The sequence below is a fragment of the Sciurus vulgaris genome, assembly GCF_902686455.1.
Source record: "Sciurus vulgaris genome assembly, chromosome: 2".
Classification (NCBI taxonomy): Eukaryota; Metazoa; Chordata; class Mammalia; order Rodentia; family Sciuridae; genus Sciurus; species Sciurus vulgaris.
In genome coordinates, this window is record NC_136462.1 from 137,379,460 (window position 1) to 137,523,638 (window position 144,179).

The 144,179-nt window shown below is 37.8% G+C and overlaps 1 protein-coding gene and 1 long non-coding RNA gene across 5 annotated transcripts; one reads left to right on the forward strand and one right to left on the reverse strand.

The window, feature by feature from the left end:
• Positions 1 to 20,893: 20,893 nt before the first annotated feature.
• ARRDC4 (arrestin domain containing 4) lies at positions 20,894 to 33,479 on the reverse strand. Its single transcript, XM_079129395.1, has 8 exons — positions 32,980 to 33,479; positions 28,900 to 28,966; positions 28,545 to 28,692; positions 26,563 to 26,665; positions 25,339 to 25,595; positions 24,659 to 24,821; positions 23,996 to 24,150; positions 20,894 to 23,619 (listed from the first exon to the last, which is right to left on the reverse strand). Exons 1-8 carry the CDS (start codon positions 33,284 to 33,286, stop codon positions 23,563 to 23,565), a joined length of 1,257 nt encoding a protein of 418 aa, XP_078985521.1. The 5' UTR covers positions 33,287 to 33,479; the 3' UTR covers positions 20,894 to 23,562.
• A 481-nt stretch (positions 33,480 to 33,960) lies between these two features.
• LOC306654984 lies at positions 33,961 to 121,211 on the forward strand. 4 transcript variants are annotated; one of them, XR_013762144.1, is made up of 6 exons: positions 33,961 to 34,093; positions 41,208 to 41,388; positions 58,933 to 59,098; positions 94,213 to 94,433; positions 99,843 to 100,014; positions 120,214 to 121,211. It is a non-coding gene; the product is annotated as an uncharacterized lncRNA (long non-coding RNA). The 4 variants fall into 4 exon arrangements; XR_013762145.1 differs by lacking the exon at positions 120,214 to 121,211 and having other exon boundaries at positions 99,843 to 100,112; XR_013762146.1 differs by lacking the exons at positions 94,213 to 94,433; positions 120,214 to 121,211 and having other exon boundaries at positions 99,843 to 100,110.
• The last annotated feature ends 22,968 nt before the right edge of the window (positions 121,212 to 144,179 follow it).

A 144,179-nucleotide genomic window follows, 5' to 3' on the forward strand; every position in this document is an offset into this window, starting at 1 on the left:
GCAGAGGATGAGAGGAGAGTAGGCATGGAGGACATTTTCAGCAGGAGTAAAGCCTCTTTGTGGATATATCACTTGGTTAGATTCCAGTAATAGTGCCGTTGATATTCTTATGCTGCATATCAGGAGCTAGGTTGGAATAAACGAATATAAAACTGGTTTGGATCACTTGATCTAAGATGTTCTTCATCTTCAAATGGGTATTTTGGGGGGATTGGATATAAGGTATGCCCCCAAAGCTCCTGTGTTAATGCAGGAATATTCAGAGGTTGAAAGATTGGATTACAAGAGCTGTAACCTAATTGGTCCATCCCAGTTTATTTAAATGGACTGTCTGGGTGGCAACTGTCGGCAGGTGGGGTGTGGCTGGCTGCAGAAGGTCGGTCACTGGGGGTGCGCCCTGGAAGAGCTTATCTTCCCTGTGCCCCTTTCCTCCTTGTCCCTGTTTCCACATCCAGTTGTCATGAATGAAGCAGTAGCCTCTACCACATCCACCCACCATGATATGCTGCCTCACCTTGAGCCCAGAGCAATGAGCTTGGCAGTCTGTGGACTGACACCTCTGAAACTCTGAACCCCAAATAAACTTTCTTCCTCTAAGTTGTTCTTGTCAGGTATTTTGGTTACTGCCACCCAAGGCGGACTAAAACAGGATTCCAGGCAAACACAAACAAACAAACAAATAAAGAAAAGTTCTACTCTCTCTCTCATGTGCAAGTGAAGGAGTAGACCCAATGGGGATTTTAACACTCACAGTCCAGACATGAATGAGACCTTGGATCTGGGTTCAGCTGCAACAACACAGGGGGGTGCAGGTCATCACTGTGCAGATTTATCAGTGAATGTGACCACTGTGTGATGTTCCATTCAAACTGTGTGGGCAAGTTAGACTCAACTTGCCAAATGTTTGTTGCTTTCTTCTGTTTGAACCTCCACAGAGGAAGAAAAAGAACTTTCAAATTAACTCTTACCACACAAACATGCCATTTATGTGTTAACTGGTGCATTAGTTGTGAGGGCTGTCAGGACACAGTATCGCAGATGGTTTGTAAACCAGCAGTGCATTGTCTTCCAATTCTGAGATCAAGGTGTTGGCGGTTGGCTTCTTCCCCTCTCTCTTTGGCTCCATCTTCTCCCTGTAGGTGTCTGGGTCCAAATCTCCTCTTATGAGAACACCAGTCATGTTGGATTAGGGTTCAACCTAGGTACCTTATTTTCATTTTACCTCTTTAGAGACTGTAAGCCCAAATACAGTCATATTCTGAGGCATTCAGGGATTTCAACTTAAGAATTGGTAGCAAGGGGAGAATGACAAAATTCATTTCATAGCATGTTATAGTACTTAAAATTTTCCTCTTACAATTTTGTTAAATACTTTGTTTCTATCACAGGAAAAAAAAAAAATTTAAGTTAGAGAGACTTTCTCTGTCATCAAATACCAAGAAGCTACTTCCAGTTGAAACTACTATTTCCTAAGGGAATTTCCAGGACACGTCCCTGAGGATTTCATTAAGAGTAGTAAGTCTAGTGCCTCAGCCTGGCCCTGGGCTAAGTGTAATTCCTCTGTTTTGTTTAGCTCAACAAAGACAGAGCAGTTGCCCATTACATTCTATTACTCTTCCTAGAGTGAATAGATAGAAATTGGTGGCAATGATTTTAGGGACAGTAGAAATTGGTTATTAGGTTGCAGGAAAATCGCATGTGCTCTGGGACTGATGTGAACACCAAGCCTGGTCCTGGACTCCTTCCCAGCCTATTGGATGGGAAATTTCCCATTCATCCAGCCCTGATGCTGGTGCTTAGAGCACTCTGGGAATTCCCAGAAAGCCCTGCAGCAGAATAATTTACATGCCAGCATATTCTCAAACTTTAGTCTCTAGAAACCACCAGTTCCTGTGTGGAGCCAAATCGAGTGAATGATGAGGTACCAAACTAAGCGATCCTGCAATAGTCCAAAGAGAGGCCCTGCTGAGAGAGTCATCGCGTTGTTTTCAGGCAGAGTTTAGAATCTGCCACTGAAGATCTTTCCAAGTGATGTTTTGCAAAACTGTGAAAATTTCAGCAGGCCTGTAGTATCTATGTGACCCTAAAGGTCACAATACTCAATGTATTTGTACAATGTCTACTTTAAAATTTTTTCGCATGTTCTTTTTCCCCTATTAAACAAAGAGCAATGAACATTTTTGAGCAGCTGCTCTGAGCCCAGAAATCTGCTCAGCACTGAGGAAGAGAAAGGAAGTGCAGCATTCATAGCCTCTCTGCAATAGATGCAAAAACCACAGACTTGGGTGCAGGGCAATCAGTGTTATGATACGCATACTCCTGTCTGAGCTGAGTGGGGGCGAGGCAACTTGTGGAACCTCTTTCCTCCCCTGAAGTGGAGAGACAGCTAGGTGAAGGTGGGAGGGAAGAGAGTTTGCTACTTAACAAAATTAGCCATCTGCCCAATCTTGACAAGATTTCATTCCAGAGATGGATATTTTTTACTTTCTGCTCTTATGAAACTCCAAGTTAAAAGAACAAAACTTGAGTTCTGTCTTAGTCCATTCTCCATTATATTCATTAGTTCATGATTTTGCATACTTACATGGTGTGATGCATTGGGTCTCCCATAGGGCAAAGATGAGTGTCTTTCCTTTTTTCCCTCCTGTGCTCCTATTGCTCTCTGGCTGGACTTTAAACCAGAGGAAGAGCCACAGCCATCAACCAAATCCATGGGGAACAAATGGAAATTGTCTGGGCCCTTTAAGTGCTCCTAAAGTTCTGGCACTTTAAGAACTCAAGCATCCAAGGAGTATTTGTTGAGCAAGTGCTATAGTCTATGTGCACTCTGGGCATGAACAAAACCCTGCCTTCATTTCCAACTTTTCTTCTCAGTTAAATAGCATCTGTCTTCTCTTTGAAATTCATTCTCCCACTGTCTGTAAGGCAGGGGAGGGAGAAGGAAAGAGCTGATGCTAAAGTTAGCTGAACTCCATGATTATGTCAATGAATCCTCATAGTATCCAGGTGAGGATTTTACAAGAGGGAACAAGCTCAGAGTATGTGTTAGTGGCTTTCTATTGCTATATCAGTTTCTAAAGAGATTATTTTGGCTCATGGTTTTAGAGTTTCTAGTGAATGATCAGGCGGACCGGTGACATGGAATTCTGGTGGTAATGCCAGAAGGCAGTGAGGGGAAGTGCATGGCAGAGAAAAGCTGCTCATATCCTGGTCAGGAAGCAAAAGTCAGCAAAGGGGAAGCTGGGGCCACTATTCCTTTCAAGGGTTCACCCTCAATGACCTAAAGACCTCCCACTAGGCCCCACCTCTTCCAGTTTTCTATACCTCATGCTAGACCAAACCAAGGACCAAACCTTTAACAGATTAGCCTTTGGAGCCATTTAAGATGGAAACAATAGCAGAGATTAAGTGATTTATTCAGAGTCACACAGCAATTAAGAGGAAGAGCATGACTAAGCTCATGCTTTTCCTGAGAAATTATCTTACCACTTTATACCAGCATGAAAGATCAAGTTCTTTTATTCCAGATCCAGCTTTGTATTCCCTTAATTTTAGTAAGACATGCAGACCTAGGAACTCACCAGAATTTTTAGATCTATCAGTTTTAAGGTTTGTTATCATTCTTGGTTCAATTTTTAATTTCCACAGATAACAAAATAGCAGTGAGAATTTCCAATACTTTATTTTCTCTCATTGTTCACCTTTAGGCCTCAGTAGCCAGTTATTTTCTGTGACATGTCAGAGATCAATTTCATAGACAGAAATTCCATGAGCTGATCTGAGTTTGAGGAACTCGAGGCCCTGCTCATGCCCAGGGGCTCGGCTGGCTGACGGATGATCTCCGATCTTCCCTTCCAGCTCCTTTCTTCTCCTCTTCATTTCCTTCTGCCTGAAGCACTCTGCCAAACTCCTTTACATCTCTGAGCTCTGCACCTGCTCTCCTAGAGTGGGAAGCTTTGTGGCTGGCCCTCTTGAGGCTGGCTTGTCATTGCTCCCATTTCAGCTCATAGGCTATTCTTTAATGGTGGCCTTTCCTGGTCCTGGTCCTGGTCTAAAGGAGATCATCCCAACCAGTCGCTCTCCTCCTTCCCTCCTGTGTATATATATTTTCTCATTTCATTGCTTGCAATTCTATAAGCTCCCTGGTTGTTTTGGTCCCTGCGGCAACTAGAACAGCACCTGGCATATATGAAGCTCTTGGAAATGGTTTCGAATGAGGAACTGAGCTCCAGGGGACATGGAGATAACTTTGTTCCAACACATCCAGCTTCCAGCCAGAAATGGCGGGGCTGGGGCAGTGAGATGAGAGATAATAAAACCAAAACATCATTGTCAGAAACAAGGTCACCTTTGCAATCTCTAGAAACCTCTGTTCATTTTGTCTACACCACGTCTCTCATTTCATCTGGGATCTGAATCTGACCTTTGACTTGACCACAGGATCAGCTTTATCCAATGAAAGGAAGGACCAAATCATTGTGGCATCAGCAGGCAGACATTTTATTTTATTTTTTAAACATTAGCATCCATGTATCCTGGAAGCCCAAGGCTACTGCCTGCCATTAAGTTTTCCTTCATTTTCCTCATTTGAACTGAACCCCTTCCCAACTCCACACCGATTCCTCCTGTTGCAAAAGGAAAACTGATTGCCTTTCACAATGACACAAGAAGGGAACTGAAGTCAGAGGGTGACCCAGTTACAATGTTTGTTCTCTGTTCCAGAGAGAAAACCAAAGCTGAAATCCAGTAACCACTGATAGGAAGATCTGGAGATAGACACTGACCTGAATTCTGAATAACAACCAGAGAGAAGGAAGTCTGAGAACACGCTGGCCCTCCTCCAAAACCTGTTTATTGTATGAATTCCTAGAAGACAGCAAGGCACCGAGCAACAGACTGGAGCGGCTTACACAAGCGATTACACTACGTAGATCTGCAAAGGCAGGAAAACAAACTCTACAGATAGAGGTCAGAGTCCAGCCTTGGTGGGCCAAGTTTATGTGTTTGTTTTGCTGTTGCTGTTAAGTTCCTGTAGAACTGTTAAACCCTATAAAGAGGTCAAAAGTTTAATAAACATCTCCATTTACAACTTGCCTCTAAGCAGCAGTAGTGGCAACACTTATCCCCTATCATTAGACTCGCCCACCAGAATGAGACTCATCTGATTGCCTATCTTCTAATGCCATGGTACTAGAATGTTCTGGTGACCTGACATATTCCTGCTCACATCTCAGTGGTCAGGTCTCTGAGATGCAACAAGAAGTTTTGAGAACTTAGATATTATAGAACTGGAGTGCATGTGTTTGGATTTTACCAATGTGCTACAGGCTATGGAAATGCTGCAGTAAAAGAGCCAGACATAGCACCTGTTGCCTTGGAGACACCATCTCGTTTCCAGGACAGATGACCTGTAAGCCCTTTAGTCTACAAATGAGACTCAACTCTGTGAGACAGTTGTACTTCAGGTCACGCTTTGGTGTGATAGGAAGACATGGAATTTAAAGATTCTCACACTCACATTTGTCTCAGTGAAGAATTGATACAGGGGAATCCCTGCAGCACACACATAATGTCATCAAGTAATGAAGCTCTTTGGTCTGAAATATTGGACTAAACAAGATCTCCCGATGGAAACTTACAACACATGAGCAAGCCCAACCCCAAACATTACTGAAACAGCCCCTTGTTTATTATTTCTTTTACTTTGCCTGCCAGAAATCTATGCTGAAACTTATAAAAAGAAAGAGCTTAATTCCTAGATTTAAAAAAGAAAACCTTTTTTTTTTTTTTTTTTATGCAAAGACTGAAGAGCTGTATAACCTATTCTTGGACTGTTCCCTATTGCTTGCAATAAAATTTTTAGGTTTCAAAGTGACATTTATTTGGACACTCAAGAGACAGCATGAGCCAAGAGAGGAGAAATGCATAGTAAAGCAAACAGGGATGAGGCATGAGGAGATCTGTGTTCTGATTCACCCATGTGATCCTGGACAGTTCCACCTCACTGAACCTCTGCTTCCTCTTGCCTAGAGAGGTGTTATCTGGAGGTTCTCAGAGATCACTGCTCTAGCTCAGGTTCTGTGAGCCTATGAAGAGCAAAAATGTCTCACCTACACTGTTAAATGTTGTCTACATGATAAGTAGCTGATCTAAACCTGATAATCCATTTAAATAAAAAGATGGGTTGAGTATGAAAAATGCCTTAATGATAACTAACTTCATCAGAAGCATATAGTGTGCCAGGCACTGGGCTATCAACCTTTCTATACGAAATCTTTTCTTTAAATTTCATGACAACCCAATGACAGAAGTAGCATTATATTCCCTTCTCCCCCTTTATAAGCACATGTGGAAAACTGAGGCTCAGAAAACTCCTGCCACTAGCCAAAAGTGATGGATCTGGAAATTGGTAGAAATAAGCCCAGGTGCCAGGCTGTAGCTGCTGCACCCCTCGTGAGGGATGTTCTTTCAGGGGCACCCTGCCTACATCCACCAATGGTCTCTGTGAGCCCTGAAGGGAGGGACTGAGGACACCTCTCTTTCTCCCTCTTTGAGATTCACAGACAGAAGCAGTTTCTTGGATCCAACCCCCAGAAAGGATTTCTTGCAGGCAAGCTGAGGCATTACCTTGCACCAACTCTCAATTACACACAACTACCACCCACCTGAGACGAGGTGATCTGACAGAGTCGCTCAGACATCACTCCATTGCCCAGTGACTCATCTAATTGCCTACCTGTCCATTGCCACAAAATTAGAACATTCTGGTGGCCAGACTTAGGTGTCTACTCATGTCTCAAGGGACACGTCTTTGAGATGAAACAAAAGATGCTTTGAAAGATTAGATGTTGTAGACCTGGATTGCATGCGGGAAAAAGAGGAGAGGTACATTGGATCCCAGCCTGGATACCAAATGATTTGGTGGGAAGGAAACTCTAAAAAGAGATGCTCTAGGAGGATCAATCAAAAAAAAAAAAAAAAAAAAAAAAAAAAAAAAAAAAAAAAAAAGGCATAATGAAATTGTTCTTAGGGATCAGGCAGAGATACAATAATTAAAATCATTCATTCATCGGACATTTTTGGAGCTCTGCACTAGGCTCTAGGGAGGCAAAGACACATAAGAGAAGTTGCCAACTTTCATGGGAAACAGCATTTGCCAGAATACTCTCATTAATATTTCTGGGGAATCCTACACAGTATATTGCAGGTGTATCTCTTTCTTTGAAATCAGAGTGCCAAATTGAGTTTAAGTCACCACTTCCCATTTGAGTCACATAACCACTCCGAACCTCAGTTTCCTCTTTTGCAAATTGGGAATAATCATTTCTACTTCGTTGTATCATTCCCAGGATTGAGACACTGCACATAAAGTTGTTTTCAGATCATTCGATGTAAAGGACAATGGGTGTATTTTTGGACTTCATGAATAGATTTCACTCCTTTCGAATTCTAAGACTTTATGCTACAGTTTTACAGGTATGCGGATGCATTTTTCCTAAAGTTGACTAATTAAAATTATTTGTTATTTTGTTTTTAAAATGAGGCATGCTCCATTTTTATTGGTTCCTGCAGGTTGTAAAGCTTGGGAATTTAAGTTGATTGTGGTTCTTGGATACTGCAAACCAAAGCATTGAATATTCTTCTCACTCAAAAAGCTGTTTGGGGGCTGAGAAGATGGGAGTTTCTGATAAAGACAGGACCATTGACAGAAACCTTTGTGAACACCTTCTGATCAATTTTCCTCATGCTGCGTCACCAGGGACAACTCGTGTCAGAGTCACGGAGGAGCTTAGATTCCCTCACAATCTCTGAACAGCCTCCTGTGTATTATTGAGACTGACTCAGTTCTTGGTGGTGCCAACCGTGGGCATGAAGCATGACCTTCTGTTTATGAGTAGCCCGAGGCCAGGCAGGTTTGGTCTAACTGGCTCTGCATTATGCCAGTAAATATGCATATGTGGGTAAGGCTGGCTGTGGGTCAAACTGAGCTGCTGTCTCCAGAGCTGTTGGCCTCTGACTGACCTCCCCACTCCCTGACCTTCATTGGAGTGCTCCTTTACCCTTCCCACTCCCTGCCTGGGTCCCAGTCCCTGGTACCCCTCTTCACCCTGTATTGCCTTGATGATCAGATCCAGACATCAATATCCTGCTGAGCTAATATTCTTTAAACATCTTTTAATGTTTTCTACTTCCAAATATTCCTTGCAACAGAGAAGCCTGAGTTGGAGTTCTTGGAGAATTCTTTCTTCAGTGGCAAAAGGGGTCCAAGGAGTATTCTTTAGAATTTCTGGACTTGTCAGAGATGAGCTGCCCTGACAGATCTGAATCAGAAGTCATGTGATACCAGACCCTCCACTTTTACCACGCATCCCCGGGGAGTCTTATGATCAAACAAGTTGAAGAAAGAGCTAGAAACCCCATTGGAGTGATAACAGTTGTTGAAAGTGCTGTTTTACTTTGTCAGGTGTGTCTGCATTCTCTCAAAACAATTTCATTAATACTGCTGAACAATTGACTCTGTGGATGATTTGATTGGCAGGTAGTGGCTGTCATGTGATGGCAAGGATTGCTGTTCACAGGAGATTGAGAAAGGGCCCTGGATGTGGCCACACCCCAGACATTAATCAGGTTTCATGAAAGATGTTTTCATGCTTTGAAGTTATGAGAATGAGTTTTCAAGAAGGCAATTTAGTAACCTTGGAAGATACAAAGGCTGATACTGGTGGTCAAGGTCTCATCCCTTGTTTACATAAAAGTAGTCTAGAATGCATCAAAATATTTAAACTTCACCAGGGTAGGAGCCTCTGCATGCCTGGTCTAGTGTCTGACACACAGTAAGCGCTTGGTGAATGAATGAGCCTTGTACTCAGTGCGGAGGACTGAGGCACGTGCCTTCTTCCTCCCTCGATGTGTCTTTCCACCTGTGAGATGTTGAGAAGGTGATCATTAGGATCACAGAAGTTGGGCAAGAACTTTGGCTGGGCCTTCACCATCTCTGGAGCATTTGCTATCTCTGGGAAAACAAAAAAGGAGTGGGATGTCTTCAGGTCACCCTCTGAGGGCCAGTTCAGACAGTGGACTCACTTCCAAAGAAAGGGCTGAACATATGTGAAGAATTATTGTATGTCTACTCTGCATGTAGTCCAATTTTCTATCCTGTGTGACACAACTATCACTTCTCAGTTTTATTTTTCATTTCTTTTAGGAATTCAGTGTCCAAGGTCTGTGAGACATCCATATGTATTTGATTGTTTTTCTCAATATATGCATGTTCAGTGTAACTCCACTTTAAAGAACTGAAGGTTAACTCTAATATGAGTACTAGCAAATGACCAGACAGGAAAGTACTGAGTGGCCCTGGGCAAATTCCTCCATTCCTAGGCCTTGCTTTCTTTCAGTATCAAATCAGGGAATCCGTTTCAATCACCTCTTGTATCCCTTCTAGGTCAACTTGGAAGACCCTGCAGGAGTTAAAGTGCCACTCTGGTCAATGCACTGAGAATACTTGCAGAGAGGCTCAGATGTGTAAGAATAGAGAGTGCAGGTTATGACCCTTTTACCTTTTTCCACAAGGTAAGCAGCATGAGAAAGAAAGGAGCCTTAAAAGAAAACAATAGTGACCTTATTTGTTTTTGATCTGCTAAAGTGACCTTCACTGGGCCACTTGCCTTTTTCCTTGTGCATGTATTATTATTATTCTTTCTTTCCTTCATTTACATGCTCCCTCAATAAATATTTATCTAGAATGTACAGAGTTTGACAGGTTTTCTGTTCTGTGCATCCTGTGCCTAGTTGTGCTTTCTAGTTACTATGCTTTCCATTTGTCCAGCAAAAGAGTAGTTGTTCTTTTTTTTTTTTTTTTTTTGCTCAGCTTCTTACAAGGTCAGACTGTTAAAACTCTCACAGAGAAGTCATGATTCTGACAAATTATCAGCTTGCCTCTGTTCTGCAGAGGTCCAGTGAACAGCTCCCTATGTCGCCAGATGAAGTCCATACTCCTTGGGCTGCTGCTGAGTTCCTCACCATCTCACCTGCCTCCCTCCTTCTGGGTGTAGCTTCCCCTGTGCTCAGGTGGCAAGTGACGCTTGGGCTCCATTGACGTGTCTGTTACCACACATGCTTGTCTCTTACTCAAACCCTTGAGCCCTGAGGAGGTGATGTGGTGGGAGGTTAAGGAAACCTGGCTTTTACAGAAATTCTGATTTACTAGTTTTGAGAACTCTGCCAAGTTTCCCAAGTTCTCTGACGTATTAAAAGAAGGTAATAACTACTTTGCATAACTGTCTCAAAGCTAAAATGAGAAAATTGTGTAAATTGCTTGCTCCAAAGGATGAATCAGTTTTTGCTCATGAACTCTCCACTGGCTAAATGTCATGAACCTGGTTCTTCCATGTCCATTCGACTTTCAAAGTTGGGGGTCTCAGGCTACTTTGTTCTTGAAGTGTCCCAGGACACATGTTCTCTCAGCTGGATTCTCTTTTACCACCCATATTATACTTTTTTGTGTATTTTAGGTAACTATTATTATAATCCCAACTAGAAAATAAATATCTTATTTTTATTTTTCCCCAATATGGACCACTTGATTAACCAGGTTATCTAGTACTAAAAAAAAAAAAAAAAAAAAATTGAGAAATGAATTAGTGAATGAATATACAGTGAATTAATAAATGGATATGCTAAGATTTCTGTATATAGGAGATGAACAAGGGCACATGTTAGCTGATATATCTATGTGAAATATAAGTTACTGAAAAGGATCCTTTAATAAGATAGTTGAGCAAATACAACTGAAAAGAAGATTAGGTTCAGAATATATAAATAATCATTTGAACCAGTAAGAAACAAAGAACTAAAAATAAGCTGGGCATGGTGGCACATGCCTGTAATCCCAGTGGCTTGGGAGACTGAGGCAAGAGGATTGTGAGTTCAAAGCCAGCCCTTAGTGAGGGCCTAAGCAACTCAGTGAGACTCTGTCTCTAAATAAAAGAATACAAAAAAGGTCTGGGGATTAAAAAAAAATAGAGCTAAAAATAAAAATTGGCAAAGGGTAGAATCATCCATCTAACATTTATTAAAAACTTATTATGGTTTCATGCTTTAGGGGACCCAGGCTTTGTGGATGTTTCCCCATGATTTCTCTAAGCAACTGTCAAGATTGTATTATTATTTCCATTTTTCAGATAAGCAGACTGAGGCTCAGAGAAGTGTAGTAGTATACCTGCAGTTGTAAAAATTGAGTAGCCAGGAATTTTAGCCAAATCTTGTTCTGCTTGGTATTGCCTTTTAGATAATTCTCCAACTGGATCTCCTTTGCTCTATTGAAGAACAAAGGCTTTTTTCTCTTAGTAGAAAAAGTTCTTCAGTTACCTGCAAAACATATGTTTTGAGAATACCTCTGTGCCTTTCCCTACAATGTCCCATCCTATAACATGAGTGAAGAGAAAACTCCCTTTTAACCATTTAACAAGTCTTTGCAAATGGAGTCTGCAAACCACCCTAAGTCAGACTCTAAGCTTTATGTCACTCATGGTGAAAGTGTCATTGAGAGTCTGACAGGAGAGAGCCGATATAGGGTTATTTTAAAATGAGAATAGTAATAAACTCGTGTTTCTTCAAAATATTTATTGTGGAGGACAATTTGTTATGTAGGGCAACATGATTGAGAATCTTTCCCAGAAACCTGAGGCAGAGTATTTGTTTTTTAATGTTACTATGATTTGGACCTTAAGTGCCCCCAAAAGGCCCAAGTGCTAAAGGCTTAGTAACCGGACCCTGATGCTATTGGGAAGTGACAGAACTTGTAGAAAGTGGGAGGAAGTTAGGTCACTGGGGACATGCTCTTGAAGGGATTTTGGAAACCATGCCCTCTCTCTTTCCTTCATTGGCTGCCATAAGTGAACAGGTCTCCTTCACCATGCACACCCACTGTGATGTACTGTGCCACCACAGGTCCAAAGTAGCAGGGCCAAGTAATCATGGATGGAAACCTCTGAAACTATGAGCCAAAATAAACCTTTCCTCCTTGTAAGTTGTTTATCTCAGGTATTTTTCACAGTGACAGAAGGCTAATGAAAGTGTTTTCTTTCATTAGTTTTTCATCCATAGCTGAGTAACCCAGTAACTCCTCTAAGTCGTATCTTTGAGTGACTGTCTTAAAGGCAGTGGTCATCATATTTGAAGCTGGCCATGTTCAGTCGGATAGATCTTCCCTTCAGGGTAAAAAAAAACAAAACAAAAAAAAAAGGCTGGATCCATAGGAAACAGAGGAAACAGGTTGTGGGCCTAAGGAAACCTGTTTTGTACATTGTTTCTTACATTTTCTGAGGAGTTCACGCCCAGATAACTGAGACAGAGTAGAGTAAGTAGGACAGAGGCCAAGGGTGGTAACAGCACCCAATTACAGATATGGTAGACTAAAAGGAGACATTTGGAATTTCAAGTGTTTGTAAACTATCTGAAAAATCCTCTACTAAATCTCTTTACATGTCTTGGAGATAGAAATTCCTGCTTGATTTTTTTTTTTTTTTAAAGGGGAAATCCAGGAATAGGCCTGAGGGATTGTAAAGGGTCAAGAACTTTGAAGGTTTTCCTCAGAATAACATTCTATGTCTTAACACCAGCTCAGTATTCTTCTCCACAGATCTGGTGCCTTGCTTTGCCTTCTGTGCTGTAAAAGTCAAATGAGAGGCTTTTAAATTATTGCTGTTGCCTATGAAAGAGAAATATTATCCACAGTAACAAAATCATCAAATTTTATTATGCACCAGTTAGTGCTATATATTTCAGAATTTTGCTTTAAAGGATATCATTTAGAAAAATGGAACAGCTTTTGATTGGCTTGGAAGTTTCTATTGTCAAAAACACATTACCAGGAAAGTACACTACATTGTAAAATTACAAGGGATGGTGCTTTAGCCCTATTTTGATTTTATTTATAAAAAACAAATTAATAGCAAATGAATAAAACTTTTAAACCATTTTCTGAGTAATAATACTAAACAAAACAACTAATAAAACAGTTGCATTCAAACAGCTGTTTAAGAAAAGCCAATGATATTTCATCCATTGTCAAACTTGGCATTTGAGCAGAATAAAGACCAAAGTAAATATTTATTGATTCATGTGAGAATACTGAAAATTTCTCTTTTATAAGTAGAATAAGCAAATAAACCATGATTTATAAAAACCCTGGCTAACTAAATCAGCTAATGGGTCTATTCAAAAAATTCTTATCATGTAAACTGTGAACTGACAATTATAATTGAAAATTACCAGTTTCTCTATGAATTTAATATACATATAGTTAACCACCTGCTTGCCTGTTATACAGAGCCATTTAAACGTGCAAATGGATGTACAAATGTTTGAAGGCTTTTGAACCAAAAGCATTAATTGCCAGTCTGTGTTAATGGAAACACACAGAATGGTTGCTTGTCTTTCTCTGTAATAAATATAAAAATTCACTGGGCTTCAAGTCTCTGTATTGAGCACAAGTGGAGAATTTTTTACAGGAAAAACTCATTTCAGGGTTCAAGCCCCTCAACCTCAACCAAATAGGTAAAAAAGAGATAGGAAAAGTCTGTAAGCTGGGAGCAGTGGTGTGCACCTGTAGTCCCAGCTACTTGGGAGGCTAAGGCAGGAGAATCACTTGAACCCAAGAGTTTGAGGCCAGCCTGGGCAATATAGCAAGACCCAATTTCAAAAAATGAAAAAAAAAAAAAAAAGAAAGAAAGGAAAGAAAAAAAGAAAAAGGTGCTACATTTTTCACACTGCAATACAACCCAACTCTAATATAGACAGTTATAAAGAATGGGCAGTGAGAAACAAGATGCCATGTGGGTCTCTAATTCCTTCTAGTTGACAGCCTTACATGTGACCCAGTGTTTTCCTTCAGTGGTCTGAGACCCCACTGTGATGTCCCCTGGAACTGCCCTTTCCAAGCTAGGATGCTTTTCTTCCTCGAAGAACATGACACATGTGTCCTCTGTCCCCTGCCCCAGACCCTGGTGTTGCAGATAGAAATGTAATAATGCCCCAGTGTGCTTCTCTGCTTAGCCTCTCAAAAAGTTGTCTGGGGCAGGTGGCCTTTCAAAGGGCTCAGTGTTAAACCCTTCCTGCAGTGACTCTGCTTTTCTGTGACTCTAGGCCATTGGAATACAGATAGAGGGAACCTCAATCTGACTCTGAGCCAGTACTCAGTGATGTATGCAGACGTCCAGAAAACAGTGGAGGTATCTTCTAGGGGCCAAGGAGACTCACTCCAAAGGTAAGAAGATGTGGGGAAGACAAGCTTGTCCTAGTCGCAGAGCTTTCGACTTCAGAGGAGCCTGGAGATTGTGAGTAGTATGGGTCACGTGATTTCTGTCAGCACCCCAGTCTCGAGGTTGTATGCCTGAGTTTTACGGAAAGGGAAATTTACAGATGAAAAAGAAAATCGGCAGTGTCTTTAAAAAGAAGTCAGTAGAATTGGGCTCAAGAAAATCTTTGGGAGGGGGCTCTAAAAAATGAAATACAAAGTGAAAGGAATCACTTTTTCAACTTCACAAAAAAATAAACCATAATCTGAGTTTGTGAAGCCTTGAGGGCATTAGAGATGATACTGAAGAGTAGTCAGAACTGACTTTCTGCTGGGGCCTTCTAGGAAGTTCTTGTAACTCATGAGGACTTCCAGGAAGTTCTTGGGAGTTGGGGAGGGACTTGGTAAGAAGTTGAGATTTTTTTCAAGAGCAATTTGGGATAGGAGATTTGATGACATGGGAGTTTTATTTTTAATAAGACTCAATTCTCCTCCAGAGACTGATGGTGCCTGGGAACACTCAGGTACAATATGAATGATGTATCATATATCATACTGTCAGAAATTTTCTTATATCCAGCTGCCAAACCCCACAGGGACATCCTGATCACTGCTGTCCTTCACCTTGCCCCTGGCCTTCACCTCTGCTTTGTCTGGTTTCCTCACTGCCACTCCCAGCCTGGCATCCAGCTTTATTTTCTCAGCTTGTTTTTGAATGAACTTTGCATATTCTGAAAGCATCAATTTTATTATCAAAGGATAAAGACTTCTCATAAGTGAAGACATAATGAAGAGCAAGGCACAGGCTCTGTTTTAGTCAGCTTTTTGCCACTGCAACTAAAAGACCTGACCAGAACCATATTAGAGGAGGAGTTTATTTAGGTGCTCCTGGTTTCAGAGGTTTCAGTCCAGAGAAGGTCAGTTCCATTTCTCAGGGTTCAAGGTGATGCAGAACATCATGGCGGAAGAGTGTGGCTGAGGGAAGTGGCTCACATGATGATTAGAGAGCAGAGAGAGAGTCTCCACTCACCAGATACAAATATATGCCCCATAGCCACACCCTCAATGCCTCACCTCTTCCAGCCATATCTCACCTGCCTTCAGTTATCACTCAACTAATCTCATCAGGTAATTAATTCACTGATTGGGTTAAGGCTCTCATAACCCAATCCTTTCTTCTCTGAGTCTTCTTGAATTATCTCCCATGTGTTCTTTTGGGGGAAACTTCACATCCAAACCATAACAGGTTCTGAGGACAATGTCAAAAGAACTCCAAGGCTGGGGTGTAGCTCAATGATAGTGTGTGCTTAGCATGTGAGCAAGAGCAATGCCCTGACTTCATTTCCCAACAATGAGAGAGAGAGTCCACCAGACATCTCTAAACATAGTGGCGTCACCCACCATATCTTGCAGTTATTCTCCATCCATATGAGCATACCACCTGATCCTGGTCATGATCCAGGTTAGTGATTAGGCACAGAGAAGAGTCCAAACAACATTGGACCCAGATCATTGTTGTAAAAATTGCAAGAGGAAGAAAGAAACTCAGTAACTTTAGGAAAATGAGGTCTTGATTCTGTGTGTGTGTGTGCGTGTTTGTGGCCTCTGACCATGTACCTTTGTACACAGAGCTCAGGAGGAAATGCATGGCACAAGTGTGACCAGTGATCCAGAGTCAGACCTTGGTCCCTAGGATCCCCGTAGAGGCTGGAGCTTCCAAGACTCCACTGAAGCAGGAGAGGCCCTGGAGTAGGGAGGTGACAATGGAACCAACTATAAGGCTGGCCTCTGTAGGGCTCACAGTCCAAATGCCAATGGCCAAAAAGGTCTGAGAATTCAGGTTCTATGTAGGTGTTTTTATTGTTTCTGGGAAGGCACTCAGCTTAGGAGCTGTTGAGTGTCATTAGGAGGAATTTAGTGCTGGAGGCTCAGAGATAGGTGACCACAGCTCTCTGTAAAACCCCATATGACGTCTGTGGATGTGGGGAACAGGGTTGCCTTTGATGGGAGGGGCAGGAACAGTGCCAGTTTGCTGGAATTGAGGGACTTTTGGGATGTTGGGTTCTCAATGGTAAAACCAGGGAGGTCCTGGGCAAACCAAAACAAGTTGTTCCCCCTGGGCAAGAGCAGGGGATCATCAGGGTAAGAGAGGCTCAAACTTTAGGACTGTTTAGGTCTTAAGGTATCAATGTCCTTCCAAAAGATTAGGAGAAAGTTAAAATTGAAAACAAACAACAAAAAACAACATTCATACACATAAACTTATCAAAGACAATTTCCTATTTGTGAACTTCTCTGACATATGGAGTCCTTGTTTTTGCTAATGCCAGCCATTTCTGATTAATTCCTCAGTTTAAGGAATTTCTTGCCCTTTTCTCTCCTTGGGGTTCCTGGTGTTGGAGTCGTGGCTCTAGGTCCGCTGTCTGGGGAAGGGCTTGTGCTCAGATCTGTGTACGTGTCACATGGCCAGTGGGAGGCAGAGGCACAAGGTGTGTCCTCAGTCAGCTGCTTAGGCTAAGACCAGACTTGGGGCAATCAGACACGTTCCTGCTGTCCCCAGCAGCTGTCCTGGAGCCTGTGGAGGTGCTGTTTGTCTTGGAACCAACCAGGTTTAGACTGAAGGTTCAAAGATCCAGTATCTCTGGCTGGTGGAAGCTGGAGAGAGAAGATCAGCTGTAAGGTCCCTGGCTACCACCAACCCAGTTCTTTCCCATTAGAGGTCTGTGCTCTGTTCTGTGTTCAGGAGCAAGCTGGAGATCATAAGAGTTTCCCTCCCCTTGCCCCATTTAATGTAAGATGTTTAAAACATCTTCCCATCAGCAGAGGAAATTATCTTGTTTTGTTCTGGGGAGAACAATTATGGAACTGTACTTCAAGTACAGTGAGATTAATTTTTAGAAAAACATGGTATTTATCTGATGCAATCTTGACACTGCCTTAGAGGAGCAGCTGTCAGTGTTCATGCCCACACATGTTGGAGATGTTATCTTTTGCAATCAGGACCAAAGTGTTTGTAATGTCAGATATGATAAAAGTTGGTATTTGCTGTCATGGATTGCCTTGGAACCCAGTATTCCGCATTATAAAAGAGGGCAAAATGGTTGGATTAAGGATAAAATCACACACATTGAGATTTGCTTTTAAATCACCTCTGTAGATGCAGGATTCTCTTAAGGGGTTTACTAGGAATCTTTGGCTTTCTTCTGTTTTAGGAGGATACAGGAAGACTTCAGCTTAATATCAAACTCCAGCCATGTGTATGCATACACGTCATTCCCCATACTTCCTCACCCTGTTTTAATTCAGGCAGAATTTTAAAAATGATAGTATTTAGGTTTCTAAGTTGTTTTTCCATAACCTTGATTCTCTTGAACTATTATGGTGGATCTGTAGTAAAGTTCTCAAGTAGTGAATAACTGGGCAGTTTTTGGCATTTTTGTTTTGTTTTGTTTTGTTTTGTTAAGTGGGCCAGGCTGATGTGGACCTTGTGGTCCTCCCATGTCAGCCTCCTGACTCTCCGACAATACATGTGTGTGCCACCACTTCTGGCTATTTTTTTTTTCTTATTTTTTATTGATGCATTGTATTTGTACATAATGGTGGGATTTTTGACCTATTTGTACATGCGCACATTATAACAGTATAATTTGGCCAGCATCACTCCCCAGGAAAACTGGGGTAGTTTCTTGTATGCACTCACATGTGGACCTAGACCTGTCTCTGTTATGTTCTGGACTATCATGAATCAATATTAGGGTTTTGCTTTGGACTTCCTGAATTGTATTGATATAGGCTGTGTATGAAATGTGCAACTGTTTTGTTGAGTGAGTCCTTATGCCTTTGTTTACTGCTCATCAAAATATCAGCTACAGAAATGAGGCTCGTTTGTGTTCTTCTAGTAGTGGGTTGAATTGGTGCCCTCCCCAGAGTGTCAGGTATATGAGCAGTGCAGGTGCTGAAGAGTTTTCTTGCTCCTGGAGTGAAGCCTCCAGGCAAGGAGCAATGCATCTGTGTTGTGTGCACGTGTGTGCACATGAACACTCTGTATGGACATGTGCGCACATTTATGTGTACTATGTTTTGAAATTAACTAACTATAGGCCTTGAAATTTCATACTTTATTAACTCAACAAATTAGCTTAGAAGGTCTGAACATATTTAGTGATAGCTAAGACAAATATGTTGCATGGGTAAATCACTTAATACATGAACAAGTAGGTGGATTCTGGTTTCATGAAAATTTGGGTGAGGGTGATATCTTTATCAGTGAACATAGAAATAGCTACAAAGACACAATTCATGGTAAATTCAATTATTGTGATAATCTGGATATGGGGATGAATCACCCTCTTTTACCTACTCCCAACCCCTTTACTGCTTTAGTCTATTTTACTACCTTCCATCCCCAATGGACTCGCATCTGGCTTTATTAAAAAGTTCCTTAAGTTAGTATGTAATGGGTTTAAGTAAGTCCATGTTTTATAATGTTGTGTCCATAAGAATAAGCATATATTTTGTAGTTAAAATTTTTTTTGAGCTTACAAGTGGGTTTTCTATATCATCAGATACTAAGAAGTGCAATTGTAAACGAAGGGAACTGAAGGAGAGACAGGAAAAAGAAAAAAGTCCCAGACACTAACACAGACACACAGGCAGATGTAATCTCTTTCCTGAATAATTTGTTAAAATGTATCAGATTCAGAAGCTGATACAACATAGACCCAATATAATTTTAGTCTGTATATAATCCCAATCTATAATTTCATCACAGACATGTCTTATTTATAATATGACAGCTTGCTTCACATTACTTCATGTACTTTATATAAGTTGAAAATGCCCTCTGAAAGTTTGGGTAAATCTGCAATTATGTACTTTCTACATAAAAAGTTTTCAAACTCAAAACTAAAATATTAACAAAAGTATTATGTGTATACAATTATTACACATTTTCTTTGCTAAGTGCAAAATTAAGTTTTAAGTAATTGTTTATCTGTTTTCTTTTAAAACGCATCAGCTGAAATACAAAGAAACAGGCTATTGATGCAAGCAGCAACTTGTATGGATTTTAGGCTGTTATGTGGAGAAAAGCCAGTTTCAAAAAGTACATACTGAATGGTTCCACTTATCTAGCATTTTCAAAATGACAAAATTATAGAGATGGAAAACAGATCAATGGGAGGGGGACAGGGGAGGAGGGTGTGTCTACAAAGGGACAGCTCAGGCAGTTTATTGATGGTGATGGAGTGGTTCCTTATGTGGCTGTGGTGATGATTATGAGTCTCCATGTGATAACGTGTCATAGAACTGTACACAAAAACATACACAAGAAAAATGAATACATGCAAAACTGGCTGGCTGTACCATGTTACTGTCCTAGTTTTGCTAATGCACTATTGTTATGTAAGATGTTACCATGGGGGGGTGATTGATGGGTATATGGGACTTAGCTGTACTATTTTTGCAACTTATTGTGAGTCTATAATTATTTCAAAATATAAAGGTCTTAGAAGTCTGTTGAAGAAAGGATTCTAGCTACTAATTAAACATACTTAGGAAGCAATTTAGACAAAGACTGGTGTCGTTTGTGGAGGAAGGGGTTTTAGATATGAATGCTGAAGCCTCTTGATTTACCATGTGTTTAGTATCCAGGTTGTGACTTTTAAACTGCGTAATTGAAAGCAATGACTGTTTTCTTCACTTCTTTAAAGTTGTAGAATCAGAAAATTTTAGAGCAAGCAGAGACCTCACGGAGAAAGTGGGCCAAGCTCTCAGTTTACATCTCTCTGGGTTTTTGGTAGCCTCACGGTAATGTGAGGGCTTTGTCCTAGTTTCTTTGTTAGTGTCCGGCCTAGTTCTAGATTCTATAATCCACAACTTCCTAATATAAACTACAGAAACTTTAATGGCAATCTCACAAATTTGCCTTAGTATTTATTGAGACAAAACATTTCATGTTATGTTGATGACAAACATGGATGCAGAAACAGTCTATTTATTACATAATAACATCATATCTCATATATTAAAACAACTGGAGAGCAAACTAACCAGGCTAATTTTTCATGCTTAGCTAAGGTTATAATTTTCCAGGACAGAGCATCTGGGCAGTTTCCTTGAGATGATTTACAATCACATCTTCCTTGTACAAATCACAGTGCTTGTATCCATAAGTATTTGTACAGAGAGGAGGCTCATGTAGGTCAGTATTGCCCTTCACTGCCCACAAGACCTGCTCACTCAATCTTGAGGAGATTCTGGCCAAGCAAACACTAAAGCTCAGGAGGACAGAGAGTGGCTGCTATCATCTAGGCACAAACAAAGATATGCTTGCTCACTGATCAGTAGAGCTTAAGCTTCCTTACTCATTTCAAGTATTTTTTTCATGGAATGCTAAAAAGTGGCTCTCTTGGTAAACTGGGCCCAATGTACAAATAAGTTCAAAATCCTAGGTTGTACCTTACCTCCTGATAGCACATACAGAGTCACCTTTTAGTAACACTGTGGTTTTTGGTATTGATTTTCCTTAAGTCTGCAATAATATAAATCAGTCTCAATACACATACAAACAAAAACAAAAATGAAACTAGCAACTCACAGCATTAATAGAATAATTTTATTAACAAAAAGAACCCATGGGGTTCAAACAAGAATACAAAATACAATCTTTAGTTTTCTTCCTGTGGGTTAAACTGTTACATTTTTAATAAAAATAAAAAAGCTTTCATAGTTAACTTATCAAAAACATAACCCCTCCTACTGAGTTTCTTATTGTGCAAAACACAAACACACACACACACACACACACACACACACACACACACACACAAAGTTTTGCCAAGGGAAGGATTTTGTGTGCCAAAAGATGCACATTTTCAATTTTAAACTTTTTGCATCAAAAAAAAAAAAAAAAATTCTAAGGCCACTTTTTTTTTTTTTTTAAACTAAAGAAGAGCAAGAGGGAAATAAACAGTCAAATAATAGCAGCTAAATTTTTATCTTCATTTGCAGATTTTCTCTGTTCCAATGTTTTTCAACATTCATAAAATGATATTTTAATTGTAAAAAGATATGCAGTTTGAATCTACTGCTGCTAAAGGTCAGGTAGACCAATATCAAGTCACACTTCTGATTTATTATCTCGAGCTACAAAATTGTTTCGATTTTGCAGGGGAACTTTGTGATTTCTCTAATCAAGGAGATAAAACAATCCTACAGAAGGATTTCATTAAGTGGTTGCTTTTCTACATGGAGCCAAATAACTAAACTCTCTCTCTGTCCATACTGTTCCCTTTGTTTTGGTTTTGTGGAGATGGACAATGTCTTAACATGGCATGTAAACCACAGCTTAGAAGTAAAAAAACAGCTGAAGATGATCTTTCTCAAGTAAAAATAAAGCTGTTCAGACAGCACTCAAATACACATACCTGCTTAAAGACACACAGAAACAAAACAGCTTAAAAAAAAAAATCTCTAAAAACTAAAGCAAGGACTAAAGTTTTGTGACAAATCTAGTACCACAATTACTGATACAACAGTTTTGCATTGTGATTTTAAACAGTGACTTGTCATGAAAACAAGTGTGTTCAATAGTTACACGATTACAGAGAAGAGAGGTATCTGAGAGGGTGAAAAGCGCACATTTACCTAATGTTTGTAGAAAATCCCTGATCAAATGGCCAACTGATTTTTAAATACAAAGTTTACCATAGAAGAATTTTTCTATTTCTAAGTGAACATACTGATTTAAAGATAAGTTAATCATCTTATTGAATGAAGTACAGTATCATGCCTGGGAAGCACCAGGGTTTCTGGATCAAACCCTTAAGACCCAGTTGGTCCATAATCTCTATCATGGGAATCCCTATTTCCTTTTCACTTAGTGTCCAGAAATGTTCTCAGCTCACAGAACCAACAGACTGAAGGAAAAGCAGGTGAGCTTGTGACCATGTACAGGACGGGAGGGGGGACGGTGAAAATACTGCTAGAACATTTAGCAGCAACACAATCCTGTTGGTCTGAATATCCTGAGGTTAAATGGCAATTAAACTATTGCACCAAAACAATAAAGAAAATCACAGTTTAAATTGAATTGCTAAAGAATTGGAAAACAACATATAATGCAGTGATTACTATCAGTCAACTTAAGCCTTTTGATAGAAATTAAATGTATGTCTTTTTGAAAAAATGTTTTTACCCTCTTTGATTTTGCATTTATTTGAAATATCCTTAGGTATACATGTATTTGTTTTCACTTAATGCTAACCTTGTGGATTTTCTCCTTGGTCTAGTTTCAGATTTAGTGATAGATAAGACTGCTTTAGTAAATAGCAGAAACCCTGAAGAAGGGTGATCAGGCCTGGAGTTTAAAAAACATATCTGATAACCCCATTAGAGGTAGGTTAAGATTATTATTATTATTATTTTTGACTGTGTAGTTATCAAGGCATCCTGAAGATGTAACCTTTTGGTTCCCCTTTCTTTTTCTAATGTGCCCATAGGAAATTAAGACAAGAGGAAAATCAAATATATATCCTGTTGAAGTACTTACAGTTGGTAAAAAGTACAGCCTTCAACAACTCACGTTTTCATGTGAAAATTCACCTTTCCCCTTTGAAGTGGCAAGTCTTCCACAACCCTTCTAGGTTTCCTAACAAGTACACTGAAACCTACTACCGAAGGAGTGAAAACTGTCATTACTTCATTAAGACCTTATGTGAGCATGGTCTCAAGAAAGGATGCTTCCAAGGACTTTAGTCCTTGATGTGGTAATATGGAAAGAAATCATGAAGACCCTGAAACCTGAGGGTCTCACTTTGTATTTAGAGTAGGCCACTTTGCCATTCACACACACTTCTATGCAGCTTGGTTCTCCGTAACTATCTTTTCCCATTGAGTCTGTGTTGCCTTAAGTTTAGACGCCTTGGTTCCGTTCCACGTTGATAAGCCTTCTTCAGGACGTGCTCACACAGCACTCCCACCAGTTCCAGGCTCCCTTCTCTCAGGTCAGCACAGGCACGCCTTCACTTACTCTGCCACCACCAGGACTTCCATTACATTCTTCGACTTTTCACATCTTCATCCCATTTTTCAAAGGGGACATATGACCACAAACTTGTGCAACCATCCTATTGGCCCACTGGAATGTTCTCATATTCTTACTTATGTTCTTAAGTTAGCCTTCTCTCCCTCACCCTCAGAAAGGCAGGGGAAAGAAGCAACATTCTAATTTGATGATGAACACAGTGATTTCTGAAGTACATTCAGAGAATGAAGGAAACAGGCTGGGTGTCTTCTACATCACTAGGATGTGGATCAACCTAAGGGGGGAAAGTGAGATTACAGTTGTAGCATTCTTTAAAGTGGTTTTATTATCTACTTCTAATTATATGATGGCTATAGGCCAAGTTGCCCAGAGCCTATCATTACTAAGCCCCAGCAGGCTATTATGTTCTTGGTATTCCACAGCTATATAACACTTGAAAAGTCAGTCCATGACACTATATATGTATGTCATAGATCCCATGGAAAATACTGGAAAATGTGCTAATGTATTAGTAGTAATCTATAGGCACAGAAAAAACACATTTCTATGTATCCTCTTCTAATTATGAGTCAGCAAAGATGACAGGAGGATAGCAAATGATTATTTGCAGACAGCATAATAAATGTCTAATTTTCTTTCACTTTGTTTACCTCTGAATAAAGTGGTGGGGGCTGAAACCGGAATTCTTGTATGCAGGCAAACATAGGATAGCACGCCTCTCCCTCACAGTCAGGGGGCTGAGGGTAAGGAGGAACGTGTCTAGAGAATTCTTCCTCTGATACCACATCTGCATAATTTGGTGGTGCTGAAACAGTAATGGAGTTAGAGCTAAGATGATTTATCCCTTCTGAATTCTAATAAAGATAAGACATTTAGCTATACTGAAAATGAAAATAAGGCATTTCCCTCTAATGAGCAAGTTTTTATGCCCACTGCAATGAAAAACTTTGATTCTGCTTTTGTTAAATCACTCCTAATATTGATTATATTCTACTCTTTTGAGACTCTTTTTTGGATAGTCTAGGCAACTATCCCTAAAATGTGGCTACAGAAAATACTTAACACTGTATTTTTATTTTGACTATCACTGTTTTACTATTACCAATGGGCATTAAGAGATGTGGTTTTATTCCTGAGTCTGCCATCAGCAGTTTTGTGTCCAGAAATGACTTATGATTCTCTACTAGTAAAAAGAATAAGGGTAGTTGTAGTAGCAGTATTAATTAACATTTGAACATTATTATCTTATATGTCCTATTCATAGCTACTTTCTATGTAAGGCTTCATTATGAGAGGACTTCAAAATACCTTACCTTCAGGCTGTTCTGGCAGGGTCAGTGTCAACCAGCTCATATCCATTCTGAACTGGCTGGCAATGCTGGGGTTTCTGCTGCCAAAACCATTATAGGGAATTGTACCAATAACTAAAGGCAGCTCAAGCATCAATTTTTTAGCACCAGGAATGTGAATGTATACCTAATATTTAAAAATAGAGGAGAAAGGCACAAATCTAACTTAGGCTTACAGAAGATAGCCTGATTAATTTTTTTCAAGGCAACAAATGCCTTTATCACCAACCACCCCACCCCCATTACAAATGTAAGCTGTCCTGACTAAACAAAATAAAGAAAAAACAAAATGAGGAGTACACAAAATGCAATGAGTACCTTTTGACAGGAATCTGGCCTCAGTGTACTTTGCTTAAGTTTGCATGGTTTATAATAATAAATAATTAAGTACATGTCATCAATGTAACAAGCACCCCTTAAAGCACCTCAATCCCTTTATGTTACTTTGTTCAATTCCTGGGGAGACAGATTGCTTTTTGTAAAAGCAAAAGCCAATCTTCATATATTTCACAATTGGTAGGAATGCTGACATAAAGTGACATTTTCCTAAGTATTAACTCAGCAATAATATTCACAGACAATAATGTGGCTCTAGTTATTGCGCTGTCCCAAGTATGTTTAATTTTACAAAGAGCACTGCTTACGGCTAGGGAATAGTCCACTCTGATAATGCAGCAATCCAGGATGGATGGAGTAACAGGTGGGATTTTAAGAGTTTTCCCGTTCCAAATGTCGGTGCTCCCAGATGCAATGTGGTTTCCTCGCACATTGGCAACCATGTGACGGACAGTCTTTGTTTTTCCACTAGCCAAATATGTCTGGGTTTGGAAAATAGCTGCTTTGGGAACAATCAGACGAGAAGAACAATTCTCTATTTCTGCATAGATTGGAATAGCTTCTCCTAAAAAGAAAACAAAAACAGGATGGATTCAGAGACTTTTCAAAAAGTTCTCCTCGAAATCAAAGTGTGTCATTACCAATTAAAGCTGAAATGTTCTAACATTAATAAACTAAGAAGTCCTGATAGATAACTTGCCTTGTAAATCTGCATCAGATAAGTGCAAATTCACTGTAAGTTAGATAGATATTATTTTCTAATTATTGCATTATTTCCTTTTCTGTAGCAAGATGATATTAACAATTCTAGAGATATGTAAATGGCCAGTATGCATATAAATTAAGGTAAACATACACGTAAATGATTTAGTACTTTGTTAAGTTGAAAAGATTACTAACAAACACACTAGTGGTTATCATGTTAAATTCCTCCCACCAGGAAAACAAAGCCTTTTGAGGAATTACTAATGCTAAGGCACAAATAACACAATGGATGGAATTTTACAGCATTACACATCGCGCCATATTCATTCCATGTTCAATTCCAACAAGCCAAAACCTGGAAGTAGAGGCTAAATCTACTACAGCCATTAGGCCCTTCACAAAAGATAGTTTGAATTTGAATGTCACTAAAGTTTGATAATGTTCTATATTCTAGGCCTATATATTTGTATATCTCAAACCAGCAGGGAATTAGGATACTAAGAGTACTTTCATATTAACAATAGTTCTCTTCTGAGCAACATGACTCTAGATGTTCTTTTGCAACTAGGATACTGGCACTTTGCCACTCTTGAAGTTTTATTCTTTGTTACTAAAGTAACAGGACTGAGGTCAGAAATACCAGTAGTTTTTCTGGAACCTATTCATTCATTTAAAAATACTTGAACATCAATTATTATATTAAAAATTATTATTTGTGACTTAAAATATGATATACTTGTATATTACAAAACACTATTTAAAATCATTCAAAATTAGCTAATAAAATGAACAAGTCAATCAGTCGGACTTCCCAACATGCTGCTTACCATTACAGTATCCCTTTCTTTCAATTTTGGCACTCAGCGAGACTGGACCAGAAGTAAAAAACCAACAGCCAACCATTTTCTCTTGAGTTTTCAATACAGGGGTCTTGAAAATTTAAAATAAAATCACCTTAATTAAATCATTTTAGAGAACTCATGGAACTTAAAATTATCTTTCTTCATCGAATAGATGTAAAGAAATATGGAACTTTCTTAGTCTCATGCAACATCTCGGGCACTAAATCTCATTTTCTTCTTAAGAATGCTAGGGTGAATTTTCAGATTCAAATTAGCATGACATCATCCTATTTTACTTTGAAGTTACTGTATTTCTGGGAAATGATATACTAGCTCTTTAAAAAAGCAAAGGCTGTATTAGTACCTATAAACATGACGGAACTATTTTCAGGTTTTATGTATACAGAACACAAAAGGAAAAATAATATAAAAATTATCAAAATGCTATATTTGTTTTGGTATTTACCATGTGAAATAAGCAAATGGTCTTTTCTTCTTTCTTTCTTACTTCAATGCATTATCAGAAATTTCAAATGGTTTTGGGGCTTTGTGAAACAATAATAGTGTGCCAACATACATGTTAACAGATCTGAGAAGGTTATTAAATGCATTATGCTCTGTCATAGTATTTTATTCTATTTTTAAATATCAAGGAAAATGATAAAGGATTTAAAATGCTCAGTATACAAGCTACATATACCAAAAGTGTTCTGTAAAATTACTTGCAACAGTTTTTCTTTGTAGAAAGAATACTAAGGAATAATGAGTGCTTCTTTTTAGCAAAAACAAAATCCCTTTAAGTAATTTGTCATAATGATCATAAGAATACTTAACTGTCCTATTCTAAGTAGTTTTTTAAAATGCAGACACTTAGCATCACCAATTTTTAAAATGGGTTTTAAGGAGGTATAAGTTCATAGCTATAAGCCAGGTCAGTTGGGTGCTGGCTATTTTATGATTTTAGGCATAAGAGACCATGCTAACATGCATACTTGTTATCTTTTATCCAAAGGTAACATTACAGTAAATACCACTTCTTTTTCATGTGAAAATAGGAGTTAAACAACTTTTAATTGTTGGCTTTTTCCTTGTTTTTTAAAACACTGGCTAGAAAAATAATACTAAAATACATCTTTGTCACATCAGTTCCATGATGGAAAGTTTAAATTATCTCAGTATTTTCTATGAAGTAAGAAATCATTCATTCATATTTAAATGAAGAACCATTAGGTCCTAGTAGCTATCATGAAAGTACAAGGTATAATTTTATATTATTTTGATAATATGGGTTTAGATAAAAGAATCTAGCTCATTAGCTCCCATCTTGCCTATTCTGTTGTTACTTATAGCCTGATCTTTCTTATCAGTCTACAGTATTTCTGGTGATTATTAGAAGTTCAATGCTTTAATGTGGCCAAATCTGTCATAAGGAGATGATAAGTGAAAGGATCTCAGCAGCAGCTGCATGCACTTACTTAATGTTAGAAAATGACATGCAAAATGGAAGGATACATAGCATAATGGCCTGAGCCTCAATAACAGGCTGAGCATGATTAATACTCTTCCATAATTACTGTTCCTCAACCTGCTATTATTGAAGAGTTTAGAATACCACAGTCCTGTGAATGTGGCCGCTCTGGTAAAAGTAACTACGCTCTGTGTGTGCATTATTGTTATTAAGCCTTATTAATGCATTTCAAGCCTGTGTAACTTTTTGGCAAAAGAACCCTGAACAGCAGGGACATAATCAATAGTATTAACACACACAATTTGTAATTTGCCCAACCTAGAATCATATATTTATTGTGAATGCCTATGGGTTACAAGATTATATTTTCTAAGCCATCAGAAAGTGACAGGACAGAATACTACTGAACTGTCTAAATACAGATACCACTGTTGAAAGGAAGAAGGAAAGGGGGAATAGAGGAAGAGAGGAAGGAGGATGAGGAAGAGGAAGAACTTACCAATAATGCTGGTGTGTTGACATCGACATGACTAACAACCTGGAGTTCTCGTTTTACACTCTGATCTGGTACCTTGGGTCGTTCCAAAACTGCCTTCACACAGTACTGAATGCTTCCGTATTTCCCAGTAAATGAGGTTACCAAAGGTCTGAAACAAACCAAGGCATTAATTTATGAGTTTACTCTTCAGTTGACCAACTCAGAAAAAGCATGCTTTAAAATGGTGGTTTAGGTTGAAAAAGTGGGAGGGGCCGCTGAGGATGAACACACACTTTAGAGCCGGAAGATCCTGACAGACTCAAACATGGGATGGACACACTGCAAAGAAAATCACAAACTCTTCTGCTTTACTTACTCAGATGGAAGTTGAAAGCGAAATGGAAATTCATGTTTTCCAGGCTGCAATAAAATGACGGCTTCACCTACAGAAGAGATTATTTTAATGAAGGTTAGTATTAGAAAAAGAGTTTCACAATTTAAATCATATTTCCTGAAGGAAGTTTTCCTGGCTATAAGATGCAGTAGTGTCCAAAAATTCATTAAAAAGACTCAGAGAATTAAATGTGAATCAGTTTTTAGTCGGTAAAACACACACACACACACACACACACACACACACACACACATGCATCTTCTATCCTAGAAAAGATAGATTACACAAGTAATTACCATGAAGTTCTAGAGCTCAGGGCACCAATATACATATAAAGTATACAGTACATGTGTATACACACACACACATCCACAAACATTTACCCGACTTTATCATACTAACATGAGATGCCAATATTAAATTGGACCTAAATTAATTTAGAAAAAATAGATTTATTTCTATATACAAAATTCACACTATATTCTTTGGGAAGAGAAGGACATAGAAATAAAAAATCTTGAAGATTATTAATAGTGCTTATAATATGAAACAGCCAAACCAACAAGACAAGCCACGAAGCAAGAGTCAGGTATTTACCCTTCAACTCTACTGAGATTAACAGGATTTCTTAGCGGTTAACTTGGATTTACCAAGGAAGGACATCACCCCCTCCCCTGCTCTGGATTGCCAGTTTCATTTTATTTCTTGCATGGGCTTATAACTGATGGTGAGAAGGCCAAAAATGCAGTGTGTGTATGGACTGTAAAGACCAGAGACACTGCTGGAGTCTCTGATGAAGGTACGTAGACAATCTGTTAAGAGTTCAGGTCCAAAGGGACTTGATGGCTTCCAGTACTGGTCAGGTGGCTCTCCTGAGCGTTTTTAAAACGTTCTCTCATTTCAAGTTCAGATTGAAGACTGAATTTTTGAAGGACAGAAGTCAGTAGTAAAGTGGGATTTTTAAAAACTTAATTAGTAGAGCTTCATGACTTTAAGCAATTCAGTTAACATTTTAAACCTTGTACATTTGGAAAATAGGAACATATTACTGGCCTGCTAAGTCTTTTAAATCATCTTAAGTGTTTAATGTGTAATGCATTAGGAAGAAAAAGTCATAAGTCCATTTGCATAGATGTACTTCACAGGTGGGTGACTTGAAGGCAGAGTCAACAATAACCAGTTGCAGGGTTATGAGATCAGATTAAACGATAGTGACAGGGTGAGTCCCAGGGGCTCAGGTATGCTCAGGAGTGGCCCTACAGGTCAACAGTGTCACAGCAGAGCTATACTGGAAGGAAGGGAAGCTTCTGCACTGTTCAGCTATCCAGTGACAGGCTCAGGAACCAATGCTCCCGAGAGAGCTGGACTATAAATTCAAACTTGTAATCATTAGATTATAGAACATGACAAAGTACTTACAAATGTTTAAAAATGTGGGTTTCATCTGAGTTCAAAATTTATAGGGCTTAGATGTCAGGCATTGTTGATAAAATGATGAATAACTTCAATTCCTCAAAAGGCGACTAGACACTTGTACACAAGTAATTACTAGACAGTGCTAGAGCCTAGAACATACACACAGGATTATGCAGACACTGAAGACCTGAGGTTGGACTGGAGATGAGTGGGAAGGGGTTGAGATGAAGGGCATGGCATATGGAAGCGTGACAGTCATGTGGAGAACACAGTTGGCTAGGACACCAAAAGCAAGTGAGAAAGATGAAGTTCCTCTTTCAGAGAGAAAACAAATCAGCAAAGGACTCTACTCCTTAAAATGAGACTTTCAACCATCTTAAAAAATAATTTAAAAAAAACAACAACAGGAAACTGATAAACATGGGCTATAGTATTTGGAATAAAACCTTTGTTTCATTCTCTTTATTATTTTTAATGAAAACATTCACAACCATGTGGACATTTCTGCTTCGGTTCTCATGGTTCATTACTTCTCTGACTTATATACTGAGGGCTACAGAGTCACAGGGAGATGTTTCATTTACTAATGGTCTCACAGCCATAGCTCAGAATTAAAGGTTTTCATGAGCTGAGGGTTCTATAAGACCATTAGAGGCAGAGTCTGGGGCTCAGGGTCTTGCATGAGGTCATATTGCTAGTGGGTGCCCAAGAACTGAAACCTACTGTGGTTCTGTCTTTTTGTCCTTCTTTCAATATTTGTTAATAAACATATGAAGAAAATCAGCCCCAAAGATAGAAAGTAGTTGGATTAGACTAATAATGTCAAAGAAATATCTGGAGAGATTTTTTGAAAGTAGATCCTAGGGTTGTACTTTTCAGAAATCTAAATCTCTAAAAAATCTCTTTTGGTGACTGAAAGACAGCCAAGTTTTCAAATTAAGTGATCCTGAGAACCTATGACTGTGTTAAGTTGCTTGTTTCTTTCCAGTTATGGATATTAGGGGCAGTTCCCCCCCACACACACACAACTAAAAGAAACTGATTTAAAAAAATATATAATTGTTGCTAATATTAGTTATGATACATTACTAAAACAAGATGAAATTTGCATATTGTCTAGGTTTAGAGACTCCATTCCATCAGAATGAAAAATAAGATTTGACTTGTGAATTGAAAAACCATTTGCCAGGCCAGATTTTACCAAAGCAATTTTATTCCTAATTCCACATTCAATTACTTTTAATTTTGTATCCATTTACTCAATAGTTATAGGTTTGGGAAATTAAAGTTTTGGACAAAAACCAATTTATTTCTCTCTCCCATGGCCCTTTCCTCCAGTCAGCCATCTTGAAAATCTGTGCTGGCTATAACCACTGGGAGAGGCCGGGCTGGTGATCCTGGAAACCACACTAATGAAAGACTATGAGGGCAGGTAAGAACTGTCTCCTAACACCCGAGGATACATTGGTTCCAAACATCCTTTCCCTCACTATAAATCTGCGCTCACTAAGATTATCAAACACTTTGAGGATTTAACTGTAGATGGTCTATTCCATAGTAGGATTAAGACTAAACTGCAGTGCATTTTGTGGAAGATACAGTAATGTTTAAGCTTATAAATATAATGTATTTCACTCTTCAAACTACCTTATTTGATAGCTAAAAGCTGATGAGGCAGAAAGGTAAGAGTCTAAAATAGTTTCCTCTTTAAAAAAAAAAAAACAAAAACAAAAAAACTAAACACTTTCTTAGTATTTTCATACTAAGAAAGGGTAGTATTAGTATTAGTATTTTCATACTAATTAAGGGTATCAATTTTGGTACCCATCCATCCATGTAGTGGGTCTCTGCATGGACACTTCTAGAAAAGCCTACACTAATTGGCTGGATTTCACAGGAGTGAACAGGAAGGGGTAATCCAGAAATGCCCAGATGGCAGTCTACAAAGGCCTTTTGGGAAAGGGAGACAGGCAGGAGGAACAGGATGTAAAGGAAACAAAAAAGAGGCAATATCTGATAAAGGCAGAACTCTTAATAAAAAAGCTGCCCTACTCCCGAGAAGATGGAACTCAAGTGTGATGGTAAGGTCTAGAAACACTTCCTTTGAACCACCTCTCAAGAACTACTTCCCTTTTCCCAAGACCGAGTTTCTGCTAATTCATCATGAACCAAGGAGTGCCTAGATCCACGATGGGAAGGAATGGAGGCCCACAAAACACTAGGCATCAGAATGGAACCTTAGAGACCCCGATTCTACCCCCCATGCCCACGGCCAGAAAGAACCTAGATCCCAGGATCCCGACAGTCTAATCACAGGTCTCCATGGCAACGGCCCACTCCCTTTGGGTTCTAGAAGATCCTGGGACACCAGGTGTTTGATCAGGGCCAGCAGGAACAAGGCGCCACATAGAGCTGCGCCCCGCCGCGCAAAGTCTGGTCTCAAGTGCTGTGAGGCAGGGGCACAAGCATTGTTACCTGCCCCTCACCTGCGACCCCACGGGGATCCCACCTCCGGAAGCCTGTCACAGGCCCACCTGCCTGGCGGGCATTCTGCCGGCGCGCGATCCTCCAGAGAACGTCCCCCTCCCGGCCCAAACCCCCGGAGCCCGCGGCCTGGGAGGAACCCGGGCAGTGGCGCCCACTCACCGGCCGGGGGCTCGCGCAGGCTCAGGCGCACGTTCAGGTACTCCACCTCCGAGGCGGCAGCAGGAGCCGCGCCGCTGGCCGAGATGCGGGCGCTAGCACTCGGGCCCCAGGTGGCGGTGGCACGGCCCTGGGCCTCCAGACGTAGTAAGCGCAGGGCCACCGGTTCGGTCGCCTCCAGCAGCACGTGCCCGGCTACTGTCTCACCGCTGGAGTAGCAGCCCTTGCGCTCGTCTTCGAACACCAGACCCAGGCTTTTCACGCGGCCCTCGGAACCTAAGGCCGCGGTGGACCCCGCCTCTCCGCCCATCCCGCTGGCGACGCGACCCCGCCACGGAGGTCCGGAGAGGCCGGGAGCCGGGGTCGCGAGCAAAGAGGCGCCGCTGTCAAGGGCGCCTGCCACACGCCAAGGGCCACCGCGGCCGCTGTGCGGTGCCCGGTGAAGCACCAGCCCACGGCGGAGCCTGTCGCTTTAACAAACCTAACTGGGACTGGAATGGGGCAGAGACAGCCCACCCCCGGGGCGCGCCCATAGGCCAGCTGTGAGACCTGCTTCTTGCCAATTGGTTGTAAATGGCCACTGAATCATTTCATTGGCGCCCCCACGCAAAGTCTAGCTCATGTAGGCAGTGCGTGATCAAGCAGTGTTGACCAATCGACGGACGCAAGAGTGCACGTGCACAGGCCGTTTATTGGCTGGGGCAAGGCACAGTCCCGGGGCATAGACCAATAATAAGGTGGAGCGCCCATGTGGACAGATAGTGGGAAACAATATCTGTTAGGGAGGGGGCAGAGCAGGGTACCTCCGCTTTCGGCGTGTCAGCTGTTCCTATGGTTACATGCGGGGGCGGGGTTTCTAGCTGCGTGGGATCTGTTGTTCGGAGTCACTGGGTTTGCGCTAGAACTTGAAATTGTGGCTACAGCAGGATGGTATTTATCATTACATCTGCAACGATAGAGAGAGAGGAAATATATATCCCGGGAAGTGGAACTCAGTAATATTTTCTTGTGAAACTTGGGGGCGGGTCACATCCGAACTTTAATGGACAACTAGGAATTTACCAACCTCCAGGTCCTGGAGCCCCGCCTCTCCTTGGTTTCAGAATTCTCAGCCTAGGTAAGAGTCAAAGACAGGAAGTTGAAGCCTGTGGTTTTAAACCTGGTACCCTTAAGGAGTTCTCCCAGGCCACGTAGCCTCTGTTTAGGCTGGGAATGGCTGGAACTTCAATTCTTCCTGTTCTGAAAATGATCATGAATCAAGTTGTTTTGAAACAGTATCTGTTCATGATGTCTTACCATCTTCTCTGTTTGGTCAACTTTGTTTTCAAGATTAAATATTTTTTCTTCAAACAGAAATAAATAAATAAATAAATAAAAAGAAAAAGAAACTATCTGCCACCCATGTTGCTACAAATGGTGAAATTTTTTTTATGGCTGAATAATATTCCATTTGTGTTTTAAATTATTATACTGGGTCCTATAAAGATGTACAAATATTACGTCTCAAAAAAAAAAAAAAAGGATATAAAAAAACATGCATGCATCACCTAAGTTTTTGCCCCACCCAAAAGGATTTCCTGACCTCAGTGTAATAGTCTATGGAAATTTCCAGATTCCTTGATATCTTGCTCCCCCCAGCCACCCATAGCTTTTCTTTCCTATACTGTTTCAGTTTCATCTTTAATCTTCTATTTCTTTTCTGTTCCAAATTTCTATTCCTATTTAGTATCTAGCCATCTGGCCCGCATTTTCTAACCTTTTAAATTATCTCTATCAAAATTTTAAGTTCATGAACTTTTATGGATTGATTCATCCCAAATAGAGATTTAAATAGTTTTCTCATGTAGATTTTTTTAAATCCCAAAGGAAACGTTGTTCTGCTGCCCTCTTTTAAGTTTAGATTATTAATATGTGATTTAATAAGGCTGTAGAAGTTCAGTTTCCTTATCACCTCTCAAAAAAGTGGTTAAGGCCAAAACTCCAGCTTTGCCTAAAGTTCTGAAATAGCCTTTTTTTCCTCTCACCTTTTTGTTTAGACTAGCCCCAACATTCTCTTCCCCTGCTTGTTCTTCATAACATAATCTGATTGTATGTTTATTTGCATATTGTCAGTCACTCCCACTTGAAACACAGCACTTGTTCTTGTTGATTTTTAAATTTCTAGTATCTAACACAGTGCTTAGTATATAATAAAAGCTCATTAAATGTGTGTTGACTCATTGAGGAATTCTAACCCATGAAATTCTGTTGTTTCTGTGTAAATAATATTCTGCCTTTTTCTATACTTTTGAGTCTCTAAACAGATGTTCTCCAACCCTCTCCCATCAATATTAAGTGGCTGGAAAAGTAGTAAAAGGACAATGATGAAAATGACAAAAAAGACAAATGACAGAGAGAATGATGAAATGTCAGAACCACAGATGTGGCAGGCTCTGTTTGTTCATTTGTCAGTTAGGATGTTTGTAGGCAGTGGAATGTATCACCAACAATGCTTTAACAATAAGTATATTTCTTGTTGACCTGAGGAGAAGTTCAGTAGTAAGCACTTCTTGAGTTGGGCAACCAAGTTTAGAACCACATACTTTAAAAAAATCTTTTCTCCTCTGCCATGGTCAGATTCCTTTCTAGTGCAATGGTTACCACAGTTCTAAATAGCTTTTCTTATCACAGAAGTTCAAAACATACAGAGTGTCTGCAACAACAACAGCAACAAAGAGGATTTTTCTCTCTGTGCTCAGAGAGAAAACATATTTATTTCCTGGATGCTCTGACTTCATACATGTTATTGGTCAAGACTGAGTCACATGTCATTAAATGGCAAAGGAAGTGAGATACTTATAGTTTTCTGAGTCCATGATTCTTCTCTGGAGGTTGGTTTATATCAGTGCACTGTTAACAAGGAAGAGGGGCAGATAGTTTTTGAGTACTATATACATGGAGCCCTTTGGGTGGTTAAATATGTCTGTCAAATTTGCTATAGAGCAGACCTGCTTCAGCCAGGCATTAAAAAGTACAGTTAAACAAGCTCAAACTATTTTACAACTTAGAGAGAAGGTAAATTATATGGTGACTCATCTCAATCACAGATAACATTCCATTTTTCTGTGTATACATTATAATGGATATTCAATGCAATAAGCTAGCATTGATAGAGCAGCATATAAGAGTTTTTAAATGCAAAATGAAATCTCTGGTGTTCTATTGGTGTGCTTAGAACAGTTACATAGAATGTAATTTTGATAAGGATGACATTCTGATTAGAATGTTTGGGTTAAAATCCTAATACCCAAAGAAGGTGAGGCCCTTGAAGGTGATTAGATCATGAGTGTAAAGCCCTCATGAGTGGAATAAGTGCCTTAATAAAATAGGCCCAAGAGAAACCTCTTGCTCCTTCCATCATGTCCTGGAGACACAAAAGGTATCATACATGAGGAAATGGGTTCTTACAGGCACCAAATCTCCTGGTGCCTTGATCCTGGACTTTCCACTTTCTAGAACAATGAGCAAAAAAATATTGTTTATAAGCCATCCTGTTAATGCCTTTTTGTTATAAAATCCCAGGTGGACTAAGACAATTGGTTTTATGTGTATTGCTTTCGTATTTGCTTTGATCGTGCCTTCATTTGAGTATGTGTTTCTCTGTTCTCCCTTTCTTGCTTTCTGTATGGTTTGTATCTGAAATGTCCTTCAAGGATCATGTATTGAAGTCTTGGTCCCCAGTGTAGCAGTGTTCTGAGGGGTCTTGAGAAAGTGATTGGATCATGAAGTCCACAACCTTACCAATAGATTAATCTATTAATAGATTCATAATTTGATCACATTATTGGGAAATGGTGGAAACTGTATAAAGTGCGGCCTACTTGGAGGAGGTGGGTCCCTGGCAGAATGCCCTGGAAGGGCTTATCTTGTCCCTGCCCCTTTCCTTACTCTCTGTTTCCCAGCTATCCTGAGGTAATCTGCTTTTCTCTACCATGCCATTTCACCATGATGTTCTGTCTCAAAACAGGCCCCCAAATAGTGGAGCCAGCCACGAACTGAAGTCTCTGAAACTATAAGCCATTATAAATCTTTCCTTCTCTAAGTTGATTTTCTCAGGTGTTTTGTTCCAGTGATGAAAAGCCAATACACCTTCATTTTGACTACCTGAGCATCTCTTAGCAATCAACTTGAGTATACTGAATTTTTTGACCATAACTCTCTGTATTTTTAGCAATTAATCTAGGTAATGCTATTCCCCCCTGTGTGTTATGTTCACATACATTGAAAATTCGACCAGATAATGTTTATATTTTTGCTTTTGATAGGTATGTATATTTGTAAAAACTCAAGAGATAGTTTATTGTAATTGTTGGAATATTTATGATTTCTGTGCTCTTTCTTTATTCCTAAAATTCAAGGTTCCCTCAAGGCACATTTCAGTTTGAAGAATTCTGGTTAGTATTTATCTAAGAAAAGGTCTTGTAGCAATGAATTCTTCTCATTTTCCTTCATCTGAGAATTTTTTTCTTCTGCCATCACTACTGATGGATATTTTTAATGGATATAGAATTTTGGGTTGTTAGGTCTTTATGGATATAACCCCTTTGCTTTCTGAGAACCTTGGTTTCTAGTAAGAAATCAGCAATCCTTCAAATTCTTGTTCCCTTCTATCTGATGGGTCATTTTCTCTGTTTGCTTTGAAGATATGTGTCTTCATCTGTAGTTTTCAGTAGTTTGATTATAATGTAAGTGGGTTTGGTTTTCTTTGAATTTGTACTTTTCAGTGTTTTTTCCCCATTCTTTTGGATGTAAAAGTATGTCTTTTACCAAACTTGTGTTTTCTGTAATTTTGTCCAACATTTTTCTGCACTACAATCTTTCTCCCCTACTTTTAGAATTTCAATACTAAAAGGTTAGTTCTTTTAAATTTTGCCCCATAGATCTCCTAGATTGATTTTTTTTTCTCAATTTTTATTCTCTCTGTTGTAGAAATTGAATAAATTCTTTGATCAGTTTTCAGGTAAACCAACACATTGTCTTCCTCTTTGAGACCATTGAATGATTTTTTAATTTCAGATATTTTTCAGTTCTAGAAGAATCACTTTCTATAGCTTTTATTTCTTTGCTAGCAACATTGGTCTTTCCATTTATTTCTATAATGTCTATTTTTTATCTCTTTGAGCATGATTATAATAATTGTTTTAAGGTTTTTCTAAGAATTTTAGTATATCAATTATTTCAGGGTTGACATTTTTTTTTTTTTTTCTTTAGAATTGTTCACATTTGCTGGCTTTTTTGTTTTGTTTTGTTTTTGTATATTGAGTGATCTTAGATTTTATCCTGGGTATTTTGAATCTAATGATTAGCTGGATCCTGTTAAAATCCTTCAGCAAAGACCTTTTCTTTTACTTTCACAGGCACTGGACTTGGACATATTCAGACTACAGGTTCTGCCCTTCTGTGGGCAGGGTTCCAATGTCAGCTCAGTTCTCAATGCCTTTGCTCTCCTGCTGTGGGTCTGTCACACAAGAGCAGCTCAGTGTGAGTCTGGGAGTGGTGTCACTTCATATGCAGAGTTAGGAAAACCCCCATTCATTTCTTTACTCTCCATCATTTCCCCCACTGCCTGTGGAACCCAGGATCCCCCTTATCTAATCCTCTGGACACGAATATGGTGTTTCTCTAAAAGTTTTAGACAGAAATGCTGCTGAATAGTTTTATGCAATCAGGCAAAGCAGTGAGGGAAAAGAAGGAAGATAAGAATGGGGATTCCCCTTTCACTTCAAGGTTACAGAATCTTCTTTTCCCACTTCCTTTAACCAGAAGGACAAGTTTTCTTTTTGCGAAAAAGTTTTCTCTTTCTCTTTTGTCACCACCTTATATAGGCCAGAACTGAGATCATCCTTAAAACATGAATAAATAAATGGGTATAAGTGATGAATCTTCTTTCCAGAAGAATTCCAAATAATTTGTGTAGATTCTTCTCCCACTCAGCTTGATTAGACTTAATGATTTGCTTCTGACCCAGTGAACACTATTTTGGTCAGGTGATCAAAGTTAGTATCACCAGCAATGTTATGTTTTTTGTGTGTCCCTTTTATATAATGTTATGTAAAGGACTCTTTGCCTCTTCAATGTTCTTCCCTAAAACCCCTAAGTCCAGTAGAAGTACTAGGAAAACATCAAAAATATCCATCTAATACTCCTCAGAACTCTCAAGGCCACAGGAAACAAGGAAAGACAGAGGAAGGGTCATAGACCAAAGAAGTTTGAGGATGCATGATGATGAAATGCAGTGTATTATCATGGATTGGATCCTAGAACACAGGAAGGACTTCAGTGGAAAAACCAGTGAATCCAAGCAAAGACTGGAGTTTAATTAATAGCAATGTAACAATATCAGTTTCTTGGTTTTCTCAAATGGACATGGTAATGTTAAGATGTTAACTGTGGGAGAAATGGGGTGTGAAGGTACATTAGAATCTCCATTCTATCTCTGCAGCTTTTCTATAAATACAAATGTTTTCCAAATTAAGCTTTTATTAAAAAAAACAAACAAGCAAGCAAACAGGGATTGACCTTATACACTCCTGTTTTCATGTACCCCTTTTTCTGGTTCTCTGGCTAAAGGATAGTTCTCTCGGAGGTTTTGTTGCTTGTGCCTTTGTATAGTCAAGTCCCACAATGGGAACACCCTTTGTTGAAAGCCAGGAGATAAAAGAGGAAAAGTCCTACAAAACTCACTTTCGTTATAGCTAGGTCTTCAGTTTGTGACCTTCCCCCTAAACAACCTCCTATTGCCAGTGCACAGATAATTTCTTTTATTATTATTGTTTTCAGAGACTTGGTATTGACCTTTGGTAAAGAGAGGATTTAATGTTCTATACCATATTACCCAGTACCAGAAGTCCTAATTTCTCTATCTTGATCCTTCAGGTCTTATAAATGTAATTAAATTGCTGCATAACTATCAACACTCATTCATTATCTTTTTGTATAGTGCAAGCATTCATCTTGTTATTGCCTAAGAATTTTTGGCTTATAAATTTGATATCTATTTGTGCATACCTAGGTCTTAACTAGGGCACTGAACCTATATGCTTGCTGATGTTTGAAATTCATTTAATGCCCAAATTTCTGTTTCACAGTTGGAAGTAAAATTTACAAGGCAAATACCACTAGAAAGGAGGACAGGGACTAACTTTTATGAAATACCCACTAAACCCCAGTCTGTATGTTCAACATATACAATACACTCAAACTCTTAGAGACCCTGTGGTTGTGCATCTTGGAATTGGATTCCAAGATGATTGACAAGGAGCCCAAGGTGCAGGCAGATAGACCATGGGCCATGTTTCACATTCACAGGCAGGTAAGTTATAGAGCCAAAATCAAACCCAAACTTGGTGTTCTCTCTTTCACTGCTCTTACCTTCAAGGTTAAAGGGGATAGAAGAAGGGAGGGAAAAGGATGGAAGAAGGAAGAGGCAGGGAAAAAGCTGTACTTATTTTAATAAATAGAATGAATAGATGTTAACAAATCTCCCTGTAGTTTCCTTTACCGTCACGTCCTCAGTATGCATTATTGACTCTGAGGTGCTGCTGTCTGTTAATAATACTCTGGGACACCCTGTGCATCTGTATGCCTAAATATGCCCTCCTCTATCTTCCAAAAATGATCTGTGGCAGCTGAGGAGGAAATAACTGAAATAAACATTTTTACTTAGAGGAAAATTTGAAAGGGGAAGGAATATGGGGAAGGGGCAACTAAGAGTGAGGAAGTACAACAAAATAACCAATGTATCCCCACCCCAAGCCAAAACACTGGGGATAGTTTTTGTTTGATTCAGCATTTTGATGGGAAGACAGAGGTTAATTTTATTCTGGGCAGTCAAAAAGATCCTGCATTCTTATTTCACGGTTTACATGTGAATAATGTAGTTGTATTTTGAGTACAAAAGAATGACCAGAGAGAGGAAAGAGTTCCCATAAATGAACTAATAGTAGATTACATTGCCATTACTAAAACTGTACAAGCAAACATGAAGTCAAGACATGCAAGGTAAGTAACAATTAAGGGTTTAAAATAAACATAATTACATCTATATTGAAAGCAGAATCAATGAGAAAAGTTAATCTGTGGCCAAACATTATTTGTTCTACATGATTGCCCTTTAATATCCCTTTCCCCCATGAGGGTCTGCTGCAATTGAAATTTCCATGTAATAACTGACTCTATTATTGATTTCACAGAATACTTTCTTGCAAGTATATATTGTCTGACAAAGAATTCTAATTGAATTATGGGATAAAATTATCATGCAATTTATGGCGGTTATACTGGCTTTAAAAAGTCATTTTATGAACTGAACTCAAGAGAATGGAGACATTCATTCCAAAGGACAGACTCAAGGACAAGAGCTGATGAGTGTGGGTGAGTCCTATGCCTGTGGGTTTGTTACTAATCAGACCCTTCTACCACCAGCTCCCTTTTTCCCTGTTCTGATGCAATATACGCCATCCACCATTCCTAAATTAGTATATGCATTGGCAAATGCATGTGCATTTAGGAACATATAGATGTATTTTTTTGTATGTTACATAATCTTATATAGATTTATTCATTTGCCTTACACACACACTGATAATCATGTATTTCTTGAGGGGTTCTGCACCTTGTTCTCCTTTACTTCAAAGTATGCAGAAGCTCTTCCTATTAGTATATAAAATCTGTCTCATAGTTTTCATGAGTAACAGGATTCAATTGTCTGATCACATCATTTTTTGTGTAATCATAGCCTTTCTAATAGGCATTTATGTTATTTTAGATTTGGATCTATTAATAGTAATAATGCTATAAATCCTTGAATAAATTTCTTGGTATACATATGTAATTATTTCCTCTAGGCTAGGAATTTGAGAATAATTGCTGAGTCAAAGGATATGCCAATTTTAATGTAAATGGATATTGCCAAATTTTTCTCTAAAAAGATTATATCCTTACTAACAGTGCATGAGATCGCTTTAATATTTCCAATCTTGGGTGTAACCAGCCTGAATTAGTCAATGAAATAGGTGAAAAATGGTATTTCATTGTGATTTATGTTTACATTTTTTGAAATAGGAGGGATTATGAGTGAAGCTGAGCATATTTTCTTATGGTACATATTTGTTGAAATGGAAACTCATATTTTTTGCTCTATTTTTCCTCATTGATTTAAAGTCTTTTTACAGTGTTCTGGATAATGAAACTTGGTGTTATGTATAGCAAATATTTTGTCATCTTGTACATTTTTGATTTTTATCCTAGAGATACTTTTAATTTAAATTGAATTAATATAAATTTATTTAATACAGTCAAATTTATTAATCATTTGCATTACAGCTTCATTTTCTAAAGAAATCATAAGAAGGCCTCACTTAATAATTTTCCTTTATTTTCTTCTAATACTTGTACTTTTTAAAGCCTTAAGCTCTTTAATAATCTGAGCAGCTTGTGAATAAAATATTTAATTATCCCCCCAAAAGAGCTAATTCCTGCAATATAATTTATTGAATAATTTTCCTTTACCATTGAATGAAACATTCATTTTTATTATGTGGTAAGTTGATACAGACCCATCAGAGTGTTTGTTTTGTTTTGTTTTGGTACTGGGTATTAAATAATAGGGGAAATTCACCACTAAGATATAGTCCCAACCCTTGTTATTTTTTATTTTGAGACAGGGTCTCACTAAGTTGCTTAATACCTTGCTAAGTTGCAGAGGCTGACCTTGAACTTATAATCCTCCTGCCTTAGCCTCCCCAGTCACTAGAATTGTAGGCATGCACCACTATGTCTGGTTCACCAGTGTGTTTTAAAATACTTTTCTCTCATACTGATATATTCTCTGTTCTTGAACCAAAACAACATTTGTGTTTATTTCAGCTTTTTCTATAGTATATTCTGATAACTAGTAGGGCAATTATCACCTCATTTCTGATCTTTAAACATTTTATTTTTTCTAGAAGAAGTTTAGAACTATTTTGTCAGGATTTGATCAAAAAATTTTGTTTGATTGAAATAGCCCTGGGAAAACATTGAATTTATCTATTACATTTGGAGAATGAAAGCACTTAATATTCTTCAATAAAATTTTTATCTTTTTCTTCATGTAAGTCATACATTTCTGGTAAAGTTTATTTTAGAATTTTTCTCCACTATTTTGAGTTGAATGGAAATTGTTTCTTTGATATTTTTGGGTTGGTTATTGCTATGCAGAGGAGAAACATTGCCTTTTGTGTCTGAATCCTGTTCTCTGTCCTTGGTGTACTCTATCTTTTGGAATACAGGGCTTGGACATAGCTTATATAAGCTTGCTAAGGTTCTCTGTGAGGGTCAACTAGATCACAGGCTCATGGGGAAAATAAGACATCAAAGTGTTAGAATGATACATCCACCCACATCTTCTAATTGTAATGTCCCTATATCCTTGAACCCTTGACCTAGACAGAGAAACATTCTAGCTTCCTGTATTACATATTAGGATGATGTGATGGTTGGCCTTTTGCATCAGCTACAGTGCTGCATATCACTGTTGAGAAGTTCAGAGTTATGTGGAGAGAAGGTCTCTGTTGCGGATGAAGGGCATAGGGGCAGTGAAAAGAACAGGGGCATTAATTCCTAGATTTAAACCTTAGTTCTAACACTTGCTGTATGAATCTGAGGAAGAGAACTTTACTAGGACTCAGATGTTAATGCTTTCCTTGTTGTTTGTCTATCATGTTATATAGAATATTGCATGGAAGATGCCTCAGACAAAGTAAGTGGTCAGTCGATGGGGGCCTTTACTGTTGTTGGGAAGAGGATGGTGGTAGAGGTGGACTTTGAGTCTGACAGGCTGGTTTTGGGGTTCCAGCTCTGCCATTTCCTAATGTCATGACCTGGGACAGGCTACTTGGATTCTTCAAACCTCAATTCCCTCAAAGTTGGACTGAGCATAACTTAAGGATTAAGTGAGAATGTGAACATGAATACTTCACAAGCTATGATATTTCATGTAACTGGTTATCATATCATTTTTGGAACTCTTCTTTCTGTGGGCAAGAAGTATGTTCTCATTGAGATATAAAGATGTATCTCTCATTAAAACCACATTTTATAATTACAATATATAAAGTGAACCTCAGGAATCATTTGTGTACTATGAAAAGTTTTAGGATTTTAGTTACTTGATTTGTGTGTGTTTTAAAGATGTTCCCAGACTTTTTCCATGTAGTCATCCAGGCCATTCATTCAAAGCCAAGTTCTGTCATGAAACTGAATATTACAGAATTCTGCTTTTCTGAGACATGATGAGACTTCTTGCCTCAAGCAATGGTATCATAGATTACTTAGGAAAAGTGATAACACTGCAGTTCTATTGGGTTCAATATTCCTCTGCTCTTTCTAGCTGGGCAGAACTCATTCTTTCATCTATTCATTAAATTTAGGCATAGCAGATAGGTACTTATATAATTGTTAATGAGTAAAATTAATTATCACAAATTTGAGTCTGAAGGAGACCTTCCTTAAAATTGGAGACACTGGACTGTGATATAAGAAGAAACATTTTATTGACGGAACTTTATGGCCAAGACACTTTTTTCAAAGTATCATAGCCAAATTCAGAAAGGTTCTTCAACCAAGCTGATCTGAACATTCCAGAAGAGAAGACAGACATTAAACATTCACCAAACTGTGCCAACCATCCTTGGAAAAAAGCACATTTCATAAAGAAGCCATTAAATGTAATTTACTGTCTTCTGAATTCAACTTTAAGACTTCCAATTAAATGATTCATTGAATTTGTTTGCCATACCTATGAACTTTAAATCTTTTTCTAAGTGACTTCTTTAAATTAGGTTGCCTGGAAAAATCTTTGTGTGTGGAAATAGGGTGCACACACAGTTCAGAAGTGGAGCTATCAGTGGACATACTTGTGATAGTAACACCAATTTACCTAATATCAGGTGACTCACCTGAAGTTTCAGATCACAAGCAATGAAAGATGTTGTGAGAGAGTCACTGGGCCTTTTCCAACCTGCTCATGAAGGACCTTCGTCCATGGTGGAGGGGGGCAGAGGCAAAGTTCACAGTTTATCCACAGGTGTTAATTACAACTTGGCGTCTCTTATTCTTTGTCCAGGGTTTATGGTTAGACCAGGCTTATGCCTGAGTGAAGAACATACAAATAGAAGATGTGCTACATTCTCATTTACCAGGCTTGGCTTGCTAGCTTCTCAGCCAGAGGAGCCAGAGGGAAGGGGAAGGGGAAGACAGAATTATGAATATTGCTTAGCCAATCTCAACTGGGCTGTACTTTATCTGGGGAAGTTTAAAAATACAGATGCTTGGGGGTTCCAGATAATTCCAGTGCACATGGCTAGTGAAGAAACTGTCTCTGGACGCTCATTGTTCAAAAGATGAGTTAGTTTTCAACTAATGGAATGCAATCTGGTGACCTCTGTTTGTTTAGAAACAGTGGTAGGGTCAGAGTTTACAGTAGTAGTTTCAAAGAAATAAATGTGAGGGAGAGGTGCCAGGTGTGAGTTATTAACTTGTGATCCATGAAATCATATGCCAAGTTTTGAGAGGATATGTGAATTTGAGGGATGGGTTGAGGGGGAGAGAAGCTTCATCCCTTTCAGAAGATAATGGAAGGAAGCCACAAGCAGCAAAACTTCTAGAAATCTACTGGGTGAACATTCACCTGCATGCAATTCTTGCCCACACTAAAGCACACACAGAGTTTTTAAGAAAGACTCTCTCCAAGTCAGGGAGGAGTAGTCCTGAATGTTTCCTCAAACCTGCACCTTTTCCTGTGCCTGCAGCCTGTACTTCCTCTAGTCAACAAACAGTTCTGGGTTCCCAGGATGACTAGAGCAGCTCCCACTTGCCATTATGACCTAGAGAAAGTCACCTTTCCTTGTGCACAACTGAGTGTGTTTGATCTTTTCGAAAGCATAAATGATGAAGTGGATGAAGTGAAACTAATAATGAAGATCAGCAAACAGTGAAGGAAACAATGACAAACCAGGTCATAGGAATCAAGAGTGAAATGCATAATATTCATCCTGTGCTCATACTCTAAATTTCTCTTTTACCTCCCAGATAGCTTGTCTGCTTTCCTCTCTTCCAGCCCCCCATCTTCTCTGGCTAAGATGGTCTTAGTTCTGGTGACATGGGGACATTCTCATGAATCAAATGACTCTGGAAGACTATTAAGAAACTCTTACTATACTTCTTCATTCTTTCAGCACCAGTCAACTTCAGTCCCTTTTCAAGCCATGATTGGCAAATAGGTTTGGACTCACATGTTAAATACCACCAATGGATAAGAGCATCCTCACAGAATTTCTTAAATTGAAACGTGCAAATGGGCTTCTTGTTAAAATGCACATTGTGATACCCACTGAGAACGACCATGACCAGTAGGGTCCTAGAGCATTCTGTTGAGAGTGACTAAAGGCTGCAGTTAGGAAGAGTGCTGGGATCCTTCAGTTATGTCGGCCACATGGGGCAGGGAAGGGACAGTGCAGTTCTGATGTCATGTATCTGACAAATCAGGTGATGACTCCTTTTTTAGTTTATCAGCCTGCTGCCTTCTGGAACATTTGGTAGCTGTGCCAGATGTACCATCATGGTGGGCTGTTTTCTCTTTGTTTGTCAATTTTATTTATTCCTTAAGCTCAGAGAGGGAGATGGTATTATCCCTACAAATGAGGAATGGTTCACATCACACTGTCTCAGTCTACTGTAGAACCAGTCTTGTTAGCACCATGCAAGCTCACTCCCTTCTGCTGACAGAATGGGTTTGGAGAGTTACCAATTTCCAAGTCAGATCTCTGTTCTGTTGGATGGGCATCAGTCTTTGGTCCTTTTTGCTGTTTTGCTTTCTGCCCCAGTCCAGGCTCAGCTCCAGTGCACTGCTCAAACTGGAGCCCTGCCCTGCAATATATGAGGCGAGTTCTCATTTTTCTTGAGTTCAGATTCTACTTTTGATATTCCTGGTTCAACCTAAATGAATTGTGGAGGTCTGATGCTGACAGCATCCAGTGCTGATCTTGGCTCTCAGCCATAGCATCTTGCCATACCTTCTCAGACTGCTGCCCTTGGAGGCTGATGTTAGTCCTACACGGACCAACATTAGCCCCTTGCTATGATTTAATGAGTCAGGTGTCCCTAAGTCTTGCAGTTCCAGCCCTAGAAGCTGCTGGCATGTTAAATGATTCCTAGGTGTGATGATATTAATATTAGTAATTGTAATAATAAAAGCAGTAATATTGAGCCTTTATTGAACAAATCTGATATTCTAAGCTATAGACTAAGTGAATTACACATGTTGTTGTATTTAATTTTCAGAAGAACCCTATGAGTAGTTTCCATTTTGGATACAACTTTATTAGTGGGAAAACTGAAAACTTTATTAGTGGGAAAACTGAAACCCCAGAAGAATTAAGAAAACTTTTCGAACATCTCTCAGACAGTAAGAAGTGGAGCTTAGATTGGAACTCAGTTTTTGGATTAAAGGTCTGTGCCCTTAACCACGTGGTGCACTGTCTCTATTGCTAGGTGCCCAAATCTGTCCCTGATTGACAACTGCTGGAACTCTAACTAAAAGAAACACTAATGACCTTCTTTTAGAAACTGCTGAATGTCAGCTAGTTAAATATCTTTGGGAGGCATTTGATCATACAGCATTTGTATGTACTCTCAGGTCTTCATAATCAAAGCTCTCAAAAGTTCATGGGCACTCTTTCTGCATAGAGATGACTGTTCATAGTTTAAATACCCAGGAAGGGAGTTGATACCTTCTGTCATCCCCAATTGATGTTGTGTATTTGTGAGGAAACATGACCAGCAGAGAGTGAAATTCATTAAGTATTTCATGCCTGCAGTGATTATAAAACTCGACTGCAATAAATGAGCCAATAGAACAGTGGTATGAAGCTGCCATATGTCAGTGGAAAGCAGAAAGCAGGAGATGGTTGCTTTCCAAGCTTCAATATGAACTTGGTCCAGTTGCCAAAATCTTTGGCCTCTTTTGGCACATGATAGCCCTGGCATACAGCAGCACTGCCACATGGAAATGCTGCTTGACAGTTCAGGCTTTGCAGAAAATAGCATTTTGGTCTATTGCATTAATTGCTATTGCTTTGCATTTATATTACTTTTGTACTCAAGGAAGTTTAAGTAGTTTTAAAAGGTAGTTTTTTTAAATGCCAGTGATGTTCTGAAGGATCTCTCAGTGCTTTGCTTGTGGCATTTTCTAGTTCCTACCTCTTACAAGGGGGACCAGTGCTTTTTAGGAGCATGTCACACACTCGAGTCTCATGACACTAAGGTATAAGGTACCATTAATGTGGTTGGGAATGAAGTCTTCTTTAGTAACATGCAACAGAAACTGAGTCTAGTTAACTGGATTAGAAAAGAAATGCATTTGTTAGAAAGCATGTGGTAGTTTACCAAAAAAAAAAAAAAAAAAAAATTACATACCAGATAGAACAGGAAGTGGGATTACCTACCAGATCGAACAGGAAGTGGGAAAGCTGCAGAAATCTTGGCATCACAAACAAATGTTCCACTTTTTCAAACTTCTCATTATCAGGATGAAACTATTAATGTTCCCTGCTTCGTCTATCTTTCAATGTATACTCCCAGTGACCTACCTTCTCCAGCTATGTCCACCTGCCTACAGTTTCCATCCAGTCTGGTCAAACCTGGATAGACTAACTAGGTTGCAGTTTTCATACTTCAATCATTTCACCACTGAACATTCCTGCATTAATATAATAGCTTTGAAGGGGACACCTCATATCCAAACTGTAACAGTGGCTTAAAACAAAAATCAACATTTCTTCTTTCACATTTTCTGAAGATCAGGAATCCAGTTGCAACTTGGCTGGGATATTCAGGTTTGGGGGTCTCTCAGAAGGTTTCTAAGGTTTCAGGCAAGGCATTGGACTTTGCTGTAATCATCTGAGGTAGAAGGATGCACTTTCAAGGTGACTGTATCACATGACTGGTGGACCGGAAGTTGATTGGAGGCCTCCGTTATTCCTCATAAGGGCCTCTCTCCACAGGCTGCTTAAGTATCCTGACAACAGGACAGCTGACTCAAACAGAGCAAGCCAACTAAGAAAGCAAGTCAAAAGTGGCAGTGCCTTAGAAGTCTCATATCTTCACTCTGCCACATTCTCTTGATTAGAAATGAGTCACACATTTGGCCTGCATTCAAAGAGTGGAATTAGCTATATTTTTTGAAAAGAAGACTGTGAAAGAATTTTCAGATGCATTTTAAAGCTGCCACAAAGCATCAGCTTGTAGTTAGTCCTCCAGCTGACTATAAAGGTATAGATGTGACCTAAAGACAGCCTGACCAGCTCACATCAGCAGAGTCTCCCAGTCAACCTACAGACTCAGGAGCTAAATTAACATTTTAAGCCACTAGTTTTCAGTAAGATTTGTTATACAGCAATAATTAGCTGATACACCTACTAAGAAGGTACAGTGGTATAGGGCTGCTTCTCCAAAGGAGAATTAGGATGCTGCTAGATATAGTCCAAGGTCAACTAAAATACCTGTCCTCAAGAAGGTTGCAGTTGTGGCTGGGCATGGTGGCACATGCCTGTATTCTCAGAGACTCAGAGGTTAAGGCAGGAGAGGATGGCAAGTTCAAAGCCAGTCTCAGCATCTAAGCTAGACCTTGTCTCAAAATAAAAGAAATTAAAAGAGCTGGGGGATGTGGTTCAGTGGTTAATTATACCTGGGTTCAACCCCTGGTAGGAAAAAAAAAAGAAAAAAAGAAGGCAGAGTTCTGTGAGGAAATGGAATAGACAGTTGAAACCCAGTCAAATAGTCAAAATAGTAGAAATATCTTCAATGTTCAGTGTTTTCACAGATTTTAAGTTCCCAGAGCATAGAGGTCCTGCAGCAGGCTAGTTTTATAGTGAAAAGAAGTCTAACTCAACAGTTTCAAAAGGTGCATATCCAAACAGCAGGTGTATGCCATGGTGGTGAGAGACCCCTTGGCCGTATGACCTCATGGTGGATGGCAGTGGTGGGAGTGCCTATGCAAACAAGAGATCACACTGCAAAATTGGAAGCCAGAGAATAATTTAGGGTTAGGTTCACTTTTATAATAACTCAGCCTTATGATAGTTCAAGGGTCTCTTGAAAGCTACCTTAATCCCTATCAATGAACTACGGGCCTCCAACTATTCCCCTCTTCTTACAGTGAAGACCAAACTTCAAACCTATGACCCTTAGATGGACACACCCAACATATCCAAAGCATAGTTTTGTGTCTACCTTGGGGCAAGGCTATTCAGGTTAAACACGATGGTATACACAGCTCATATACTCAATGACTTAATGGCGTATACTCAACGAGTATGTGCATCGTACCTATCTCCATGACTGTTTTTTGATAATGAAGAGAATGGTTACCACTAGAAGATTAGCATTGGTTTCTCCTAAGAGATGAAAACTGAGCTGGTGTTTAAAAGCTCCATAGGAGTTTCTATAGCATTCAGTGGAATTCCTCTTGAAAGACTTTGAATATGCAAAGCTTTCAAAGTGTGAAGCAGCATGGCATATTGCAGAAATGGAAAGTTCTTAGTTTGAAATTCGTAGAATTTGAGATGTAAGGAAGCATTGGTGGAGAATCAAACTGAGGAGGACAGATCATCCAAAGTTTTACATGTAGTGTGATCATCCATCTTAGTTTTTAGGGACGGTCCTCATTAATGCATCCGATTTTGGTTTAATTATTAGTAGGGGGTCCCCTTCAACAGTCACAAATCCTGCTTTGGACAATAAATTATATAGTCAGTTTAATCCTGTGCCACAGCAAAATTAGTCAATGACTGCATTTTTCATCCTATAATAAAACAATGAAAAATGTAACTATTTTTTGTGGAGAATACATTGGAGAAAAAAATCAGAATTTGGGAAATTAATTTCAGTGGGTTATTGGCAGGGCGAGACTTTAAAAAAGTCTTCTTAACTTGTTTTCCACAAGATTATGTTTTAATTTTCTTGTGGTTTCTTGTTAGACATGCAAACAATTGTTTAATTGAATGGAAAATTTTCTTTTACTAACTACACAAAGAAATTTAACGGCATTACTATTGTTTGAAAAAGTTGTGTGAATTAACTGTATTTTTTTCCCTGATAAGAGAGAGACTAGTTATGGAAGAAATTTCATTACTTTCCTTTTTCAGAAAAACTTTAACTACAAAATTTATCTTCCTAGTAATGGCTTAAACTGTACAGAAAGGTTTAAAATCAAATTTATTGTTTCAATCACTAGATTTTAATAAACTACTCTAAGTTAAGTCATGGTCTATCAACTTAATAAGATATTTGTCTTTTTCCATTTTGTGCTACTTCAGCAGAATACCTGAGTCTGGACAGTTTATAATGAATGAAAGTTCATTGACTCACAGTTCTGGAGACTGTAGAGTCCAGGATCAAGGCACTGGCATCTGCTCTGGTGAGGGCCTTCTTGATGTGTCCTCACGTGGCAGAAAGCGGAAGAGAAGAGAGCAAGAGCGAACCCATACCTGGGAACCCTTTTTTAATAATGTTAATGTATTCATGAGAGTTCTGATCCAAACTCATCCCAGCATTAGGTTTCACCTAAAACCCAAAATTGTTGCTTTGGGCTTAAGTTTACAACACATTAATTCTGGGGTATATATTCAAACCATAACAGATATTATTATTTATTTTATTTAAATATTCTAGTTAACATTTATAACTTTATTAAATTTAGACATTTAAACATAGGTTGTTTTTAAAATAAAAAGTAATGGCAGAAATTTAATTTTTATGTTTGGTTCAATCACTAATTTGAAATGCCTACCTTTATTTCCATAAATATATGCTTTGTTTGGGAATTTCTTTTCTGTACCATAATCTGACTACACATTTCTTTATTTGTGCAAATTTTTAAGTTCGTATGTATTTGTTTTAATTTTAACCTTTGATGAGGCAAGTTTTCCTTATTGTCTTGTCAAAAATATCTTGTCTTCAAGCATTTCTCACCCTCCTTTCAAAGAATTTAAAATTAGGTCCTTAATTTAGGTCCAAATTCCTGTTGAGCGCAAGTAATTTTTAGGGCAATGAAGTGAAACTGTTCTCTGACACTACAATGGTAAACATACAACAATTTGCATTAATGAAGACCAAACCAACCAAACCAACCCAAAACAAAACAATACAATACAAAGATAAAACTCTAATATGAACTGGGGACTTTAGTTAAAAGCATTATATTAGTATTATTACATCAATTGTAATGTACCACACCAACATAAGATGTTAGTAATAGGAGAAATTGAGGGTGAAAGGAGGGAGATATTATGAGAATTCGACTGTTCAATTTTTCTGTAAACCTAAAACTTTTCTCAGAACAGTATTTCATGCTGCACTGATTAAATTTTGGAGAACTGGCACCTTTAAAATATCAAGTCTTTGTATACTGGAACAAGGATATCTCTCTACTAATTTAGTTCTTCATCCATGTCCTACATTAATGTTTTATTGTTTTCTCCAGGTATGACTTCCACATTTTTGTTTTATTTATTCCTTGATATTTTATGACTTTGTTGCTATAGTGAATACCATTCCTTTAATTTCTACTATATTTTCTCATTGGTCATCACTGCCATTCTAAGAAAGTTTTATTGTCAGTGAAATTTAAAGTTTTCATTGCTACATATTATGTTAATTATTTCATTAATCATTAAATCTATATTGTTAATAAGTCAAAGTATTTTAATAGTTACAATTAATATTTTTCTGTTTTATCTCTAGCCTGGCATTAAACCCAAATTATGTAGGTATATGTCCTGAAGATGAAAATAGTTTTTACACTGTCTGTGAAGCACTTTATGATACAAGAGAATTTACATTATCTGCCATCAAGACGTTTATTCATTGCTTATTCAGTTTTAGATTCAGTTATTTAAAAAGGATATAGTTGTAATGTTTGGGTCTTTCACAGTTCTGGCATTGTAACCCAAAAAGTACCACAATGCTTTTGAATGTATCAGAGGAATTTTGGTACATTAATTGAAAATAAATTTTCTCTAATTTTTTCTACATGCAAATTAAACATAAGTTCAGATAATATTTTCCATCTTTAAATAAAATATTTAAATTTTCCTTCTTTGCCTTGGTCAGTTTTTATAGTTATTATTTATTCACAAACTTCCTAGATAATATTTTTTCACTCAGTTATTTAAGATGTATCTTCATATTGAGATTGGCATGTCTCTCTTTAGTTTTAATAAAAATTAAATTTATAAAGAGATAAGGGCAAATGAATTGTAGTCCAATATGATTTTGTTTTCATTTCCTTATTGGCTTATTGGTTTTATAGAATACATCTTTACTTAGAATCATCTACCATCAAGTGATATTACAGTAAATCACTTATAGTTAAAAACCTTGCAATATAATACTTCAGTTTCTTTCCCCCCAATCATTGTGTTATTGTTGTTAAGTATTATAACTGTTACATATATTATAAACACCACACTGCATTATGGTCATTTTTTTGCTTTGAATGATCAATTACCTTATAAAAATATTCAAACCATTAAAAACACATGTATTTGCCCATGTAGTCAGTTTTTAGTACTCTTTACTTTTTTTTGTAGATCAATATTTCTATCTGCAGTTCTTCCTTTAGCCTAATTTATAGTGAGGATCTGCTGGTGATAGATTATTTTATCTGTGTAAGCCTGAAAAAAGTCCTTATTTTGCTTTTAGCTTTTAAAAGATATTTTACTTGAATATAGAGTTCTAGGTTGATGGTTTCTTCCTTCACTACTTAAAAGTATTGCTTCAGTGTGTCCTTGCCTGCATTGTTTCTGAGTACATTGTCATCTTTGTTCCTTTGTGCTTAGCATGTCATTTTTTCTTTGATTGCTTTTAAGATTTTTTTTAATTACTGATTTTGAGCAGTTGATTATACTGTGGGGTTCATTGAATAACTTGTATCTGTAGGTTTAGAGCTTATTTCCGTTTGGAGGACTTTCAGCCATTATTTTAAAGTGTTTTTTCTGCCTATCCCTCTGACCTTCAGGGATTACAATCACAAGTATATTAGATTAACAAAAATTGACCTGTAGCTCACTGACACTGTGTTCATGTTTTAGTCTTTTTTTCCCCATTTTTCATTTGATACAGTTTTTATTGCTGTGTTTGAGATGTTTGAGATCCACTAATCTTTTCTTTTGTAACACCTAAATTTTTTTTTTTTTTTTTTTTTTTCTTTTTGGTACCTGGGATTGAACCCAGGAGTGCTTAACCACTGAGTCACTTTCCCAGCCTTATTTATTTATTTATTTATTTAGAGATGGAATCTCACTAAGTTGGTTAGGGCCTTACCAAGTTGCTGAGGCTGGCTTTGAACTTGCAATCTTCCTGCCTTAGCCTCCTGAGCTGCTGGAATTACAGGTCTGTGCCATCACGCCCCACCCAATCTGTTTTTAATTGTACATAGTATATGTTTTTAACTTAGTTAATGAGTAATGGAGGCAAAAGAGGTGATTATGGGTCTTTCCCCAAACTTTAATGGAATTGCATCTAAGGATTCAAGATTAAGTATAATATTGGCTGTACATTTTATCTATTTATTTTCCATTTGTGAACGATTGGAGAAATTTTTTCTATGCCTTGTTTAGATAATTTTTGTTAAAATGCATGTGTTACCTTTTTCCCCCTAAATGCTTTAAAAATCTATTCAAATTACCATGTGGCTTTTCTCATTTAATGTATTATTACAGTGAATTTCATTAATATAATTCCTGATGTTACATTTCTAATACAAACAATGATTAGTCAAATTGTATTTGTTCCTTTATTTTTTGATTCATTGTACATAAATGGGGTACAACTTTTCATTTCTCTGGTTGTACACAAAGTAGAGTCACACTGTGTAATCATACATGTACATAGGGTAATGACATTTGTCTCATTCCATTATCTTTCCTTCCCCCTGCCTCCCCTCATTTCCTCTACACAATCTGTCCTTCCTCCATTCATTCCTTACCCCCTTCCCCCATTATGTATCATCATCCTCTTATCAGAGAAAACATTTGGCTTTTGGTTTTTTGAGATTAGCTTATCCTCACTTAGCAAGATATTCTCCAACTCCATCCATTTACCTGCAAATGCCATAATTTTATTCTTCTTTAATATGCCATTGTGTATATATACCACAGTTTCTTTATCCATTCATCAATTGAAGGACATCTAGATTGGTTCCACAGTCTGGCTATAGTGAATTGAGCAGCTATGAACATTGATGTGGCTGTATCTCTGTAGTATGCTGATTTTAAGTCCTTTGGGTATAGGCCAAGGAGTGGGATAGATGGGTCAAATGGTGGTTCCATTCCAAGTTTTCTAAGGAATCTCCATACTGCTTTCCAGAGTGGCTGCACCAATTTGCAATCCCACCTGCAATGTATGAGTATGCCTTTTTTCCCACATCCACACCAATGCCTGTTGTTGCTTTTATTCTTGATAATAGCCATTCTAATAGGAGTGCGATGAAATCTTAGGGTAGTTTTGATTTGCATTTCTCTAATACTAGAGATGTTGGTCATTTTTCCATATATGTGCTGATTGCTTGTAAATCTTCTGTGAAGTGTCTGCTCTGTTCCTTAGCCCATTTATTAATTGGGTTATTTGTATTCTTGGTGTAAAGTTTTTTGAGTTCTTTATAAATTTTGAGATTAGTGCTCTATATGAAGTGTGTGTGGTAAAGATTTTCTCCCACTCTGTAGGCTCTCTCTTCACATTGTTGATTGTTTCCTTTGCTGAGAAAAAGCTTTTTAGTTGAATCAGACACTTCAAGGACAGAAAACTTAAGACCAATATCCCTGATGAACATAGATACAAAAATTCTTAACAAAATTCTGGCAAATAGCATACAAAAACATATTAAAAAGATTGTGCACCGTGATCAAGTGGGTTTCATCCCACGGATGCAAGGTTGGTTCAACATTCCGAAATCAATAAATGTAATTCATCACATCTACAGACTTAAAGTTAAGAATCATATGATTATTTCAATACATGCAGTAAAAGCATTTGCTAAAATACAGCACCCCTTCATGCTCAAAACACTAGAAAACATAGGGATAGTAGGAACATTTCTCAACATTGTAAAGGCTGTCTATGCTAAGCCCATGGCTAACATCATTCTAAATGGAGAAAAACTGAAAGCATTCCCCCTAAAAGCTATAACAAGGCAGGGATGCCCTCTTTCACCACTTGTATTCAACATGGTTCACAAAGGGTCAAGATCAAAAATATATTTTGAAAAAAACTTCAAGAATCAATGACAAATCAGAAAATGATACAGATATGGGAGAAAGTAAGAACTCTGACAAAATATTATTGTAAAAACATCAAGCAACCCTAATTTTATACATTGCTGGTAAGATTATAAATTCTTGTAAATTTTGTGAAACAATTGGTTTTTATTTAATATTGAAGGTATATATATATACTCTAAAACCTATTCAAAGGATACATCCAATGCACTGTGTTTGAGACTATTCCTAGTAGCAACATTTCTTATAGCAAAGCTTTAAAAATGAACAGAAGTCCATTGGTAGGACAATGAATTTTAATATATTCATACAATAGGATCCTGTGTGTTAATTAAAAAGACTTGAGTACAACTATGTATATTTTAATACACCTCATGAGCAAAGTGTTGAAAAAGACAAGTTGCAGTAAAACCATACAGCATAATACCACTTTCATGAAGGTCAAAGACATGTATTTAAAATATAAATAGCACATTATGTAGAGAGTCGTACATTATGATGGTAAACAAAGACTTGATGCATACAAATGTTAGAAGTCTGTCTACCCTTGGTAGGTTAGAGGGGAACTGGTATAGGGAGGAAAGGTGTGCAACACTGGAGTGCTTCAACTGTATTGCTCATGTCCAGTTAATCTTATGGAAGCTTTATGAGTTTTTTAAAAATTGTTTTTATACCTTAAACCTCTATCTTATTTATGTTCTTTATGATATACAAAATATTTTACAATAATAAAAAATACATTTCATATTTGCACTGGCCGTTTAATTGTTTATCAGCCTCCCGAAAGAGGTGTCCTAAAAAATATGATCCATTCAAATGTATTATGAACTAATTAAATTTTAAGATGGTGTTTGGAGGTCTCAAGTTCTTGCCAATGATTGTGCCTTTTAAAAAGGTACCTTATGAACAACTAATTAAAATATTTAATTGAAAATGTAAACTTACACTGGCAAAAAAATGTAAACTCAATCAACTTATTTTAAACTATGTGAAGTAATTAACAAGTGTCTTTTGAAAGTAAAAGTTATACTCTTATTAGTTCAAAGATAAATTCTCTACAGTAATGTGAAAATGCAATTATAATTCAAACTTTTAATCATTAATTTTGTTTTTAACACCAATATCACATTTAAAAAGTATAAACACTTCTATGTTGTTAGAACTGACAAAAATGCTAAAAGCATATTTATATCTGTAGTAATAAGATGTAAAATTAAACCAATTTGGTGTGAGTCTGTGTATGTGCATTTATTCTGTGTTTTATGTATGAAATTCTCCTAAAGCTAACATCTTTAACAAACATTATCTTGTGGATCCTATAGCTATGGTTTTGAGTTGAGAGAAGGAGCCTTCATGTCGAGTTTGCTGTTTTGAAGCCTTCATTGGAGTTGCCTTTGCCTGTAGCTTTCTTTCACTAGGTACCCTTAGGGGGATTGTCCTTACATAAGTCTATATCATATCTCTATCTTGTCAGTTTGCTCTTCCCAAGTTAACACATCAGTTTTCATTACAGTTCTCCAGAGAGACAGAACTAGTAGCAGATACGTGTGTAGGTTGGTAGGTAGACAAACTAGAGGAGAATTATTAGGGGAACTGGATCATGTGATTGTGATTATGGAAGCTGAGAAGTATCATGACAAGCCCGCTGCAAGCTGAAGTCCCTAGGATACCTGCAGCACGATTCAGTTGAAGTCTGAAACAGCTCAGAGAAGAGAGGCCTTATGGACCCGGGACCCAGACACTCGAGGGGCTGCTGAATAAGGATGCTCTGAAGTGGGCTCTGCTTATGTCAGAGAAAAATGTGACTGCAATCACCACTACTTATGAAACAGAAGGATGAATCACACAGGAGAAGAAGTGAAGGAGCCAGTAGAATTATCAGTCCTACATGTTACCTCCAGGACTCTCTGTAGTCAAGAGCCTAACACAAAGGTAGCTGACAGAAAAGGAATATAGCTGGCAGTCTCCATCCTGACCTCACAAAGCAAGAGCAGAGACAGGTGGGTACAGACAGGCATACTTACAAAAAATTATTTTTCATGAATACAATCAAATTAACTAGAGAACATCCCAATAGCATTATAGAGTCTGACTTTCTACAGGTGTGAGCTAGTATCACCTAACCCTCACCTCGTTTTGACGTCTCAGTTCCTCTACACCTGTGAATAGTTCCCTGCATTAAATTCCCTTTACCAAATATACTTGCAGTAGATTTTTTTTCCCCTGGTTAAACCCTGAGTACAACACTGTTGCTTACTTTTGGCCTTGTATGATATTTATATTGCCATATTCTTTTCTTCTTAATATTTGCCTGACATATTTTTATCTATTCTTTATTTTAAAGTGCTTTTCTTTTAAAGATAATAGAGGTGAGTTTTGCAGTTTTACTCAATTGGAGAGAATTTTTTTTCTGTTAGAAGGCAAGATGAATGCTTTTGCATTCATTGTGATCATTTTTTGTTTTGTGCTATCCCATTTAATGATTTTCTAATTATATGTGTCTTTCATTTCTTTAGATTGACTGATAAAAGTTTTGCTTGGATAAAATTTTGTTCGTTCTCTTTTACCTGTAATAATTTGGAATTTCTGATCTTATTTCCAGTCACTGAGATCATTTTTTTAAAAAGTTTTAAATTGAAATATAATGTGCCTACAGAAAATTGCTCACAGCAAAAGCACAGCATGAGGAACATTCCTGGTGAGCACCCTGTGGAGGAGCACCCTGGAAGGCTTCCTGTGGCTCTATCTCACTCACTTCTCCACAAAAGGTAACCCTAAATTTTGGTAAGCATTTTTGAGCCTATACTTTTCCATCATATTATTATCTATAATCTCTGAACAAAATAAACTCTTTGACATTTAAAAAATTTCTATATCCATCCTCTTTTGTCTTTCGAAACTAGATTTTCATAATATCTATAATTTTATAAACTGTTCTTTATTTTGGCTCCAGATTTTCAAAAATATGGTTTTTAAATTTCCTTATGCCTTTTTGTTTCTCAAAGTATCTATTCTGAACAGTTGCATGAAAGCCTAGAAATGTCTTGTCAGCTCATTTTGAGGTAACTAGGTTTTACTGGTTACTCTTCTCTCTAGTGTGTCTATGTCTAAGGGTTTTCTCTTTTTTGGATATAAACATATATTTTATTTTGCTGGAGTTATACTTGAGTAGTATTCTTTTTCAGAAATCATGTTTGTTGGTGTGTTTGAATAATGGGAGAAATGCCTAGGTTGTCTACATGTATAAATAATTATTTGGCTTGGTAAAGGACTCAGGTTTACAGTATTTTCAGATCAATACAGGCATTTCTTTATTGCATTCTAGCGTTCAGCACTTCATATGACAAATTCTACATTTTGCGTCTCTTTGCTTCCTAATAAGTGTGTTTTATTATCCTAGAAATTTTAGTTTTTGTTTTTTTTTTTAGAATTAAGTTCTGAATTTTAAAAAATGATAACAGGATATATCTATTTGTATGTGGTGACTCTCAGTTTTCCTTTGTAGTGCTTTGGCACTTTAGTCCCAAGAACTCAAGTATTTATCAAATAGTACTTCTCAAATACATCTCATTTGTATTTTCATTTGCATTCTCAAATTAGGCTTTTAAATGACTACATTGGAGGTTGTGTGTGTGAACAACTTGTTGTTCTATCTCCTCTGCATTTTAAATAATGGTAGTCATGTTTTTATTTGTCCAAAATTTTTTATTTATAATTTCTAATTATATCTCTTTACGAGTATATTCTTGTGATATACACACACATGTGCATGAGCATGCACATGGACACATACATAAACCTCCAGTATCAAAAGGGATACAACTCAGATTTTTGGCAAATTGATTTTCTCGTCCCTGCCTCCTTGCTATTTCTTTGGGAACCATGTGTTTTGCTTATTCAGGATGCCTTCTCTCTTTCTTGCTGTTTTATTTCTTTAAATAACTGATCACACATGCATGTATATGCACATACATATATGCATATATATAAATATGTAGACTTATTTGTACCCTAATGTGTAGAATAGTCAGCATCAGTAGCTGCTGAGTAGCTCTTCATCAGCTACTTGGCAACTGTGTGTCCTCCTTCCCGTGCTGCGAAAGAGAGCATTATCTAGAGTCTTGGAGAAAGGACGAGACTTGGGTCACCTTTGCTTAAGGTACATAAATGCATATCCACTGTCATGGTCTGAATTTACCTGAGAACCACTCGGCTTCTCTTTTTGGCTCTTATATCCATGCCTGGAGTGCAGCATGAACCTGTGGCCTGCTGTAGTTACCTGAACCTGCTGATTCTATAAAGATTTAGGGGAATCACCTAGAAGAATTATAACTCATTCTTTCAGCTACCCTCTTGTTTTCTGGATCAACTCACATAGGTCTCAAATTTAGTCCTGAAGACATTTTCTAAATATTTCTTGTCTTCTGATGGAAGATGTTTTGACTTTTCAATGCTCCCCTCAAATAATTATTATTATTTGGATTTTATTTTTTGATATCTTCATGAGATTTTTGAAGGATAAATTGATAACTTTAAGTGTGCTGTTTGCCATATTGAATGCAAACTCTTTGATTAGTTTCTACTAATGCAAAGTCTTTGATTCTTCTACTATTGGGGATAACCTTCATCTAGTGTAGTTAGTTTATCTGGTGAAGTATCATTGCTTATCAGATGAACAATGTTTGTGAATTTGAATCCATTCCCAGTAATTACCATGTGGCAATAGGATCTTTATTATTTGTGTTGGCATCACTTAAATTTTCTGTACAAAGAATATTCAACTTGCAATCTGAGTTCTACCCAATTACTGAGAACCAGGGATAGCTAGATCAGGGATCTGACCCAGACAGATCATTTGACCTATCCAAGAGCAATTCTCCTGTCTGAAGCTGTGGGTATGTCTCTGAAGTTCAGGTTCTTCTCTAACCACTCAATGGTAATACACATATTATCAGGTTCATGCATGGTTAATCTTTGCATGGAGCTGGCTTTGAAATCTACCCTTCTTCAATGGGACCTAAGACCTATGACTGACCTTTGACGGATGCCTTTCTCTAGAGTCTTCAAACATATACTGAAAATTTCAGCTGGTGCAGGGAATCATATCATAATCCAGACCATCACTTAATCAGAAAGCTGCATCTGCTTGGTTTTCATCCCCAGTCCTAAAGCATCAGACTCTGACCTTGCTATTAGGACTAGTTCATTGGACATTGAATATAAGCTTTGCAGACAGTAATTTGAATTAATAAGTGCTTTATTTGGAGATCAAATTCATTTCTACATCATGAACTCAACCTTTGCCCCAGAAAATCCTAGCTGATTGATGGCCCATGGCTAAGGTAGAAACCTCCTGATTGAAGTAATTTGATGGCAGTACTTAGGCTGTTTCAATTTTAAAAATGTACCTGTTGGTCAAGAATGGTATCTTTTGGTATTAGTACTGTCAGAGCATTTTCTCTTTCTTTAAGTATACAATAAACATGTATTATTTTTTTAAATAAGTGACCAACACTTACTTTGAACTATTATTTCCAAGAATTAAACTTTTACCTAGAATGTAAAGTAGACTCCTAAAAGATGATATAATCATTGTAGGAAGTACCTTTGTAGATTGAGAGTCAGTGAACTGAGTGACTCCCTGCCCACCATGTTTCTCCCAATCTATTTTTATATAGAAAATGATCAGAACTAGATCAATTAAGGCCATACTTCATTAATGAGTAGAAGAAACTTAATGCATTAACAACAGTTTTAGTGATTGTGGTATTTGCTACCTATATGTCAGTAAAGAAATGTTTAAATATTTAAATTCTTGACTTTGATAAATTGATAAATAATGCATGCTCTATTGACATTTCTGAAGGTCTCTTCTACCCAAAATCACAGTATCTTATGAATAATTAATACTTAAAGCTTTTTATCTCCCCAGTACTGGCATCACATAAGTTTTAGACTATAGTTGGTGCAGTGCAGTAGGAATAAAAGAACTTTAGCTGTATTTTCACTTGAATCCCAGTATCATTGTTTCCTAGGTTTGTGATTTTTGTTGAAGTCATATGATGGCTTCAAGCTTCTGTTTCCGCATCTTAATATTATGAGAATACTGATATTCTGTCTAGTAATGAGGAGAATAAGACCTCCTCCACAGGCTGAGAATTAAGAAAGTAGACCCTGTATTTAAATTGCCTGAATTTATATCCCCACTGAATGCCTAGCCATGTAATTTGGGAAAGTCACTAACTTCTGCAAGGTTCAGGTCATATGTAAGTTGAAAATAATGTTGGCTTCACCAGAGTGTGTTGGTGAAAAATAGTCCTGTTACAATTTCATTTCAGAGATTAGAACATCATGAATGCTTGGCAAATTTAAATAATTTATAATAATCATAAGTTAAAATGTTATTAGTTTTTACTTTCTCATACCCATTTTTCTTTTCATTCTTTATTGTTCTGTACATACTGAACACAATAATATTGAACATGTCTATTGTTTATACCATATTTTATTGGAAAATCCAGAAATAACCCAATCACTGAACAGAAATTTTAGAATATACAACTTGGCAGTTATTGAATATGTTGTGATTTGACAGTTTGTCAAGGATATATGCACTTTAATTTGATAGGAAGGACTATAAATATGCCTCTGCCTAGTTCTGACTGGTTTTGTTTTTTAAACCTTTTCCTATTATTTTTCTCATCTTAATAAAAGGCATTTTCATGTGTTTTTAGGCCAAAATGTGCCTATTTTGTCACATTCCAAATTCCATTGATGCCAGTTTGTCATTTTTCGCATTTTCAGTACATAAATAACCACTTCTCATTATTTCCCCTACTACTTTCTTACTTGAATTGGTGGAGACTATTAGCTGGTTGTACCATTTTTACATTGCTTCTGTAACAAATGACAGCTAACTTAGTGACTTAAAGCAATATCAAGTTATTATCTCATGGTTCTTTCTGTTGGTTAGAAGTCCTGATGAAGTGAGTCTCACCTGGTTCTCTGCTCCAGGTTTCATAAGGATCAAATCAAAATGTTGGTGGGGCTATATTACATTCTGGAGGTTCTGAGGCTAAATATTCTTTCAAGTTTGTTCACTTTGGCTGAATGTAGTTCTATGTGACTGTAGAACTGGGGGTCTCATTACCTTCCTGACTATTGAATGGGGCTAGTTAGTTATCAGCTTCTAGATATTGCCAACAACCCTGGCTTATGGCCCTCTTCCTCCATCTTCAAAGAAACAACAGGTCAAGTTCTTCTCACATTTCACATCTTTCTAACCTCTCCTTTTGTCTCATCTCTCTTACTTACTATTTCTGCCTTTTCTGTTTTTAAGGGTGGGTATGATTTTCTTCCTTGATAATGGAAGAAAATCTCCTTTTTTTTTTTATTTTTTTTAAGACTCAGCTTATTAGTATCTTAAATTATATCTGCAAGGTCCCTTCACAGTAGAATGCAGATTAGTGTTTGATCAAATAAACAGGGGTTTAGATTCTTGGTGGGACACTTTTAGAATCCTGTCTATAATGTTATTTTTCCAGATTCTACTCTTTCTCACCATGTAGCTATTTTCTAAACACAGCTGTCGCATTGATCCCTTTAACACATAAATAAATCACTATCATCCTTTTGCTCAATCTTCCAGTCACTTATCTTTTGTAGAGCAAAAGCCAAAGCAGTTTTAACAGCCCACATAACCCTATATGACCTCTGAGCCCCTTCTGTGTCCCATGCATTTCATCTGTAGCTGGTCCTCTGCTCATTGTGTTTCATTGTCTCTTTGATATTCACAAATGCTCCAAGCATATCTTTGCTCTTGCTTGTCTCTGTGTGGAACACTTTTTCCCCAGGTAGGCAGATGACCCACTTTCTCATTTCATTCAAGTTTTTGATATTCCATCATAGAGACTTTTCCTCACCACTTTAAATAAACCCATATTTCCTTCCCACTTACCCTTACCTAATTTATTTTACTCCTAATGAGTAAAAAAGTAATTTTCTACTATAATATCATTAAATTTATTTTCTGCCCTTCCTCTCCCTCCAATAGAATTATGCTTTTAGAAAGAAAGAGTTTTGTGTGAATGGACTTTTGCTGTATTCTAATGTCCTCAGAACGATGCCTGTTACATAGCAGGTGCTCTAAAAGTATTTTCAGTATAAATAAATTCCATTTCAATTCAATTTTCTTTTTTCTCCTTCACTTTGGATTTATATTTATACTTGAGAAATTCCGAGAATATCTTAAACACATGGGTACTCATCAACTAGATCTAACCAATGTTGATTTTTGCTGTTTCCTTTGAGATATTGCTTTTTTATGTAAAATAAACAGAACATTACAAATACAATTAAGATCCCTTTATTGACCTCCATAGGGCAAACTTCCTTTGTAAGCTAAAGGTAGAGCTATCATAAAAATTTTATAAAGACAATGTGGTATTGGCAGAGGGATAGACATATAGATAGAACAGATTAGAGAATCTAGAAATAGACACACAAATCTGATCAGCTACTTTTTTGGCAAAAATAAACAGGTAATTCAATGGAACAAGGTTTGACTTTCAAACAATAGTACTAGGGAGATTAGAATTCATAGGTTAAAAAAAAAAACCCTTGTGTACAATGAATCAAAATACAGTCTGTAAAAAATTAAAAGCTAAATAAAAATAAAACAAAACAAAACAAAAAACCCTGAACTTTGATTTAAGTCTTATGCTGTATTCAAAAACGAACTTAAAATGGATCATGGACATACATGTAAATTGTAAAACTATAAAACTTTTAGGAAAAAATAGAAGAAAATCTTCTAGGTATTTTTCTTCTAAAAATAGAAGAAAATCAGGTCTAGGTCCAGGCAAAGAATTCTTAGACTTGACATCAAAAACATGACCTGTAAAGGAAAAGAATTGATTAATATAACCTTAAAATTAAAAACTTGTGCTTTGTGAAAGATCATATGTCTGACAAAGGACTAGTGTCTAGATTATGAATATGTAAGAAATTCTCGAACTCAACAATAAAAATTCCAATTAGGAAAACAATAACAACAAAAAAAGAGAAAATAGATGTTTTAGTGAAGAGGATATAGATGGCTTTGAGAATATGAAAATATGTCCAATAAACATGAGATAAAAGAAAAAAGTGGCAATAACAAAAGGAAGTGAGGAGGTAGAGAAATTTAGTCATATAAACATTTCTGACAAGGATGTAAAATCTTACAACCTTCTGGAAAAGATTTTGTCAGTGTGTTAATCAACTTTCTGTCATGTTGACAAGGTACCTGAGGTAATCAGCTCCTAAGGAAGAAAGATTTACTTTGGTGTGATGTTTCAGAGACTTCAGTCCATGGTTGATTGGCTCCATTGCTTCTGGGTCTGTGTTGAGTTAGTATATTGTGGTGGGGAGAATGTGACAGAGCACAGTTGCTTACCTCATGTTGGTTGGAAAACAGAGGAGGGGTTCCAATATTCCACCCAAGGACTTACCCACAATGATCTGACTTCCTTCCATTTGGCACCAACTCCCAAAGAGTTCACCATTCCTAACTGTATCACAGACTGGTGACCAAGCCCCTGGCATATCTGCCTTTGGTAGACATTTATGAACCAAATCATAACAGTTTCTTGTAAAACCAAATCTGTAATTATCATTTTACTACCAGTGTACTCTTGGGCATTCATCCCAGAGAGAGTAAACTTATTTCTACCCATAAAACTATGTGGGAATGTTCACAGTTGTTTTGTTATGATGACCCAAACCTGGAAACAGCTCAGATGTCCTTCAACAGGTGAAGGGTTAATAATCTGTCTCTCACATACTGTGGAGAACAATTGTGCAATGAAAAGAAATTATTGATATATGCAACATCTTGGGTGAATCTCTAGGGAATTATTCTAAATGAAAATAAAAAGTCTATCTCAAAGGTTATATACTGTACAGTTCCATTTGGGTAACATTTTTTAAAATGGCAATTTTTAGAAATGCAGAAAAGATTGAGTGTTGCACAGGGATCAGAATGAGGGGAGGGCATAGGAGGGAGGTGAATATGGTTCTAAAAGGGCAACACAAAGAAAACTATGGTTATGAATCTCCTCAGCATTTCTGACTCCTGTGGTAGATAAATGAAACACATATTGTAAGTTGATTAGACTGCCCCCCAACACATGAAAAACTGAGAAAATCTAAATAAACGTGCAGATTTTATCAGTGTTTACATTTTATTTGTTAACTGATACTAGTTTTACAAAAATGTTCAAATTGTGCAAAGTTTCAGTAAAGTACATAAAGAATTTCACTGTATTCTTATATCTGCAAGTGAATCTATTATTACCTTTATACATATTAATAAATACCCTTTTAAATATTATCTGTTCTTCAAGTCTATATACTTACATATATTTAATATATATATTTTTTCTTTAAATATACATTATTTTATCTACCCCTGCCTCTCGTCTGCAATTTTTTTCACACTGTAAGTCATTTGGGTTGATACACAGAGGACTATCTTCCAGTCATTTTAACTGCTGTAGATTAATGCATAATATACCTAAGCCAAAATTTGATCTTTGATTTCCCTTCTTTATGGGCATTTATTTCCAAGCAGTGAATAAACTTTGCACTGGTAAGCTACCTTCACTGCAGGAGCCTTGTGTTAGAGAACTTAAGCCCAGGGACATGACCAGTAAACACACTGGAACCAGAAAGCACAGTGCCCTTTTTGCAATGTCTCTTGAGTACCCTCTAGTGACAAAGCTCAACATTGTGCCATAGGACGGGAAAGATACTTAACAGGCCCTGATCCTTTGTTTTACAGTGCAGGCAAAAGGAGTGAATTTGGATTTGATAGGTAAGAATGAATATCCAGCACAATAGATAATCAGTTTTTCTAGCACTATTTTGGAATCATCTGTCCTTTTCCTTCTAATCTATAATGTCACATTTTTATATATAGGGTGTTCATATATATGTGCATTTAAATGCTCTGTTTTATTTCCTTTGTTAGTTTATTTAGTATTGTTTTAAGTCCACACTGTTGTAACCATGGTACTTTTTAAATACTTTACAATATTTGGCATTATAAGGCTTTCTACACTATTATCCTTATTAAAATTTCTTTTAGATTTTGCCTATCTATTCTTTCTATCTGTCTGTCTATCTATCTATCTATCTATCTATCTATCTATCTATCTATCTATCTATCATCTATCTATAGCTTAGGGTAGCACCTGGCACCAGCAAGCATTAGATACCTTATTTTTGTTTTTGCTGTTACTGTTATTATGATGTGATATCATATCACCGTATTCAGTAAATGGTGTACTCCATTTATCTAGTTTTATTTCATGTCTATCAAAACTATTTTTATTTTTATAAAGGTGTCACATATTTTATATAGTTTATTAATTTATTGTTATTGTGAATAGTAGGTACTTTTATATTATAGGTTTCTAATAGATTATACTGGTGGATAAAGATGCTATTGATTTTCTTATGTTAATCTTTTTTTCATTTGTAGATTGCCTTTTGATCCATTGTACACAAATGGGGTACAAACTTTTCATTTCTATGGTTGTACACAATATAGATTCACACATTCATGTAATCTTACATGTACATAATGTCATCTCAGTCCACTATCGTTCCTTCCTCCACCCAGTCCTGCCCCATTTCCCTCTACACAATCCAAAGTTCCTTCATTCTTCTCTAACCCACCCCACCCCTGTCCCTGTTATGAATCATCATTCACTTATCAGAGAAAATATTCAGCCATTGGTTTTTTGGGCTTGGCTTATTTCACTTTGCATGTTATTCTCCAACTCTATCCATTTACTAGCAAATGCCATAATTTTATTCTTCTTAATGGTTGAGTAATATTCTGTTGTGTATATATACCACAGTTTCTTTATCAGTTGAAGGGCACCTAGTTTGGTTCCACAATCTAGCTATTGTGAATTAAGCAGCTATAAACATTGATGTGGCTAGGTCACTGTGGTATGCTGATTTTAATTCCTTTGGGTATAGACCAAGATGTGGGATAGCTGGGTCAAAAGGTGGGTCCATTCTAAGTTTTCTGAGGAATCTCCATACTGCTTTCCAGAGTGGCTGTACCAATTTGCAACTCCACCAGCAAGGTATGAGTGTACCTTTTTCCCCACGTCCATGCCAACACCTATTGTTGCTTGTGTTCTTGATAATAGTCATTCTAATTGGGATGAGATGAAATCTTGGGGTGGTTTTAATTTGCAATTCTCTAATTAGGAGAGATGATGAATACTTTTTCATGTATGTGTTGATCACCTGTATATCTTCTTTTGTGAAATGTCTGCCCTGTTCCTTAACCCATTTATTCTTTGTATTTTTGGTGTAAAGTTATTTAAGTTCTTTATAAATTTTGGAGATTAGTGCTCTGTCAGAAGTGTGTGTGGAAAAGATTTTCTCCCACTCTGTAGGCTCTCTTTTCACATTATTGATTGTTTCCTTTGCTGAGAAAAAGCTTTTTAGTTTGAATCTATCCTGTTTATTGATTCTTGCTTGTGTGTTGATCTTGAATGCAGAAACTGTGTTAAATTTTGCTGGTTTGTGGATTCCATTAGATTTATTTTGTAGAGAAGGAGCACACAAACGTTTTTGGAAAGGATCAGATGTTGTTTTTTTTTTTTTTTTTTTTTTTTTTTTTTTTTGTCTTTGAGAGTCATGCAGACTCTGTAGCAACACTAAGGTCTGACTTTTAGGATAAAAGCAACCATGTACAATATGGAAACAAATATATGTGTTTTGATTTGGCTTATAGTATGGTTTGATCTGACATATGGGTCTTATTTTTCAGAACCTTGCTATAGATAATAGCTATTATTTTTTTTTAATGCCATACCTTAAACCATTTGCTTCTTTTTCTTATCATATTTCATGGGCCAGGATTGCCACTATAGTATTATGAAGTGGTGCTAATGGTGGAAATTCTTGCCCTTTCCAGAATTTATTAGGATTTCTTACCAAGTCTAATGTTAAGAATTATGCCATATTAAGGAAATTTTGTTATAACTTTACTCAATGCTTTTATAATAAAAATTATATTTAATACTGTTTTGCATCTATAGAGATAATCTTAATGTTCTTTATTCTTAATGTTGATCAATTTTATAATTTTAAAATATATCTGTCATATATATAAATCTAATTCATTCATGATGAATTATTTTTATACATTATTAGATTTGGTACTCTTTTATTATTTTTACCTTTATGCTTATAAATGAATTGGGTTTTTAATTTTCTTTCCACTCTTCTTGATAGGTTTGCCATAGGGCTACAGCAATGCTTTGAGTCCAAATACTTTCCTACTTGTTTTTCCCTGAAACTGTATTTGTAAAAATTTAAAAAAGAGTGATTTTTGGAATTAGTCTGTGCAATTGGTTGGGGAATGCTTTTGACAGATGATTAACATTATTTGATGATTGCTTATCTATTTAAAATGTATTTCTTTTTGAGACATGTTAGTGACTGAAATATTTTTAAGAAAATTTTACATTTCTTGTGTTTTCAAATGCATTGGCATAGAATTTGTTGCAATAATAATGTAAGTTACAACTTATCCATAATTACATTTCTTTTCCAGTCTCCCTTACATTAGTTTGTGCTTTTTTAAAAATCATTTTTGCTAGAGGTTTAGAAATAATACACATCTTTTCAAGGAACTAGATTTTGGTTTTGCTATTTACCTCTATTTTAAAAAATTGCATTAAGTTTTATTCCGATTCTTTTTCCACTTCCTTATTTAGGTTTGTTTTCTTATTCTTTTATGTATGTTTTAGATGAGTATCTTATTCATTTATTTTTACTGTTTTAAGATTCTAATTAAGACTGCAGAATTTCCTGAAATACTAGTTTAGCTCCAATCTGTGCATTTTAATATTTGCAGTCATGCAGATATAAAATTTCAATGTCTTACAATTTAGGAGCATGTTTTTAAGTCTAATGAATGGAGATATTTAGAGATTATTTTATTGTAAACTTTAAATATTATTGCATTGTGCTTAAATAACATTTTAATTATATCGGTTTTTGAATTGTGTGGAGACTTTTTAGTTGACCCTGTGCATGTTAAAAATATGTGTTTTGTGTTTCATACCTTCCTTGGAGTGTTGGGTGGTATGAAGTGAGGGGCCGTGGAATTTAGTTATTGGAAGATATGGAGATGTGGGCAGGTGTAGGCTTACAGAGGAAACTGGCCTGTATGTTTTCCTCTGTAGTCTTTAGCTTTCTTATTTGCCAAACTATCAAACTTTATGATGCAGATTTTTGTAATATACCGTCTTGCATTTTAACATTCTATATATGTTGGCATCAGGTGTGTATTTTACTTAAGGACAATTTACAAATCAAAACAGAAACTTGTAATAAACTCCCTTTACAGTTGTGGTTATAAGAAGCCTCAAATTCCCTTAGGCTTGATTGATAAAACATGGCATTTATCCTATTCCTATGATGATGTTCAGCAAACTTTATGACAGAGGGAAACAGCTGGCAAAGTGGGTTCATGGAAAGGTGAAGGTAATATAGCCATAAAAAACAAGAGGATAATGATTTTAAAAGGGATAATAGTTGTAACAACACCATTAACCTTTTGCTTCAAATTATTGAATGTGTGGTCTTTTTTAGAGGTCTAATCAGAGGTTTGCAGTAACTGCAATGAGGGAGAAAGAAGAAGTAATATAGAATTTACTATCATTTTTTCCCTTCAAATTCTCCTTTTTTCTAGGCCATTAAGGAAACAAGACCATTGCTGGGTTTTGGACTTATTTTGAAAGTAGTTAAAATAATTTCCAAATAAATGAATTGATCCTTGTAGCAGAGAGAATATTAAAGAATGTATATGTATTCACATGAAATTTCAGGACTCACATACCTGATTTTAAGACCAGATACTAGTGCTGAAAGGGGAAGGCATTTTTGAAGTCAAAGCATACGACTGGCTTTCTATACTAGGTTTGTAAATGTACTTGGGGTTTGTGTGCTATTTGGGCAGCAGTTCAATTCAACGGCAACTAAAATAAGTCTTTCTTTAGACTCTGCAATTTTACCATTGATGGAAGTTTTAAGCATGCAGGAAAGGTGAAATAAATTGCAGAGGAATGGGATCAATGAAAATCAGATAATTAATAATCAGTGGAGCTAATTTAGAAAAACCATGATAATATTTGTTGAGGGAAAGAGATGTTGAGACTAGGAAACATAAGCTGGTGATTGTGAACAACAGTGTGTTCTTCAACTCCAGTGGTTTAGTGAGCTGCCTAAAATTTTATAAGAAAATACCCTGTATTGTTTTCTGAGAAGATTTATAGTTCTCAGCAACTTCTCAAAAGTTCTATAAGATCCCAAATAATGAAGAATAACTAATCTGAATTTTCTTTCCATGTTTAACTCTTTACCTGGTAATTGCTCCATTTTCTGCTTAATTTCTGTAGCTAAAACATTGAGATTTAAAATTCTTCAACATCTTTCTGTCTCTGCCAAAAGGTATTCAAAATCTTCTTTGATTAACCTTCTCAGAATTTAAATTTACAGAAATCTACTTTTTAAACCAAGCTTTGAGATACATGGTCCAGCAAGTGAAAAAGCACTTGTAAGGTAAAGAAGATGCAAGGAGATGGGGTATGGACTGTTGGGTCCATCCCGGAAAATCTGTGCCCAGGCTCCTCCCCACACATTAAGGAAATGTGGCATGTATGCAAAACACCAGCCAAAAATAGTTGGCATATTGTAAAGTCATTTACTCTTTTAATTTTAGAAAATTAAATAGCTGCATTTTAAATTTCATATTTTTTATATTGCTATTCTCTCTTTCCCTTTCCCTCTTTAATTCCATTTCAGTGCCCTAAATACAAGTCAGATGCTTTTAAACTTTAGGTTGTCATTGTCCTTCTTCTTATGGGTTTTATTAAAAATATAGGGAAAGTCACAGACTGCTTCCTAGGAGACATGATCATTCTCATGTTTTGGGTATGTAATTCCAGGAGTTCTGTAAATCCTTCAAAATCTGTGGGTCTCAGAGGAAAAACTCTGTCTTGGTTCTGCTTATTTCTTACCTGGTTTCACTACCTATGGCCTTGATTACTTCTCAGCTTCCATGGTGGTCTTTTTCAAAGATCAATGTGATTATTGCTTCCCTGCTTAAAAATCTTTCAGTGGTTTTGAAGTGCTTTGGGGATAAAATTTATAAAACTCAGCCTCATGCAGGTGGCTTCTTTCTCTCAGGATCCTCCTACCTGCTCTGTTGACTACTCACTGGTTGCCACTCTGAATGCTCAAGCCATGTACATATACTGCCCTGTTTTTCTAACCAGCCGTGCCACTCTGTGTGTCCGGTCCTGGCATCTGCTCCTCTCTAGTAGGCTAGTGCTCCCCTGTGCATGCTTGGTGATCACCTTTTGGGAACTATTCATCTCTTCTGTGAAGTAGCTCTGACATCCTCCCTGCTCACATCTATTAAGGTAGCAGTTAGTTCCTTTGTGCCAACACGGGTCTTTGTACTTGCCTCTACTGTATCTCATAGCACACTGCAGTTCATTTATTTGTTTATATACCTGTGAACTTAAGGCAATCAAAAATAATTTTTATTAGTATTGTTGTCCAGTTCCAAATAGGCCTCCTTTCAATTATTTTTGGTTGAATTTTGGATCCACAGAATGAACATTTCTGTTGGTCTTGTTGGGTGCCACTGAAATTTGTTAACAGTAGACCCAAACTTTGGATTACCATTAGGTAATATATAATTGCTCTGTCCTCTTTCTGCTTTTAGCACATTGTACCAAAATATTTCAAAATTCTAAGAAAGTCTACCAAGAGAGCAACTTAATTCTTTATTTTTTTGGATAGTATTATTGTATAGGGAGTGAGGAAACAAATTTTACTTTTGTTAAAATGAACTAAATTCAAATTCCATATTTTCCATTTATGATTAGGTGACCTTACTGGCAGTTTATTGTTCTGCTTCAAACTTAACTTTTTAACCTCCATATTAGGGATCATAGAAATACTTTACTAACTCATGATAGAGCCATAGCATTGTTATTATTAGTATTTTGCTGGACTTGTAGAACCATTATCTTAATCTGAAAATCAAAGCCAAGTGAGTGTGAGAACAGGAATAGAAAAGTAGGCCGCTTTCTCTCTACTCTCGTTTCCTCTCCTATTACAAGTCTTTGCTAATGGATTATACAACACTCTGTCACTGAGGCCACACTTTGTTTCAGACTCTTTCTCATGCAGCCATTACCACTTGATCAGTGTTGGATAAAGAAATAAAACCTATCTGCTATTTTAATGCACAAGCCTGAGTCAATGAAAGAAACATTAAGAAAAAAAGATCATTAATGTTTGAAAGTCCACAGGCAAATGCACATTTCATTATCAACATCAACTACATTGTTCTGTTGTCTTTCTGCATAGTGGTAGGATTTTGCCTGGGCTATGGTTTCTCAGAATAAAAATGGAATTTCCTGGACTATTCCCTGGTTGGATGCAGCCATGAAGAGTAAGTTTTGACAGTGGATTTGAGCTACAGTGTGTATGGAAGTTTCTGGAACTCTTCTTAGAAGGCAGTTTGTTTCATACTTTGCTCCTCTTCCTCTTGTTATTAACTTGAATTCTGCCTCCTTCAATACAGACCTGCTATGAGGAGGGTCTAATAACCTGTAGGAGCTTATTTTCTAATATACATCACTAAACAGGGCCACCACAACAATCCTTGACTATTTCTGTTTTGTTTAAAACACTGATATAGCCGTTATAACCTGTCATAATTTTGGAGTTCACTATAAATTGTTTTTATTCAAATCCCTTCACTATGAATTCTTAGCACTAGAGGAATATCAAGAGAAAATGCATCCACTCCAGAGATAGAAAAGCCGTATAAAGACTTTTATATACTTGGTCAACTTGGAAAAACATGTCATGTTGATGTCCACCAGCAGCTGCCATAAATGACAAGTATGTGAAGACATGGTAGACAGAGAAACAAATTGGGACACTGGGATGCCGGGTCTCAGTTTGGGCCCTATATAAATTGTTTGAGATCGTTCCAACTACACAGCTCCTCAAGTTTATATTAAAAATGGTGTGTACGTCTGAGAAGAAGTGGTAAGAGGTTCATATTGATGGGGGAAGAGGAGAAGTGTGAGGATGAGAATGAGACTTTCCAGATCCAAGACACCCAGTCATCAAGTTGGGGACTGACCTGTTAACTAGTAGAGGCCCAGTCAGAGGATTTGCAAATCTGGGACAATAGTATTGTGGCACACTGTGTTCATAGACATAGTCAATGTACCACATAAAATTTGAAGGATGAATAGTTTTTTATATTTTGGTATGTACTGCTTGATTTAAATTTCTATCACAAAGTCCTACTTTCACTCTTATATTTCTATATATTCTGTTTATGTTTGAATAGCTATGTTTATACTGACTACAGTAAAAAATATATAATAAAGTCATTCAACATCAAGAACATCTTTTTATCTGCTTTGTCAGAACATCATTTTAATAGCTACATTTTGTTAATGCACAGTAGTTAAATAAACTCCAAGATTCTTATTCTGCAATAACCCATTAAATCATCTTAAATACTATGTCATAATGACAACTTGATGCAACCAGATGTGATATTTGGGAATTTAAAAAATACTTTTTCTAAAGACATAGCTATCTGATTTTACATTCTGAAGCCCGTTTGCACAGCTGTTAAATCTCTTGGCTCTACTTTCTGTGGGTGTATATCACTTGTATTCTGCTTCATGCATGACATTACTGAAGTTCAAAGGAATGTTTCCCAGGACATTGTGATATGTACTTTTGTGAGATCTTCTCCAGCATCATTTAGTTCTCAAAGCACAATTTTTTCACTCTGGAAAGATGCTAATTAGTATGGTCACGTGTCATATTGGAGCATTAATAACAGGTTTTGCAAGGTGCTTCATGGTCTGGGAATCGTGGTAAGCCAGTCCAAAAGGACAGTGTTCATCATACCCTGGCTTGGTAGAAGGCTAGTGGTTTGCATGAGGTATAGCTGCAATGTTCTTGTTCACATCTGGATTAAGAACTGCTTCCTGGTTGTGTTTTAACACCGTTAGAATACTAATCATATACTTCCTGTTCCTGCCATACATTGCAATTAATTATTCACAAGAGGTATAAGCTTTACAACACTTAAAGTTTCTATGTTATATGGGACTGGAAGTGAACTTTTGAACTTCTGATTTTATCAGTTGATATAAAAGTTGGCACAATTCAAAGTTGTGTATGTGATGAACCATCAAAGAAGGAGAACCCATTTGACAACCATGTTATGCACTGTGCACAGGGAAGGATAATGCCACCATCAAGCAGTAATCCTAGAAATTAGGTCATAACAGACAGTGCAAGTGGGCCCTAATGAACCCAGATTCATATCTGTGGTGAAATTATATGCTGGATAATGTCCTCCGAAAAGCTGCCATGTTTCAATCTGGAAAGAAGCCCATTGCTGATACAACAAATCAATTGATAAGAAGTGTCTTTATTGCTCTCAATAAAAAAACATCACAACCCCAAATAAACATGCATGGCTCATAAAACAAATTGCTCACCTAAAATGAATTACACTCCAAGGTTTTTTTTGAAGTAAATTACACCACCGAATATTCAGTGATGTATCCATCCACTAAAGAATAAGATTATAAACAGCACTAAAAGTAAATGTTTCCATGTTTCTTTTTAGTTTAGTTTTTTCCAATCTACAGGATTACCAAGAGCAAAATGTAAAAGAAAAAAAGTGGTAGAAATGGCCTGTTTTGTGAAATATAGGAAAAAATATACCATCTGTGATTTAGCACAGTTCTCAATATTCCATCTGTGGTCTAAGCACAGTTCTTAACAAAGGCTGAATACCATTGTAGTTCAATATGATTAAAAAAAGTTTTTCTAAGAAACTACATCTACTATCATTCTTGGCATGGAGTATTTGAATGAAATAGTAAATATGGCCTTTACAAGGGTTTTATAAATTTGTTATTATCATTATATTATGAGATTAAAATTTGAATAGTTAATAAACAAGAACCTATTTTATCACCTCTCAACAAACCTTAGTGTGAAAGAAGTGTATTTTGAACCTGTGTGATGGACTTTTGTTTCTTCATTCATCTAGTAAACAAGTGCTAATTATCAAGCATCTTTGTAGAAGGATTCACATGCATTAAGGAATTTAGAAGTACTAAAAGGTATGCTGCTTTAGTCAATTAATTTTGCTAAGTATGCAAAAAAAAGCACATTGGCATATCCCACAGAGACTTAGCAACCTTTTCTTACATTGATGTCAATAGTTCTTCATCTTCTTCTGTTGAACTCATTTAGTGAGATAAAGCCTCATATGGGCAATTGTCCACTAACCACTGTCACACATTATAAAAGCAGAGTTCCTCAATCACATCCTGTTGGCCAGAAAATACTTTAAGCAAAATAATGCTTTGTTGAGGGAGACTAGCTGTGTTCTGTAATGTAGTATATTTAGCAGCATCCTAGCCTCTTCTAATAGTAACACCCAGCCCTTCCTGTACCATTATGATGCTCCAAAGTATCTCCAGAAATTGTTTCCCTTAGATGGAAATCACTTTTGGTTGAGAACTGCTCATGTAAAAGGAATCATTAGATTTTTATGTTATCAACTGTTGAAAACTACCAGGTTTTCTCTTCCTTTTTTTTTTTTTTTTTCCTTCATTTTTTGAAAGGTAACAGCTAATGACTTGTACCTACCTTCTCATTGTAAAAGAGTACGTGATGGAGACTGACACTAAACATAGAAAGGAAGACTATGAGGAATGGCTTGGAAAATCTAGGACTCAAGAGAGCAGTTTTGTAAATATATCAAGGTCAGATATGAGGTAAATAGCATTGTGTTAGGCAGCTTTCTGTCACTGTGACAAAATACCTGAGACATTGACTTTTAAGGAGGAAAGATTGATTTTGATTAACTAGATCAGTGGTTTCAGTCCTTGGTCAATTGGCTTCATTGCTTCTGGACCTGTAGTGATTCAGAGCATTACGGTAGGGAGAGCATAAGGAGAATGCTTGTATTATGACAACCTGGAAGCAAAGAGAGAGAGAGGCTGGGGTCCTAATAACACCTTTAAGGGAACACTCCAAGTGACCTAATTTCATTCAACTAGGTCCCACCTCCCAGTAGTTCTCTAGGATGACCAAGCATTTACCATATGGGCCTTTGAGAACCATTTAAAATCCAAACTATAGCACTGCAGTCTTGACCCCAAAGAATTTTGTTCATCTCACATTGCAAAATGCACTTAGTCTATCTCTAAGAATCCCCCAAAGTTTTAACTGTTTAAGTGTTCTTGTAAAGTCCAAATCCAGTCTCCTCTGATACTTAGCTGAAGTTCCTATAAAAGTAAAAAATAAATTTATGTACTTTCAAGATACAGTGACACAAGGTAAACATTCTCATTCCAAAGAGAGGAATAGGGGCATAGAAAGGATGGATCAGATCAAAACAAGACCAAAACCCAGCAGGCCAAACATTTAATACTGTACCTCCATGTCTGGTTTCCAAGACACGAGGTGGCATGTGAGTTGCAAAGGACTTAAATAGTCCTGCCTCTATGGCTTTGACAGCTAGAGCATAAATGGTCACTTTCTTGGGCTGGCTTTGCTTACCGCCTGCAGCTTCCCTGAGCAGATGTTCTGTATCCCTGGCATCTCTAACTTCCTGGGGTCTCCATTACAGCTTTAGTTTCACTCTCACAGTTTCACATATCACCTTGTCAGGGCCTGCCTGCAGGCACACTGACCCTGTCATACACTGCCTGGCCTTCAAGGATTTCCTTTGCAATCTCCATGGAATCCTCTATGTTTCACGACTCTTTCATTCTCCATGCCTGCAAAGTCAGTATCACATGTACAATGCCAAGATCTGTCCCACTGTGAGCTGAATCAGGGTCTGCTCAATCTTTGGCTGTAGAAGCCCTTTATGACTGAACACTGGGAAAAAGAATCCTGGGAGAAACAGTTCCCTAGTAGCCCTGTGTGAGCAGGGTTCCCTAAGGCTCTATTTCCCAAGGAAAGTCTTTCAAATGAGCTTACATTTTCTCACCTTTGAGGCTATGAAGAGTGGAATCTTACTAATTCCTAAAATGCCCTCAAGCCGTCTTACCTATTTTCCCCGTGAAGAGTATTTGGTGCCTTCTAATGGTGCTGATCTCTATACCTCCTTGGTGCAGCATTACAGGCATTCCTTTTCTGGCCAAATAAAAAAAATGATCCACTGTGCTTCTGTTTGCTACTGATTTTCACTGTAAATCTGGCTAAAAGAAACAAGAAATTTCCATGCCTTAGCCTGAATGCTTGGATGTCTTCAACTTTTTACTAGGTGAATTAATCCATCACCTTTAAACCCAGTCTCCCACGAAATCTTAGAGGAAGTTCTTTGCCAGAATGTGAAACGAATGGCCTATATTCCCATTTCCAATATTTCCACCTAAATCTCATGAGCATGGCCTTTACTTTCTGCATTTCCACCAACCCTCTGTTCTTCTAAACCCTCACCAGAATCACCCATTAAACTCTGATGATAGTATTCTAGGCTTTCTTTAACCTGCTTCTTCAAATATTTCCAAATTCCTCCAGCAAACTAATTCCAAAGGTTTCTGAACCACATTGCCAAGTATAGTTGCAGAGGTGACTCTTGGTACCAATTTTTTGTATTAGTTTTCCAACACTATGAAAAAATATTTGAGTTAATCAACGTATAAGGAGAAAAAATTTATTCGATTCAAGGTTTCAGAGCTTTCAGTCCATGATCAGTTTACTCCATTCTTTTTTGTTCTGTGACAAGGCAGAACATCATGGTAGGGAAAGTGTGATGAACAAAGAAACTATAGAATTAAATAATACAATCAATTATTTAGACTTAATGGACATATATAGAGTATTACATCCATCATTGAGTGAATACACTTTCTTCTCAGCAGCTCATGAATCCTTCTCCAAAAGAGACCATATGCTATGCCAGAAAACAGCCATTAGTAAATACAAAAAATAGAGATACTACCTTGTATTCTGTCAGATCATAATGGAATGAAATTAGAAATCAATGATAAAATAAAAAAACAAAAACTACTCATACACCTGGATACTAAATAATATGCTATTGAATAATGCAATGATAACAGAAGACATCAGGAAATAAATTTAAAAATTCTTAGAGGTAAATGAGAACAATGACACAACATATCAAAATCTCAGGGACACTCTGAAAGCAGTATTAAGAGGAAAGTTCATTGCATTGAGTTCATACATAAAAAGAATAAAAAGTCAACAACTAAATGACCTAACATTATATCTCAAAGTCCTAGAAAAAGAAGAACAGATCAACACTAAAAGTGTTAGAAGACAGGAAATAATTAAAATCAGAGCTGAAGTCAATGAAATTGAAGCAAGAGAAACAATGTGAAAAATTGACAAAACAAAAAGTTGGTTTTTGAAAAAGTAAACAAAATTGATAAACCCTTAGCCACACTAATGAAGAAAAGGGCAGAGAAAACTCAAATCAGTAGAATTTGTGATGAAAAAGGAAAGATCACAACAGACACCATTGAAATACATAACATAATGAGAAGCTACTTTGAAAATCTATGCTCCAACAAAGTAGAAAATATTGAAGACATTGACAAATTTTTAGAGACATATGATCCTCCCAAAATGAATCGGGAGGACATACACAATTTAAACAGATGAATTTCAAGCACCAAAATAGAAGAAGCCATCAAAAGCCTACCAACCAGGAAAAGCCTGGGACCAGAAGGATTTTCAGCTGAGTTCTACAAGATCTTTAAAGAAGAAGTAATGCCAATACTCCTCAAAGTATTCCATGAAATAGAAAAGGAAGGAACCCTTTCAAACTCATTCTATGAAGCTAGTGTCACCCTGATACCAAAACCAGACAAAGACACATCAAGGGAAGAAAACTTTAGACCCATATACCTGATGAACATAGATGCAAAAATCCTTAACAAAATTCTGGCAAATCTCATACTAAAACATTAAAAAGATAGCGCACCATAATCAAGCGAAGTTTATCCCAGGGATGCAAGGTTGGTTCAACATCTAGAAATCAATAAATGTAATTCATCACATCAATAGATTTAAAGATTAGAATCATATGATTATTTCAATAGATGCTGAGAAAGTATCTGATAAAATACTGCACCCCGTTCATGCTTAAAACACTAGAAAAAACAGGGATAGTAGGACCATACCTCAACATTGTAAAGGCTATGTATGCTAAGCCCACGGCCAACATCATTCTAAATGGAGAAAAACTCAAAGTATTCCCTCTGAAAACTGGAACAAGACAGGGATGCCTTCTTTCATCACTTCTATTCAACATCATCCTTGAAACTCTAGCCAGAGCAATCAGACAGACCAAAGAAGTTAAAGGGATCTGAATAGGAAAAGAAGAACTCAAGCTATTACTATTTGCTGATGACATGATTCTATATTTAGAAGATCCAAAAAACTCCACCAGAAGACTTCTAATATGAATTCAGCAAAGTAGCAGGATATAAAATTAACACTCAAATCTAATGCATTTCTATCATAAGTGTTGAATCCTATGAAAGAGAAATTAGGAAAACCTAATAACCTAAAAGAAATAACCTAAAAGAAAAATACTTGGGAATCAATCTAACAGAAGAGATGAAAGTCCTCTACAATGAAAACTACAGAACACTAAAGAAAGAAATTAATGAAAGCCTTAGAAGATAGAAAGATCTCCCATGTTCTTGGATAGGCAGAATTAATATTGTCAAAATGTCCATATTACCAAAGGCACTATATAGATTCAATACAATCCTAATTAAAATCCCAATGAGAGTCCTCATAGAGATAGAGAAAGCAAGCATGAAATTCATCTGGAAGATTGAGAGACCTGAAATAACCAAAGCAATCCTGAGCAGGAAGAGTAAAACAGCAGGTATCACAATACCAGACCTTAAACTATATTACAGAGCAATAGTAACAAAAACAGCATGATATTGGCACCAACATAGACAGGTAGACCAGTGTTACAGAATAGAGGACACAGAGATAAACGTACATAAATATAGTTACCTCATACTAGACAAAGGCACCAAAAACATACTATGGAGAAAAGATAGACTATTCAACAAATGGTGCTGGAAAAAACTGGTTATCTATATGTAGTAAAATGAAATTAAACCTCTATCTCTCACCCTGCATACTACTCAACTCAAAATGGATCAAGGAACTAGGAATTAGACCAGAGACCCTGTCCCAAATAGAAGAAAAAATAGGCCCAAATCTTTATCATATTGACTTACGATCAGACTTCCTTAACAATACTCCCAAAGCAGAAGAAATCAAAGCAAGAATCAAAAAATTGGATGGATTCAAACTAAAAATCTTTTTCTCAGCAAAGGATATGACCAATAATATGAAAAGAGAGTCTACAGAGTGGGGGAAAACTTTTCCACACACACTTCGGATAGAGAGCTAATCTCCAAAATTTATAAAGAACTTAAATAACTTTACACCAAAAATACAAAGAACCCAATCAATAAATGGGCTGAGGAACTGGACAGACACTTTACAGAAGAAATATCTAGTCGATTAACAAATATATGAAAAAAATGTAGTAATTAGAGAAATGCTGATTAAAATAACTCTAAGATTCCATCGTACTCCAATTAGAATGGCTATTATCGAGAACACAAACAATAATAGATGTTGACATGGATGTGGGGAAAAAGACATACTTTTACATTGCTGATGGAGTTGCAAATTGGTGCAGCCACTCTGGAAAGCAGTATGGAGATTCCTCAGAAAACTTGGAATGGACCCACCTTTTGACCCAGTTATCCCACTCCTCTGTTTATACCCAAAGGAATTAAAATTAGAATACTACAGTAACACAGCCACATCAATGTTTATAGCAGTTTAATTCACAATAGCTAGATGGTGGAACCAACCTAGATGCCCTTCAAAAGATGAATGGATAAAGAAACTCTAGTATATATACACAATGGAATATTTCCAGTCACAAAGAAGAATAAAATTATGGCATTTGCAGATAAATGGATATAATTGGAGAATATCATGCTAAGTGAAATAAGCCAATCCCAAAAAGCCAAAGACTAAATGTTTTCCCTGATAAGTGGATGATGATATATAATGAGGGGGCAGGTAAGAGACCATTAGAAATAGATAGAGGGAAATGAGAGGCAGGAGGGGGCAGGGGTATGAAAGATGGTGGAATGAAACAGATATCATTATCCTATATACATGAATGATTACATGAATGGCATGAATCTACATTGTGTACTACCATAGAAATGAAAAGTTGTACCCTACTTGTGTACAATGAATCAAAATGCAGTCTTGTAAAAATAAAAAGAAATCAATGTCCTGAAAAAAAATTTCTTCAAGTGTGACATGTAACCATTAATTAAGCCTCAATTTGGTGATTGTTTCTCAGAGATGAGCTTAGCAAATGTGTGTGCATCCTTATCAGCTTTTGCATTCATTCTTTTATTGCATATGGAATGGATTCAAAAAAAGGAACAAAAGAGAAGTCAGACATGGAAAGTGTAGGGAAGGAGGAAGATGCTGAGCAGGGATTCTGTAACACTGTGCAGAAAGGTGCCAGAGCCAGGGGGCATTAAAGGCTAAAAGAAATTTGAAGCTGACTGATGTGAAGTTTGGTATCAGATATAAGCTCCTTGAAAGATTCACCTGTTGAAAGGTTAAGATTTTAAGATTAATCTGCCAGAGCAGTGCAACATTGTAATTTCTTCTTTAGACTACCTGAAAACTCAGATAAAATAGCTATAACAACTGTTCATAGTTTAGTCAATCCTTTCCTCTCAGTCTTACTACTTCCAAAATAGTTTTTATGTAAAGCTCACAGACCTGACTTTGAGAATCTGTACTTGTATTTTTTTTTTCTTTCCCAAATACTAATATGGAGATATTTTACCCTGCAACTGTGGGGTTAAGCAGAATGTACTCATTTTATTTTCTTCTTCAGTGAGTGTGACAATTTGAACAAGAATGGCCAAATTGCTTTCTTTCTTTCGTTTTTCTCTTAAATCAAACTGTCTATTCAGAAGAGGATCACATTGTGGTTCCATTAAACAAAATAACACGTTCTACTCTTATATTTAATAGGGCGAACCTCTACCTGTCTGCTTTTCTGCTTTACTGACATGAGAGCTTACTGAAGGGACATTTTTCCCCAGTTGAGAGGGCATGAGAGGGTCTTTCCTGCTTTTCCTTTCCCCAGTGATTTCTGCTGCTTGGCTGTGTCTTGGATATGATAAATGACATGGGGCTTGTTGTGGCTAATATGCAAATTTGGAGGAAGGAAAATGGGAGCTAGAAAAAGAATAGCTTACTTTTCTTATCTAAAATAATAAACTTAATTTATTTGTGGTTTCTTATCATGAAACAATAAACCTATTAGAAAAGAGACAAGGTAATAAATTGTGGGGGAGATCTTTGCAAAGGATGGTCATTGGCTGGTAATGATGGTAGTCAGGGCATAAGATTGATCACACCCGGCTGGCTTGTGATCCATCTAGTCCACTATCCTGTCATTGCCAACTGCACCCAGAGATGCAATTGTTCTTCATGGTGCTTCCATTAAATGTAGTTGGTCCCTAAACAACCCACGGGACAGTTAATGTGACATTTATGCATTCATCTGAACTACAGTTTTGTTTGTACTTTTTACTGCCTCCAGAGGAAAGTAAGTTTTTATTATTTGTGCAGTTTTATTTGAGTTCACTACCCTCTTTTAGGAGTCCTGATATCCACTTGCATGTTATACTTTAAGGCATTAAAAACCCTGTAGAATTATTGGGTTTGGAAAGTAAACTAATATTCCTCTGTTGTTTAGATATCAGGTGTCTCCCAAAAGTTTGTGAGACTATGCAAGAATATTCAGGGGGAAATGATTAGATCATGAGAGGAGTCATTGGATTAATCCACTGATATGGATTTACTGGGTTGAAATTGTAGGCAGGTAGGGCATTGCTAGAGGTAGTAGGTCATAAGGTGTGTACTTTTGGAGTTTATATCTTGTCCCCTGAGCGGAGCTCTCTCTTTTCTTCTTGGTTGCCATGTCCTGAGCTGCTTTCCTCTGCCACACCCTTCCACCATGATGTTCTGCCTCTCTTCAGGACCAGAGCTATGGAGTCTGCTCACCATGGACTGAACCTCTAAAATTATGAGCCAAAATAAACCTTTCTTCCTTTAAGTTGCCCTTACCATGTCTTTTGGTCACAGTGATGCAAAAACTGACTAAAACATTCTCATTCACACACTCATCAGTTTAAAAATTATTTCATATTATAAAGGCAATACATCATAAAAAGTATAGAAAATAGAGAAAAATCAAGGAAGAACAGGTGTGCAGAAGGATGTATATCTTAGTGTTGATGACAAGAGGGAAAATTTGGGAACAAACTAAGTGTTCAATACTTGGGAATAGTGATGCAAGCTTTTCTATGAACACATCAGGTAAATCGATGCAGATGCTAACAAGCAAGGGAGATATTTGTATATTTTCCCCCAACACAATTTTAATCGAAAAAAGCAATCTATAGAGCAATACATGAAATGCAACATTTATATTGCTAAAGCAATACAATTATAATACAATTATATATCTGTATAATTATTCATGTAGCTAGGTTAATGAATAGAAAAAGTTCTGAGAAGATGTATGCGACTCTGGAGAGGCCAGGCATGGGGAAGATCAGGAAGTATTTTTGTGTCACCTTTAAATATTTTATAAGACTATATCATTTTAAATGATTACATCTGAAAATAAATATGAAAGAATTTCTTGAAATGAACAGGGAAAATAAGATGCTGAATCTTTGTATTATCTTGACAAAAATAATATAGTAGTTTTCCTTTTAATCTTTCTTCATTTGTACCTCTTTTATATAGGTGTGTCATGAACGGACATAACATTTAGCAAAACCAAAGTGTGCCATAATTCCATTACACAGGTCCTCTGACATTGTGTGTGTGCTGAGGAAATACAAGCAGTTCAACATGGAACAGAAGGAAGATGAAAGACTTCATCTTTTTGTCTGTGAGCAACCTCCTCCTGTGCCTGTGTTTCTCCCCCAATTTCCCAAAGACCATTGTTAGTAATATTTTCTTAGGCTTTTACAGAAGACAACAAAAAGAGTACACAGTTGGTCTGCTGTGTTCATAGATTTAGTATCTGTGGATTCAACCAAGACCTCATCAGGACTATTCACAAAATAGTGTGTCTGTATTGAGCTTGTGTAGGCTTTTTATCTTGTTATTTCCCAAACAATAGGGCATGACAACTGTTTACATGCATTTACAATACATTAGGTATTATAAGTAATCTAGATAGAGATGATTTAAAGTATATGGTTATATACTTTACAGGCAAATACTATATCTTTTTCTAAAAGGAACTTAAATATCCTGAAACGAATCCCCCATGGATACCAAGAGATAACAGTGTGTGTGTGTGTGTGTGTGTGTGTGTGTGTGTGTGTGTGTGTAGATCACAGTTAATTGTTCAGTAGACTTCTGTCATGTGATGATTAGACAGTGTTCTAAAACACATTGAATTTGTCCATTTATTCCCTACTTCTGTGAGTGTCTGTGTTATTGCTATTTCCCTGAGGAGGAAATTGAGGGTCAGGGAAGCTAAGAAAACTTCTCATGGCTCACACATTTAGCAAGTGGTAGAGCTGGGGTTCAAGTTCAGACCATTTGGCTCTAGAGTATCAGTGTTAACTAGTGCACTATGCTGCTGCATGACAATAGATCCTTAATGTAGTAAGCTTACATAACACCAAATGCTCTACAAGTTTCTAAATCTCACACAAATAAGGTCACACAGACCTGCTCTTCTGAACTTGCATTTTTCCTTTAAAGACAGTTACTTTAATATCAGCTTTTCACAGCAATGTTATTCTTTTAACAAATTACATGATTTTCTGTTGATGGATGAAAACAGAATTGTGAATGCTACACTTATTTCCTATTTCTTTTGCTATTTTTTTCACTTTTATTAATATATTTTTTTTCTCCCTGTTCTGAGATCAGGATTTTCCTGCAAAATGCTCCATTCTCTTCTCTTCTGTTTTGTATATTTTATTTCTGACTTCCCATTTTTATCCTCCTTCATCTGAAATATGGGTTTATTTTATTGTTTTTCTCAACTTACTGAGTTGGATGTTCAAGTCATTAATTTTTCCTTATTTAATTATGTTTTTAGTACCACAACTCACTAGAAAACACATTTTCCTTGAAATTTGCCTCAAAGAAACAAGAATTATTAATAATTTGAGACTTTCTAGATGGCTTTCTTCTCCCTTCTAATTTACACATTTTTCTTTTTTTCTGCCTTGTATTTCCTGTTAGATGATTATTAAGCATTCATTTTGTATTTTCTACTCATATTTCCCTTGATAATTTGGTTTTACTTTGTGTATCTAAATACATTTCATGCTCATACATAGCACTTTGTATCTAGCATTTAAAACTAAATATTACTGTTTTGTTCTTTATCATTCTGGATTAATAAAGGCATTGTATTCTACATATATCATAATTTCCCTGACAGTTCTTTATTGTTGGACGTTTGGGTTTCTTCCAGGTTTCCTGTCTTGCGTATTGTACTGTGATCACTATTTTTAAGGATGTGTCCTTCAACCCTATATTTTGCACTGTTCCTATACTGGGAGAATTCCCCAAGTGGGATTGTGAGTGGTGGTGATTTTGAAGCTCAGGCTCTTTATCCCACTCAGCCTTCAGCATACCTGGGTCCTGCAGAACCGTGTTAGACTGCCCTCCTATGGCAGCCACTTTAACTGCACCTGCATGACTGCTGTTAGCCTGTTCAGGCCGGTAACCAGAACTGCACCTGGTGTTCAGGGAGAGACTGCAGTACCTTTTAATGAGGTGGGTTTTTTTTTTTTTTTTTGTCTCTAGGATATTGCTTCTTAAAGTCTAGCACATTTCATGAACTAAATATCTCAGCACGTTTTCTTGAATCATCCCTGACATTAGAAACTGACAACACTGTTGTAAAAGAACCACAGAATTTGGATTATAAGCATAGTTGGGATCTTTCTCTTTTTTTTTTTTCCCCTGTAAGAGGATTGTCATGTACTTATCTGTACCTCATATATAATGTTACCTTTGTGGGTAAGAAAAGGTTTTTCTGACATTTTTGGTAGAAATGGACAGCATGTCAATGGGCTGACCCATGACATGCCCATAAGTGAAGTTGGAGGACTAATCTCTTGCTATAAAATAAAATTTGTTCTACATTAGTATTGGGACTGAGACTTAAGATGATTCTCTTGTTCTGAAATTGGTTCAAGCCAGAAGATTAAGCCCCTCTACCTGCCCCATCCTGCCAGTTCTACCTGCCAGACCGCTTCCTTTACTCCTCCCACTGCCAGCACTCTGCCAGATTGGGCTGCTCTGGGCTTTCACCTGAATTCCTGCACTGGCCTCATGGTGGCCTCCTGCTTTTACCATGACCTCTTCAGTTCTCTGCACACCTGAGAGAGGAAATTTTCTAAAAATTCTAATATGATATTTTGTTGTTTGAAAGCCTTCAGGAACTTCTGTCAGTCTTGTGGTAAAATCCAGATGCCTGAACAGAACAGGCTGTGCTTTCTCCTCCACTCCTGGAGTCTCATGCCTGCTATTCCTTCCAGCACATGTGTCTCCTTTCTCTGTGGGACTAAACCCAACAATCTTGAGTCCTAACCTTGGATTTTTTCCTTCTCCAGAGAAATGTTACCATATCTTCTGGTTTTCCTGGGTTTGTGCCTCCTATAATCCCCTGTCCTACATTTCTCACACAGTGTCAGTCCTAGTCAATGAGATTTTAGCTCTATAAAGTAGGGGAATATTTGCATCTTTTTTGCTATATCAGTTAAAATGTGTTTGGCTGCTAATAATAAGGGAGTGACTAAATAATAAGATAAAAGGATATTTTTCTCATATATCATGGCCTAGAGAAAAGTACCTCCGAGTTGGTCTGAGAACTCCCTTGGGCCCTTTGGATAAGCAGGCTTCCTCTATCTTGCTGCTCTGCATCCTTAGCCCTGGACTCTTATCCTTGAGATTGCCTCATGGTTCAAGATGGTTGTTGAAGCCGTGGCATCATATCCATGATCCAGACAGGAACCAAGTAGAAAGGAGAACAAGGAGAAGTGAGGTATGCAAGGGTAAGTGTCAGCCTGTGTAGTCTCCCCTGGTGTGCTCCAAGGGTTCTGCTCCTTTGTGAAGAGTGTACTCACTCCTCCCTTCTCGAGTAACTTCTTAACTCCAGTGGAATATGTCCACAGGGTCCTCAAAGAATCCTCAGGTGTCCTTCAGGGAAACTTTCCTCATGCTTTCCTCCATGCCTTTGGGAATGAGGCCTGGTCTTCTTCATGCTTTGCTGGGCTGAATGTTAGCCACACCATCACTGATGACCAGATCTTTTTTTAATTCTACATGGTAAAACCTCTACTTCAAATAAACAGAAACCTTAAAACTGAGAAAATGCAACCTCATAATAAAAAAGAAATTGATAAAATTAATGTATAATGTATAATATAAGGCGTCTTAGTAATAAAAACCTTGACAGAACCTTGTTTGGGATGATCCAGCTTCCCCGTGACCATTTCATCTTTGAAATGAGGCTACATGCCGGAGAATCCCAACCTTAGCCTTGAACCCTTGCTATGAGACAGTTTCCAGGCCAAGGCAGGAAGCCCAGGGCAGAAACAGGTTTCTTTTTTTGGATAGTATCACAGAGCTGGCTCAATGTTAAAAATTATGCTGAATTTATGACAACAATAAGTACTTGTTTAGAAACAGAGATGGATAAATGGAAAAAGTAGAAAAGAACAAATTCCTCATGATTTCATTTTCCAAAGGCAATCATTTAAAACATATTAATGTATTTTCTTGCAATCCTTTTTTTTTTTTCTATTTAAAATCCTATAAATATAGAATTAACACATTTGACAATTCCATAATTATTCTCTCGGGAAAGAGGAAGATAGGGAGATGATGGGGAGATGGGTGGGGGTGTGTCCAGTGGAAGGGAAGTCATAATTCAGTTCTGAGGAGCAATTCTCATGCAGAGGCCTAAGCCAGCTGGGCAGGTGGCCTAATCTGAGGCTGGACTAGTCTGACATCTGCTAATTCTCTCTCTCTCTAGATCTCTGTTATGTGTGAGTTCCAGAGGAAGTTCTATCCTCAGGTTCTCAGTTCTCATAATATTGCAGGTGTACTAAGGAAATGAATGAGTGCATTTTTTGTTTATTTTTCAGAGAAACCATGGAGGTAGTCACCTTTGTTATCTCCATTTTATACATGAGAAAACTGAGGCTAGGATTGTACTAGGTTATAATGTGATGCTTTACAAAAAACATGGAATATAAATATATGGGCATCTGTGAATTCTGGCACCATTTCTTATCATTATGATGAGAAGTGATCTAAGCCCTCATGCTCTGGAGCATATCACAGAGACATCCAAGCTAAAGTAGGAGAATCAAAAGGGTCTTTTGGAGGAAAGACCAAACAATTAGTTAAGTAATGGGAGGTGGGGAAGGAGCTCCAGTTCCTTGGCATTGTTGCATTCTTCTTGACTGGGATATAAATTCCTCAAGGGAGGTCCACAAATTCTTCACAACCAGGTGTGCAAAATAGATACATTGGTTATAACAGCTATTGAGTTTTCCAGAAGACAAATCTTGGGCCACTGTTGGTTTCAACAGTGACTTATGCAAATTGAAGTCCCCCTCTGGGGGTAGGTATCAGGCATAAGGAAAAGGCACTCTATCTCTGGGAGGAGGAAGAGGCACCCACACTGGGTCCTGCTTTAGAGTGTTTGACTTTGAGCTTGCCCCCCCCATCTTACTCCTTCATCAGACATCTTGTTCAGTGTACCTTCTGCACACAGATGTGAATCAAGAGTACTTGATCATGTGCTCCAGACACTTCACTCCTGGCCCCTGAATCCAGTCACCTGTCTCTTCTATGCTTAGCTCACTGACATCAGGAGTGAATAGCAAGTATGCATCCTGTTCTCATGGAGGTGTGAAGATTCATAGAGGCACCACCAGATAATTTTCAAGAGTGGGTGTTGATGGGCACAACAGGAAGCAACCTCTGAAAGTCTGAAGTGCCTGAAGGGAGTGGGAAAGAGCAATTTAGAGCATAGCAAGGCAAGCGGATAGACCCAGGGACAGACTTCTCCCCGCTCCCGGAAAAGCCCAGAGTGGCCTTGCTTCAGCATGCCCCTCCTTGTCTCTGAACCTTGAAAACCACTTCAGGGAAAACAACTCTATTTATCCCTCATTATTTTTATGTGACTAATAAATTACAAATAATTCTGGTACTTCTTCCTAATAGCAATTAGAATAAACAATAAGAATCATTTCAGCTGCTTGACAATTAAGGTTCTAATGAGTAAAATGGAAGTCTTATGATAAGGATTTGGACAATTCATTAGTTAGAAACATAAGCACTTACAGAAAACAACTCATGAAGTCTTTAGCTAAATTATTGAAAACAAAACAAAAAAAATTGGACGAGAGGGACAGATGCCAGAAAAAGGCCATATTCTTCACATTAGAGGAAAAAACTTGCCGAGAGAAATCTTTAAAAAGCACATAAGAACAGAGTTGAGTGGTTTGAAATCTCACCGTCTCCAAATGGTGCAAACCTGACCAATTTTTCTGATCTAAATGTGCAGCTCCATGAATTTTCACAGCTGCACACACTTGAGTAGCTACCCACACAAATCAAGAACTAACACATTTCCATTATTCCAGAAAGTTTCTTATGTCAGCTTCCAGGCAGTGGGCACCCCCAGAGGCAAACACTGAGCTGCTTTCTATTGCATAGGCTGGTTTGGCTGTTCTGGAATTTCATATATGTGGAGTCATTCATTCTCCTGTCTTTTATGTCTGACTCCTTTCATTCAGCCCAAAGCCATGCAGCTATACATATTAGCAGTTCATTCCTTTCTATTGCTGAGAGAAATTCCATGGGATGAATATACCACAATTTATTCATCTTTTTTCTCTGGTTGATAGATATTTGGATTATTTCCAGATTTAGGTCATTAGGATTAGAACTGCTTGAGAATTCTTGTAGATAGTTTGTGGATGTCAACACTCCTTTCTAGAAGTGGAATTCCTGCATCACTGGGTGGAGTATGCTTAATATTGTTAGAAACTGCCTGTGTGATTTTTTGGTGGGGGGGATCCCAGGGATTAAAATCAGGGGCACTCGACCACTGAGCCCCCTCCCCAGCCCTATTTTGTATTTTACTTAGAGACAGGGTCTCATTGAGTTGCTTAGCACCTCACTTTTGCTGAGGCTGACTTTGAACTTACCACCTTCCTGCCTCAGCCTCCTGAGCTGCTGGGATTACAGGCGTGTGCCACTGCACCAGCTGCCTTGTAATTTTTTTTTTTTTAAGTCAGTTATATTTTCCTTTCTTCCTTTCCTCCCTCCCTTGCCCCGCCCCCCCTCTTCATTATCACTTTATGAATGTTCATTGGTGAGCTCAGATTTTACCCACTGGCAGGAATCACAGGGTTTAGAATAATTTTGTGACCTTTGGTTTCTTTATGACCAGCTCATCAAATCTCATTTGAACTAAGAAAAAATGCATCAAGCATCAAATAGTTTTATGATCAAAATTTGCCTCTATTTCTCTGTGGGAGTAGGAGGTTGCGTGTCATAAAATAAAAGTGTTTTACTCAGCAAATGCTAATAGAAAGTCAGAAATAACCCATGGATGAACTGAGCAGAGCCTGTCTTCTCAGATCATGAGACACAGAAACCGCCCGCTGCCAGGCACTGAACCTCTGCGCTGAGCCGCCGCCTCGGGCTTCTTGCTGCGCGGCGCCACCTAGTGTCGGCCCTGCTCAGTGCCGAGCTTGATCCGATCTTGGTTTCCTCTGGTTTTAAATCACTCGGGTAGTTTTTTTTGAGCAGCCTTGGCCTTAATCATGTACTGAACCTGGCCCCTTTGGAACGGACCCTGAATGAGTGTCTCATACGCTGTCCCCAAGTCCTCACTGAACTGACAGGTCACCTTTATTCTGTTCTTTCTTCCTGTGGCCCCCAAGAGCATCAAGAGCATCTGGTCCATGGTCTAGCAAAACTATCCCGGAGTTCTTTCTGCTTTCCCTCTACTGACCTTGCCTAGACACCCCAAGATGAAGTCTGATTTTCCTAAAGGGAAACCAGGAAGTAAATTGATACTTATTGAGAACCCATTTCTCTTGGAATAGGTGTACCAGATTGTGGGGTTTTCGATATTTAATCCTTCAACAAACCAGTGATAGGTAGCTATCATAAGTCCATTTTATAAATGAAGAAATTAAATTCAGAGATGTTGAGTACTTTGTCCCAGGTCACACAGCCATTCCAGAAAGAATCAGATCTCAACTTCATCACTGGCTGAAACCTCTCAAGACAACAGCATTTCTTTTTTCAGAGTTGAAGGTATCCTTTTACCCCCCAGTTTATTTCCTCCTGCAGTTTTTATACCTTGGCCTGATCTCCTGAGATGCCCATAAACACTCTCTTCCTGTTTTATATATCACATGGTACATGTTTGGGAAAGAGCCCCAATTGACCCTTATGGACAACTGCCTCATCTCCATCTTCCTGTGTTTCCATGAGAGGCCCACCTGCTTGCAGGAAGATGTCTACCCTTCTCTACCTGTGACCTGTAGTTCTTTGCTTGTGGGGAAAAAAAGAAACCCTCTGGGATGTGAGATACTTTGGTACATCCACCCACTTCCCCTAAAGTGACGCTTGAGTGAAGCAAGAAGAAACAAAAAGAGTAGGGCAGGAGGGGCCTTCAGGACCTTTAGTTTTGGCACTGCAGGCTAATGGGGAGGAGCAAAGTGTTGAACGGACTTATTCAGAATGACTTAGTGGTGTGGACATGTCAGCCAGGGTGGGTCGCTACATTCTGAGCCATCCAGGGGCAGTCCCTGTGTGAAGAGGGCACTCAGAATGTTTGGTACTCAACTTGATTAGAACAAGGGGTTGGTTTGGACTTGGGGATGTAGAAAGATATGCCTTGATAGGATTGAAATTCGAGGGAACAGTTACCGGTTCTGGATGCTTTGGGAGTCCACAGTTATGTCCTTGACTAGTCAGTGTTGACGCAATTTTATTACAAGTTGGACTGAGTTCCCCTGAAGTTCGTGTGTTGAATTCCGAGCCCAAAGTGCCTCAGAATGTGCCCTTGTTGGGACATAGGGTCTTTACACAGGCATTAAAGTTAATCTGATGTGCCTCTCATCCTAATAAAGAGAAATGTGAACCCCCAACACACAACACAGAGAATGACACATGAAGATGAAAGGCATCTACAGGCCAAGGGATGTCAGAGATTACCTGCAGATACCAGAAATTGGGGGAGAGCTCTGGGACAGAGTCAGGGGGAACCAGGCCTGCTAGCATTTTGGCTTGAGACTCATGACCTCTAGGACAAAGAGAGTGCATATCTGTTGTTTAAGCCACCGTGTCTGGGTGCTTTTCTAGGGTTGTGACAACCCTAGAAAATGAACACAGGGCCTACTGTGCTCACCATGTTGATGAGAGCAGGGACCAGCTCCAGTGCTAAGGACATCGCATTGATTGTTATACTTCTGTGAGGGACTGTGTCATGCATTTGTTAACATCACCATCTCTTTCCTTGTAAATCTGGATTTTTCCCACCCAGAAATGACTACACTGTGACAGAAATGTCAAATTCTTGCCTCAGTTATTCAGGTTGAAGAGGAGATGTCCTATGTTTGCAGGGTCATGACCAGGAAAAGGGAACTCAGGTGCCTGGGGAGCACCAGTGGGATTTGTGCTCACTCACAGAGGCTCACTCTGAGACTCCTGCCTCCTTAGATCTAGTACCTTGAGTGCCTCTTTCACCTCACCCTCTTGGAAACCCTGCATATTCATACCCAAAGCCCCGAAGGAGGACAGAGGCAGGTAGGATGTCAAAACACTGATAGGTGCTGTCTGCAACTGTTCCCTTCATTCCTGTGAGGTTTCTCCATGTGCACGGCTGTTCATGGGACTGGAGTTATGATTTCAGTGGATGGGCTATAGAGAAATCAGAGAATACTTCAGCAAACACATTCTGATATCATGAGTTCAAAAGAGTGTGAGAAGGGCTGGGCAGCCTTCCCAGGGGTGAACAATTTGGAAGAGCTTGTGTGTGTGTGTGTGTGTGTGTGTGTGTATGAGAGAGAGAGAGAGAGAGACACACACACACACACACACACACACACACACACACACACACACTGGGGCTCAAACATAGGGCCTCACACATGCCAAGCAAATGCTCTATCACAGACACATTCCAAGCTCAGGCGATGACCAATTTGTACTGAGACAAAGAACAATCATCTTCCACATGGCAGGAACAGCTAAATGATAGAACTTCTATATTAACTCTAAGTGGAATATCTATTTCATAGGAATCTCAGATAAGGTACCTCGGTGATCCTGCACCCTAGAACTAGGGTCGCCAGATTTAGTAAATAAAAATATGGGAAATTTTAGGTGAATAATGAATAGTCTTTTAGTTTAAGTATACCCCAAATATGTCCTGAAACTTATGCATATAGTAATTGTCCATTGTTTATCTGAAACAGTTTGACCTGGGTATACTGTATTTTATCTAGTATCTCCCCTGGATTCCTAGTCAGAAACCTGAAATGATTGCAGATATTTTCAGTGCTCAGGAGAACTAATCACATATAGAGGTTTTCTGCTGGTCAAAGTTTTGGCCCTTTTCTGTTTGAACTTTTAAGAATCTGGGTCCAAGAACAGGTCTTAATCTGGATGGATCAAGTGCCTTTAATTATGTAGACATGTATGTTCTACCTGGAGAATTCAAACCCAGCTTTGTAGTCTATAGCAGAGTTACATTTATGACTGTATAAAGAGATGGAAATGGGGGCGAAAGAACAGTCTGTTTGATTTGGAATTTAAATGTGGTCCATCCTCTAAGACAAGCCTTTCATTATTTTGAACAGTTTCCTTGAGATTTCCTCCAAGAGTTGGTGTTCAGGGACTTACTGTCTTGGAATGCAAATTAATTTTTCTTTAAAAATAGTTTGTTCTTAAGAATCATCCAACTAATGTGGTTAAGAAGAATGTCCTCATGGTAGATGTGATTTAACTGTTATCCTTAGACAGTATGCAGTAGAAGACCTCAGGGGATGCTGAGGTCCTCTTGCTGGAGTGTTCCTGCCTGTCTACCCACATGCATCCACCAAGTGTATCCACCAAGTACATGGGCGATGCACAGGTTGAGGAGAGAGCAAAAAAGATAGTTGCATTCTTCAAGGATCTCATAGTCTCCTAGGGAAGACAGATAACTAGAGCTGCAATTTACAAAAAAAAAAAAAAAAAAAAAATTTTTTTTGTAACAAACTGGGATTTTGCCATAATCAGAGTAGGATTTGATGTAGGCACAGGGGATGGAGGGTGTTTTAGTCAGGTTTTTCACCACTGCAAAACCAAAAGATCTGACAAAATAAATTTTAGAGGAGGAAAAGTTTGTTTGGTGCTCACAATCTCAGGGGTATCAGTCCAGAGATGGCCAACTCCATTTCTGTGTGCCTGAGGTAAGGGAGAACATTGTGGCAGAAGGTCATGGGGGAGGAAAACCGCTCAGGACGGCAACCAGAAAGCAGAGAGAGACCTCCTCCACTCACCAGAAACAAAATATAAATCCCAAAGGCACAATCCCAGTGACCCAGCCCTTCCAGCCACTCTCTACCTGCCCTCAGTTACCTCCCAATTAGTTCTTATCAGTGAATTGATGAACCGATTAGGCTAAAGCTCTCATAACCCAATCATTTCATTCTAAACCTTTTTGTGTGTCTCACATGAAAGCTTTTGTGGGGTGCTTCACATTTCAACCACAATTAAAGAATTCTGAAAAGGAGCTAATGCCATAGTAAATCTGGAATGAGAAGTAGATGTTGCTTATTTAGAAGGTTGAGGCAAGGATAGTTGATCATGATCTGATTTACTGGGAGAAGGTAGAGGGAGAAATTAAGGGTGACTCCTAGATGTCTGATCCAGCATGTGACTGGAGACCCAGGTGGACATTTAGGCTTGGACCTTCAAAGTTGCCCTTTTAGAAATGAGCGACTAGATAGTGATGGATGTTGAAAAAAAGTCAACATGTTCATTCTCTTTGGGAATCTCTTGGGAAATTTTACATCGATTGGTGAGAAAACGTCACCTCTAGTTACTGCAACCAAGAAGCAGAAGTGCAGAGTGGCCAGCTATGTTGTGAAACTACTCACATGTCCTCTGTATCACCTCTCAAATGTTTCTTTCCTTTCATGTAAATCTAAAGCATCAGAAGAAGGTTGTTTGCCAGCTTACAGGTTAAGTAGAGTGAGCATAGAAGGAAGAGGATCCTGCTGGATAAGGAGGGGGCTGCTTCCAGGGAGGAGAAACTGACAAGTCAGTAAAACCTGGCAGATCCTCCTTGTAAAACAGACTGCGTCATTACGAGGCATGCTGCAATTAAATGGGTGATACTGAGTTCCATAGATTGTATTTTGGGGCAAAATGTACTAGATGAGCTACAGATTGTATTTTCCATGCCTTCATGACTAATGTTTGCAATTACTAATCTTTGGGGACTGCGCCCACTGGAACAGACGTCTCCAGTATTTTTTAATACAAAATTAGTCATGTAGATTCCCTGGGACTTAGTGTTTTATTAAATCAGTCTCTCTCTCTCCCCATACCCCCCCCCCAGTGTGTGTGTGTGTGTGTGTGTGTGTGTGTGTGTATGTGTGTGTGTGTATGTATGTATGTGTGTGTATATTTTCAGAGGAGAGCTGTACACATTTAAGAAAGTTTATTTTTTCATGTGCATTTAAAGCAAAGTGGGCTGGTTTCCGCTCAGAATTCGAATGACTGCCTTTTCTGGTCAAAATGACAAAAGGACCTAAAAGACAACTCTTTGATCAGCATGATCAACTATTGGATGATACTTTTGTTCTACACCAGTGCAGCTTGCAGAATGTTTATTTGGCAATAGAAAAAAGGTCACTGTTTTAAGGCAGTTCAGAAACCAAATGTTCCCATAATATGGCAGATTTCTCACAAAGCACCCCTTGGCTTTGCAGCTTTGGAATCTGTGCTTTTGACAAGCTCAAGCTCTCTTAGATGTGTCAGTGTGTGTGTGTGTGTGTGTGTGTGTGTGTGTGTGCATGTGTGTGTGTGTCTGTGTCTGTGTGAGAGTGTATGTACATGGGGTGGGGGAATAGGTGGTTGGAGGTCTGTTAATTGCAAAACCCGAGTTCTCCACATTAAGAAAGTATTTATATCACAAGGTGAGTTCTTTATATAAGAAAAGGGGACTGTGGGCAGAGAATCTCTGAGCTAGGTGCAACATATGTAGGAACAGAACAGTGTGTGCAGAGACTTGAATCAGGTTTTGTTTTTTACTATTCAGTCCTTTCTTTTAAGCAGCATTTGTACAACCTTGACTGAAGCGGAAAACCTCTTTAATTAGCTCCTGCAGAATGTGTCTCCTTACTGCCTACCTGTTGTTCAGGAAAATATAAGGGCCAGGAGGGGCCCTGGAGGTGATTAAGAATGCCTGACATCAGTCAATTTTCTTCTGGGCCAGCCCAAAAGGAATTCTTGGAAGCACAAGTTATAGCAATGATGCCAGGTGAGTTCATCCATAGCTCCCAGAGAAAGCTGGAGAATGGCACATTTTCTTGACACAGAGCAAGCTGCACACATAGTTGCTAATTGTTATTGGTTTTGGATCTTAAAAATAGCATGCTTCACATTTCAATAGCTGTGATGCGAAGTATTTTAGAGGTGGAAATCGCCTCTTCAAATGATATTAAGGAAAAATACATCATGTCAAAGAATTCCAAGGTCAGGGTTGTGATGAACAGCATCACAGTCTTTGATATGCTAATTACAAATAGAGGGAAGGGTTGAAACTAATCACAGACACAGGTCAAAGCCCTAGTCATCTCAAGTTAACCCAAGTGGCCCACTGTATATGTGATATTTATTTTTGCTTCTCATGGGTATAGTAAATGTGTCTGACTTTGTTCATTAAAGCTTCAGATTGGGCATATTTGGCTAACATCTGTTAGGACTGTGGTCCTTACTCTTAATTGGTACCATCTGGAAAGGAGGAGGAACATACAGAGGAAAATCATAATGGACTAAAGGCCCAACAATGTTTTATCTTGCAAAATGCTTGTTTTTGTTTATTAAACTAATATATACATATATGTTGAATATATATACACATATGCATGTGTGTGTATGTATATGTATGTGTGTGTACATATATATACATATTTATGTCAGAGACTTAATTTGAAAACCCAACAATACAACAAAAAATGATTAAGATATGAGAGTTGTATCATTTAAAGTACTGGTGTGTGTGTGTGTGTGTGTGTGTGTGTGTGTGTGTGTGTGTAGGAATACCCTCTATTTTCCTTTCTGGGGATGTTTCCTTTTTGCAGCACTCCACCTCTCATTCTGGCCTGTCTTCCTCCTTCTCTGGCTCCATTTCCCATAGCTGCTGCCGAGGATATCCTCCTCACTTGCACACTAATACCATTTCTGCACTTAAAGTCACACTAATATGCCACTGGGCATATTAGTGATTCTGTGTTTTAGATCTCCCTTTATGTAATTTGAGAGCTCCTTAGTAAATACCTTTCTGTGTGATTGAATACTAGAAAAAGAATCCTGGAATAAAAAAAAAAATAAAATCTTAGAACTGAGTTAGAAACAAAATGCATTTTAAAAAAATCTTCTTATGTTCATTACAATTGAGATGAGTGGAGAAGTCTATGTTTTCCAGTGGTCATCCTCCACCCAAATGTTTATGGGGAGCAGAAATCCCAGTAGTTTCTGAGTTGATTTCCAGATGCAGCTTTGTTGTGGAAAGTCATAATATAATGTTCTAATTATACTCCACTTAATTCTTGCCATCCTATCCTTGCTGGTAAAGTTAGCTCTGTGTGTGTGTGTGTGTGTGTGTGTGTGTGTGTGTGTGTGTGCGTGAGTTACATGTATGTATGTGTTTGTGTGTGTCAAGGGGTAAACTTTTGGGTCCTGGTTTGGGGAATTCTTTCCATAAGGATGCAAGGGTGCCACTTCTCATTTGAAGGTCCTCTGCAGCTGCCTGTGCATCTGTTACCCTAGAGAATGGTTGAAACATGAAGGCATCTTTCAAAGCTAAATTCTTTATACACTCAGGCAAAGGGCGCCATGTAATGCTGTCAGGGTGAGCACAAGCTGGACTTGGAGGTGATGATAGGCCTGACAGCCTCATTAGATGTTTTTCTCCTCACATTGCAGTTGGCCTCTTCACAGATTTTTAAAAAGTGGCAGAGAATGTCCCTCTGTTACTCTCAACTGTGATTTCAACAGATTGACCTTCGCACCGGCATAAAGACTGACTGTGTGTCCCGACTGGAAAGGTTGGAAGAGCAAAAATGTGTATTTGAGAAGAGGCTTCATGTTTTATGTGGCTCCAGGATGCGTGGTAATATTTTCCTAGACTTCACTTTTCTTTTATTTGGCAGATACATTTGTGTTGGGGTACTACATCTCTTTTTAAAATTTATTCTAATTAGTTATACATGACAGTAGAATGCATTTTGACACATCATACATAAATGGAGTATAACTTCTCATTCTTCCAATTGTACATGATGTAAATTACACTGGTTGTGTACTCATATATGCACATGGTGTCATGATGTCTGATTCATTCTACTATCCTTCTGCCCCCATATACCCTCTTGCCTCTCCTCACTCCCCTCTGTCTAATCCAAAGTACCTCTACTCTTCCCCAACCCCACCCCATTGTGAATGAGCATCCTTGTATCAGAGAAAACATTTGGCCTTAGGTTCATTGGGATTGGCTTATTTTGCTTAGCATGATATTCTCCAGCTCCATCCATTTACCAGCAAACATTCTTATACACATATTCACATACTTACCGTTTCAATTAGGAGTAGTAATGTGTATTGCCTCAGGTTACTGCAGTCTTCAATGGGACAATTATTGAATTATTTTGACATTATTTGGAGCTTCAGGTGATCTGAGATCCAATGCTCTGACAATTTTGCTGGGTTGGATTTTGGATGAAAAATCTGTGTAAGAGTTGAGACGATTTCCCACCGTTTGTGAACAGCCTCCAGCCTTCAGGGAAAAGCTCCCAGACTGAGGTGCTGAGGAGCCAGGCAGGTGCACAGACAGGCACGTGGCTGTCTGCAGGTCTGCTGCACACCTGCATGAACCCTTTTGAGTTAATGGGGCTCAGAATGAGAGCATGGCAGTTGGATTACTACACTACTGAGGATAGCAGAAGGCGGCTATGGCCCAGCACGCTTTAGAGATTTGCTGAGAGCACAACATTTCTGAAAAAAAGCTCAACTTCCATAACACAATGTATTTGCATTTTATGCCAAGAATGTGTTTAGATTCACCTCTTTCCAGAGTAATTTAAAGTCATGGAGATGTGTGATCAAAACACACAAATTGAAGAAGATAGGACATTTAAAAATTCTGAATGTATCTTTCAGCCTATAGCGAGAAGCAGATCATGAATAAATGATTGTCCTACTTCTTAAGATTATGTTACTTCAACTTCTATTCCAAAATAATTTATACCCAGAAGTGTTTTTGTGAGTGCTGGTACCATCGTATAATAAATAGCTTGAATTTTAATAATATAACATAAGGAAAATTTAAATTTATGATTGTGTACTTAAAAATAATAACTAAACATTTACTAAAATCATAGGTACAATTCAGAAGTATCTGACAAAGAAGGTGGAAATTTTTGTTGATCAGTTAAAGTGGTCAGATGTTTTATTTTAAAATAGTTCACAATTTACTTGGTCTTTGAGTCCTAACTGTCTATGGTTCTTGGTTAAGATACAAAATTTTAGGGGGAGATTCACATTTCAACATTTTTGTGTAATATGATATTTATTAATGTTTTAATCATGTATATTTCAGATTTGCACAATATGAATTTGTATAAATGTGTGTTATATTTTGGAAAGTGGAAGTGTACATAGTCAGAAGTTAATGTTTTAACTTGGAGGGTAGTTGTGATGATTTAGCTTGAACTTTTTTAGAATTTTTTTTTTAAAGTGGTAAAATACACATAATGTAAAACTTACCATCTTAACCATTTTTAAGTGTGCAGTTCAATGGCATTAAGCACATTCTCAGCATGTTTATCATCCTCATCAATCTTCAGAATGCCTTTCATCTTCCAAAACTGAATTCTCTATTTTGCACTAAGTCCTCATTCTTCCCTGTGGCAACCACCATTCTACTTTCTGTCTCTGAGTTTGACTACTTGGGCTACCTCATATATGGGTAATCCTATCATATTTGCCCTTTTGGGTCTTAGTGCATTTCACTTGGCAAATCTCCTTAAGGTTCAACATCATAGCATATATTACAATTTCCTTTCTTTCTTTTTAAGACTGAATAACATTGCATTGTATGTACTTGTCACATTTTGATCCTTTCATCCACCAATGGAACTTGAGTTGAATCTGTCTTTTTTTGCTATTGTGCTCTGAATGAAGGTATACAACTCTTTGACTATAAGCCTAATTTGCACTTTTGTGTCTCTACTTTTTTGTATATGTGTGTGTGCCTGTGTGCATGTATGCTTTTGTTTATGGTTGTTTTGGTCAGCTATTTCGCTGATGTGACTGAAAGATCTGGCCAGAATAATTGTAGAGTAGGGAAAGTTTATTTGAGGGCTCATGGTTTCAGAAGTCTTACTCCATAGAAGGCCAGCTCCATTCCTCAGGGGACCAGGTGAGGCAGAACATCATGGCGGAAGAATGTGGCAGAGGGAAATAGCTCACATGTTGATCAGGAAGCAGAGAAACTCCACTCTCCAGATACAAAATATATACCCCATAGCCATGTCCCCAATTAACCACTTCCTTTACCCACACCCCACTTGCCTCCAGTTATCACTCAGTTAATCCCATCAGGGATCAATTTGCTGATTAGATTAAGTCTATGGCCCAATCATTTCTCCTCTGAGCCTCCTTGCATTGTCTTACCCATGAGCTTTTGGGGGACAACTCACATTTAAACTACAACAATAGTGTTCACTCTGGATATTTTTTCTCCCATTTGCCATCATTACCATCACCACCTAAATCCTACCCATGCCTCAGGATTGGATTTAATGTCTGCTCTTTGTGATGCCTCCTGGAAATTCTCAGCAGAAAGTAGAGTCCATCTTCTATGATTCCATGACACTCTGAAGGGTAGGCATGGTTCACAGAGGGAATGCTGGAGCCATGATAAACCATGGGTACCATATGGAAAATATTGCTGATAGCTTTCCTGAGTAAAGACCAGGTCCTGTGCGAGGTGCCACTAGGGCACATGCTGGTCACTATGTAACCATTCTTTGAGACACTCCTGGTTGTCTACCAATGAAGAGAGAGCATATCTGTATAGAAGGCACATGACAAGGTATCATACCTCCTTTGGTGAACATGATGTTAGTGTTCCAGTCTGTAATACCAAAAGCTCATTACTAGCATATTTAAACTTAATCAAACTTAATCGAGTACATACACATGCTTTGAACTAAAGGGAATCTAAGTCTTCAAGGGGTTGTCAGTAGGCATTATCACAAAGATTCTGAATTACATGACTGTTAATAAGTACTTTATTTCTAACCTTGATGGTGGAATCATTGATGACCCATAATAGGTTCTTACACGGATTTTTGGATGAATGAATTGGTATTTGGGAATCCTTTACAGAGAGTTGTCGTATTTTTACTCCTTTTCTGCACACTGATATTTCTTGGCATCTGATTGTGGAATAGTCACAACTTTGTTTAACTGAAGCCTCTGGTTAACGGGATTTTAAGTGCTGCCTATTGGTAGTCCTTGCTTGCAGGAGGTTAGACAGAGAGGGAAAGATGGAGCTAAGGGCAGAATTAGCCTCTGTGTTCATCAAAAGGGCGAATTCTGCTGATTCTAGGCTTTTGAGTCAGGGTTTGCTCTGTCAACATTCTTCATTCTGTAGTTGAACCCCTTCTGTGGATGGTCCCCCAACAGGCCCATTGATAATTGTTTGAGGCAGGTGGCCTCAAAAATTCACCCACAGTCATTTTGCTGATGGCTGATGAAATGGCAGCAGCCGCTAAAACTACCCACTCCTTCAAGCTCTGCTGGGTTTAATGTTCCATATATTCAAGGTCAAGTATGTAATGAAGTAATGAAGCCACTTCAGATACTGGTAAACAGATATGGGTGAACCAGTCAATTGTTCAACCTAAAAAGGGAAATTTGGTTAAATCTTAAGAAAATAACCCTTCCATTCCCATCCTCGCCAGACAAATTGCACCTTGATTTACATAGAATTATTTTAATTAACTCATGTCAAAAATGAATAATAAATTCTCATGACTGATGTTAATGAGACCAAGGAATTCAATTCAAAATAATGTCTTTCTTCTTTACTATGTGCTCAGCAATGAAAGGGAGCTTTCTTTCTGGTTCTGGCTTCCTGGGCCAATGAGAATTAATAGAAGATCATGGAGAACATTAGCAAAAGCAGCTGGTATTTATGGAGACTTACTATGGGCTAGGCACTGGGCATATTTGCATGCATTATCTCATTTAACCTTAAAAGAAGTCTGAGGTAGATACACTCATTATTTTTCCATTTCATAGATAAGGAAACAAAAGCTATTAGTCACCTTTTCATTGTGGTGGCAAATACTTAAGGAAAACAACTTAGAGGAGGAAAGGGTTATTTTGGGTTCACCATTTCAGACCATGGTTGGCTAACTCTATTGTTCTGAGCCTGAAGTGAGGCAGACCATCACAGTGGGAAAATGGCAGAGGAAAGTTGGGGCAGGGGGGCGAGAAAGAGAGAGAATACAAGTGTGAACAAGAGGCAAGAGGCCAGAGACAAGCTATAGTCTCTGAGGGTATGCCCCAGGTGACCTATTTCCTCCAACCATGCCCCATCTGTGCCTACAGCATTTACTATCTCCAAGTAATCCATTCAAATTATTAATACATCAAATAGATTAATTCACTGATGAGGTTACAGCCCTTGTGATACAATCCCCTTCCCAAAAGTCCTCCCTCCAAACACTGCTACACTGCAGTCTAAGCCCTCAACATATGAGTTTTGGGGGGGACATTCCAGATCCAAACCATACAAAGGCCCTGTGATTCTTTCATTTGGGTATGTTTACTGTGAAGTTATGGTGGCCGAATCTAAGCCTAGCCTGTCTCCTTTTAGAGTCAGTGCTATAAGCCATATTCTGCTGCTGCTTCTACTGCTGCAGTCTACCCTTACTGGATGCTGAATTCTAACAATTATACCTTGAAAGAGCAGTCATTATTAACTCCATTTTCAAGATGAGGAAACTGATTGTGAGGAGGTTAATAACTTGACCAAGGTCACGTGTGGCAAAGTCAAGATTTGAATTCCTTAATTTAGCTCTTTAGAAACAGCATGCACACATTATACTATCTCCCTCTGGGAGCAATAGATACAACCAGAATCTGGAACTTCAGACAAGGGCATGTGTTTTATTTGGAGGAGAGTTGATGTAGTCTCCTCTTGCATAGAAAGGCAACATCCTCTTCCATGGCCCTGGGAGGGGTTCTTGAGCTCTCCTGTGATTCTTGTAAAATGTGAAAAAGAATTTTGTATTCTCAAAGAGTTTCTCATTACCAATTGTGTAAGTCATTGGTTCTCAAAGTGTGGATGCTCCTAAGTGTGGAGCTTAGGCATTACGAGGAACTTCTTAGAAACGCAGGATTTTGAACCCACCTGGTATCTCTCTATCTGAATCAGAGGCTCTGGAAGTGCAGCTGGCATTGGGAGTTCACCAGACCCCTAGGAAGATTTAGCAGCAAACCTGAGCACCCACAGTGTCCTTTATAAGGTGCCTTCCAAGGCTCTGCAGTTAATATTATACTCGTAACTTTCTATTGTTTTTCTTTAGGACACTCCAAATAATACAAACCTCAGGACCTTCACCTGGATCCACCTCTGGTTATGACTTTTGAAAGTGCTTGTTTCCCTAATACTGAAGTAGAGCTTGCTTTTGTCTGGGAAACTTGGTGTTTTACACAAAGTTTGATTGGGCAAAAATGTTAGAACTTGACATGAAAATGAGTTGGGGGGGGGGAGAGAGAGAGAGAGAGAGAGAGAGAGAGAGAGAGAGAGAGAGAGAGAGACTTGTTTATGTGCCAGAAGTTTCACCTCTAACACTCAGTTCACTTGTCCTAGAGTGACGTGCACAACCCCAGGTTCATTGGCAGGCTGCAACCTGATACACTTTGAAGTTCAAAGATGCCCAGAAACCTCTTATCAGTGTCTGAGAGCTGTCAGTGAAAACAAGGCAACCCAAGTGCAGCCACCATTCCATGTCCACGTTCCTGTCTCCTAGGCTGATGAGCTCTGCCAGCTCCATCTAGGTGAAGCTCCTGGGAGGTACAGGCTGAGTCACCAGCCAGCACGATCACATGAAGAGCAGGATTGTGCCGGACAGAGTTGCAAAGTATTGCTGCCACATTCTTGGAGGCTCTATTTCCTTATACAATGAAGAAACTGAAGCCTAGGAAGAGAAGTGGAAGTTGAGGGACAAAAGAGGTGATGGTGGAACAATGTTGTGGTTTGGATCGTAAATTTTCCCCAAAGGCACATGTTTTGAAAGCTTGCCCCTCAGCTGATGCTACTGTTGGGAGATGGTGGAAAGCTTAGGATGTAGGTCCTGTGGAAGGAAGTTAGGCCATTGCAGGTGTGCCTTGAAAGGGGCTTTTCGGGCCCTGAACCTCCCTCCTTCCTTCCTCCCTCCCACTCTCCTTATCTCTTTCTCTGATTCTCTGCTTCCATGCGGTGAGCAACTTTATTCTGCCATGTGCTCCCACCATGACCTGCTGTTTCTCCACACTCTCCAAAGGAATGGATTTAAACAACTATGAACTGAAACATGAACCCTTGAGTCAACATAAATCTTTTCTCTTTATAAGTTGATTATTTAAGCTGTTTTATTACAGTGACAGAAAATTAACACAAACAAGAACAACCAATGATAGCTGTGTGCATCTTCTCTATTTCCTCTTGGTTAGTTATTAACACCAATCCTTTTCCATCTTTCTTGAGAATCTAGTAGTTAATAGCTACATACTAAGAATTACATATAAGAAGGTTCAGTGCTATATTATTTAACATAGTGAAAAATAAGACACACCACATATTTCTCAAACTAGCAGAGTGCTGCCTATATTGTAGGAACCCTTAATGTGTATAGTCATTAAAATAATATAGTCATTAAAATGATCATAGGAAAAATTACTAAGTGATCAAGCAGAGAATGTTCACCATTGTCTGTTTATTGTTGGTTTATAAAACAGTTTTCAAATTATTATGCCCAGTTGAACCCTGGTTTTAGAAATTTCATATGTAGGAAGAACAGTGAAAATGTATACTCTGTTAGCTGGGCCATTTTTTAAATGGTGATATTTATAGATATTCTCTTTTTTGTATTTTTTTTCTTCAAAATAACATATAGTAAATAGGTTTTATACTGTAAGCACAGAAAAGAAATGCTGTGCTAGCAAATTGGATGGTCATGCTATTTATAGTATAACATGGAAATTTTAATGTCACCAGATATAAGTGAGACTTTTTAGAGTGTATCAGTTGAGAGATTGAATATACAGACCAGGGACAGACCATACATAAAAATAGAACTCTGGCTTAGTACTAGGACAGCCAGTCAAGGAAGCCAAACAAAAATTCCTGTAACAAACAGCCCTAAATGGCCAGATGTTGATTAGTAAGACCTTCCTAATTATCTCTGCTTTCCAACACAGGACCAACTAGAGAAAGCCAGATGTGCCCTCTAGCCAATCTCAGTCCACTTCTAGTAGGCTGCCTGCAGTTTCCTCATGTCTACAGCCTCTAATCATGGGACATTGGATGTCTTCCCTTTTTTACCCCGGCTATAAAGCTCCCCTACTTTTCCCTACTTGCCTTGGCATTTCTGCCCAACACAAGTGATGGTGGTTGATTCCTTGCTGTAGCAAGCTCTGGTTAACCAGGCTTTCCTTGTTCTTATTTGAGTGGTCTTTATTTCCATATAAAAATCAGGCCTTTGGGAAACAATGCATTTAAAAAAGAAGTTGCTGTGTATATTGGCATTATGTTATCCCTGGTGGGAGAAATCCAGTTTCTCTTTCTTCAGAAACTTTTGGTCTTAAGTCAATCACCAAGACTGAATGCTTCAGAATGGTGTGGAGAGGTTAGGGTCCAACACAAGATGAATAAAATGAATTCTAAATTTTAAATTTTACTGTATTATAAATTCCTAATAAGCAGCACCAGGAGTAGAGGAACCACAGTTTTTGTTAGCAAATCCATGGGTTCCTGACATTTCCAAACTACTTTGTAAGTCTTATGACTTAGTCCTTCTGGTATAAAATTGAGTTTTCAGAAAAAAAACTTAATAGAAGGTTTTTACCTGGCAAATGAACTGGTTCTTTTATCTATGTCAAAGTTGCAAAGTTGATCTTTACGGGGCCATATCAGTTGTGTTGTGGGCAGCAAGGCTAGTGCATTTTACTTTGTAAATGATCACCTACAAGTTGATTGAATTGATGAACCTTTGTTATAGATAGAAGTATTTTTATGTTTTAGGAAATTTTCATCTGAGAGCAAACTAGGGCTAACTTCAAAAATTTGAAGGAGAAGAAAAATACCAAATAATTTGGGGAAAAAGTGTAAAAATCATGCAAGAGGAACAGGGACAGTGTGATTAATACCCTGAAATGAATAAGACAAGAATAATTTGATTACTGAATTAATGGGTATGGGCAGATGGGGGTGAGGTGATGGTAAGAAAAGTCACAAATCTAAGTCATTATAAAGAAACAATGCATATTTATTAATTCCAAACAATTGGCTTGTTTATCAAAAGTCAGATAATTTGGGTCCAATTTGTATCATTGATTCAGATGGGTTATTTGTATATGATGTCACTGTAGCCCATATGTCTCAAGTTTGTAAATTAAATACAATGACCTGGAGAGAAAGTGAAATTATACAAGGTGAAAAATATTTCCCCAAATTCTAGATGACTGATAAAATTTGCTGAAACAGATTTTAATGGACAGGTGTTCATTATAAGGGAATACTATAAGCTCTTTACCATATATTTGAATAAATTTGTACAAGTTCATAACTGGATGAGAAAAATGTGTTTGGAATGTGGCATTCCAAACAGTGGCAACTTATTTTTTCTACCTTATTTAAATGTATATAGTAATTCAGTTGAATACCTTAACTATGTAAGCCTTCAGCCACTAAATGGTTTTGCATGACATTTTTTTTTTTTTTTTTTTTTTTTTTTCAGAGAGCATGTTATAGTTCTGAATCAGAAGCGTTTGGCTCCATGGATACATAGTGGGGTGTTGTCATAGTTTACTGAATGATCCCACTATCTCATAGTTTGCCTATGATAAGGTAACTTGCCATCTGTCATCTACCTCCTACCTCCCACATTTTCTTTAGTAGCGATCAGCGCTTATCTGAGCAATTGTTGTTTTGCTTTGGGGAATAAGGTAAGGATGTCAACCTTAGTTATTGGGCTAACTCCAATCCACTGGAAGTGGCTGCTTGAAATCCAGTATTAAGAACTGTAAGACTGTGACTTGACCTTGTGTAAACAAGTGCCAGGTTTGATTAGTAGGGTCTGTGACAGGCAGGAATGGGAACAGTTTTCTTGGACCTATGGTTTTACTCTCAGGAGCTTCCATATTGTGCGTGCACATTAGTTCTTACCTTAACATTAACAGAATAGCTTTTATAGTATCTACAGATTAGTATGGTCTACCCAAATTAGGTATGTTTCAATGCAATTGAAAAGATTGCATTGCAAAGATGAAGAAGCCTGGTCCAGTTTGAGATTTCACAGTGGATATGTGTGGTTCCTGGTAAATTGAAAGAGAAGTAAGAATGTACCTGGGAGAAGTAGTATAATGGAGGAAGGACGGAGAGTATGTGGAAAGAAAGTGCTTATCAGAGAAGAATTCAATGGCTGCCGTTTTGCTGAACCCAGTTCCATAATTCTAACAATTGTTGCTGAAATCTTTAGTCTGAGGGGCAAGGCTTTCTGTCATGCTTCCCACTCAAAAACATTTTATTTCTCAATGCTATCATTGCAGTCCTACCAGTTCATTTTTTTTTTTTTTGTAACTTTAAAAAAAGGAACAAAGAAATATTGGGTAATAAAAACTAGATGCATGTGAGTGGGAGATAGAGTGCTATAGATATCATTCTGCAAACTGCTAAGTGAAAAACTCAATGTATTGATTTTCTAGTAGAATTAGGTAGGGAACACCTTTCAAAGTTGGCTTAAAATGAATTTGTCTTTTCAAAGACCTAATTAAAATCCTCTATCAGAAACAATAAAAAGAACCGTATGTAATAATTGCTGGAGACAATGAAAACCATTGGCCACTTTGCATTTAATGGGTTGCCATGATCAAAGAAGTTGCTTTATTACTATTATTTTTTTTTAAACTGAGGGTATAAAATTTTTGAAAAGCTCTTCTCATACAACTATATCTGAGTGTTCCTACTCCTCTTGTGTCTGTCACATATTGGAGTAAAATCCATGTATTGATATGGCTTCTGTGATGGGAGGTTACGTTTCATGTTGAGATTCAGGTTCTTTCCATTGTGGCATTATCGATGACTTAACTTGTTAAATTGATTGATAAATAATTATATAATGTATTTCATTTTCAATCTAGAATTATCAGTAGGAAAGAATATTAAGAAAGATTTCCACACCAAATTGTTACATCATTATTTTTCTTTTCCCACCAAATGAAAGAAAACTGGACAAATGGTCCTTGGCTACATATGGATGCAATATGGGTTTGAGAATGCTTGATGACAGAAAGCAGAGTTGTAATCTATTCCAAATGGACCATCATGTGGATACTTGAAATGCCATGCCGTAAACAGTGCTCCCTTGTCTTATAGGATGTTATGTAGGGTTGAATACAGATGAAAGCTTAAATTTATATCATGAGGCAAAGCATAAAATGAATGTTACCCTTCTAAGTGCTCCTTTTTTTTTTCATTGTCAGATTCTGTTAACTGCCTGTCTTCTAAAAGCAGTGCCACTAACATCTTTAATGCTTTGGCCATCTGATGACCATCATTACTTCTCTCTCACTCTCTCAGAAGAGTAGTGAGAAACTTAGAATTCAAAGGAAATTTTTGGATCATTTAATTCACCCAACCTTACATTATACATAAGTAGAGCAAGGTGCAGGGAAGCTATATGGTCATATAACTTGGGGAGGAGTAGATGAACCAGGAGTTTAGTCTACTGACTCAAAGGGTAGGGTAATTTGCATGCTATTGAGTTGCTCTTTAGCATATACCTTTCTTCTCTTGTTAGGAGTCTATCCCTAGGGAATAACTGATTTTATTAGTATGTCCTCATAACCAAATAGATAGATATATAGAATTAACAGTTTAATTATGTGGACTTTGCTCATTCAAATTTTATTCACTTATTTAGAAAATATTTATTTTTCTTAAACTTTTATTTTATATATATGCTCAATGTAAAGAATAACAGAAATACATAATGGGGTAAATACTGTGCCCCATTTCTCAGAGTTATTTGCCCATGAGAACTTCTGATGCATAGGAAAATTGTATTATGGTACATAAAATAGTATATATGTATGCACTTGTTAAAAAGTGGAAGGAAGGGCTGGAGATATAGCTTAGTTGGTAGAGTGCTTGCCTCACAAACACAGGCTCTGGGTTCAATCCTCAGCACTGCAAAAAAATAAAATTAAAAAAAAAAGTGGGAGCATACATACTACATATGTTTTTCAGAAACTTTCCCTTTTAAATTTTTTTCAATTTCATGGGCACTTTTCCACATCTTACTTTTCTAATTTGCTCTTGTTATCAGGTGCATGGGTACATGTATTTTTTTTTTTTTTCTTTTTGCAGTATTGGGAACTGAACCTAGGGGTGCTCTACCACTTATCTACATTCCCAGTTTAAAAAATAATTATTTTGAGACTGGGTCTCACTAAATTGCCAAGGTTGACCTTGAACTTGCAATCCACCTTTCTCAGCCTCCCAAGTCATTGCATTATACATTTTTAATATATGAACTAAGTCTTAGCTTGCAGGATATGAAAGTTTCTCTCTCCATTCCTTTGTTGGTGGAGATTCATGTAAATTCCAATTTTCATTGTTAAAAACAATATATAGGAGGATGTGTTTCAAACTTGTGCCAATATATCTATAGGATGCATTACTAGAAAAGAGGAATTCCTGGGTCCTTCAACTTATATTTACTGAATAATTATAGTATACAAAGTGCTGGGAAGACTATAAATAAATAAACTATAACCCTTCCTACTCTCATGAAGCTTGTGGTTTAGCTATCTAGAAATGGGCTTCAAGGAGAAAATCATAAGTGCTCTATAGAAAACACAGAGGACTCACCAGGGGAGGAAGAAAACACCTTGACTTTCTAATCTAGCCAGTGCAAAGTGATAATTACTTAGAGATGGGGATCTCAATGGGAATGCACTAAAAATTTCTCAATCAAGTTATTTGCCAAGGTCAAAACGAATGAGTTGAAACATATGGGAATGCAGAAGGTGGCTTGTTTATTGAACGAGGTGCACAAATGTCCAGAAAGCATATTTGGTTTCAAACTTTTAAGCAGGATTTGTGTTTGTGAAGGAAAGAATTGTTATAGTCTGCTAGGTAGTATAAGCCTGAAAGGTCTTTTGTTTCAAAGACCTTTTCTCAGTGTTTGAGATAAACAAGGCTTTTATTTAGGCTCAAGGCTAACTTACTTTGATTTTCAACTTAATGTATGTGAATCCAGACCATTTTGAAATATCATATATTTGTCTTCAGTGTAGCAGATATTAAGAGAGAGCACTCCTATTTTCAAGCATAAAAATGTTCACTATGAGATGAGGGTTATAGTCATGTGCTCCAACATCTTTCCAGGTGAGAAATTTAGTGGGAAAACATTTCAGATTTTCCTTATTTTGAGTCTCAAATTTAGCAAAAATTCTTTCAGGGAAATTTCAGAATCCCTTGTCCTCCATTTAGCTTCTAGATGTGGAAGCTTCTGCACCTAGGGCCTAATAAAGCCTTAGCAGGGATTTGTGACCCACACCAAGTTGGAGGTACCCATCAATGCACAGGACAGACTGGGTAGATAGGAAAAGACCCACCTTGGGGTAGAATAAATGTCAAATTTCAGAGGAAAATTTTGGGGAACCTTAAAACATTTTCACAATTTAAATCATTTTTCAGCGCCTGGAAATAAAAGGCAAACATCCAAATCATTGGCAACAGAGCCACCTCCAGATTCCTAGGGAGGTAAACCCAGAGGCAGAACAAAGAGATTTGCATTCTAAGGGATGCAAAGCAGCCAGCCCTGTTTAAATGTTCCATTTGGTCTGTGATGTCTTCATCAGGCAGTGAGGAGGCTCCCCAGGAGCCTGTCAGACCGGGTTTCCATGACTCTCCTTCAGGCAGCACCGAGGGCAGACGCCAAACCAGGGCCATGCAACCTGTTCCAAGCAATGGCTCTGATGCAAGGTCTCAAAGCGGTTGTGCTAGGAGCCCAGCACAGAGACAAGACTCAAGAAAGTGACAATTTTATCTTTCACAGGTGTCAGAACTGCAAACAAAGAACTATTTGTAAATAAAGCAGCGTTCCCCGCCCCTCCTGCTTAACGTCAGCATTGGTACTTTAAAGACAAACTAGTAGTTATTAAGAAAGCATTTTGGTAGATGAACGCTTCTCTGCAGAAACCCTCTGAAAATGGAACAGTTTTGCTTATGGTGATCAGAAATTTAAAAAAAAAATTGAGTTCAACTAGGTTTTAATTTACAATATAGTGAAAACTACCCTAGAGGGTTTGACTTCCTTATTAAAAGGAGCAACTAAAAACTATATGTCCTGATTATGCGTCAGGACACTGAGAGCTTCTAGTAACTTTTGCCACTCACCAGATTTAAACTGTGTGCAGATGAAATTATCTATCTGTGCCTCAGTATCTACAATTGCAAAATAAGCCCAATAATAGAATCTCCCATACAGGTTACTAAATGGGATGATTTATAGAATGTGCTTAGTGCATTATCCAGAAACTTTAAATATCACAACTAATACTAGTAATTTATGTTATGTTTTAAATATCAATTACATTAAAATATTACTTAGTATTAATTACATTGTAGAGTGGAGGACCTTTAAACCAATAAGACTAATTATTGTTGTTTGGTGTTATTAAACTCCACTTCATCTAGAATGTTCTGAAAATGAGAATTAATAACTGGAGTTAATAAGTAGGCATCATATATGTCAATGGATCACTGATTTTAAAAGCCATTTGATTTACCTTTTTCATTGAACACCTTTGATGAGGCAGAAGACATGGCCAAATTCTAGTGTACTGGATCATCATTCTAAATCTCATAGCTCATTGTCATCTGTGAATTCAATCAGAATATTTGCAGCTTGGGGTTTTAAAGAGACTGACATAAAGTCTGGCTTGTGGTAGGCACTGAATAAATAGAAATCATTTTTATTCTCATAAATTCATGCTTTTCTGGTATTGAGTCTGATTTAACTAAACTCTTGCAGATGTTGCTTGCCAGGTTCCACAATACAATTATCATGTGAATGGTTAGCCTATGTAGCAAAATAGAATAGTTTGGGGACAGGATCTGTGTCTTCAGTACCTGGTGAGATAAAGGTTCCCAGTGAGCTGAGCTCAGTGAGGCATGCAGCATAATTGTTGGCACATAGTAGGTTCTCAATTAAAAGATTTTCTTCCATCTTAGAGTGAACTCCCCAGTTTCCCCATCACTAGGAAAATGTGGTCATTTACATTCTTCATTAGATTTGTGCTGCACCAGGATTTTCCTTCTCTATTTTATCACCTCCATTAAGAAACCAGGATCCTTGGAAGGCAAGGGACAACATGGAAGCATCAGACCCACAAAAGCAGCCTCTCCCCATGGTCCATGGTGTCTAGATACAGAAGAGTACATGATGGTGAGTTATAGGCTCTAGTAGGCTGCCAAGGAGGATGCTGGGGACAGGATTTTACTTTATTTTTTGATTGCATGTCAGATTGTGTCCATTGATTAGAAGTCAATTAATTGTTAATCATCCCACTTAAATGCAAAAAGAGATATCACATTTGGAAAATATAGAGATGTTGAAGAAAACTATGCTTCATCTTAGAAAAGAATTTGGATGAGTTTACCTGACTATTGAATGTGATTTCAAATCATCGTGAGAAAGGGGATAATTGAGAGCCCAGAGTTGGCAGGTACATCAAGTTAGTGAGGAGGTACCAGAACAATAAAGTTATGAAGTCAAGCAGACAGCACCCAGTATTGACAAGATGTGACTAGAGGATGAATAAGTGACAGTAGGGCACCTTCATGAGCTCTTAGTCTGCAATCATCCATGTCAAAGATTAGCAGGCTGAAGAAAAAGGTGATACTAGGTGAATCACTGTATGCATCCTCAGCCTGTTCAGGTGTCCCACCTCCCTCTTTTCTCATCTAGGTTCCCATCTTTTTAACTCTACTTCAAGTCTTTGGGAGAGTTAGCAGGTCTATGAAAACAAACAAACAAAAACAATGGGAAGGTGTAAATGGATCTGGAGAATAACAAAGGGACAATGGAGAAGGAAGGGAAGAGAGTAAGTGAAGGAAGGAAACCTTTTCATTCCCAGGTATGAGCCAACAGTTCAGCTCCTGGTTGACTGTACCTGGGTTTCCTTCATGATAATGCACTGTTGCATTATCAAAGAGAAGATACACACAAAAAAGACACATCTTCTTTTCCTGCTTTTTGTGGTTATTTATAAGTACTACTTCCATTTCCTGCCCTAACCCTGAACCTTCTCTTTTGGTTCCTTTCTTTCTGTGACCCTTCTCTCTGCTGAATGTCCCTGTGCACTCCCACGCCTCCCCTGCTGTGCCTGCTGCCTCTGCCTTCTGCCCCTCCTCCTCCATCCATCCTGCCCCTCCCCAGAGGAAGGAAGGTTCCTGACACTTTGGGGTGTAAGAGGGTCACCCAACAGGTGGTTACTTTTTTAGCCTCAAGAATGTGACTCTCCACCTTTGGTAGGAGTGGGCAAAGGGTTTGGGAGATGGAGCAGAGTGAGGACAGACAGTGACAGTTGCAGCAAGCCCACCAGTGCCAGCAGGAAGGAAATGTTAGCCTGCCATTTCTGGATGCTGCAGAGCATATGGAGAGCCCGGGATTGCTGTCAGCAGCCCAGATCGGGGCTGTGCCATCCCCGCAGCTTTATTGTGGCTTTCTAAAGAAAGCGGCTCAGTGAGCTCCCTTACCTGAGGTTGTTGGAGGAAATGCCTCAAATACTGGTCTCACAGAGTTCCTCATATTCGTAAATACACAGGGCATTGTTATTAAAGGCACCTCTGTAGTCCATTTTTTGAATGTACCCTACAATTTGGCTGACAGGACCCTGAATTGTGGACATTTAGTTTGTTTCCACTTTATTAACTAAGTCTAAATAGTGCTTTGGTGAATATTTTACACACATTGTATATACTTCACTCAATTACTTTGTTAGCACTGCAATTGCCAGATCTAAGTGTGATTGCCACATGTAATTCTAGGACTTTGGATACATAAATTAACCTAGAAGATTTAAACCAATTAATACTCCTCACCAGCTGTACAATGGACCTTAAAACTGAGATACAGTATCTCATTGATATATGTATGTATGTGTATATTTATAGTTTATATGCTTGTATAGAACATATTCTAAAGATAAACCCCACAGTGCAGAGAAAGGTTATTGTGGAGGACTAGGATTTTAGGATTTTAGGGCTTTTTTTTTTTTTTTTTTAGGGGAAAAGGGTTGACATTATTTTCTGTTTTCCTACAATGGATATTTACTTCTTTCTAATTAGAAATTTAATTCTCTTGTTCCAAGATGTGAAGTCTATAAGAGAAAATAATATGATAATTAATCCTAATTAACTTATTCCTGTTTTTCTTTTTTTTTAGAGCAGTGGTCTGTGAGGGCTGTAAGGGATCTTAAGGCTAATTTGATCTACCTCCTTCGATGTGCTGGTATGAAAATTGATTCTCCAGAAGATGACTTGATTGCTTATATTCCAGAAGTTAGCCTCTAGCAGAGCTAGGGGATAGAATCCAGTAATATTTTAACTCTTTGTTTATTAAGCATTTTAATATTCTTCTTCCTGTATAAAAATATCTAGTTGACCCTTACTTCATATTTCAGAACTATTAATACTACCTAATGATTAACTAACTATAAGACTATGTAAATATTTTTGGAAGTGCAGAAATGCATTCTTAGCTGTGCCCAAGGAAAGATGCAGATTCTATTTGACTTAATAAGTGCTCATTTAAAACATTTGATAATAAAAGTTCTAGAAAGAATCATAAGACAGACCATTACATATTTACTGCTTGTGTTGCTTATTCTGATCTTCTTTTCCTTCAATTTTCCCATATCTTCTCTGTTTTTTGTTACGTATCACCAAATATTAAAAAAATATATATATATAAGTTTTCCAGTTTTCAGTCAGGAGTGTTTTAGACCAGGGAGAGTTTTCTTCAAGTCTGCAGGCTTCCTGGGTAAGGTTCTGTACTGTTCAGTGAGGGCATGTTAAATGGTCACTTCCTGGGAGGTCAGGTGTATGAAGAGGGGAACACTGCAGGATACATGGAGCTTCAAACAAAAGACTTTTGATAGAGATGTTAAAAACTGGAGAAACACTGATACTGAATTCTGAAGGGCACTGTGCAGCTAAACATTTGGAAAACAGATGCCCCATACTGGACTCTATTTTCATGCAAACTCTAAAAGTGACATGACAGTCTATTGTATTTGCTGGACCTCCAAGTAGCTAAAAATACAGCTGGATCCTGGAAATACAAGTCCTTCCTTTTAATGCATTTTTTAGTTGGCTTGTGAGAAGCCCGGCCCTTGAGCATTTGACTAGTTCAAGTTGCCTGTGACTTTAGAGGGACTTCATTTTGGATGTGCAGGATGGGCACAGTGGCTACCATGGCTTTTTCCTTTATGGCACACTTATTCCTTGGTAATGAAACAGAAGGTATTTGGATGGGAATTAGTTTCCACCAATTATATAAAATTTAATATGCACATAAATACTCAAAAATAGTATTTAATGCATATACAATATATACAAATTACAAATTTTTATGTAGTTTTGTAATATATACATATTTAAATAATGTATAACAGATAAACTTATAATAAGTTTAATATAAACAATAAAAAAATTAATATAGTTATGTATTATATATATATGAAGAAAAAAAATTCTCTCATTATCTAGAGAGGGTCTCCTTATACAGCAGCTTCCCCAAAATCAGTGTAATATAATGAAACAGGAGGAGAATAACCAATGAAAATTTTACTTTCTTGTAGTTGATAAAGGTTGAAAATGCTCCTGAGATTTAAAAATATGTCATAAAAATAGTAGGAACTCCATGGATGCTTGTATTTGAAAGCTCCCCACTACCTCCCCCTTCCTCTTTGTTCCCCATCCTGTGCCTGATTGCAAGTTATCACCTTCAAGAGAACAGCTGGGTCACCCTGAAAAGGTGTTAATCTTCCAGTGTCTTCCCTAACACCTTATTGACAGCTTAAGTCAGGATGGCCTACTTTGACTTTGGTGAATCTGACTTGTCAAAATTCCTTTTCAACTTTATATTCATTTTTAAAATAGGGCCTCTGCAATTTCCCAGGCAGGATTTGTAATGATAACTATTCTGAATGACCTAGCATAGTTGTATGATAACTATCTCTCCATTCCAGGAGGCACTCTGCTTTGTGGCAAACCCCTTCCTGCATATATCAGCAAAGCATGAGGCCTGTCTCTCAGGGTGGGGGGGCGGGTACTAAGACTCATCTAATGGGTATACACAGCCCCAGCCATTGCTCAGAGAAGCTTGCGCTCTACCAGTTGAAGATTTCAGTGCTATTTGCTGAGATTTTTCAGCTGTAGTGGAATGAGTAATGTCAGTTCTGAAATCTCCATTGTACAGGGCTTCAGGCTTCTCTACTGGACCTGAGGGTCAGAACCATTCAATCCATCATCAGAAGCCAGTTGAGTGCCTGCTCATGTGATGAACCTGTGGTTCTGGGCCTTCAGGGGAAACGCGTATGTACATATCAAGCGTCTTGCCTTTAAGAATCATTCAGAGTGTATCTGCAATCCCCTGGGGAGGCTGAGGCAGAAGGATTGAAAGTTTGAGGCTAGACTGCACAATCTGGCAATACCTGTCTCAAAATGAAATTTTAAAAGGGGTTGGGCATGTAGTTTAGTAGTAGAGCAAGCATTTACCTTGCATGTTTGATGTCCTGGGTTCAATTCCAAGTACTGCAAAATCAATCAATCTATCATCCAGAGGGGTGGCAGCTATACTGAGAATAAAACCATGGGTCAGTGGGTGGTTAGCTATGATTCCAGGCCATGTGACTTGGCTAGACTCATCAGGAGAGAGATATCACATCAGGAGTGTTATAAGGAAATTTTTCATGAGGGGATGCATATTTGTACCTGGCCTTGAATGGTCAACCATGGGGTGAAGGCTTTTCAGACACAGGATAAATATTTATAATATAAAATTCTAATCTATTCTTGGATTGGGTAGGTCAAATTGTCCTGGTTTCCTGTCACTGAGTGGGTTCCTTTGTGGTGGAACTTTCAGTACTAAGACCACCAAAAGTCTCAGGCAACTTGGAATATTGGTTGTTCTATAGGAAGGCCAGAATGACAAGGAAGGTTGTGGCCAGACTGGTGAGTTGTGGTCCCAGTCTAGTGTCAGATGCTGTTGGTTTAAATAAGGGCAGGAAAAAAAAAAAAAAAATCCTACATAAGGCTTGCAATCTAGTTGATGAGGTTAAGATTAGTGAACAAAAAACCATTTCAGTGTTAAAATGAAACCATCCTGAGCATTTTTAAAAATTAATATGTGCTTTGCTTACAATTAGGGCAGGGGCCAGGTGCTTACTGGATAGCTGGAATGAATTGCATCAGTGGAAGGGATGTTGCCATCTAAGAAGGTAGAGGGTAAGCTTTGGCCTAAGAGTTGGAGTTGAAGGAGGAAGAAGGGGTCGATCTTCAGTTTGGGCCAGCATTTGAGGCAGGTTCCCACTATCCATTTGGAAGAGAAATGTTCATGCTGCACAACAAGGAAGAAATGATTAGGCAGGGCATGAAAATCTAGATGGAAACTTGAGATAATAAGAAGGCTGTGTTCCATGAGGGTGTTGTCCAAGTGACCAGATTTCATGAGGTTTTCCGAGAAAGGTGTCTGGGAAACACCATATGCTGTGTTCCTGTGGAGATTTTCTGAACTTTCTGAAGACTTGGAGAAGTCTTGCACTAAAGAACCTAAAATTTCCAATATAACCCCACATCTCCAACACTAATGACCAAAATGGAGAAAGGTTGGGGTAGAACATTTATTAATGTTTTGTGTGAGAAGGATTCTTTGGAAGCATAAGAAGTTCATGATTTTTTTTAATGCAGAAGTCACTGTAATTTTAATTAATGTTTAATGTGCCTTTATATGCATTTTAGGAAGCTTGCCTTAACAGTGGTTGCAAAACAAAGTGGAAGAGGAACATGGCAGCAATTACTACAGAGGTACAGGAAGACCTGAATTCAAATTTGTTGCTCGCTGCATCCAAATCAGCCCTTAGGTTTACTTGGTTTTATTAAAATATAGTTTTAAAGATTTTGGCACAAAACCAAGCACATGGTAAGTACTCACCATTCAGAAGTTATTATATATTTTTTTTATCATGATATGTTGGGATAGACTAAGTTAAGTCATCAAATTTGGACTGCCTGTGGGATGTGTAGGTTTTGGAAGAGTTGTTCCTCCTCCTCCTCTGTATGAAATTGATCCCATTACTAGTGATGGGACACCATCATTCCTTCTCCACTGAATGAACTGTTAAAAGACTAAGCTGACTCTCAGCAGAGGCAGAGCCTAGCAATCTGTAATCTGTAATCTGTCAGATGATACAGCATCAGTCCCAGTGAGGGGCCTGGCACATACACCCCAGGAGAGGGGAGTCTCCCTGCATGTGACATGGAAGACATTGAAGAGGTGAGGGAGGCGCCATATGCTGCTGGGCCTTACAGCAGGGAGAATAAACAATGACAGAAGCCTGGCACCAGCTCAGGCTGGAGAATCCACAAGATCTAGCAGATACTTTCAAGGCATCCTCCTGGATGTAGGCATTTCCTTTTGTTTTTAATTTTCAAACAAGAGGGTGTAATAAAATGTGATAAGTTAAACCTAAAACGAGAATTGAAAGAAGAGGACCAGTCTGTTCCCATTCACTCAACTAAGCTACTCTTCATTCTGAAATTGGCAAGAAGCAAAGTGGGCAGACGTGTCTCCTGCCTGTCAAGTGCCAGGTAAGCATGGATTCTCCAAGGTGGGGGCACATATTTATTCAAAGGAAGTATTTGAGGGGTAGGAGTAAGCAGGAAGTTTTGGTGAATAGAATAGTTTGAACTCTATCTGCTCTTCTGTTCTTGAGATGGTTTACTACTCCTATTGTCATAGTAGACATGACATGACATGAGTGACATGACATGACATGGGTTTGAATGACATGAGTGGTCATTCAAACAAAAAGAGTTTGGGGAGAAATTGAGAAAGAGTACATCTAATAATTACATTGGGACACTGAGCTTAGACCAAGTGTCCCAGACAAACCAGAGTGTGTCTCCCTATTATGAGTTGAATTGTGTCCTCTGCCTTCCAAATTTTATTGCAAATATTGTGCAGCTCTACCCCTAGTACCTCAACATATGCATGCATTGGACAGGATTAAGTTGAAATGAAGCTGTTAAGATGGGCCCTGATCCTATTTAACTGATATCCTTGTAAGAGGAACTTTGGACACATATAGAAACATCAGAGACATGTGCATAGTGATAAGAGCATTGAGAAGACAAGGGGAAGAAAGCCATATGCAAGCCAAGGAGAGAGGCTGCAGACATCCAATGCCTTGATCTTGGACTTCCAGCCTCCTGAACTGTAAGAATCTCTATTTTTTAAACCACCCAATCTGTGATGTTTCGTTAAAATGACTCTAACTGATTAATATGGCTTCCTATTTTCTCCAACTATTTTCATCTGTAAAAATGCAGAGAATCATGCCTACCAGTCTGGATTAAATTAGGTGACATAAATGATGCTAGCAAATTGTACTGTACTATGATGTAATGTGTATACTCCTTGATAGACATATTTGGAGACATTTAAGTCACATCCTGATTCTACCAATTCTACCAGTTCTGGTTCTACCAATTTCAGGAATTGTACTGGATCTCCATTGTACAGACAGTAAATAGCCATCAGTCATGAATAACTCTTAGAAATGAAAACCTGAAGGATTTTTTTTTTTCCACTTGGAACATTTGGAAGACAAAAAGATAAGAATGACCAAATCCCAACTCTGGAATGTGAACTAGAAAATGCAATTATAATGTTGTTATTGTAAGTGTTATGACAGACACTGAGCATTTAGTCACTTGAAATGACCTGATAGGCTTTTCAGGTCGCAGCTGTGAGGATATATACTACATTGGGACTCATCTGGCTGGCTCTTCCCTTGCATTGTTCACACTCTATTGACCGTCTTCTGCATGCCTCTGACAGTTCTTAAACCCACCAGCCTGTAGCAGGGACTTCCTTTTTTGCATCCCAACTCCTTTAGGCTTTATTTTCAGGCTTTATCCATCTCGACTCCAAGTTCATTGTAGGAGTAACCTCCATGGATTCCCAAGGAAGCCTGCATCTGCATGTGTTCTGCAGTGGTGGAGGCTTCTTACCAGTGGGGAAGGAGAGATATTTTACTTCTTTTGGATTAGTTTTTGTGCAACAATGTCCTTTAGTCTAGGTGCTCTGGGTTTTGCACCCTTTTGACCTGCAACTCTTTTACGTAAAATTGGAGTGGGGTAAACACTAGCAGAGGCATCCTGCATGTGCTGAATGTCAGGATAATGACTGGGGGTCTCAATAGGATCAGGGACCACTGCATACCAAAGTCAGGAAAGAAGCTCCACTGAGCAGTGCCCAAAGAACAGCAGGCACTCAACACATGGTGACTTTTTCTTGGAGGCTTTTTTTTTTTTTTTAAACTGGGAATTGCTCCAGGGTCATCAACTTTTATTCTTCTGGTGTAGGGCAAAAGGAGCTATTGCCTCTTCCTTATGGGATGCGTAGGGAAATCTGTGACATTCACCAAAATAGGCTTCAGAGAGTCACATGCCCAATACTTTTTGGACTCTGACTCTCTTCCACCATCTTTTGGGGGCATCCAGGCTGATAGGAGAGGCTGCAAGGGACAAGACAAGGAGCTTTGGGTTTAAGTTTTTCTTACCCCTGATCATTTTCTTCTCCAGACTTCAATTTTTCTCATCTGTCTGAATCTTTTTGATACTTTCTCACTGGGATATTCTGTAGCCATGGATGCCCTTCTCTTTAGGAGGTTGATTTTTACTTCGCAGAGAGACCTTATTAGAAAAACAGATTCCATTCAGTCATTAAACCAATAGTCATGCAGAGCCCACTGTTTGTTATTCATTTATCCATGTACTCATCAGTTTTCAAATTCAGATAATGTTTTTGGGTAACAGGGATTCAGTAGGGAACAAAACAAAGCCTTTACCTTTGTCAGAGGGAGAAAGATAGTAATGCTTTGGAATAACTAAATATTATGTGTTAGAGCTGATGAGTGCTAAGGGGATATAAGGCAAGGTAAGGGAGGTGTAGGAGGATTGCAAATGTATGTAGGATAGTCTGCACATGGCTCTCATTTGAGCAAAGAATGGATGGGATGTGAGCTGAGTGCTGGGGAAAGACCATTGTAAGTTAGGGAAACAGCAAGGGCAATGTGACTGGAGAATGGATGGGGAACGTTGGGGACCAAAGTACCACTCATGGTGGCAGACAGGTGAGTGGAAGAATGTGGTTAGTGGGGCAATGAATGGCTGGACCAGGCAGGACCTTTGGTTGTCACTCAGTATAATGTAAATCAGAGTGTCTCAATCTGACTTACATTTTAAAAGGATCACTTTGACTTCCATGTAGATAATAGACAGTTGTGGTGGATGTATGCAAGAGTCAGTCAAGGTGACTGTTTAGTTAGAAGTCTGTGACGATAGTCCAGGTGAGAGGTGTGATCACCCAGATGGGCTTTTATTAAGTCCACCTGTGTGGTGCGAAGTGGCTAAACAGATATACCCCAAATTGCTCCTGTTGGGGGTGGAGGGAATTTAACAGGTTAATAGGATGCACCATGTGGGAAATGTGCTTGACTAAACAATGAGCAAGTTAAACCCACTTTGGTTTTCATTAGGTATCTGACATACGACAGGAACTTTCCATACTTTATGGCCACTGATCACAACAGTGTTTCAATATAATGTCAACAGACCAGGCTTGGTTTGCCTGCTACACAGTATGACAATCAATGAAACAACCAGATTTGCAAACAAGACAGCAAGCATAAAGGTGGGAGACCCAACTCTCAGATCTGCCTCCCCCAGGATAGGGTTTGGGGATTTTTCAGGGATTAAAAAAAACAGGACAAAGGATGATTGGAGGTGAACTAATCAATGGTCTTCATATACATAATCCATCTTCGTGGCTCTTCATGAAATGCATGTTCATAAAATGTTGATGTTAGCATAATCTGAGCGTGGCCTCCTGATATCAAGTTGTTACCTATTGGACAGTCACAGAGGGCCAAGTGAAGAGTCAGTGATTTATACGAAAGTAGTCTTCAAGCCAAGTAACCATTACATCATGACCCATCTTTCAGAGGGGTTATCTATATCAAAGTTGGTGGAAGACTGATAATGTATTGCCCAGTATGACCTCCAAAATTAATGATTTAAAAGTCAACCAAAGGCAGGTAACTAAAATCAAGTGAAGTTAGAGGGTTACTTAGGTTTTCCTTGTTTTCAATGATGTTATCACTTCTAATTTATGCATGGAGAAACTGAGGCTCAAAGAAGTTATGCCGCTGGTCCCAGGCTACACAGCCATGAGTTGGCAGAACCAGGCCTCCTGCCAGATCCATCTGTTTTCAGATCTGCTGTTTATCTACTCCACCATAGAGCATCTTGCATATTCCTTTCTCATATGGATCCTTGAGATGTAGCACCTTTTGGGACTTGAAAATTTTAACAGTTAAAAAAATTTCCCATAAGCCTTAACTACATTTCCTGTAAACTTCTGGCATGTGACTGTCCCTTATCCTCATTTTCACATGGAAAATATATATACTGAATTTCTATTGAGAGAACAGTCTGAAACTTCTATATCCTTCTAAAAGTCTAAGGGCATAGTTTTTTTTGGTAAATGTTAAATGTGGTGTGAACAATCCGAAAGCCCCTTTATTCTACAATGGCATGAGAAAGATGTAAAGAAAGTGTCTACACATGAAAATATTTAAAGAACTTACATGTTCATTTTGTCTTTCATCAGGTCCAACTGTGGATAATTATGAAAATATTTTCTCATTCAAAATAAAATTGCCTATACCATCTAAATATTTTATTTCTCTGGAAAAATAAATTAATAGACTGATCCTTAAATATAAGGAAAATATACCTTGACATATGCCTATTTATCTTTCAGTTCAAATTTCTTCCCATCAGTGAAGCCAAGAAATGACATGGTTTTCTGCAAAAATCAGGAAAAAAAATCAATAATCTATAGTACTTAAGACATAGCATATTTTTAAAATTAGAATATGTCCAAATCATGTTATCTGTTTTTCATTTAATGTTGGGTTCTGAAGATATCGGATATTGTTCTGTTCTTTAGGTATTTCTGTGTTCTACAAAGTTTATCTAAATTATTTCTAAACTTTTGTGGACGCTGTTTTTTTTTTTTCTTTTTAGTTCAGAAAATCTGCATTTGAATATTGGGGGAAATTGACATGAATTATAAGCTGAGTCATGGTGAAGGTCAGGGTGGAGCCCTGACCCTTCCCCCTGAACCTTTCCTGAACCAGGTGGCCATCATGGTCCCTTTGTGACTTCCAGCCTGTGTTTTGACTCAACACTTAGTCAAGAGAACAAAAGGCTGTTTTCTCCTAGGGTCCTGGTCACTAATCTTGACAGGGTGGGGTTAGATGGATTTGGACAGGGCTCCAGCAGGTGGGAACAGGGTCGGGCATGAGGGTGGTGATTTGAAGCTGTGTCCCTAGCACTGTGACATAGTTGCATCCTGAGACCAAACTCCTGTTTATTTGTTTGTTTCTCCTTCTGGAAATGTTCTTCCAGTGCATGAAGGTGGAGTGTGGGTCTTCTGTAAATTTCCAGGTTTCCCCTCTTTTTTTACTCTGCTTCTACCAGCAATTTTCTATCACATGCTTAGAGAGTTCTGGAACATCTTTAACATCAGGCTCCAATTTTTTAGGCAGAGAATATATATATTTTTTGTTTGTCTTCCCTAAAAAGCATGATATGGCCTTAAACATAAAGTTGAAATGAACTGCAGCTATGTTATCTTAAAGTTTTCTGTTTGATTCAAATATAAGAAAACCTCCTATACACTTGTATTTCAGGTATGGTCCCTGGCCCTGCAGCATGAGTGCCACCTGGAAGCCCTGATGAAGCTGTGTTTTAGGTTCTACTCCAGAACTACGCACCATACTCTGCACTTTATCATGCTCCCCAAGACCCTTTCTAAAGTTTTGAGGGGTGTTGTCCTTGAGCATGGTACATTTGGGCCTGGAGTCAGCTCTGTGGACTTGGACATACTATTAATTTACCAGATCTCAATTTCCTCATCTATATCCTGTGGACAGGAGGAACTGGATGAGGGGAAGAGAGCCCAGGGCTTGATAGGGATCAGGGGACTTGGAGATCTTCCTTCCCCAAGGTGGGTGCAGAGCCTAAAGGGAGTTAGAACAGGACAGTAGTCAGCCCAGATCACTTGGGAACATGTGACTGCAGTCATGGACAGGCAGCCCAGGAAACACAGCCAGCACTGACTAAGAGGGAGCAGTGGGCTTTCTGTGATGCCAACCACCTGCCAAACTGAGCCCAGCCCCCTGTCACAGAGCACACTGCATCCAAGTGCCAATCAGCTGTAACAAACCCCAGCGGGCCCCAACAACAGGTGTCTCATTAAACATCTCTCACCCTCCCAGGCTTACCCACTGACAGGCACCAAACTCACACTCAATCACTGCTTAATCACAGCCAAACTCCATTAACAAGTCATACTAATTACCAACTTCTATCAGTGTCTCTAGTTTGGAGGCAAAAATAGCTTATTCCTTTCAGATAAAAACTGGCTTGTGATCCTTTAGCAAGACCCATAATTAAGTTCTTTAAAAATGAAGGTCAAGGGAGGAGGCAAGGGAAAAACTGATGGACCCTGCGTGGCTGCAGTCCTGAAAGTGCACGATGGGAAGCTCTGTTTGTTTTAATTTTGTGCCTGCTGGGTGGCCCACAAGGGTCCAATTAGCTTATTACAGATGCTTGTACTGGTTCCATCCTCTTTTCTCCTCCTTCCTTCCTCACCCCCTCCCCTTTTTCTATTATTTTTTTTTTCTAGGAGGGATAAACTTGTAGCACAGATTGCAGGCCTGCAGGCATCCAAAGATCAACAACTAGTTTTCTGTGATCGAACCCCCTGTGAACCATGAACAATCATTTACAGAATTCCTAATGCATAGAATAAGGCAAGGAGGGGCTTGGGTGGCTAGAAAAGGGTCTGGTTCACTTTCAAAATGGCCAGAGGGTAGACATTATTCCCTCAATGAGAGTAACTTTGTAGATTGGCTTTTAATTTTTTTCCCTTTTAAAATTTAATTTTGGACCATAATGAAATTATTATTTTCGCTACCTCTTTAGTCATAAAGAGGTACTTTTTGCTTAAAAATCATCTTGCTTTTAGAACTTGTATTAGGTATAGAATATTATTTCCCAGGTAAATATAAAAAATAAACCAATAAAAATGAATTCCTCATTCATGTGGATGTCAGGTCCACAACAGGGGAAGTGGGATAGGTTGACAAGAGACAAAGAAAATATCTAGAGATGACATACCAGGCAGAAGGCTTTGTTTAAAAATGCTTGTGAGGAAGGTCCAGTGGCAATAGGCAGAGCAGATAGCCCGTGGCCCTCATAGTACTTGGCTGAGCAATGGCCCCTCTCCCTCATGGCATTTTGTCTAGTGGCAGCCAGCTGGATTGGTGATTTGTATTCTTATCTCAGTGCCTCGGTTCCTTGCCAGCAGCCACAAAGGGAGGGGTTTTATATGTTAGGTTACAGAAACAGTGACATCTCCAGCATTAGCTTGCTTAGTTTGCTTGCATGACCAGAATCCCAAGGACCACCTGTTCCCTGACAGGTGACCTATGTACAAAAAGCAACTTCCTTCAGATACCATTAGCTTTTCCTATTGACAGTGTGCATGAGAGAAAGTTGAGTCCTTCAAGGTAAGCTTTATGTAGTCATTCTGGCCCAGACTCTCTCCTTGTTTGTTGGGCATGGAGAGGATGTTGGGAACTGAATACTGTTCCCTTGACATTTGGGAAATTATGTAACTTACTTGAGTGTTCAGCTCTTTATCTAGAACACTCAAGTAATATTTACCTGCCAGTACTGTGAATATTAGAAGAGATAACCAGTATGAGTTCTGAGCCAGTGCCAGTTATGCAGTAGGTACTCAGTAATACTCCTCACCATTTCCTTCTGTACTATAGCCAGAAGCCTCGTTAGAAATTTCCAGAGTGGAATAAATTGATAAGCAGCAGTAGATTATAAGCCTGACTGAGCTGGAGGAAAATGCTGTACTGGAAGCTGGAAACCTGAAGTCGTAGGTCACCAGGTTTGGCTGCAAACTTTAGAGCTTTGAAAGGGATGGTGGAGCAACAGGAAGCCTAACTGAGGGAATAAAACCCAGCCTGGCAAGTTTCTATTGAAACCAGGTGCTTCAAAGACCTTAAGTGCATCATTAGCCTGTGATCCTGCAGGGGGCCCCTGGGTCTATCTACTCCTGTGGACCCCGCCCCACCTATGTTTTCTTATATGTACACTTGGGCTTTCTCCCTGCAAAATGTTATCACTGAATCAATAATAAAAGTCCATAGAAAAATAGGATTTCTCTAACAAAAACTTAATCCAGTCCCACTTTTGAAAATAGAATACATCTTTTTCTCCCTATGAAGATCAATGAGGATGAATGTATTAACACTTTTTATTTTTTTATTTTTTTTACTTTTTTCTTTTTTAATTTTTAAAAATTTTGTTTTAATTAGTTATGCATGATGGTTGAATGCATTTTGACACACTGTACACAACTGGAGCACAACTTCTCATTCCTCTGGCTGCACACAGTGCAGAATCACACTGCTCATGTAATCATACATGTATATAGGGTAATAATGTCCATCTCATTCACCATGCTTCCCATCCCCACACCCATTCCCCTCTGCCAAATACAAAGTTCTTCCATTCTTCCCTATTCCCCATGCCCTTTATGGATCAGCATCCACTTATCAGAGAAAACATTTGGCCTTTGGTTTTTTGGGTTTGGCTTATTTCACTTAGCATGATATTCTCCAGCTCCATTGGAGATGTATTAAAAAATTTAATAACATGTCCAAATGCTATAATTCTGATTGCTTGCATCCCTTTGTTTTTCCAAATTATGAGCATGTTCTGGTATTGATGTTGTGGGCTTGAAGAAGCTGATTGGGTCACTGGCATGATGAAATCTCCTCTCAGCATTAAAAGTATCAGAACTGCAGTGTTAGACCTTGTACTTTTTTGAAGAAACTGAAAAATGTGCATTCTGTTTCTCTCTATAAACATATATAATTTTTCTAGTTCATCATTTGGTAGAACTGAGTGTTATGCGATATCAAATTTATGTTCATTTTCATATTCCATCCTGATGGATTTCTTCCAGTTCCCTCAGATACAGGGAAGTTAGTATAGAATTGATCATGTAAGCTTAATTCACTACTTATTATACATTTGATTTATTATAAGCCCAAGTAAATGAAATCTTATTATTTGGAAATTCAGAATTTTAGGCATTGATGCAAAGAAGCAAAGGTTCTCATCTCTAGATACCTCTTGGTGGTAAGTTAATGTTATCTTGCTTAAAATGTAATTTCTGGGTGAAATTGTCACTTTGTAGTAGTTTTCACTTAGTGGTCAAACTCTGGATCAGAAATTACAGATACAGTATTGTGTGGGGGAAAACTTATAGGGTGGGTATCAGACCTGTGAAGGGTTTGTGAGACCTTGAATAAGTTACCTAGGTCTTGTTTTCCCCATATATTTAATGAGAGTGCTGATAAAACTGTTTCAACAGGTCAATCCCTAAATAGAATCAGTGCATAGAAAATTTTGGGTAATGCAACAGACGACAAAAAGAGACTTTTACTATATTTGAATGACCCCATGTGAGGAAGGGGCCTAAGTAGGAAAGAAGAGAGATAGGAAATGTGGCTTATAAACTTCAACCTCTATGTTCCACAGAAGGGCAAAAAATGTTAAGTGATATGAAAATATCTATAAATTTTAGTGGTGATAGTTACAAGTGTGTTAATATTACTGTGATTTATGTTATATATAATGGAATGAAATGATAAATTTTAATTTGTGATTAGTGAAAATTAGGATATAAATTTTCTGTATGATATTTGATTTTTCTTGTGCAGAGGTCTCTTAATCTAGGGTTCATAGACCCCCTTCAAGTGGTCCTTGGGTGGGATTTACAGGATCCAAGAACTGACATGAGAGAAAAATTTTCTGTATAGTTAAAAAGTCAAACTTTAGACTCTATGAATTTGTTGGATTGAAAAAAGGGGAAGCTGGACTTCTACCCAAGATGAAATTAAGGGAACAGTTTTACCATCCTGTCTCCACTAATGAAAAACAAAAATGACAAAATATATGAAAAACCATTTTGAAAACAATGATACTAGACAATGAAGGACACTTTCCTTTGAGAGAGACAAGAAGCATAACAAATGCATAGAGCCTTATAATGTTCCCCAACCCACTGCTTTAAGATAATAGTTCAGCTGTGGCACAAAAATGGGGAATTTGGGGCAGAGCTGGCTGACACCTTGAGTTTAGGAAAAGTAGCTGAGAGCCCTGGAAGATCAAGGTGACAAGGGTTCACAGGGCAGAGCACCAGAGAGAGAGACAAGCTGAAAATAGAGTCTAGACCATCTGCACATTCAGGTTTCCCATGAGCATTTAGCAAACCACTGAGCAGCATGTGTGTATGAGGCAACCACATGGTCAGGGGGTGTGGGGGGGACACGTCTGAAAGAATTAGTTCCTCATGCTGGCACAGGGTTAGGAATACTGTCTGTTTCCATCAATTAGACTGGACATTGGGTAGAATATTCAGGAGGGTCTTACTTTAATAATGTGTGATAGCCTTAGACTGAATAATGTGTAGGACTTGCTTACCAAGTCATAATGGCAATACCAGAAAGTATAGAACTATTTCCAAATAAGTTGATTATACCACAAGACAGCTCAAGAATGTTTATGGAAAAAAAGAATACCTAGCACTCCATAAGGTAAAATTTTCAGTGTACCATCAAAAATATTATTAGGCATGCAAAGAAGAAGAAACAAGATTCAATGAGAAAATTTATGAATCAATCAAAATTGACTCAGATTACACAGATTTTAGAATCAGTAAAGAAGAACACTGAAATACTTTTTATAGCTTTTTTCATGTGTTTTCAATGTTAAACAGATATGAAAGGAATATAAAAAAGACCTTAATCAAAAATATAGACATTAAGATCATAAATTCCAAGAAGCATGCTGGGTAAGGTGACATTGCAGAAGATTAGTGAGATTGAAAACATAGTAATGAAAACTATCTTAAATGATGTATTCAGAGAAATTTAAAAATAAATAAGTGAATATAGGTTCAATGAGCTGTGGGGCTACTTTAATTAACCTAATATATGTATAATTGGAATCCCTGAAGAAGGGATGGGAAACAAAAATATTTGAAGAAATAATAACAAACATGTTCTAAATTTGATAGAAACTATAAAAAAAATCAACAAATCTCAACCAGAAGAAATGAGAAGGAAACAGGATGAAAGAAAATAATCAAGTTGTTCAAAGATAAGAGAAAATCTTGAAGATAACCAGAGGAGAGAAAAGGGAATGAGGGAGAGGATAACACCAGATTCCTTGTTAGAATCAGTGCAAGTGAGAAGGTAGTAGAGCAATAGTTCTAAAGGACTGAAAGAAATATTCTCAAACTAGAATTCTCTAGCTAACAAAAATACTCTTCAAAATTTTGAAGACAAAATGAAGATGTTTTCAGACATATGAAAGCCAAATGAATTAATCACAAGCAAATCTTCCCTGTAAGAACAGGGAAATTCTTCAAGCCATGGAGAAAATTCTACAAGGTAGAAATATGAGTTAACCCAAAGTAACAAAGAACATCAGGAATGAAAACCATATGGGTAAATAGATAAGATACTTTCTTATTGTTTAAATTACTCTTTAAAGTTATCTTCTCAGATTTGAAGTATAATTGAAAAGTGAAAATTGCAAACATTTACAGGCATACAACATGTTTCGATAACATATTCATTGCAAAATTATTGTCGAAGTCAAACAAATTAACATATCCATCGCCTTGCATGGTAATTTATTGTTTTTGTGTGTGATGAGAACATTTAAAACCTACTCTCTTAGCAAATGTCAAGTATATAATACAGTATTATTCACTATAATCACCATTCTGCTGTGTGTCTAGTCCATCTTCTCTGAAAGTTACAAACTACCAGCAGTCACTCTAGAATAGCTCCCTATCTAGCAAAGAAATATAATTTATAGTTTAAAACATTCTCAAAAGAAAATTCCAGGACTAGAAAGGTGGCTCAGTGGTAGAGCACCTATCTAGCATGTGGGAGGCTGTGGGTTTCATCCCTAGCACTGCAACAAAACAAAACAACAACAAAAGCACTCCAGTTTCAGGTGGGTTAAGAACTGAATTTTACTAAGTATTTAGGGAAAAAAGTTCTTTACACACTAAAAGAAAATTGGAGACTTTTTTGAGGTCAGCACTATACTCATATCAAAATTAGGCAAAGAAACTACCAAAAAAAGAAAAAAAATTATTCTAATATAGTTCATGGAAATTAATGGAGGGATTCTAAATAAAGTTTTGTCATAGCAAATCCAGTGATACATAAAAATGATAATAGAACACAGTGGGGTTACTCCCAGGAAATTTCAGGGTTGTTTTAAAATTGGAAAATGTCAATTGATGTCATTTATTATATTAGTAAAATAAATAAGGAAAACTTTATGATCATAACAGTAAATAATAGATAAAACATTTTGAAAAATTCCAACTTGATGAAAACTCTCAGCAAACTAGGAACAGAGGGAACTTCTTCAACCTGATAAGAAGCATCTATTAAGAATCCCCAACTGACACTCAGCTCTGGGGTAGGACTAAATTCTTTTCCATGAGATCAAGAACAAGATGAAAATGTTAGCTCTCAACAGACTTTTAGACTTTTGGGCAATTTAAAAATTGCATCCTATTAGAAGTTCTTTCTTCTTCAGTAGGATTTCCAAAAAACTACTAGAGAGGCTGGGGTTGTAGGTCAGTGGTAGAGTACTTGCCTTGCATGTGTGAGGCACTGGATTCGATTCTCAGCACCACATATACATACATACATACATACATACATATGTACATAAATTAATAAAGGTCCATTGGCAACTAAAAAAATAAAAAAAAAACAAAGTACTACAATAAATGAGTTTAGTGAGGTTGTAAGATACAGGATCAGTGTACAGAATCTAATTACATTTCTACATCCTACCAACAAATGATGGAAATAGGGGTTAAAATGAAATGTATTTATGGTAGTATGAAAAATATAAAACCCTGCAACTGAATTGTAGTCTTAAATGTAAAGCCTAGATTACAAAACTTTTAAAAGGAAACAGGTGCCCAAGTATTTTATTTATTTTTTTGAGGCTACTGTGAATGGGGTAGTTTTCTTTATTTCTCTTTCAGTGGATTCATTATTGATGTAAAGGAATATGTTTAATTTGTGGGTATTGATTTTATATCCTGCTGCTTTGCTGAATTCATTTGTTCTTGAAGTCTTTTTTGGAATACTTTAGATCTTTAAATATAAAACAGTGTCATCATCAAATAGTGATAGTTTGAGTTCTTCTTTACCTATACCTTAAATTTCTTTCTTCTAATTGTTCTGGCTAGAGTTTCAAGGACAATGTTCAATAAAAGTGGTGAAAGAGTCCATCCTGTCTTGTTCCAGTTTTTAGAGGGAATGCTTTCAATTTTTCTCTGTTTAGAATTATGCTGGCCTTGGGTTTAGCATGTATGGCTTTTACAATGTTGAGGTATGTTCCTACCATCCCTAGTTTTTCTAGTGTTTTGAACATGAAAGAGTGCTGTATTATGTCAAATGTTTTTTCTGCATGTATTGAGATGATCATATGATTCTTGTTTTTAAGTCAATCAATAAATGGGCTAAAGAACTGAACAGACACTTTGCAGAAGCTATACAATTAATCAACAAATATATGAAAAAATGTTCAACTTCTCTAGCAATTAGGGAAATGCAAATCAAAACTACTCAGATTTCATCTCACTCCAATTGGAATGGCAATTATCAAGAATACAAGCAACAATAAATTTTGGTGAGGATGTAGGGAAAAATGTACATTCACATTGCTGGTGGGAATACAAAATGATGCAACCATATGGAAAGTAGTATGGAGATTCTTCAGAAAACTTGGAATGGAACCACCATTTGACCCAGCTATCTCACTCCTTGGTTTATATTGGAAGGAATTAAAGTCAACACAGTGACACAGCCACATGAATGTTTATAGCAGCTCAACTAAAAATAACTAAATTATGAAATCAACCTAGGTGCCCTTCAACCCATGAATAGATAAAGAAAAATATATACACACACACACATGATGGACTATTACTCAGCTTTAAAGACAGATGAAATTATGGCATTTGCCAGTAAGTGGATGGTTTTAGAGAAAATCATGCTAAGCGAAATAAACCAAACCCAGAAAAACTAAAGGCCAAATGTTTTCTGATATGCAGATGCTAATTTACAATAAGGAGGGGGCACTAGGGAAGAATAGAGTTACTTTGTATCAGGTAGAGGGGAGTGAAGGGAGGGGAAGGAGTACCGGGATAGGAAGGATAGTAGAGCGAAACAGACATTATTACCTCATATGCATATATGACTGCATGACTGATGTGATCCTACAATATGTACAATCTGAAAAATGAGAAATTATACTTCATATATGTATGTTTTATCAAAACACATAAATGCATTCTACTGTCATGTACAACTAATTAAAACAAATTTAAAAATTAATAAAATAAAACAGGTTAACATTTTGGAACTCTGAATTAGGCAAAGATGTTTTTAAGAAATCACAAATGCATGACTCATAAAAGAAATAAAAGATAAATTAGACCATGGAAATTAAAAACTTCTGATTTTCAAATGACACTGTTTAGAGAATGAGAAGACAAGCATAGACGGGGGAATATGTGTGCAGTGCATCCATCTGATGAAAGGTTAGTATCCAGAATAGAGAGAGAACTTTCAAAATTCAGCATTAAATACAAATAACTCAGAGGAAAAAGCAGAATTAGAATTTGGGTAGATAGTTCACCAAAGAAGATACATCAATGGCAAATAAGCACATCTAATGATTCTCAACACCTTTAATCCTTCAAAAATGCAGATGAAAAATACACAGCAGATAGAACAGCTAAAATTAAAACTGACCATAGAAAATGTTTGTGAGAATGTGGAGTAAGTAGAACTCTCCTGTGAGGCCCAGTTGCTATTTAAATGGGATAGTTACTTTAGAAGACAGTTCGGTGGTTTCCTTCCGAGTGGGGTAGGGATGGTGAATGGGTTGAGAGGGAGGGTGAAGGGGACAGCGGAGATGAGGTAGGGAAGAACAGGGATTATAAGGAGAAGAGGGAAACCTTCCCAGGCAACAGATTTGTTTCATTATCTTGATCATGGCCATGTGATTCATATGTGTGTGTGTGTATATATCTATATATACACACGCATATATATATTATCATTATATATAAAGATAATACATATTATCTCTCTATATGTTGTATATAAATATATTTATATATATAAACAAACTACCAAATTTTACTCTCTCTATGTGAAGTTCTTGGTACTTCAATACTTCTTTACTTCAATTTTTTATACTTCAGTAAAGATTTCTCCTTTTGAAAAAAATAGCAAAGTTTTATCTCCTTGTTAGTATATGAGGCAAATCAGACTTTATCTTTGTGTAGCTCCTAGGAATTTCATGGTCCAGAGAAGATAGAGGAAAGTTAGAGTCCTTCCCTGCAGTGGTTTTTCACTTCCACTGTCTATCCTATTGTCCTTTATGTGCCAATAATCCAACTTCATTACTCGATGGAGCTGTTGTCCTTTTATGAGAATTTTGTGCATTGTAACTCCAGTTCTCAAGGCTTAAAGCTGTCGGGTCAACAGAAATTAGTTCACGACTATTTCGTCCAAAAACCTCTGATTTCTATTTTAATTGAGAAGCATAGCATATTCAGTACTTTCATTGGGTAGTGTCTGGTGAATGACAGATGTGCTCTGCAGGATGTACTGCTGTGCACATCCTGTGCTAAAGTGGACCAAATTGTTGTTAAAACATTTACAACCTAAAGCTTGATTGGATAAAGATATATTCTGTGCAGGAAGGCCACATTGTCATTTGTTTAAGTATGAATCAATGTTTATACATTGAGTCTAAGGACAAAGTTTCTATATTCTCTGTGATAGGTGAAATGGAAACTATATTAACACTGAAGATTTGATTTTTCGCACTTATTCAGAGACTCAATATCTAAACTGCTAAAAAGAATATTATTTCCTCTAATGCACTGAACTATTAACTCACTAAGATTTATGTTCTGACATTTCACAGTTTTTTGTTTTAAGCTATTCCTTTTAATCCTTTTTAGATGCATTTTTATTACTGTAGGTATATTTTCTTATTTTTAGTATTACAATTTTGGAGAATTTGACTTTAAAATGTGAATGGATTCAGAAGAAAATAAAATGATACAAACTCCTGATTTGGTTCCTGTTATTGGGATAATGAGGGTAAAATTTGATTTCCAAACTTTGTGAGAAGTTGGGCAATTTTAAAACAATTAGTGACATATGCAGCTAAAATGAGATCATCAAGCTGAGTGCTAGATTTAGAATGAGGTAAACTATGTGCACAACTTAGCAGCGCATCCAACCAGCAAGTGAATCACTTGCTCCTTTGGATGCATTACTAAGCATTTAACAATTCGCCCTGGCGCTTAGGGAGAGTCAATCAAAGTGTCCTTCTTTAGTATCAAATTCTTCCATCTATGCTTTTTTTCTGGTTTATATTTTTAGCACAATAGATACTAATCATCAGTGTTAATATTATAGTAAATAGTATCACCACTCACTTGGTCATTTGATAATTTGTTAATTCAGGAAACATGTTTGGAGCACATTTCATGGGCCTAGGGTTTCAAGCCAAAAATATTTTCTTAGTTTATGAAGGGATCTTGTAAAATAGTCTTCATGTATGTTGTGATAGGTTAGTCTGTATTTCAAGCCCACTGTGCTGAGTACATTTTCTGAAATTTATGTGGGCTTTTACATGTTTCCACTATCTCCATTCCCTCCTTGTTTAGCTGTGGCCCTCCTAAATACTCCTTATACAATAAACAGAACTTACAGCAACAGAGACAGGAGAAGTGAGTATGGGATTTTGCAGTGATAGCTTTATGTTTGTGTCATCATTGTGAGCTTTCCAGGATATGAAATACCTTGCATGTGGCATGACCAAAGTTATCAGATGCTCCAAGGCGGGTGGACACCTGAGATCCAAAGATGCTATCAAAATTCAGGTGTGTTTGCTCCAACATTGTGTAGTGAGTTTTCTATCGCTGTAATAAAAACCTTATATCATCAATTTATAAAGAGAAAATGTTTATTCTTACTCAGTTTTGGATGTTCCAGTACATGATTGGTTGGCCAGTGGCTTTTGAGATTGACATGTTTGCTACAAATGTCCAGAGTATATGGCAGAGTAACACTGCTCATCTCATGACTGCAAAGTGAATGAAAGAGGAAAGGACCAGAGTCCCAGTCTCCTTCAGGAGCACACTCTTCAGTAACCTACAGACCTCTCACTAGGTCTGACTTCGTAAAGTTTCTACCACCTTCCAATAACGTCGGACTGTGGACCAAGACTTTAACACATGGGCATTTGGGGGACATTTCAGATCCAAATTATAGCAAACTTCCTGCCTTATGTTAGTAAAATTGAGTGCTTGAATGCCTTATAACCCAAGGGAAAAACCAAAGCTCTTGTTTTTAAGAACCTATAACCTAATCACAGCAGCAGGTTAGAGTTTTTTTACTCTAATTTAAATTTCATTTGGATGAAAAATAATTTTATTTATTTATTATTTTTTTCTTTTTTCTTTGTTCTTTTTAGTTACACAGGACAGTAGAATCCATTTTGATATAATTATACAAGCATGGAATGTATCTTATTTTAATTAGCCCTTCAACAGATGAATGAATAAAGAAAATGTGGTATATATACACCATGGAGTATTACTCAACCATAAAGAAAAATGACTTTATGACATATGCCAGTAAATGGATAGATCTGGAGAGTATCATGCTAAGTGAAGTAAGCCAGTCCCCAAAAGCCAAAGGTTGAATGTTTTTGCTGATATGTGGAAGCTAACCCACAATAAGGGGTGAGGAAAGGAAGACTAGAAATTCAGTAGATTAGACAAAGGGAATGAAGGGAAGAGGATTTAGGAAAAAGAAAGACATTGGGATGAATCTGACATAATTTTCTTATGTACATATATGAATGTACCATAGTGAGTCCTACTGCCATTGTGTACATCCACGAGAATGGACTCCTAATTAGAGTCTTAAATCAGGAGGGGATGCAGATAACCCCTTGGTGGTCTCCAGCTTCTCCCTGGGATAAGGTGAGATCCCTTACAAGGGTTCATGGAAGATGTAGAAGGGCCTTGTGAGAGGCTTCTGCTAGGTGTCCTATAGTCTATTGCATCTCTTGAGTTGTCCCCTTCCAGGTCCCTTTTAGGCAGATCCAAAAGTAATCATTTTATAGAGTTTATGATCCTACAGTCAGACTTCTATAGGGCCTGGTCACTGGCTTGACCTCGAGCAAATTATTAATTTTTCAAGTATTCAGTTTCTTCTTTAAAATGAAACTAATAAAAGTAACTTCCTTTGTAGGGTTGTATAAGCATGAATATCCTACTATTTTCAATATTCATTTCCTACAATGTGTCAGATGTTGATTTAGGACTAGAAGAACAAAGAGTCAGTTCCTGACTTCAGGGAAACCATAGATTAAGGGGAAGACAGACACTAACAAGTTAAAAATACAACACATGACAGAAACAAGCTGTGAGGGACAGGGACATTTCCTCAAATTGCATGCCCATTATATCCTAGAGATCAGGAAGCACATCCAAGACAACCTAAAGTGGAGAAAGGACATAGAGGTGGGAACAGGGGTGGTTCTACTATGAGCAAACACATGGGTTTGAGGAGCAGTATGTGAGGACCAGGGTAAACTGCAGGTGCTGGAAGGGCAGGAGTGTGGCTTACATGGGGTTTGACCTGGAGGACACTGTAGGCCATTCCCAGAATCTGGAACTTGATCCTATTGGATGGTATGATGGAAATATATTCTGTAGGGAGGTACCAGTTGGTATTTACTTTTTAAGTAGGATATTCACGGTCATGAGGTGAGTCAAGGTAACGAAGCAGGGTGGAGGGAGGTAAGATCCAACATGGGCATGGAGTGGGGTAGCCCTAATATTCACAGAAACTGGGGAAGCGTTGGAAAATAGATGGCAGGTACCTTCTTGGTGTAATGTACAAGGAGATTTCCAAAGGTCAGTGAAGAAGACAGTGATTGATGGTTGATGTCTACATTCACTATGTGCAAGAGGTGGTGATGAGGGGTCATGAGTAGGGAGATGGCACAAATGTCAGGTATTTCCCTTTCTTGATTCAGAAAAGTGTAATGCTTGCAGGTACTTGAATTGAGGGAGTAGAGTGATGATGAGGGAACTGGGCATAATTCTGATTCTCCAGCTTCAGAATTTGGGAGGAGTAGTGAGGACCAAACAAGGAGGAGAGGAAGTGATATCATAATGTATTTTCTCTTTTCTTTGCTTCTGAGCAGGCACCAACCTGACCATAGGTACTAAGTGAGCTGCAAGGAAATCTAGGTGTTTCTGGCACTGAAAAAATTGAGGCAGACCTTTGGGATTGCTGAACAATTGCTTTTAGACTCCTCTTCATATTGCATTTTGACCACTGGTAATGAGGATAGTGAGGTTTAGGATAGTGACTTCTACTTACAACTACACAGTCATACTGACTAGCGTGTTCTGTCCTCTTCATGGATCCCATAAGACCTCTGAATTCGTCCTGCTTTCATGTTTTGTTATTGATTGGCCCATGCGCAGCTTCATGGATGGATAATTTTCTTGTACTAGTCAAAACAACTTTGTTTGAAGGGGGCTTAGTTTTCACACAGGTGAAACAATGGTGTTTAGTAGCTCAGTGACAGATGAAAGCTGCTAAATATTTTTTTATTAAAATCTTTTTTTACAGACACATTTTGATTCATTGTATACAAATGGAGTACAACTTTTCATTTCTATGGTTGTACACAAGGTAGACTCACACCACTCATGTAATCATACATATACATGGGGTAATACAATCTGTTTCATTCTACTATCTTTCCATCTCCACCCCCTCCCACCCCTTTTTCCTCTACACCCTCCAATTTCCTTCATTCTCTTCCCCCTGCCAACCCCCATCGTTATATATTATCATGCACTTATCAGAGAAAACATTCAGCTTTTGGTTTTATTGGGCTTGGCCTATTTCACTTAGCATGATATTTTCCAACTTCATCCATTTACCAGCAAATGCCATAATTTTATTCTTCTTTATGGCTGAGTAATATTGCATATACCACAGTTTCTTTATCCATTCATCAGTTGAAGGGCACTTAGGTCGGTTCCACAATCTAGCTATTGTGAATTGGGCTGCTATGAACATTGATGTGGCTGCATCACTGTAGTATGCTGGTTTTAAGTCCTTCGGGTATAAACCGAGGAGTGGGATAGCTGGGTCAAATGGTGGTTCCATTCCAAGCTTTCCAAGGAATCTCCATACTGCTTTCCAAAGTGGCTGTACCAATTTGCAACTCCACCAGCAATGTATGAGTGTGCCTTTTTCCCCACATCCACGCCAACACTTATTACTTATTATTGCTTGTGTTCTTGATAATAGCCATTCTAATTGGAGTGAGATGAAATCTTAGGGTGGTTTTAATTTGCATTTCTCTAATTACTAGGGATGATGAGCACTTTTTCATATATTTGTTGATCATCTGCATATCTTCTTCTGTGAAGTGTCTGTCATTTCCTTAGCCCATTTATTGATTGGGTTCTTTGTATTTTGGGAGTAAAGATTCTTAAGTTCTTAATAAACTTTGGAGATGAGTGCTCTGTCTGAAGCCTGTGTGTGGAAAAGATTTTCTCCCACTCTTCAGGCTCTGTTTTCACATAACTGATTTGTTTCCTTTGCTGAGAAAAAGCATCTTAGTTTGAATCTGTCCCATTTATTGATTCTTGCTTTTATTTCTTGTGCTATGGGGGTCTTGTTAAGGAAGTCTGGTCCTAAGCCAATGTGAGGGAGATTTCTTCTATTTGGTGAAGGTTCTCAGGTCTAATTCCCAAATCCTTGATCCATTTTGAGTTGAATTTTGTACAGGGTGAGAGATAGGGGTTTAACTTCATTTTACTGCATATGGATTTCCAATTTTGCCAGCACCATTTGTTGAACAGGCTATCTTTTCTCCATTGTAAGTTTTTGGCACCTTTGTCTAGTATGAGGTTACTGTACTTATGTGGGATGTCTCCGTGTCTTCTATCCTGTACCATTGATCAACCTGTCTATTTTGGTGCCAATACCATGCTGTTTTTGTTACTATTGTTCTATAGTAGAGTTTAAGGTCTGGTATTGTGATACTTCCTGCATCACTATTCCTGCCCAGGATTGCTTTGGCTATTCTAGGTCTTTTGTTCTTCCAGATGAATTTCATGATTGCTTTTTCTGTTTCTATGAGAAATGTCATAGGGATTTTAATTGGAATTGCATTAAATTTGTATAGTGCCTTTGGAAGTATGGACATTTTGATGATATTAATTCTGCCTCTCCAAGAACATGGGAGAGCTTTCCATCTTCTCAGGTCTTCTTCAATTTCTTTCTTCAATGTTTTGTAGTTTTCATTGTAGAGATCTTTCACCTCTTTGGTTAGATTGATTCCCAAGTTCTTTTTTTTTTTTTTTTTTTTGAGGCTATTGCAAATGGAATCATTTTCCTCATTTCCCTTTCAGATGTTTCATTGCTTATGTATAAAAATGCTTTAGATTTATTATGCACGTTGATTTTTATATCCTGCTATTTTACTGGATTCATTTATGAGGTCTAGAAGTTTTCTGGAGGAGTTTTGTTTGATCCTCTAAATAGAGAATCGGTCATCAGCAAATAGTGACAGCTTGAGTTCCTCTTTTCCTATTCATATCCCTTTAATTTCTTTAGTCTGTCTAATTGTTCTGGTTAGTATTTCAAGGACAATGTTAAATAGAAGTGGTGAAAGAGGGCATCCCTGTCTTGTTCCAGTTTTTAAAGGGAATGCTTTCAGTTTTTCTCCATTAAGAATGATGTTGACCATGGGCTTAGCATAAATAGCCTTTACAATGTTGAGGTATGCTCCTACTATTCCTATTTTTTCTAGTGTTTTGAGCATGAAGGGGTGTTGTATTTTGTTGAGCACTTTTTCTGCGTCAAATGAAATAACCATGTGATTCTTATCCTTAAGTCTATTGACATGATGGATTACATTTATTGATTTATGGATGTTGAACCAACCTTGCATTCCCAGGATGAACCCCACTTGATTGTGGTGCACTATCTTCTTAATTTGTTTTTGGATATGGTTTGCCAGGATTTTGTTAAGGATTTTTGCATCTATATTCATCAAGGATATTGGTCTAAAATTTTCTTTCCTTGATGTGTCTTTGTCTGGTTTGGGTATGAGGGTGTTATTAGCTTCATAGAATGAGTTTGGTAGGGCTCCCTCCTTTTCTATTTCCTGGAATACTTTGAGAAGTATTGGAATGTGTTCTTCTTTGAAGGTCTTGTAGGACTCGGCTGAGAATCTGTCTGGCCCTAGGTTTTTCTTGGTTGGTAGGCTTTTGATGGCTTCTTCTATTTCATTGCTTGATATCAATCTGTTTAAATTGTGTATGTCCTTCTGGTTCAGTTTGGGAGGATCATATGTCTCCAGAAATTTGTTGATGTCTTCAGTATTTTCTATTTCGTTGGAATATAGATTTTCAAAGTAGCTTCTCATTATGTTATGTATTTCAGTGGTGACTGTCGTGATATTTTCATTTTCATCATGAATTTTAGCAATTTCAGTTTTCTCTCTCCTTCTCTTAGTTAGTGTGGCCAAGGGTTTGTCTATTTTGTTTACTTTTTCAAAGAACCAACTTTTTATCAATTTTTTGAATTGTTTCTTTTGTTTCAGTTTCATTGATTTCAGCTCTGATTTTAATTATTTCCTGTCTTCTACTACTTTTGGTGTTGTTCTGTTCCTCTTTTACTAGGGCTTTGAGCTGCAATGTTAGCTCATTTAGTTGTTGACTTCTTATGTTTTTTCTTTTGCTCTCCATGCAGTGAATTTTCCTCTTAGTATTGCTTTCATAGTGTCCCAGAGATTTTGATACATTACATCATTGATCTCATTGACCTCTAAGAATTTTTTTTAATCTCCTCTCTGATGTTTTCTGTTATCCATGTTATATTCAATAGCATATTATTACTCCAGGTGTTGGAGTAATTTCTGTTTTTTATTTTGTCATTGATATCTAATTTCATTCCATTATGATCTGATAGAACACAAGGCAGTATCTCTATTTTTTTGTATTTCCTAAGGGCTGTTTTGTGGCATAGCATATGGTCTATTTTTGAGAAGGTTCCATGTTCTGCTGAGAAGAAAGTGAATTCTCTTGTTGATGGATGGGATACTCTGTTAAGTCTAAGTTATTGATTGTGTTATTGAGTTCTATGATTTCTTTGTTTAGTTTTTGTTTGGAAGATCTATCTAGTGCTGACAGTGGTGTGTTACAGTCACCCGGAATTATTGTGTTGTGGTCTATTTGATTCCTGGAATTGAGAAGGATTTGTTTGATGTACATGGATGCACTGTTTTTTGGAGCATAAATATTTACACTCATTATATCTTCCTGATTTGTTCCCTTAAGCAGAATGAAATGTCCTTTTTTATCC

What these genes read in the sequence shown, in the direction of transcription:
- ARRDC4 (XM_079129395.1), bottom strand. Translation starts at nt 33,286, where the DNA reads ATGGGCGGAGAGGCGGGGTCCACCGCGGCCTTAGGTTCCGAGGGCCGC. An exon ending in TCAACACACCAGCATTATTG is followed by an intron (nt 26,666 to 28,544) that starts GTAAGTTCTTCC and finishes TAAATTTTCAAG; the next exon opens with ACCCCTGTATTGAAAACTCA. An exon ending in CCCCACCACTTTATTCAGAG is followed by an intron (nt 23,620 to 23,995) that starts GTAAACAAAGTG and finishes TTCCCCCCTTAG; the next exon opens with GTTGATCCACATCCTAGTGA.